This window comes from Hoplias malabaricus, chromosome X2 (assembly GCF_029633855.1).
Source record: "Hoplias malabaricus isolate fHopMal1 chromosome X2, fHopMal1.hap1, whole genome shotgun sequence".
In the NCBI taxonomy this organism is placed as follows: domain Eukaryota; kingdom Metazoa; phylum Chordata; class Actinopteri; order Characiformes; family Erythrinidae; genus Hoplias; species Hoplias malabaricus.
In genome coordinates, this window is record NC_089819.1 from 7128506 (window position 1) to 7272684 (window position 144179).

At 38.7% G+C, this 144179-nt stretch overlaps 4 protein-coding genes across 7 annotated transcripts in view; 1 reads left to right on the forward strand and 3 right to left on the reverse strand.

Annotated features, from left to right (window-relative positions):
- Positions 1-230: 230 nt before the first annotated feature.
- Positions 231-59964, reverse strand: LOC136676640 (small G protein signaling modulator 1-like). Of its 3 annotated transcripts, none has more exons than XM_066653762.1 (25): positions 59913-59964; positions 59769-59812; positions 39537-39612; positions 30893-31055; positions 29237-29386; positions 28662-28729; positions 28121-28266; positions 25011-25148; positions 24037-24161; positions 23308-23375; positions 20278-20441; positions 19000-19129; positions 17579-17699; positions 16165-16229; positions 15688-15833; positions 12845-12973; positions 12551-12733; positions 12120-12191; positions 10565-11710; positions 9749-9873; positions 8444-8526; positions 7222-7331; positions 6888-6984; positions 4274-4441; positions 231-3676 (listed from the first exon to the last, which is right to left on the reverse strand). In XM_066653762.1, exons 1-25 carry the CDS (start codon positions 59923-59925, stop codon positions 3588-3590), a joined length of 3819 nt encoding a protein of 1272 aa, XP_066509859.1. In that variant the 5' UTR covers positions 59926-59964; the 3' UTR covers positions 231-3587. The 3 variants fall into 3 exon arrangements, with proteins under 3 accessions (XP_066509859.1, XP_066509858.1, XP_066509860.1); XM_066653761.1 differs by having other exon boundaries at positions 10565-11773; XM_066653763.1 differs by lacking the exons at positions 30893-31055; positions 59913-59964 and having other exon boundaries at positions 10565-11773; positions 59769-59806.
- Positions 59965-80003: 20039 nt separating this feature from the next.
- Positions 80004-93393, forward strand: LOC136676665 (sodium-dependent serotonin transporter-like). Its single transcript, XM_066653818.1, has 13 exons — positions 80004-80196; positions 82626-82760; positions 83394-83613; positions 84793-84931; positions 85481-85615; positions 87193-87296; positions 88484-88611; positions 89150-89262; positions 89608-89739; positions 90051-90150; positions 90567-90667; positions 92101-92268; positions 93285-93393. Exons 1-13 carry the CDS (start codon positions 80004-80006, stop codon positions 93363-93365), a joined length of 1749 nt encoding a protein of 582 aa, XP_066509915.1. The 3' UTR covers positions 93366-93393.
- An 11712-nt stretch (positions 93394-105105) lies between these two features.
- LOC136676559 (uncharacterized) lies at positions 105106-107540 on the reverse strand. Its single transcript, XM_066653656.1, has 4 exons — positions 107453-107540; positions 107284-107355; positions 105550-105695; positions 105106-105408 (listed from the first exon to the last, which is right to left on the reverse strand). The coding sequence occupies exons 1-4, from the start codon at positions 107538-107540 to the stop codon at positions 105106-105108; spliced, it is 609 nt and encodes a 202-aa protein (XP_066509753.1).
- A 30024-nt stretch (positions 107541-137564) lies between these two features.
- The window catches only part of LOC136677021 (ankyrin repeat domain-containing protein 13A-like), a 16498-nt gene continuing 9883 nt past the window's right edge, over positions 137565-144179 (reverse strand). For both annotated transcript variants that reach the window (XM_066654369.1, XM_066654368.1), the window contains 6 exons: positions 143905-144035; positions 143404-143561; positions 143063-143209; positions 142567-142730; positions 141380-141441; positions 137565-141287 (listed from right to left, as the gene is read on the reverse strand). In XM_066654369.1, coding sequence (XP_066510466.1) covers positions 141098-141287; positions 141380-141441; positions 142567-142730; positions 143063-143209; positions 143404-143561; positions 143905-144035 — 852 coding nt within the window. In that variant the 3' untranslated portion in view covers positions 137565-141097. The remainder of the gene's footprint in view (positions 141288-141379; positions 141442-142566; positions 142731-143062; positions 143210-143403; positions 143562-143904; positions 144036-144179) is intronic.

Genomic DNA, 144179 nt, shown 5'->3' on the forward strand with positions numbered 1-144179 from the left:
ACACTACACAAACTTCCCCAAAAAGCCCCTACTATCTCAGGACAGCTCACATGCTAGCACATTGTTCTTCTACAAGCGAATACAAGCTTGGACCCCGGGAATTGTCGCTTGCGGCTATATTTATTATTGTTGTTGTTTCAGTAAGCCCAGTAACAGATATTTGCATATTGGAAAAATAATAGCAACTCCATTTTATTTATTATTATTATTTTTTTTTTTACAAGCATGTGAACAATTTAATTATTATCAACCACAAGGTAACACATACAAAAGCAGAGACAAATGAATACATTCAGATATAAATAAATAAATTAACATATAAAGCGAGCTTTATAAATAATTCATCGGTAACAGAGCCTGCTTCACACAATAAAATGGCGATATTTAATGCAAGACAATTCGAAACCATTTAAAGCGCAGCATAAATATCAGATTACAGTTGTTACTGAGGTTAACGCTGATTTTAGAATTTGAGATTTGATTTTGGAAAAACTTAAATAATAATAAAAAAAGACATCTCTATTCTAGGGCCTTCTAGCTAGTCCAATAAGCTAGAGTTTCCAGTCAGCCAGAATAGGTAGATTTTCAAACTGCTTTGATAAGATAGAATTTAAGAATTTAAGATAGCATTGTGTTTCTAGCTGATTAGCTAGAATGTAAAACAACATTACTGTTCTAGCTAGCATAATAAACAAATGTTCACAAATCAGTTAGGTTTACAGACTAGTCAGTATCAATTCAATAGCACAAACATTAATAATGCTTTACAAACTTAAAAGTTAATGCACCAAACATTAAATGGTGCAATATTCATGGCTACTTTGTTGGTTAATTTTTTTTGGTCCTAAATATCATACATCAGCTAGCAACTGATTTTGGTGAATCCACGAGTGTTGAGCTAAGTTTTCTTGGCTAAAAAATGGTGGTCTAAGCTTGAAGCCATAAGAACCTTGAGTGAATTCAATCTAGGCTCACAGCCCAAATAACACAATTAATTGTGATTGTGTTCATTAAATTTCTTTCCTTGGACCAAAAGCTGAAAAAGACTCAGACAGCACCGAAGGACAATACAGGCCACGATTAAATTGACCAAGCAATACAGTTAAGGCCACACTGTTGACTGTAGTTACCCAATAATGCAAAAATAAATAAGAGCACTGCTAAATATAATTCCTTTGCTTTAGTATCAGCTTCCATTCAGACAACCATGTGACTGCTAAAGCTAAAATTCATTATAGATGTCTCTCTATATGTAATAAATATAGTATATATAGTACTTTGATGTAAATAAGCTTCTTTCTTGCATTTGTTATAGTCACAGTAAATTCAAAACACACACACAGGCAGTCAAGGTCCTCCAATTGAAGGTAGCTAAACATTGGCAAATAAACTGAATAACTGTCATGGTGATTCAGAAAAGGTAGTGGCTAGTCCACACACACACACTTCATATACACAGGAGTAGGCAAAGTTTTAATGAAATGATAAGGTAATACCGGTAAATCATCACTGAAGTGAACTGAAATGAACTGGTTTTGGTGACTACACAGACCTAACTGGATATTCTAAAGATAACACAAATGTTTCCTAAAACATTCTCAGTTCTGAAAGAGACACTTTAAGGGCTCTGTAAAGACATCTTTTACCTTGTTTCTCCAGAGCTAACTGTAATGCTGCGTCTAAATGTTGTTTGTACAAAGACTTCTGTGCTTTACTCTGATTGTTTCAATGCACACATCAAGCTTGTAGAGGGTCTGAAATGTACACAAGACTTTTTTTTACAATATAGCATGATTCATAGTAGCTTTTTAGTTCTTTTAACATTTATATTTATTAAAATTATACAGCCATCTTAATACCTGATGTACCCAGGTTTCAACAATATATATAGTCTCCCCAAAAAATACAAAACAAATAAAAGATGAATATTTGGCTTGACCTGTTGTCTACCTCCAACATGAAAACACAGCATACACATTACCAAAAGAAAAATAAAACATGAATACATATAAATCCCAAAATACCGGTATTCCAGTCACACCAGATGTTCTGGCGGTGAATTTAAATTAATTTCAGTGAAATTTACAAATGGTGCTTGAAAATTCCATATTTTGTTTTTTTATTTCTACATATGTATGACTCATCCAATAACAAAGAGATCCTGGTTAAAAAACGCTACACTTGGTCATTTTTATTGAGGAAAATAATCCAATATTATACACAGTGTTACATTCATGCATAAATAACTGCAGCTAAATGTTTCTTGCAACTGCTAATCTGTCCATGATTGGCCTGAAGGTATTTTAGCCCCTTCTTTCGTACAGAACAGCTTTAACTATGGGATGTTCAAGCACCACTGTACAACATCAAGAATTAAAAGGTAAATTTAGTGTCTGAATATTAACTTTGAAGTTTCATTACCATTAACCAATTATATCCGCTAATAGCAGTTTAAAAGCACTGATATTCAAAAATGAACGAAGCATTCGTTTCAGCAGTGTCTAATTATAACATTTCCTAGATTCCTTCCCAACTCTGCTATAAATTGAAACACGAAACACAGTTTGATTTGTATGCAATTATTCGGGAGTTCGAGTAACCATAACAGGCTTCATTTTGTGTCTTCCTCGGTCCCAATATACTGCTAGCCATACTTAGCTATCAATGCTAGCAATGCTTAGTTACTAAATGTCTTCACTAATTTGGGTTCTTACTATATTCAGCTAAACACCAAATGTGAATTTCTAGTATGGTTTTCTCTTTAGCCTAAAACTCTATTTAATATTTTAGAGTGAACTGAAACCAGTGCTAAATAGCTAACTGCCATATAGTGGAAATAAATTATTATTAATAATAATATTTTTTGATTGTTTTCCTATAACATCAACAATGTAAATGTCTAAGCTAAGCTGCAGTTTAGTCTGAAAACATATGAACATGTGTTTTGACAAAAGTACAACAGGGGAACAATTAATGCCCCTCATTTTCAGAGCTAAAGCTCAGATTTATAGGCCTTTAGGAAGTTTCACAGTTTGGCTTAATGTAAAACGCACTTTTCCTTAACAGCTATCGCTAACTCTGAGACTGGAGGCATCCTTGGAAATGTAAACAACACCTTAGGAGCACCTCAGGATGAAAAGAAAACCTTAGAAAGAAAATGTAGTATCTCCAGATAAGTAACTTTCTAAAATGAGATTTCAACAGGAGCAAATGTACTGAAATTGTTTTAGGGTCATTTTGGAGTCATTGTTCTATCAAAATTAATGTTTGACAAAGTGTAAATGCCAGCTAGAATTTTTCAAATTATGCCTGAAAAATGGAGATATAAGGTTTTGTTCTGACAGGAACAATATGCCTACTACTGAAACTATTTTTTTCCCTAATGTGTTGAACCTGATGGAACAGGAAAGGAAGAATTGCACGCTGTCTGGTTCCCGTAGGGTCAGTTAGGTTAGCTAGAGGTTGATTTATTGTGCTAATTTCCCAGTGAACCAGACACTGAGCTGTACCCAGTCTGTGCTGCAGCAGTGGAGGCTGATGGTGTGTCTTGGCAGTGTTTTGTTGGAGAAGGAAGAGGGGCTGGTGAGTTACTTGTTCTCGATGATTGTCTGAACTTTACACACCAGGTCTCGGGCCATAGCCAACACCTGTTTTACGTTGTGGTGTTCAGCCATTTCTGGAAAGAGGCAATGATGGCATTCAGTTATATATCATCACTAGACATACATTTCCATTCATGATTAAAATAAGTTTCTAACTGACCATGTCCACGGTGTGTGTAACAATCTGTTGAACACCCTACTATTTGTTTTTACATATGTTTAAAGCTAAATGTTTATTTGACTGGTTGGCTGTACAGCTACTGAGTGCTGATGAGTTGAGAGCAGATAAATGCATGGGACCTGTTACAAAGTCCCATAACTGTTGTTAAACAGCTCTGTAAACTAGCACTGAAACATCACACAAAAATTCACCACATTCTAGAGCTTCTTTAAATTGTAGAATGTAAAGTGATGAACATATCACTTTCTGTTCCATTTTCCTATCACACGCAATGTCTTAGCTGCTTTTGCAAAAGGGCTTCATAAGAACCCCTTCTATAAGTAGGTTGCACCATCTAGTGTCCAACAAAAAGAACTATTTTTGAATATCAATTCTCCAGTAAAGTGCATTTTTAACCACCCTATGGGTCCTACAACCAGCCACAAAAGAGGTGCATCTCTAAATATAGTCTAATAGAATATTAAAGGCATTGACTTGGGTCATTGGTTACCATTGAAAAACTTGATAATGTCAGTGAAGTCCATGTTGTTCTCCAAGATGATGTCTCTATAGATCTCAACCAAGGCCAAAGCGATGAACAAAACAAAGTGATTGGATGAGACATACTTTGCCGCCCAGATGGTTTCCCACACAGAAAATACGTCATCATACACCAGCTCTAAGGGACCAGGACAACACACACACACACACACACACACACACACACACACACACACACACACACACACAGAGTTCATAAACTGAAAACATTGTTTCAATCAATGTGACATTATGAGCTGAAAGTTATAGAATGTAAATAAACTTAAATATGTAACAATGTAATTAACACCTACTTGATTAATAAATTAAGCAATAACTTTAAACTAAAAACTATTTGTAACAAATGTTTTTCACCCATTTTTCTAAATTTACAATTACATAATAATATACATATGTATGCACAAACACTGCTGATATTTTGTCTTGATTTCAACCTGAAATTCTGTACAAATTTTTCCCTTAATATTTATTAATTATGATATGCATTAACAGAGGGCGCTGAGTTCTCTGGTCATTTTGGTTTTTGTGTAATTCTGTAAATTTCATTCATTAACTCATTTCCTGTAACTGCTTTATCCCATCGATCACAGTGGGTCCGGAGTCTACCCAGAACCATTGGACACAAGGAAGGAATGTACTCTGGACAGAGCGCCAGTCCAAAATAGTCCATAATTCCGACACAGACAGAGAACTGTGGGAGTATTTTTAAATATTTTGTTATTTAAGTCCATTAAGCAACACTTATTACTGTGCAATTTTCACTGAAAATTTGATCTCCCCCGTTTTGTCAATATCAATTCCTGCATTAACTAAGATCCCTCCAATCACACATACTGCCGCTGTAATGTGACAAGATTAAGACACAGGTGTGAAAGTGTTTAAAGATTTTACATTGGTAAACACAGTGATTAAAACAAAAACACTAAAGGTACATCATCCATGGTGAGCAATATGTGTTTTCTCTAAGACATGTGAAGTCAAATAACACATCAAACTGTTGCTAACACAACGCCACTGGCTAGCTAAGCATGTTTGAAGGACAATGTTAAATGGTCCTCACCTGACACCCGCAGTCACTAGAATTTTACCAGTCATGGGGCAGTGGGAGGGCCATCCCTGCTACCCACCCAGAGACAGCAGGGGATCTAACAAATGATCTCTCCCAAGGTGGGAACAACACTTAGACCACCATGACACTTGGGGAACAAAATATGTAAAATATTTATCTAAAAAAGCAAAAACATGACTGAAAATTAGATGTGTCGCCAATAAAATCAGCCTTTGTTGAGGGTGGTCTAATTATACCTCAGCCCCTTCTCTGACTGAAACTTGGTGACTCACATTCCTTCTGGGAGTTAAAAGGCTCTTTACTAGAGAGGACAGTCATTTCTGTCAAACCAGCATCTCTTTGACCATGAGACTCATTAGTGTTTGGTTTTGACCTTTGTTTGGACAGGTTTTAAATGAGAATTCTGTTGTTTTGAAAATTAAAATATAGCAAACAAAATAGATTTGAATATTCATTATCTGTAACCGCTTATCCAGTTCAGGGTCGCGGAAGGTCCAGAGCCTACCTGGAATCATTGGGCGCAAGGCGGGAATACACCCTGGAGGAGGCACCAGTCCTTCACAGGGCAACACACACACACGGACACTTTTGAGTCGCCAATCCACCTACAAACATGTGTTTTTGGACCCGGAGGAAACCCACGCAGACACAGGGAGAACACACCAAACTCCTCACAGACAGTCACCCGGAGCGGGACTCGAACCCACAACCTCCAGGTCCCTGGAGCTGTGTGACTGCGACACTACCTGCTGCGCCACCATGCCGCCCTAGATGTGAATATTATTTATTTTATTTTTTTTAAGTAAGATTCGAATCAAGAAATGAGTCAAGATGTTATTTCATCTCAATAACCCATCTTTGGTAGATAGAGACAGAGTGGGTCACCTACATGAAGGCGGCTGTTTCACACCAGGTTTAGTAAAGACATCACAGGCAAATCAAGGCCAGTAGATGTCAGCATAAGGTTAATGTCTGTTTCATGACATGAAGAAAACAATCCAAGGGTTGGTCACTGTATTTTTCATGTTTTCTTCCTCCTGGGAAGCTGGACTGACCCATCCAGGGATTAGTTCAAAACTGTTCTCAGGCCCGGCTCTGTCCCATTTCAATAGTTCTCAGCAGAAGTCAGTCACAGGCTCATTAGCTTTGCTTTTTAAGCCTAATTCAAACATGTAAACAAATTTTAAAGCATAGCCGATTCTACTGGTTTTTAGATCACTGAAAACACACCTTTTGGAAAACTCAGGGTGAAGATATATTTCATCTCTGGTTTCAGTGTTGTCATGTAGACAACAAAAAAAAAAAACATGGACACTGTTTCCTAAAGTCTCTGTTATCTCTGTTTCCTTTGTTTCTTTATTATGGTTGTCCCTGTGACATATATAACAAACATGTGTTTGACCCGTGCCTGTCCTGACTATTGCTATAAGCTCAGCTCAATTAAAACTACTAATCACATGTATACTTTATTCATGTCTCATTTTTCTGCATTTACCTCGCTTAAAATCCAGAAGAAACCAGCGGTAGCAGAAATAGAAGTGTGTGTAGTCTCCGTTCTGATGCATCAACTCAAAGAGTTCAGAGTCCAGGATCTACAGAAAGGGGAACAGATAAAAAGGAGACACCAAAATCAAAGGCATTTAATTTTTATTCAAATTCGAAGTGATGAGAATACATTTAAAATCATAGTGATTTTTGAGGCCAAGCATCTTAATTCCATAAAACTCAGTTCATGCAATGATGTCATAAATATAGTATTCATGTTGCTTTATTGATTTAACACATTTTTATCTCTAATAATATAGTATATGTATCAAATAATCATCTACCTGGATGAGGGATCTCATGTTTGCAAAGTGAGTGTCCATCGCTCCTCCATGTGGAAAGTTCTGGTTCATCCTATTCATCAGCTCAGAGAAACAACTAAACGCCAGAGCCTCTAAACCACACATAATAAGAGAAATGTTGAGTATATAAAAGAAAACCTAGGATCAATATAATTTCTTTACAAACCAGTAACAATTTGGGAAGCTTTGAAAAATGTTTTAAATGTATTTATGACTAAATTTGTGTCACTTTTTTACCTATATGTATTAGAACTACACATGCCTATGTTTCTTACAGTTGAACTGCAGTAGCCTTAAAATGAGCTTTTCCAGTTTAAAGACTAATTTTGGCCTGTTCACACAGATTCAGACATTCATTTTTCTCACACCATTTCGGAAAATATCCCTGTCCAAGCAAATACAAAAACAGTTGCATTATCTTGGCACTCAAGGGACACATCAAAACACCATGAAGCACGAGAGAAGCACAGAGGTTTATTCACAAATCACTCCATACTCTCTGTAGCACAGTATGCAACTCGTAAAATAAATTAATCTAGATTTTAATAGTGCATTATGTATTTCTAATACAACAGTATTGATATTTATTCATATATAGGAATCTAAATTCTTGTGCTAACTGCATGTATACATTGTAGTTTTATGATTTATGTTATTCACTATATACGTAATGGGGAGCTTTTTGAATTTCAGCCAGAGACAGGCACATTGTTTGACATTACAGATCCAAAATGCTCTATTTGTCTCATAAACACAAGACCACCGACAGCGGCATTTTCAAAAATCTTCAAAGTGGATTAGAGATTAGAGAGCGTTTCTTAAAACCTCAGTTTTCTGTGACCTACAATGCTGTTTTCGCATGGACAAGACGCCAAAGCACAGGCAAAAACTTAGTTTTTAAAAAAGTCTGGATCCATGTGAATGGGACCCATGTATCTTCAAAGTGGCAAGAATTGAGAAAAGCTACTTTGATGGAGAGATGTTTTGGAAAATTCCAATTAATGGATTACTCAGACGAGATATGAGCAGGACAGCAAACTTAAAGCTAACATTTGCAATTAAATTTATGAAAAATCAGCAAAGTATTTGACCATATTTTTCATACATCTGTAACAATCACATACGAATAACTATGTCATAAATAAATAAATTGTGTCAATTAAAAGCCTCACACTATAGTCAGGTCCAAAGTGGAGGGACTCACCATCATCTAGAATGACGAGAAGAGGGGCCAGGAGGTCACACATGCCCTGGACGTAACCAATCTCCAGATGCTGCCAGACGTAGCTGTGGACAGACACAGAGCTACTTACAAGACAAAAGTTGATGTTTTGCAATTAAAACTTATGTTGGCCAGCTCCCTTGCAGTGCCATCTTATCTTCCTAGGAAGTATCTAGCCCAGATCACACCTGGGAAGCTATGATGGCACTGCAAGTGAGCTGGCCAATATAATTTTTAATTACATAATTATATTTCAAAATTTTGACCAAATCAAATACAATCTAGAACTTAAAAACACTTCTTGTTTGATAATATTAGCAAAAACTGGACAAAAGCTTGCAGACATACTCTTTCTTTTAAAATGAAAGGTATAAATAATAAATTTATCTCCCTTTGCTGCACTGTGGTTAGGATTTCATTAGATACGCACTAATAACCTGGCTAGGGGGGTCTTTCTACACCAAAACTGGACATGGTGATTTTAGACTTATGCGTGGCTTCTAGTGTCCATTGTATTATTCAGCACTTTTCTACAGAGACTATACTAGCTGTGCCATCAAAAGGTTCACCTTAAACCAGTGTAAACCACTCATTAAAAGAGGTATATATAAACCTCTGGTCATACAGTGTTTTCGTTGCAAGCCGATGCAAATTTGTCTATTTTTGATCATAAGGAAGTCTGGAGGACCAGAATGATTCAGACTTAATGGTGCAAGTTTGATTAAATAAGCAGGCTAACAGTGACACTTTAATCAGGAGTTTAATCAGAGAGCAGCTGCTCACCGAGAAGATTAATGTGGTGTAAAATGATTTGATAGTATCACGTGGAGTCCCATTCTTTTGATAAGAATCTGAATGAACAAAAACAAGAACAAAAAATGCTCTTGGAATATGTATCATCATTGACTCCAGTTTCTGTCCTTAACTTAATTATGCTGATCTGGGAAGGCTTCACCACTGCTGTAAGGAGTTGATTGTATCCACACACAAGAGTGAGGTCAGGTACTGATTAGTAAGGTCAGGTACTTATATTTGATGACTAGTTCTGACTCATTCCTCCTATTCTCAGATTTACCGGCAGGAGACGAATTGCAGAATTGCAGGCCTCAGAGCTTTGCACTGAGCATGCTGATTTAGGCTCATCTGTAGCTGGTCAAATGCATCTCATTTGTTCATCTGTTCTCAACTGATTCCACAATGGAGACAGTTGAGAAGCTGAAATAAATAATTTTCACTAAAAACAAAACAAATAACTCTGCGTTAATTGAACTGAACTTCACAACCCACCTGCACATGATGTTGCGGAGCTTCTCCAGGTTTGCAGGGGTGAAGTACCAGTAGTTCCTGTCACACCTCTGTACATCCTTTTCGATACGGTGCAGGTTCAGAGTGTACATGTCCAAAAGCTCCTGCTGCAAAAGCCAATGGAATATTTTTTTAAAAGAACAAAACACTAATTAAAATACATTTTATGATTTACTATTACTTTTATGTTTTAGTCTCTTCTAACCTACTCATAGAGTAATACTTGAATTATAAGGTGTACAAACATGTTTTTAAAGTGTTATGGTGTAACATAATTTTACTAAAAATTCAAATATTCTCTGACATTTTATGTCATTTTATGGTAACTGTTGAGTAATATTAAAAGTGACAATTGTCATTTAATTAAAAAAATCCCTAAATGTATTAATACACTACGTTCACGTTCCTTAAGACTGAAATCACCATCTTAAAATCATCTAAACCAAAACACACCTACTTTTGGATACAAAATTATCCCCAAGAACAGATTGATTCACATACTTTTAAAGCACTTTTTTTCTTTATGGAACTCATTATTAACGAAATGAATGAATTTCCAAACTACTTCATTTTTATTATTATTTTTTTTGTGGAATTAAATGACAATGGTCAAAAGTGAGAGGATGTATGAATGTATGTGAATGTTATTTAAAAACTTGAAGCCTATATGTAAACTAAATACATCTAGTGGTGAAGCAACACTAAAATACCAAGTCAAATTCCTACTGCTAAGTGCTACCTTAATTAAGCAATAAATCTAGTTGTGACTCTGAGAACAATTTTTGTTTCTATGCATACCGAATAAGTGGTGCCTATGGAGGAGACAGGTGATGTGGCTCCATTTTTGTCACCAGTCACAGTTAGTGCATCAAACTGGGGGTAGAGGCTCTCCATCTGAGGCTCGTCTGACAGACCTGACTCTGTGCCTTCAGGGCTGTCTTTAGAGCTGCCTTCATTCGGTCGGTAATCCAACACAGGTACTGTGGCAGCTTTGCCACTGGGGTGAGACTGTCTGTCCCAGGCTGTAGCAACCCTAGCTGAGGGAATCTCCTCCATTTCGATGGCTGAGGGCGACTCGTCTGATGGCGTTTCACTCATTTTACATGTACTGAAAGCTTCAAACACAACTGGTACCACAATTTCCTCCACCACAGGGGCACTCTTCATCACAGTTTTCTTGTGAATGGCCTCCTCCTTTAGCTCCTCTTTCCCTGCTTGTCGAGTTCCTTCTGTTTTTGGTCTCGCACCCATTTGATCTTGTCTGGTCATCTCTGCTTTTGAGGCTAGCGTTGTTTTTGATGTAATATCTTTTAGGGTCACAGAAATTTGTTCTGGACGCATCTTGATAGTCCCTGATACTTTTGATCCCTCAAGCATCTTAATGTCTGATGCAACTGGTCCACTGACAACTTCGGAACTCTCTCTCTTTTCTGTTTCAATATGTGCTTTTGTTGCTGCCTCTGCTTTTGTTTCTGTGGTGTCAGCTACTGATAATTTGTCTAGAGAACTGACATCTTCCATTCCATTGTCTACTTTTTCAGCTGAACTTGGCATTTTCTCCTCTTTGTCCTTCAAAGAGTCATCAGTTTTCTCTGTCCCCTCCAAGCCCGAATATTGCTGCACAGCCTCATCAACTTCAGACCCTTTGGCTCCAATATTTTGGCTCCCTGGATCACCATCCATTGCTACAGTTGGGCTTGAAGCTGGGGCTGGCTGTGGTTGGCTGGAAGCTTTGGCACTCAATTCCTGTGCCCCGCTGTCTTCCATGCTGAGAGAATCCGAGTGCCCTGAGGTCACAGAGAAGTTCCTGGAAGATGGGTGTCCAGAGTCTGGTGAAGCACTGCCATTATTTGGTGCTCCATTGGAGATTTTGTGGACCTTTTTGGTCTCTTCGCTTTTGGGCTCTGTCTCAATCTGCTCAACCTCTTCAACAGACTCGAACACCTGGAAGAAGAGGCCAAAGGGAAGACGACTACTCCAGGGGAAGGGGCTTAGGGAAGTGAAGAGCTAGTAGGGACAGTGTGGGGGGTAGGGAGTGACTGTTCAGAAGTAGCACTATTACAATTGTACACATTCAGTTCATGCAAAATCTTCTGAATCAGGTACAGCTAATAATATTCAGAAAGGCCAGTTGTGACCACAGGTTTTTCTTTACCCAGGGAATATCTGATTAAAATTGGTCTTAGTATCAAAATTATTGATGAGGCGGGATCTCTCTTTGTTGGAATGAAAACCTACAGCCACAACATTGGCCTAACAGTCTGGACAATATTCAAAATAACATTTTTGCACATATGAGATGTACAATATCAGCCTGTGTGTGTCTAGTATATGGTCATGGTACATATTTTACCTGTGTGCTGCTACTGGAGTCACTCTGTAGCCGAGCATCTCTCTGCCTGTCAGAACTACAGCTCTGAGAAGACTGAGGACAGAAGAATAAACAGACACAGGCCTCATTAGAATAATCATTATCAGAAAAAAGAGGAGATCTGCAACAGAGAATGGAAGGCAATACTTAGTTCAAAGATTTGAGCATAAGCTGAGAAAGAATCATCAGTGTAAAGAATGAACAGTGCGATCTATATAATGATTACATTTAATTGTGCTCAAAGTGCTGGAAATATATCAGCACAGTATGTTTCACAGCACTTTATAGCTGCTGGGAGTTAAATGACTCGCTCAAGTCAAGCATTTCAGCAGCCATCTTCTTTCAACACGGTCCATTAATTCTTGATATCTGCCCGCTGAGTAATTATGACTGCAGTAGATGAGGCTGAGTACCTCATTGCTTATGGTGGAGTCCCGGTGCAGCATTCTCTGGCTGCTGCTATCTATACTGGCCCCCGATGAGCATTTGGCCAGGGCCACAGCGTGCTGTTCTTTCTCTTTTTGTCGGACAATGGCTTCACAGCCCAACCATTCGCTCATTGTCTGTTCGTAGCTCGCCCGAACATGGTCATCCACCTGCAGTGTAAAATGTATCTGTGTTAACTACATTTAAACCTTTAATTTAATATTTCAGTTTCAGCACTTATAATTTTGTATTTGGATAAACAAATTTATTCAAACACTGACCTCTTTTCTCTCACTCTCAGACATCCCAAAATGGTAGTGTCCCAGGAGGAAAGGCCAGACTTCCTTTCTTAGAGAAGACTCTACTCCTCCAAAGTACACCAGCCTCAGCAGCTCTTTCTCATCATAAGCCTGCAGTGGAGCAGAGGGTAGGATAATAGAGACCGACTGGTCAATTAAACCCGATTTCATTTAAAATTGACAGAACTGCCTCAGATTGATACTTTGATACTGATACTTTGGGAGTTTTTGTCTTGTAATACCAAAATATTTCTAGAAAACTGTCACGCCCTCGTCTCGTCATGTCTGTTTTCCCCGGTCATGTGCTCTTTTAGCACATGGCTATGTTTGTTTATGTTCTAGTCTCCGCCTTTGTTCCGCCTCCTCGTCTGTCATTTGTTAACCCGTCCTCCTCGTTATCTGTCCAGGTGTGTTTTGTTTGTGTCTTGTATTTAAGTTCCCTTGTGTCGCTCCTGTTTGTCGAACATTTCTCCTTAGTCAAGTCGGTCATGTTATCTGTCTGTCTCCGTAGTTTTCCCCGTCGTCGTTTCATTTCCTTTCCTTTTGTCGTTGTTTCACCTTTGTTTTGTCTAGTCAGGTCATGTTTGTTTCATAGTTTTGTCTTTCTGTGTTTTTCCTGTCCCCAGTTTAATATCCTCGTCTTGTTGTTTTCTTTATAGCTTGTCTTTGTTTTGTTAGATCTTTTGTTATAATAAAATCATCGTGTTTTAGCAAGTGCGTCCGCTTTCGTCAGTCCGCCCCGTGATCCGTGACAAAAACCAAGAGATAGTTTGGGATTAAATTTTGGAAAATATTACAGAGTTAGTCTTGTATCAGAAGTAGGGGTGAGCGATACTGCACTAAAATAATATCACAATATTTCAATGTATTTTTAGATAACAATATTTTTGGCGATATGAACAAAACACTGAAAATAAACTTTTATTAACTATTGCACCAAAATAAACACTATATTACTATTAATTATTCATTAATTCATCCATCCATTATCTGTAACCGCTTATCCAGTTCAGGGTCGCGGTGGGTCCTACCTGTAATCATTGGGCGCAAGGCGGGAATACACCCTGGAGGGGGCGCCAGTGCTTCACAGGGCAACACAGACACACACACACATTCACACCTACAGACACATTTGAGTCGCCAATCCACCTACCAACGTGTGTTTTTGGACTGTGGGAGGAAACTGGAGCACCCGGAGGAAACCAACGCAGACACGGGAAGAACACAAAGACAGTCGCCTGGAGCGGGACTGCGACACTACCTGCTGTGCCACCGTGCCGCCCAGTATTAATTATATTAAATAAAATATATTTTTACACAATACCACAATTTATTGTACATCAGTTATTTTGTAACCAAACCAGCTCCACAAGACTGAAGTCACTCCCCTTTTATTGGAGCAAATTCCTCCACCTCAGAGCCACTTTCCACCATACTTCACTGTGCCTAAACGACTGATGTAAAGAATGTAGGCTGTACTATAGGTAACTGCATGATGTCATTACGTAAACAAGTCAGAATACAAATGATATGATATAGCACAGCCCTAATTTGAAGTGGATACAAGAAACTGATTAAACTAATGAAACTAATTCTGTTAATTAGGGATTCTACTTTTAAAGAGCAGATGGTGGAGGATTTTGCAGTGGGATTTAGAAGGAGCGAACTCTCGTTAGGAGCTAAGTTGAACAAGCAGGCTGTAGGTTGAACCAAGTGTCACCAAGTGGTCACCAAGTTGTACTTGGTTACTGAGACCATATCTGGCCTAGCAATACTAATTCATCTTTGGTTTGTCTCCAAGTGTACAGATCTGATGTGGCAGAAAGGACAGTTTGTGTTCTCCTTCAAGCATGCTGAGTTGTGCAAAAAAAAGTATTTATTTTATTTTATGTTACACACATAATTAAATCATAATTATCCTCCCTCTAGTTTTGGTGAATTAGAAACCTTGAATCGGAAAAGAAGTGAAATCGGAAAAGAAATTGTGGAAAAGAAGTGTACTTATGTTATTCTGAAACCATTAATATGTACTAAATCACTACTAATAAGTATTTTCAATTATATTAAGTTAAATTTAATATATACTATTTTTCATAAGGGTTAGTATTGGCTTTAGTGTTTGGCTTTAGTATTGGCATTAGCAAGACTTTTTTTTTGCAGGTGTTCTTGGCTCATCACTCAAACACTCGGCTATCAGAATGACACAGCAAATCTCAAGGAAAAGCAGTAATAATGGAATAAAAAGCTTTTTGTGGAGCAAAACAAAAAGATTACAGATGAAGCATGGGGTGGAAGAGGCTCTTCATTTGGCTTTTGTTTGAAACACTTTAGAAATGACGTGTTCTCTGATCAGACGGCACTTTCAGCCCCAGCGGCACAGCATTAGTCATCCACACATATTGTGTGTGTGTGCGTGTGTTTGTGACTAATCTCTGAAATGTGTTTAGAGGAGGATGATTATTCATGAGAGGCACAGTCCCTAGAGGTCTGGAGTGAAGGATCAACGTCTACACTGATAAACAGATCAGTATGAAAGCCTTGTTTGACAATGTGTGTGTATGTGTGAGAGTGTCAGTCAAAATTACTGTCCAAAAGTCTTGGATAAAGTGATCTGTAAAGCTACACTTCACTGTTGCATGTTCATGGACACTTGTTCATCCAGCATTTCTTCTACAAATTAAGGCTATTTATCAGGAATTTGACAGCTTCTACTCTTCTGAAATGGCTTTAGACTCCATGTTAGGAAATTACAGTGAGGATTTAATGGAAATCAGTCAAGAAAATATTAATAATGTCCTGGACTATTATAAGCTTTGTGTACATACCTTACTGTCCTGCAGGAAGCGGTGCCACACATCTGCAGTCAGACCACTGTACGCATCACCAGGTACATCAGGCTCCACGATGGTGTGATTAACCAGAGCGGACAGGTGGATACGGACAGTGGACAGGTGACGGCAGTATGCCAGCCCTAAACAAAAAACACACACCAGCACATACAAACAAATAAGAAGAAACTATTAAGAACGTAGTCATATTAATATTATCATTTGAAAAAGCAGGAATATTTAAGTAGCATATTTTATAAACAAGGCATTTACCAGTAAAACAGAAGAAATTAACCAGTATATAATGCACAGAGTTGGTCTATGACATGTTCCATATAAGCATAATCAATAGAATTTGATATATCCAGACCACACTGGAGAAAATGACTTACTGCTCCTATTAGTGTTTGGAAGTCTGTACTACTTAGTTCACAGAGTTTGTAATTTTAATTTAGCAATGTGCATAATACTCACAGCCATAGAAGGCTCTGGAGATAATCTGATACTTCATGTTGTCACAGAGGAGCTTCAGAGGAGCTCTGAAAAAAAAACAAGCAATGGCAATTTCATTTTTATAATATTTTAACACTGAAAAAAAAAATCATAATCATCACAAGTTATTCAAGCTAGAGTTAAATTACCATATTTTAAATGTTTTTCCCCACATTGCCGGAGTCTCAATTTTTATAGATAGTGACGGGTCTAAATTGCTAAAACATTTACTTAATTATTGAATATGGAATTACATTAATTAAAAGAATAATGATGTTTAATGTTAAAATACTATAATTAATAATGATGGAATCGTGAAGCTGGTTCTCTCTGAGTTTGGCCTGTGTGCTCTGTGAGGCCTGAGAAAGCTTATCCATGACACTGAAGAAGCCCATTGTAGTTCAGCACAATTCTGGCAAACATTACACACACACTCTTTACGTGAACAAAGACTATTACAAAAACTTATTATCAATTTGCCTTATTTGCAGACAGGTCAACTCTTAGAAAGGACCAGCACAAGGCCTGAGACCTGAAGGCTGAGATTATTTGGTAAATGTTGGCTGGAAAATAACAAAACCATTGTTAATGATATTATGAGTATTTGGGAGGACTGGGAGAAGCCAGGTGTTAGTCAAGAGATTGCCAAAGGCTGTGAGGGTGTGAAGAACAGAAATATAATTAATGGGAAGGAAAATGAGTATGGGAAAGAGTAAAATGACATTGAGTATAGTTAAGAAACTTTTCTAAAAAATACACATAATTTCTCTTGAAAATAATAGTGTCTAGTAAACAATGTCTGAAGAGCTGAAGTGGAAGCTCTTAAATGTACACGGGGAATAAGGTGCCTTTTGGTTGTAGTGGGATCCAGCTCAGCCTACTGATTGTGTGAAAAAGGTGGGGTGATATTCTTATCACCCCTGAATACTCTACAAAAATGAGAGCTTCACAAATGCTTTTTTGTATGTTCTATGTATAGACCTTAACCTGCTTTCATGAATGCTTTCGGTATCTCTTTCTAGACTTACCCAGGATAATGTAGCTATGCCTTAACCTGTTTAAATAAAGAATGGAACCTGTTCTCTTTTAACCTGAAACCTGTGTCTGTTAAATTTTTAGTTATTAATTTTTTTTATAGAAGATGTGATTTTTAATGAGGCAAAGACAAAGCTAAGTTTGGCTTTAAAGGAGAAAGCCTTCTTGACCTGACAATAGTTTATTTGTTTATATGTTTATTTTTATATGCCTTATAGATGTATTAACCTATACGGCAAATTAATTATACCATTAAGAAGCTTAGACGCTAGACTGCTGCAATATTCAAACTGGCATAGTCAAACATTTTAATGTCAGTATATCTTTAATCCTTCTATAGTTTACTGTTAAAACTACTGACCTCTCATGGTTGCAGCCATTAGGGGGCACTCCGTCAGAGAAGCTGCTCTGGGAACAGGATGAACAGGATGACTTCCTTGGGTGCCAGATGTTCGATCCCTGCTCCATCAACTCTGGAGTAGCTGTAATTTGTAGAATAAAATATTGTTGGTGGATTATACTTATCATCCACACTCAACATTAAGTCAACATTGGCAAAGCATGAGAAGACAAAACACAAACTTGGTCAAAGCAGATTATTTTGACAGATAAATAAAGTCAAAGAGATGATTGGAGGAAATGATTGGGGTGATCCAGGTAATCTGCGGTTGATTAAATAATAATTAGTGATGTTTGCAAAGTAAACAAACGTCTGCACAAAAATATAACATGCAGTATGCTAGCAACATATGTACTGTGCCAAAAGTTAGGTTAGACAACAGCTACAAGTTTTTGAGACCCAACCTTATCCTTATGTATGACAGTATCATACATATATTGTTCAATAGCCTGTACCACCCTTTCAATATACCAGTTTATGCCCCACATGAATGTTGCCATGATTAAAACAGGTTTAGTACAGTCTTGTTTGATTCATTCAGGACCCTAGGTATCAGTATAAAGTCTGTTAAGTAACATGGATTAGAATATGCCTGATTTTTCCTTAAAGTTATTCAAGTTAGCTCAGTATAACTAACATTAAATCCTTGCAGACGTTTGTCCAGTAGACCGGGATTAACAAGCCTCAAGACAGTATCAGTGAAATTCACGAGGCACCCAATTGCTTGAAGCAAAACTCTAAAGGAAAGAACTGCCAGCAGAAGCAAGAGTTAGTCAACAAAAGAATTTTGGGATGAAGAAATTACAGTGGGGTAAGGATGGTGAGGAGGGTGAGGATGGTGACTCAGCCGGTGACCCACTGGGCGACTGCGGATTGTTGTTGCAGCTGCTACAGCGTTTGGGCATCACTACAGTCTGATGCCTCTGCTGCCTCCCGGTGGCAGGGAAGAGAGAAACTGAACGTGACAGAAAGGTAGGGCCCCCCAAAATAGTGGAGGACTGGGTCACAGTCACTGGAATCGATACATCAATAATGATGACTTAAAATTACATGTCTTTAAAATAAATAGGTGAATTGGTAGGATGTTTAAGTAAATAAGCATAAACAGAAAATGAATAAAAAAACAAGCTAATAGTCAACTTGTATGTTGGGTGTTAGAATGTAATCGATGTACCTTTTAAGATGGAATGAAAAATTCAAATAAGAAGCTTAGGCAAGAATGTATTACAGATTTTTTTATTTTTATTATTTTTTTTTTTGCCAAAGCTTTCCTAAATGTTGTCCATGTTTTGGGATTGAACATTCATTTTTGAGCACCACTAATGAATACTTGTATTCAAAAGAATAGGGACAGCGTGCATTCATTAAATCTTCAGGCTTACCAAACTCAGACTGGCTGTTGGGGAAGACGATGCGGAAGACATAATCTGTGGCCTCGTCCTCTTCTTTGTCTGAGATTGAATCTGTGGAACCGAGAGGGCCCCTCTTCCTCAACTTCGGAAACACTTTTCCCTGTTAGAGAACACACCCACTCAGTATATCAGCTTAGAAAAAAAAACAGCTCAGAACTGAAGACTGGTGTCACCAGAACAGTGTTCCGCAGCGTAATTTAGAGCTCGGAGGACGGCTAATGACCCAAAAACATCTAATGACCCCATTACTCTGACACCTGAGGGCATATTCAAAAGCGATGGAATTCATTACCTTGCTGCAATTTGGTAATCTTCAAATGCAAATGTGGGCGGAAAGGGAAAGCGAATAATTTAATTATACAATACACAGTTGTTGAAGCTTTAATCAAATACCAAGAGCTCAAAGGCAAGTTCTCAGCTTTCTGTAAAAATCAAGGCAGGTGGTAAGCATACAATAAAAATAGAAATTTGAAGACGTTTAATGAATTCCGCTACTTTAAAGTGCACCACACACTTTAGACACAGTGTGTAAAATCTCTGTAGAAAACCATGAAACTAAACAGGATGCTCCAATGGAGCTATTCTTGAGACTAAAATCATCATACTCAAGGACAAGTGTCAGTCAGAGTGGTATAAACCTCACCAGTATCAGGCTTTTGAGCAGTGGAACTGCTTTCTCTGATGATATGCCGCACTATCCAGGTCCTTTGGGGAATAAGTAGAATCCTGAATAGCTTCTAGCTCAGTATCTCATCAATCTCCAACATCTTGGCTGTCGGAAATGACTCTCTATTTATGTTTTAAGGTACTACAGAGTGTCAAATGAGCGTGATTTTGAGGACACTACAATCTCCCACAATGCAATCACTACAACGGACAGTGGAAGTGTCCAAATTTGCTTGTATTCTTAGTACTATTCAGTGAACTAAATAAGGCCTCACTGTACTGTATATCAAAATACTAATGAGGGATAAGGGAGCCATTTCAGTCACAACTCTTACATAAAGTCTTTCCAGAAGAGTAGAACTATGTCCCCGGAAGGAACAAACATTCTTACCCTTACAAAGTTCAGTAAACAGGTGTCACAAGCCTTTGGCAATATAGTTCATGTTGGAAGCAATCCGTGTAATCTGTCAATATTTATTTGTTTTGAATATTACCTCAGTAGAGTCTTGGGTAAAATTCACAGAAAATAATAAATCCTTCTGAGTATGTGTCTATACACTGTAATTAGCCACCACCACTGACCTTTCCTCTCTGTGACCACAGTGGAGGGTCTAGCTGACCATGAGGCAGAAGGCCGTTCTCCAAACAGGAGAGAAACTGGAGGAGGTGACCACCGCGAGGAAAACGCAACGGAGGCCTCTGGATACCATCCTGACTGACCAGCACCACTGTCCCTCCACTGTCCACTGAAACACAAATTAACATGAGGCTCACACACACATAACATAGCACGGCTAAAAGATTTGGGGGAAACGTCTTATTTTGACCTAAAGAAGCAATCTGTCATTTTGACCAGTGATTTCTTCTTTACGTTACAAAACAGTTATACTGACACCTAATGGCTTGGATGCATCAGATATTCTGTACTAAAGCTATATTAAATATGGCCACCTCCAAGAGAAGGACCTAATCTATGGAGCATTAACTAGTTTGTTCAAGGATTATAAGATAATTAGATTTTTCATCTTATGTGAGTCATGTGATTTTACTGAAAAAAAAAATAGATATATAACAAAAATTAAAATAAATAATAATAATAATTTTATCAGCAATGTTTGCTACATTTTGGTGGTACATAAGATCCTCTAAGATTTAAGGTTTTTTTGGACTGTGGTTTTGAGGTCACAGCACATTGTTTAGTTGATTCTGATTGGTCAAACCTATCTACAGACAAAATAAAAGCTGCGTTCTGTTAGCTTAAATTTTGTAATAATAAAACTGGCAGCTGATGTGATATGAGAATTATGCTCTTGCAAATTTGTAAATTGGTACTGTGAAAAAAAAAATATGAATCTTTTTGCTTGAACACATCATCAGTGTCAATGAAGATCTGTTACAACTCAGGAGATGAGCAGAATCAAACTCAATAACAGATTTATAAATGAATCATCCTCAAAAATCAGATTAATCCCTGGAAGTCTAACTGAGTCGAAATGATATTGAGCTAAACTTCATTTTTCACTGCTCTTCTTCATTATCATACTCTGCCTCTGAAACCACAGCCCCCCAATCAATATACAGATATATGTCCTACTAAATTATATCATGGATTGTTTTTGTCATGCTTTATTCTGAAATAACACTTTTACATAATATTATAACACAGTTCTATTTTTAAAATATGCTATTAGTTCCTCAGGGTAAATAATCTAAATGGGATATGGAGTTTTGTGATATGGAGTAACTTTTGTAATGTCACAATCATATATTTTTTTAAAATAGAAGATTAGTTGTAAACACAAAAAAGAACAAACCTGTAAAATATATATAACTGCTCCACAGATGTGCAGCGTATTATCACTAAGCAAATTAAACCTAAAACCTTGCCTTTCACAATGCTATTAATGTTGCTTTAACTGTCCAAATATTTCTCCAATTGCTAGAAAAGTAGCTTTAAATGCTGTAAATGCAGCAGTAAGGCTGCGATAGCTGCTCAGAGGCAGCAGGGGAAGTGATAATTGAGGATTTAAAGCTGTGAATGTGAGAGAGACTCCAGGGCTTTCATTACAGCTGAGCACAGATTAATTCATAAATCTCCTGCTCCTCCAGGTTCCATATGAATCCCTTTAAAACACTTCAGAACAAAATTTCTTCAGGGTTTTATGTATTTTCCACACTAGGATTTCACACATATATGTTAAATGTGTGGGTACCTCTAAAAGAATCAATTAGAAGCATAATTGCTATAGAAATGCATACAATTTAATAATATGCCTTAGGATGCAGAATTAATAATTGAAGAAGAGAATCATGCTTAAACGGCAAATGTCAGCTAGAGGTCTCTAAAGCCTCCAGCACTGGGTTCTGGAACAGTGGAGTTGTGCTGAGTGTTCATGCCAATCTTCCAACATCAGTAAGTGTCTGATATCACTAATGTCTGTGGCTGAGTGGCATCAAACCTTCACAACAATGTTCCAACAACCAGTCTAAAGATATCCAGATGAGTAAAAGCATTAATGCAGGTGGGACAAACTAATAATATACTTCATTTTATAAGAAACACTGAATCAGTATGTGTCTACATACATTGGTAATGTAAAATTCATTCATTCATTGTTAATCACTTATCCCGTTCAGGGTCACAGTGGATCCAGAGCCTTCCTGCAAGGTGGGATTACCCCCTGGAGGGGGCACCAGTTTATCACAGGATAACACACACACATTCACCTATGGACACTTATATTGTGCCTATATTGGACTATGGGAAAAAATGGTGCACCCAAAGGACACCCACGCAGACATGGTGAGAAAAACACCAAACTCCTCCCAGACAGTCACCCAGAGTGGGGCTCAAACACGCAACCCCAAGACCCTGACAGTGACCCTACATGTTACATGCTCTCATGTTAAATTGTAAAATTCAAACATTCTCCAACATTTGAAGAAACGGCCATGTTTTCCTTCAGCAGAGCGTTTTCTTCTATTTTGTGTTCATATAAACAGCATTCTTGCTCCGTGTCTCTCTTTTTGGTCCTTGATTTTGTCCTTCTGGGCACCAGAGTATTTCTTGGGGCTGGTCTCGGCTTGTTTTTCCTCATTTCCGCTTTGCCCTTTTTTTTTTTTTTTTTTTTTTTTTAAAACACAAACGAATTTTAATGAGACCCTATGAAGCATTATGTAAATTACATACATGGCACCCCCTCCAGTGTGTTCCCACCTTGCGCCCAGTGATTCCGGGTAGGCTCCGGGCCCATCACAACCCTGAACTGGATAAGCTGTTTCAGACAATGAATGAATGAATACTTACAATTATTATAATTTTTTTAACAAATTCTACAACAGGAACATGCCTGTAACTGAGATAATATTGTCTGGCGCTGACATAAACATACTGCTAGCTCTGATCGGCTGTTGACAAACTTGACATCAGTTTTTGACATCAAGCTAAAATTATTCCTGCCAAATAATAATCCCAAAAAAAATAAATAAATTACTGTAGCAAACTCTCTACATTACTATTTTCTGTGCCATTTTAGATTCTGCATAAAACATATAGATACCTACTAGAGGAAAATTTTGAAAATGAGCGGACAGGTTTGTGGTGTAGCTTACCCTGCTGATGACAGTGCAAATATACAATCTCCGCCAGGCGGATCGTCATGGCGTAGTCCCAATACACACTGCAGCAAGAAACATCAATGTTAGACAAGATTACATTACAATAACACCAATATTATCTAGCACCAGAAACTAGATCTTATTATCAACAGTGTATGACTTTCTTGCAATTTCCACAAGGAGAGTGTGAGCACTATGTGAAGAATCCGAGTTCTGCACCAAACCAACTTGACTGAATAATTTATCAGAATCTCATAGCATTCCACTATCTGCCTCAGGTTTTTTAGATCAAACAGAAAGATACAAACACGTCATCTTTCATAAACTATTTACTAACACATTGCAGTTCAGGCAGAAAAATCAACAACAAACCAGAACTAAAACATCTATGAATCAGAAATAAAACTCTTTAACCTTTAATTCCAAGGTAAAAAACAGAAATGTATGCTTCTGGGTCAATATATAATTTTGAAAATTCATTATTTAATGGTCTAAGAAAGACAAACTCAAATGTTTCTTAATGTTATGACACACACAGCCGTCTTGAACAAGCAAAAACATGACAGCAATTTGAATCAACTTTAATTCCACATGCTTACTCTTTTTATTTTAATCAATAGAGACAAATCTGGGAGCAGATTTAGTCAATTTAAGGAGTCATGCATAAATTGTTAACATCCATCATGGAAAAATTTTAGAGAAAAAATAGTAAACGTTTACAACCTTTTCTCATAGTCCAGGTCTCCCATAGTACCATTCATCAGCTGATTGGGTGTCCACTTAAGGGTCATGGCCTCAGCCGTTTGGTGCAGAGAGAGATATCCTGGGATTGCCTCCATGTCATCCCTCTGGAAAAAAATAACAAAATGAAACATTGCCAATAGCTTTCTGAAGGTGTTGAAATGAGCATTGAATATAAAACAAAAAAAAATACAGAAAAGTATGCAACCAATACATATAGGCCACACAACACATTGCATAACCCTGACTTTTGGTTTGTTTCTAAGGTTAACACTAGATAAATGATGCAGCTGTTCTCTCTATTCATTATTCATCATCTGTATAGCAGAGATGCACTGAAAGACGCTCATTTACTATCCTGTTCACTCCTCCATTATTAATTCTACAGTGGGAGGGAGAGGAATAGAGCATGGCTGACAGATGTTTTGTGGTTATACTGATTCAATTTGAATGATTTTGTGTGCCTGTGATGGTGGGAAATCTAAAAGAGATATGTTCTGCTTTCCGCAGTAAATTCTAAGCATTCTATATTTCTGTATTCAAAAGGCTGGTGTTACAGGATGTATGAAAGCATTTTATGATTACATTCTGTGGCAATGGGCCTCAGAATGAGGAATCAAAAGATAACTGGACAATTTGCTTCGTAGACAATCTGGACAAAACCCAAAGTTATAAACCACAAACACACAAAATAAATTCTGACATCCAAGATTCTTAATAAAATTTTATGTTCAACCATAAATGGTGTAGTTACCTTCTGGCACCAGTCCACTTTACACGGTGCAACAAAAACATGACTAAATAATATTGTGCGAACATGACAGTGAACCCCAAATTGTTTCAACCAAAACTGAAAGACATTTACTGACTATTTTTAGAACAAATTTCAAAGCATCTCCATACAATTGTGTTTATTTTGTTGATAAAACAGTGTCTTGTTGATGGATGGCTTTTACCGGCTGCACAAGGACATTGTTTTTGCCAAAGAGCAGCGTGGCTCTGGAGTTCTGATGAAGTGATTCCACGTAGTCCCTCGCAGATGGAGACGGAGACGGACGCTCATCCATACTGCTGCTGGAATGTCTTTTTTGGATCTAAACTCACAAGTACAAGAATAAAAAAATATATGACGTTACAGAAATACACTAACACACTCTACAGAAGTCCAAGTTGTTTACATTATGAACATTGCATTAAATCTACTGAAATTAGAGGTCAATTCATTCATTCATTCATTCATTATCTGTAACCGCTTATCCAATTCAGGGTCACGGTGGGTCCAGAGCCTACCTGGAATCATTGGGCGCAAGGCAGGAATACACCCTGGAGGGGGCGCCAGTCCTTCACAGGGCAACACAGACACACACACATTCACTCACACCTACGGACACTTTTAAGTCGCCAATCCACCTACCAACGTGTGTTTTTGGACTGTGGGAGGAAACCGGAGCACCCGGAGGAAACCCACACGGACACGGGGAGAACACACCAACTCCTCACAGACAGTCACCCGGAGCGGGAATCGAACCCACAACCTCCAGGCCCCTGGAGCTGTGTGACTGCGACACTACCTGCTGCGCCACCGTGCCGCCCGAGGTCAATTCAACTTCCCTAAAACTGCAATGGAGTATCACAAATAAAATGAACAGAATAACAGATTGTTGGTAGATTGTTATATGATGCAAAAAGTCTGAATTTATCAAACCTTCAGTCAAAAGAGACATTAAGTACATCCTGTTCATTTGTCACAGTCAGAAAATAAGAAAACCTAATGCTAATCCTTGTAGCAAAACCATGTATCTCCATTTTTTTTTTACACCAGCTAAGTAACAATTTTTTTATACATTCACTTACACTGAAATTGTGGAGATACGAATGACAAAGACAAATTATACTGAAACTAAATATATTTCATTCTGCATTCAAAGTATCAAATATATAGGCCCCTATTCTTTTTATAACATTGGATTTTAGATTTCAACAGACATCTGCAGATATTTTTTTTTTCCAAATTTCAGTTGATTGCATGTTCTGGTTCTCACAAACTTGCACACATCAATCCCCAAATGAAAAACTTGTACTTAACTCTTTTTACAGGATAATAAATCATGCCTGATCTCAGAATCCTGTGCAGTAAATTCAGATCACACCAAACTACACATAGACACACACACACACACAGAGTGCAAGAGAGAAAAATGATCCTCATATTTACACTCTGACATACCCTCTTCATCTAGCACTCTGTTCCAAAATGACTCAGCGTTGGAGATGTGTGTGTAATTGTGCATCAGAGAACAAGCTGCATGCGGTCTCATAAAATATCGGGCCCATCTCTGGCCCAGAGCCCAGTTCTACATGTGAGTCCGCCCCGTTGCCATGGCACCCAGGCTTTAAGAAGTGATGTGCACTGAGAGAGATGCTGTTATGGAGCAAGAGAAGAGCAGCGGGAGGAGAATTTTTTAAGAGGAGTAAAACGAGGGGAGATACTCATGACAAAAGTACACAGTGAAAAAAGAAATCACTTAAGCCGGAGACAGAAAAAAATCTGATGGAAGTAGGAAGCAGCTCTATGAAATTAATAACATTACTTATCAGTGTGAGGTCTGCTTCAAATTTCCTACACTTTTAAAACCAAGATATACGGTTTGTGTGGAGTTAGTGAGCAGGGCTGTGTGCTGTTAGTGGATGGGCTGTGTGCTCTGTGTGCTGTTAATGGGCAGAGTTCTGAGCAGATGCGACAGGACTGTTTGCAGGAAGTGGGCATAGCTACGTGTGCAAGTAGAGTGAGTGGAGCTCTGTGAAGATTTCAGAATCAAGACCAAAAAGCAGGCTTCAAGAGAAACACCTGACTGTGGCTAGGGGCAAAATCCTGTGCTGGACAGAGAGTAAACTGAATTACTTTGGATTGTCTGAGAACCTGACCTTATCAGCTGTTAGTAGTTGTCCACCAGCGCTAAATTGTATAGTTTATTCATCATCAAACTTGTTTAAAAGGCCCACCAGCACATGCCTTTGTAGCTTTAAATCTATTTAGCTGTGACTGAAGTGGAAGTATTGGTTTAGGCAGGAGCTATTCGATCTAAATTGTTTTTCATGTTATCCAGACTGAAATGATCCATTTTGACAAGCGTGCTTGTGGCAATTCACTGCCAGCCACTGAGCTCCAAATCACTGGTCATTCATTCATTATCTGTAACCGCTTATCCAGTTCAAGGTCGCAGTGCAAATCACTGGTCATTCACTGGTTAAACTATATTTGTTGCATGAATGTTGTTAAGTGATATGCTTGACCAGACAAAAAAAAGAGATTAATGTAAAAAAAAAAATATATATATATATATATATATATTTTTTTTTTTTTTTGAAAAACTTTTAAAAAATTTCTCATGTACATGCTATTCACATCTGGCCGTATATTGTGTGTAATGTCTAGTATCATGCACTACATGTAGTAAGTCAGGAGAAGGATTTTGGGTATAAAGTTTTTTACTGGGTATACTGTGTGGTGTCTCATTCATTCATTCATTTATTTATTGTCTGTAGCCGCTTATCCAGTTCAGGGTCATTGTGGGCCCAGAGCCTACCCTGAATAACTGGACACAAGGCAGGAACACACTATTGAGGAGGTGCCAGTCCTTCACAGGGCGACGCACACATACACACATTCACTCACACCTATGGACACTTTTTGAGTCGCCAATCCACTTACCAACGTGTGTTTTTGGACTGTGGAAGGAAACCAAAGCACCCGGAGGAAACCTACACGGACACGGGGAGAACACACCAAACTCCTCACAGACAGTCACCCAGAGCGGGATTTGAACCCACAACTTCAAGGTTCCTAGAGCTGCGTGACTGCGACACAACATGCTGTGCCACCATGCCGCCCACCCTGCAGTACATTAGATGTAATATTTTGGGTACTGTAAGACGTATATTTGGATATAGCCTTGTTGGTGCACAGTGTTGGTAATGTATGTCAAGTGTCGGGTACAGTGAGTGTTTATGAAGTTCACTCACACAGTGAGCATAGTGTGTAGCATGGGGTAACAGGGTGACTCACACACAGTGCTGGTCTTTTTGTGGGTGAATCCTGTCTGTAGTGTGCACTGTGGATTCTGTGTCTCTGAACCAATTCATCGGCTGAAGGGTCTGTCCAGAAATGATCGGCTGTTTTCATCTTAGTGTACTCCAGGGCACAGGGGCCAACTGAGGAAGCAAAGGGAAGAAACCCACATCATCAAGAGCTCAGTAACACAGACTTACTAAGAATGTTATGCATATGAAATAAAGTTATTAACAATATTTAGTTGGGGATTGACTATGGATTCACCATAAAACTGCATCTTACAAAGAAAATATATCCACACTGATGGAGAGAGACATAGAAGCTAATATAATGAGGTATAAGGTAAAGAGAGAGAGAGAGAGAGAGAGAGAGAGAGAGACAGAGAGAGAGAGAGTGAGTAAGTGAGTGAGAGAGAGAATGTATCCCAGTAAACTGCAGTAATGCTATCAGCACAGATCATGAAATGGCAGGAAACCAAATAATGCAGAATGAGATTTATAATCATAATTAAAATATGAAAAGACTGAACAGATACCTAACAATGAGGCCAGAATAGGGCCGTCCACAGGGTCCATCAGGACAGCTTCTTTTTCATAAAACTTACTGAAATCACAATATCAAATATGACATAAAAAAAACATAAAGGACATATGTCTGAAAATGTTATGGATTATGTGTGAAATCAAATTTCTATACGAATCAATACATTTTAAACAATTATCTGTCAATAGCTACATGTTTCTGATATTGTGGTGCATTTTGAAACCAAAGTTCCTGACCCACCAAAAAATGAGACTCTTATGAAGGATGAAGGAAAGATGAAGGACCTAGTGTCACATTAAAACAGTCCCCAATCAGATAAAAAGCACTCAGTCATCTTTCATTTTGACCTCAAACCTCAACATCACTGAATGTGTTCTGGATGTATTACTTGGTAAATATTTTGGATATTGATGAATTTGAAGTTGAATAGATGAATGGTGGTCTCTGACTTATGCACAGTAGTACAGGTTTCACTGTAAGTGCTTGATAGCTAGCTAATGTAAGTTAATGTTCAAGGTAAACTACATTAGGTGAAAGGTAGGTAGATATAAAAGCCTTATCTGTTACCTGCTGTTCTCCACCAGATGTAGGACGATTTTGTCAAGTATTTTCTCAAAGAGGGCTGTGCGGATCCACAGGTGTCGGACTGTCTGACTGGTCAGGCTCGGAAGTTTGGGAAGTTTACGAGTGCTGTCGCATGAAAGTGTCTGACTCCGTCTTAAGAGAGAAAAAGAGAGTTGTAGGGTAAAAAAAGTTAGCGTCTCTGTCTTTAGCCCGATTAGCTTTACACAACGTAATTATTACTAGTGTACCTCAGTCATGTATTTAGTCCCATCTGAACAGACCATGGCACTCTTTTTTATAGATTGCACACTCCTATATTAACAAATATAAAAACATTTGAATAAGCTTTTGCACCAGACTATAACTGCTGCATCATTTAGGGTGGCCTGGTACCAGTATGTACAGTAACTGTGGCAAATAAGAAGCATAGGTGCCTGAATATATCTGCTGCACAACTTAAGGTGAAGCAATAAACTATACTGCACTGCTATTAAGCAGTATATATAGCTGTCACAGTGTATTTTATGTGTTTATTTATCATTTATTTTTAATTTTTTTTATTGTATCATTTCAGATTTGTTTTGACCAAGAATTTCCATTTTGATGCTTCACTAATTTATACAAAGATTTTATAGAAATATTGTAACTGACACCCTGTAGTGACATGATATAACTGTACATTCTCAGGTAAAACTAATAAGGTGCCATGCAAACTGAGGGATTACACATTTGCCTGAAAGGCTGCTTTTGTCTTGCTGCAATTAAAGTCAAATTGGCTGAAAGCTTTAGGGCTTGTACTCCACTCAAGCATTACAGGAAGAAGAAACTGACAGAAACGTGCCACGCACACAAACACAGTGTGTTATTACTGTGATTTCCTGGTTAAATTGGCCAAATTGCAAGTGTCTTGTAAATGTGGTTCAGAGTGATTTAGAGCTGGTGTAAAACTTTTAACAAAGCTCAAATCTGTAGTAAATCCTGCAGTTAATCCTGGAGATGGTCTGTCTGCCTGGAGCTGGGGAGATAAAAAGAACAAGTCGGTGTACAGCCTTAAAAGAAATGTGGGTTCTTTAAGTGTTCTTCAGTGACGGCATTGTCATTCAGAGGTTTAATCCATGTTACAGATGTAGCTACATATTGGGTTTGGAGTTTTGCTGAAGGACCTTTATATTTTTTTCTGCCACATAAAGACCAGGGATCATACAGTTCACTATTCAACCTCATAGATCTGTGGAGCAGAGCTAAAGTAGAGCTCCTGTATTGAGTACAGCTATGTAGAATGCCGAACAATAGCTGTGTAGCATTGAGTGTATTTATACTGTAGCCAAGTACAACAGTAGACACTGTAAGCTGTAAGCTGCAATCCCACAGAAAAATATTGGCAACTGAATGACATGCTGTGGAGCAGATGCTCATTTGCCTATGTCACCATGAACAATACCAAGAATGGGACGGAAGTTTGTTGTCAAATCCAAAACCTATTGTAGAGTTACTGCTGTAAATATCTGAAGAAATAGTTGAGGAATGATTGTGTACAAATTTGGCCACATACTACGCCTTATGCTGTTGATGTGTGGAGTTGTAGTGTTGTAATCCTGCACTGATTACTGTAGTTTATAGTGTTGTGTAGTGTTGTATCGAACAAAGTTGCTCTCTCACTTTGTCTCAAGGACTTGCTCCAGTTCCTGAGCTTTGCCGCAGAGCTCCTCGGCCGGAGGGAACGTTTTGGCGACTTTGGTGAAGAGAGCCGCCACTTTGTTGCTTCTCAGAAATCCAGCTGCCCTTCGCTTGAGTCCGTGCAACACACATGCCTCCACAGCGGCTACACACAGACACAGAACAACACACGCAGACACGTAAAGAAGAGCAGAAATTGTTTATTTTGTAGAACAAACGTCAAGTGGCATTTCAAAGGAGACGCTCCACTGTAGTGGCTCGTAGATCTAACAGGTCAGTGATCACAGATGAACATACGGTCAGTGTAATGGTCAGCAATAAACCACTGAGTCATGAAGTGATTGCAGGTGGAGCATACAGAAGCACACACTATGCAATATGACTAAATCTGAAGAGGCTGGATTATATGGATAAGCCAAACTATTAAGACCACCCCCAGATGAAGCAAATAACTTTGCTTAATTCTGCACAATGACCCATGTCAAGGTAAAAAAAATAGTATAGGAAGGGATAAACTAATTTGTATATCCAGTGAGACCTGTATTTAATCAGATACAATACAATATTAATGGATGCCTGCAAGTTCTAACATCCTGCTGTACAGTACATATCATCATCAAAAGATTCTGAAACCAGGGTATTTGGAGTAACCTGTGTTATAGTGGAACATCTAGAATGTTCCTATCACAATGTACAAGAGGATGTGAGTGAGTTAAAATCCAGCTCCACGAAAAGCATATAAAAACAAATTTTTGGCAAACTATATTTAAAATTGTATTTATTTATTTAAAATTTCACATACAGTCCCAACATTGGAACTGCTTTTGTATTAAACTATAGAGCATTACTTCCTAACTGAGGAGGTAATTAGATACAGTCATTTCCATGGCTTTTAGTATTCTACTTAACATATTATTTACATAATTACGACCTTGAACAGAAATGTCATTAGGATTAGCCTCAGCTCTGAATGAGTTATACATATGACCTATTAATCTAAATATGAACACACTATGTTTTATTCATAAATTATGTATTGAGCTATATGGGCACAGACTCTGTGCTACGTGGCAATGCTCTCGGAGGCTCGGCTCACACAGGGTCCAGGAGGTGGGGAGGAAGCCTATTTAACCACGGCAACCAACGCTGATGGAACTCCTGCTCTGGAACATCTTCATCATCATCATCATCATCATCATCCTTTCTCTCTAGTTCCTTCTCATCCAGATTCTCTTTTCCATTTGCTTTCTCTTTTTTCCCTTGAGCGCTATTCTTACTTCCCCTATCTCTATACTTCTGCTCTTTCTCCTTGTTTTCTCTCTTATTTAATAGTTAGCCTGTTTCCCTATCAGGATTTTTAGAATGTGCTCTTCCTCTCTCTTTGTTTAATTTCCTCCTTTTGTTTAAATTCCTGCTCTCTCTGTACTTTGACTGTAAATCTCCATTTCCCTTTCTCCTTCTCACTCCAGCATTCAGATTCTCTCTACCTTTGTTCTCGAATTTTACATTTAAATTTTTTCCTTTGATCTTTCTCTTTCTCTCTGTAATTTACCGCTTTCTCTCTGTATTTTGTCTCTTTCTCACTCCCTTTTTCAGCATTCAGCCTCTCTTTCTCATCTCAATTTTTATGTTTACTTTGATGTTTTCATTTTCTCTCTTATCAATTGTCTTGTTATATTTACCCTCTCCCTTCTCTCTCTCTCTCGGTCTCAGCACTCAGTATGGCGTTCATTGCTGTATATTTTGTTGTGTGTGTGTTTGTGTGTAATTTGGGATGATAGATAATAACATGCAGAAAAAAAATTCATTGACAGGAAGGAGTGGGATGATACCACACCATAGTATCACAATAGTGTTTAATAGATGTAATAATGTAATTATTAGTTCCTAATTCATTGATTTTCTGCTTGTAATAACCAAGAAAAGTGCACTGTTATATTAAGGCAGTGTCTGTTCATTTTCATACTTTTAACCCTTACAGAAATAATGATCAGTCTTGTTTTTTAAACAATTCTTAAACTAAACTTTCACTGCAGCTTTATTCTCTTGCCTGGAAACAAGCTTGGCCTACAGGAGCTGTGTAAAACACAGATTCTCAGTGCTACAGAAAGTGTGTGTTTTGCCTATCATGGCTAGTCCCAGGGTTTTTAATCCCTACCGTCCTTGCTAGTACTAGCAAATCGTTATTGGCGCTGCAAAATTTACATTACAGTGGTGATGCTACTGTCAATAATTTTGTAATCTGACCCACCCTAGCAGTGGAAAGTAGGCAAGGGTTTTCTGAGCTTATAAACACTAGCAAAGGGTATTACTTTATAAATACATACTGACAATAATAGGGTACTTATAGTGTGGCATATGTTTGTAAAAATTATATACACTTTATAATCTTAAAAAATATTTAACAAATGTATTCAATAAGTGACCACACATGTTTACACAGATTTTGTGCTCCATAAAGACTTTTTCAAATTTGCCAGTGTAACAAAGTTGATAGACGAAAACATGAAACTGGCTTCAGGGCTGTTAGAAGAGGTGGATTTTAGGCCGACACGAGTGCATCTCAAGCTGCTGAGAAACCTTAAATATAGTGAACATTTATATGTATACCCAAGCTTAAGATGAAGAGAGAGGGATAAGAAGGAGGAACATGGAGAGATGGGGTGAGTGAGAGGGGAAAAAAAGAGACAGAGAGAATGTGTAAATGAAGCTGCCTATTATCATTTCATTTCTGCCACCACAACAAACACCAACAGACAAAAGATCCAAAGCAACTTTTCTGAATATACCACAGACTCCAAGAACATCACACATTTACATAGACATAATTGCACATTTTCACACTACCCAAGACATAAAACAGGGCTATTTTCTCTTTTAATAAAATCACCTGAATCACTAGTACATTTGAAGTAGGCACTACCTGTGTCTTCCACACACAAGTACATAGACACATGTAAACATCTGTATTTGTGCATTTGTGAGGACATTCATTGGCACGCATAATAATACAACGTAATACATAATACAAAATAATACATACTGACTAATATCACACATCAGTAAAACTGATCAGTAAAAAGAGTGTGGTGCAAAAATAAGTGGCATTTGTGGTAACAAATTAATGTTTTCTTATGGACAGCAGGAAAATGTCATCACTTTCCATGCTTTCCTTTCATTATGAGATAGGTGGTGTCATTACTTGGGCTGTTAAACTTCATCCTTAGTAGCAGAGGTTACTCATATGAAACAACTTTTCAGACTGCTGTAAATACAACGGCACTGGAGCACAACAAGCTTGGTGGAGAACACCACCTTCCCAGATCAATTTTGTTAGTTAATGCACCAGCATTGGCTAGCAGTCCAAACTAATTCACTCAGAACTGATTCACTCTCACATGATTCACTTTGAACTAAAATACTGAAACACTAGAAACACCATAAATCAATACACACTCCATAAAACGCTGCATTAAACAGACAGAGAGTGGACAAAAGAGTTTGAGAGAGAGAGAGAGAGAGAGAGAGAGAGAGAGAGAGAGAGAGAGAGAGAGAGGGGGGATGGTGAAAAATAGTGATTGGGAAAGAGAAAAAGATAGGGACTGAAAGAGAAAGAAAGATGGAGAGAAAGAGTGAGGGCTTGTGTAGTTATAAAGGAAGTAAAATTTCATCAGCCCTTGATGTTTCCAAAGCAATATCCACATCAAACCCACCCCAGAACACAATCAGTCAGAGGAAATCGCATAGTGTGTGTGTGTGTGTGTGTGTGTGTATTAAATGGCCCTTCAATGTAGAGAGTGAAAAATACAGAGGTTCCAGGAGAGCCACTGTTATGGCTACAAACAGATCGGAAATTACTGCAGGCAGCGAGACTTGGCATAAAACATACTCACTGATCAAAATACAAACACCAGAGGATGTTATTTACTCTTTCTTTCTTTCTGTTCTTCAACTTGAAATTGATGTCTCTTAGATTTATAAAGGAGTGCATGGGGTCAAAACAGCATATGATGAAAAGTAGATTCCAAGTGGCTCACCACTAAATGAAACACAATAAATCTTACAGTAAACATGGACTAGTAAGATTTATTTCAAATGACCCAAAAACTACTGAACAGAAAAAAAGACAAAAGAAACAAACAGACTTTCAGCAGTAACATCAGTAACAATCAATACAGACATATCCATGCTCACGATGTATAATTCCAAGTGTTGGGTGGGTCAGTGTAAAGCAAATTTAGGGGTAGTAGAAATCTCTGATCGATAATTCACAGTTCAGATATTTATTGGATTTTAAAAGCTATTTATCTAAGACGAACATTAATTTGCTAAGAAAATAAATAAATAAATGAGAGAAACATACAAATCCACATGTCACAGCAGCTACTAGTAGAAAAGAGACCCAAGTTGCAGGGCTAATAACTAGCCCTCTGATGCTATGTGCAGTGCTGATATTTTCAGGCAAGGTGAGTAAATGTGTTTGGGTTAATTAATCCTCCACAGGAGTCACAAGAGCCGGCCTGCTCCCTGTTGTGTCCTCCATTATCTCTGTCCTCCATGCAGCTGAGCAACTCCAGGCCTTTTAGGAGCTGGGGTTTATGGGCTGCAGGCATTATTTCCCACTGTTGCATCACAGAAATCATCCAAAGGGTGTCTAAGGGCCAGGTCAGGTGCAAGAATTGTGACAAGACCCAAACATCCTCAACATGAAACTTGGTGCAATACATAGATTCAAAAACCAAGGCATTCACTTTGTAGACATCCGCCACAAACATCTCGCTGTTCTGTAGGTACTTGTCACAGATGCTGGCAAATACAGCACTAGCAGTGCTGTAGTTGCATTAACTAATTCATTTGCCCAAGGACTTTTAATTTGCCCGAAGACTCCAACAGATGCAGTGCACTTTGAACTTCAGTCTACCACCTGTTTTACAGGATTGAATGGCAAAGCCAGAGTCTTATACAGTGTTTACCTGAGCTGTGAATCAAACTCCAGTCTACTTTACAGGAGGGCAACAATGTTACACTTTACTCTCAAATATAATGGGGAGTAAAATTACAGGCTAGGGATTATGGTGTGTGGGGGTTGTTTGCCACTTTTATTGTCCAGCAAACATCCGACATGTTATATTCTTTATTCTATGTATCAACTATGTTTGAAAATTCGATTTTTGTTCATGTTCTTTTGTCCATGTTTATAGTTCCAATGCCAATTCAACAGCAGTTTTTACACCAGCATTCTCTGACTCAATATCTGCAAATCATGAAGAGAGAGGAGGGTGGAGGGGTTAATGCAAAGTAAACAACAGGCTGCAAGAAGACAGAATAAACACACACACACAGTACATTTTCACTAGTTCAAGCACCCTGCTCCCACTTCACACTAGCGTGACATTTAACCAAATGTTTAACAAAAGAAAAAAAAAAAAAAATTCTTTCCATAGTTGAAGCCGTAAAGGCCTTGCTGGTAATTGGACAGGTTAAATAAAGGCCACATGAATAGTAACATGTGCTGGTAAATTAACTTCCTATTTCAAACTACGCAAGCTAACTCCTCCACTGACATCACAAAAATCTCTTATAAATGTACACGTTTTGCAACTTTAAGGTGCGCAAATTGTGGACACACATGTTCAGCTTGCATAATCTACACAGAAAAGCAATTTTGGACACTTTGGAGCAGCTAAAAATAAGCCTAAGGCCAACAAACTCAATGGCAAGGGGTGTCCAGAGGGGTTAAAAAAATATATATATATATGGGCGATGGAGTGTGTTTTCTGGAGTGATCAACCTTGATCAAAACTGTGTCAAAACTAATCATCCAACATCTGTACTTGACCTCACGAATGCCCATGTGGCTAAGCTATCAAATTCACACAGCAAAATTCCATATAATCCCTTAATGTACCAACTTGTCTTTTGACTTCCAAATTTTGGTAGCAATACAATGCCAAAAAAAAAAAAATAAAAAATAAAAAAAAAAAAAAGACAGCACAGCACACAAAAGTAAGCTGATCACCAACAAAACTTGCATATGCATTGTTTTGGTTGCGTTGGATAAGCAGCTGAAAGCAGCATTTTCAACAGGCTCTTTGGATGAACAATACAGTAGCCGGTCTGTGGACACAGAAGGTGGGTGTCTAGTAAAGTGGATGAAAGTGTGAAGTATGTGTTTTTAACTAAGTGGATGATTGTTTTTTTTGATGAGTTTGGGGATTTTTTGGTGTAAAACACCCACAGGCAACTTCTCAAAGCTGAAGTGGTCCTGGTGGGCTTATATTTTGATGTGTTATTAACTTGGCATAACTCTCACTCTGAAATGGCATGCCATGACACACTTAAGAGCTCTGCCACCATTCACCCTTTGACAGCGTTGAGGCAGAGACTGTAATTGTGTTCATATCTTACAACCTGAGTTCAGATCTTAAAAGATTCATATATGGAAACTACGCTGCAAGAAACAACCTGTTTAGTCTTCCTCATAGTTGTGATGTCACAACAATGAATATATTAATATATGACCGCCCATTAAGCCTATCCATGGCTTGCAGCTGCTGTCACACTGTAGGGTAGTCGCTGTACTGGGGACAAACTCCTTACTCAAACAAGCAACTCAAATAAAACTTGTGATTATTTATATTGATTTATTGTTTCTGTCAACACATGTAGTCTTCATTTAGATGTTAAAATTAAAGAAATATAAGTATGGATCTGTAACCCATTTATCCACATCACGTTTGTAAACAGAGCTCTGTGGTAGGTGTCAGTCAGTAGAGGAGCCTGGGCCACCTCTCAAAGTAGCGCCATGCTCCCTACATACTGCATATCACAGATAATAAAAATAATTTAAAAAAAATTTTGGCATACAATGCACTATAGCATTGCACAAACCATTATTTATGACTGACATTGTGCCCTACGGAGGGTGTAGGGAGACATTTGGGATTCTGCCTTGGCTTTGCTGGGACGTGGAAACATCTCTCAGTGATTGCTCACATTATCTGGCAATGAGAACTGCTTAATTAAGCTTTATTTAAAGCCAAACCAGAGGAATAATTTAGGCAGACAGTCACGATTAAACATTATGAAACAATAGAATATGTGGCTCGTGTATATATATTTTTAAACACCAAAACAAAAGCTTGTACATGATCTGTGTATGTATAACTCACTCGGAATAAGGCAGAAGAGCAGAGAAAAACATTACAGACTGGTGTGCTAACAACTTTCCTTTAGATAATCCTTTAATCTTTCCCATTTGTTTGTATTAGGGCTGTGCTCTGAAACCAGAAAAATTGGTTCCGAAGATAGTCATGCCAAAAAGAAAAAACCACCATAGATAGAATTTCAGCTCCACCTATTCAGAAATCTGAAGTTTAGCCACGCCCACTTTCACTGCAGTCAATGGTCATAAAAATAAATTATGATTGTTTTTGGCATTAAAGCCACACAAAATTGTAAACAGGCTTCAAAGGGATAAGAATAATCTAGGCTATGGTTTGTTTAATTACTTTAACCATGTGTAGTCCAAAAACTAAGACAATGTGTAAGTGTGAAGACTAAAGCAAAATTTCTCTATCCATCTTCCTTTTTTTTTTCTAACAGATGGGACATATGCTAATTCTGACTTTCTTCCTAGAGCCTTTCCATCACAATCAGATAAAATATCTTCCTGTGATTCCCAGAGTCCCATAAAAAAAACACATAAATACATTCCAACTGAGAGAGATACTCTATCTAAGAGACAAAATAATGTGGTTAAGTATGAAAGAGAATGTGAGAGAGATGGGGATGTATCAGTTCAGCTTTAACTTTACTAAAATGAGAAGAGGACGCTGCATGTTTACTCTATGGCACTTTCTGCTCATGTGATATTTGCCCTCAAATAAATAGAATACAATTTGTTCCTATATACACACACAAACATGTGAAGGCACTAAAATCAACACGGCAATGTTACTGCTTTGTCACCTTCAGCAGGTGACCACGTGAACGTGAGAACATAAACAAGACAATAATGTGTTTCATTCAAATGCTTGTGTGTATGTATTAAATTATAGAAATATATATATTTTTCTCCACTCGCGAATACTGGATTGGATCTGGCGCCATAAATCAGGCTGCATCTCTTAAATAAACACGGCCAATAAACCCTCCCAAGTGCAGAACTGTTCCCATATTGCGTGGTGATTCTGGGCAGCCTCCCACACCCACAGCGCCCCTGAACTGGACAAACAGTTAAAGACAAAAAATGAATGGAAGTGTGAAACTGAAAACCACTGTTAAAAGTCTTCCACTGTTCTAAGCCTCCTAATAGATTAAGTGCAAAATGTTTACAGTTCAGCACTTGAAATATTTATTAGTTATTAATTTAATTTAAAGTTGAGCTGAGTATGCATTTTCTTTAATGTGCTTTCAAATATAAGTTGAATTAATAACAAAATGATAATATAATAATAAATAATTATATAATGAAAAACAACCTGTACTATTTCTTCTGTGGCAGCATTTTCCTTTTAATTCAGGCAGACAAAAGTGTCTTGATTTTTGTCAGCATTTCATACTGCCCCTCTTCGATACAATGGGTTTCTGACATGCTGAAATTTGCTTGAGATTGTTTACTCACCACAGAAGGACACAATGTGGCTGCTGTCTTCATGAACAAACTTCCGAGTGACAGCTTCCTCCATAATTTGCTTCACCTGCGTTGGACACACATACAAACAACCAAAAAATGATTAATATTCCACTGCTTAATGGGGTATAAAATTGGGATTTAGGTTTGGAACAGAAAAAAATCTGGAAGATGGAGTCAGTGTTTACCATGCCCAATGAACAGAGTTGGCTAAAGGGGTATAAATCCACCCATCAATGTGCTGTGGAGGAATAAAACCATTCTGTGGAGTGATGAAGCTCCATCCAATAACTTTGGGATGAGCTTCAAAACGTAGTCCACTTACATTTCTCTGGTGGGTTGTCTGTGTTTGTCGTATGACATTAAATTCACCTTTAAAGGCAACGTCTACAGTTCGGGGGAACTGCTGCTCCCTCTCGTTTGCTTATGTTCAGAAGCTTCTTGAAATTTAATATGGAATGGTGTGTTTGAGGATATAAATAACTATTTGAATATTATTTATTGTTTGAATTACCACAGAGAACCCATTTGCAACTTGAGGTGTCTCCCAAAGTTAGAGTCAGTTTCACATTAATTCATCTGAAACAGTAAAAATAAGTCAATATTATGGAGCAGGAATAGAGCAATAACCTCATCTTGGCTCATGACTTTTTAAGTTTGAAAGCCTATTCACTGCCTAAAAAACACTAGATACAATATCTCTGCTGTGAGCAAAGAGAGAAAGTCTAGCATATAATTTACTGACACTGGTGCTTTGTACACATATTAGCCAGGTTTTGAGCACCCAAAAAGAGTGGCGAGATAACAATTGTTGATGAAACATCTTCAGAACTTAATTTAAAAAAAATTTTAAACAAAAATCACTTAAAAAAAAAATAAGTATCACTTTAAATCAGTGGCGGATGCTGGTCTTTCAAGGAGGGGAAGCTCAATTTCGGCCTACATCATAAAATGTGTCGGTTTATTTATACGTAAATTCTACCCTCCGTTTCTTTTTAAGAAATTGATCTGTGACCCTGTCGTACCAACAAGGCGTCTTTTCCAGGGACTTGACTAGTGTCCTCTCAATGGCAGCCTTGGCCCATGTGAAGTGTGTCCGCCTGTGCTCCCACGGATCTTTACACCAAAGGATCGCTGATTCGTTCATTTCGATGTCAATCAAAAAGGGATTCAGCCTCAGACAGATCATCCAATCATCAGGCACAAAGTCCAGCATTTATCCAGCGTCCTCACTGTGCTGTGAAGCACTGTGAAGCTGCGGGAATGATTGAGAGGAAAGTCGCGTCTTTACCAGTGATAAGAAGCTGATTCTTATTTATTCAATGACATGTACACACAACAGTATATATTTGATCACTTATTTTTTTACATTTTAGGGGAAGCTGAGCTACCCTTGCAGTCTTAGAGCATTCGCCACTGCTTTAAATGCATTAATCCACTATCAAATAAATTTCTTCTAAATGGCTTTACAATTATGTGACAGTTTGTAAAAAGAAGGGAGAAATGGAGGTGTTATCAACAACATTCTGTAAAAGAGTACAGAAAGAGAATGAGAGAGTGAGAGAAAGATATCAAAAATGGAAAGAGAAGAGGTAGGTGTTATAATAACTCATATCAACTGCACAGATCTAGAAGAGTGAGGTGCTATTAGGTTTGGATGAAACCCACAAGCCACCATCTGTACCAACGTCTGTGATCTCACATGCATACACATGCACACAAGGAAAAAAATGGGAAAAAACACAGCAAGGCATCTTGCTGTGAGGGTGATTAGCACTTTGATTGGACGATGGGAGGGGGCTGCTGCTGATTGGCTGATTGTGGGGGCCGCTGGCAATTTCCTGGGGATGTGTGTTTTTCCTCACTGGTATATTACGCAAGCAGAGAGAGAGAGAGAGAGAGAGAGAGAGAGAGAGAGAGAGAGAGAGAGAGAGAGAGAGAGAGAGAGACAGAGGAGAGAGAGAGAGAGAGAGAGAGAGAGAGACAGAGGAGAGAGAGAGAGAGAGAGAGAGAGAGAGAGACAGAGAGAGAGAGAGAGAGAGACAGAGAGAGAGAGAGAGAGAGACAGAGAGAGAGACAGAGAGACAGAGAGAGAGACAGAGAGAGAGACAGAGAGAGAGAGAGAGAGAGAGACAGAGAGAGAGAGAGAGAGAGAGAGAGAGACAGAGACAGAGACAGAGAGACAGAGAGACAGAGAGAGAGACAGAGAGAGAGACAGAGAGAGAGACAGAGAGAGAGAGAGAGAGACAGAATCCAAAATAATGCAGAGAACACACAGGGAGTTTCCATGTATCTGACAGGTGACTAGTCCTTTAATTTTTGGCTAAATTTAAACACTATTTAACAGTTTTCTGACTGCTACAGCTACAAGACAGCCACGCATATAAAATGGCCCTCCCCCTCCTCCAAAAAACTGCATGATGCAAGCCAAGAAGGGCATTTGATAACTCAAAGAATGAACAGTCTGTTCTCTTCAAAGTGTTGAAATTTAAATGACATTGCACTAGATGGATTTTTTTTATATGTATATTTTTTGCTGTTCTGTTTGCACATCTTTATACGTGGTGAAGTTTACATGTTTGGAAGGAAATATATGCCAGCATTCAGGGCTTGCTTGTCAGTGTAGCCTCATCTGACACCTGGAGACCTAACAAGCAGTGATGTCTGTGAGTGTGCAAATTCTAAGCAATGCACTGAAAAAGACTGAACTAGAGGTGGGCGATATCCACATTTTCATACAGTCAAACCACCTCAAAATATTAACACGGTATATAATATTACTGTATGGGTGGTGGGTGTACTGTCAGTCTGCGTGAGCTTCATATCTGTGAGCACAAATTTAGGTGTGTTGTGTAGCACACTGACACACGTGTTGATCATAAAAACCTATTTCCGTGAGAGAAAGCTTAGCGACTGGTCCTGGAGGAACAGAACATTTTGAAAATAAGTGAAATAAGACGTTGTTAAGGAGCATAGCCGGCCAGCAAACAGGCACTTGTGGTTTAGCACATCACAGCAGATGGTTTTTCCACTGAACTCTAGCTCAAAGCACACATACGCAAGCGAAGGGTCTTCTGGCTCACAACTGCAGTGGGTTATTGGGCTTGTGTTTTTCCCCACCTGTTATCAGACAGACATCAGCAGTCAGTGAGCTCCCACAGCACCCCCTCTCTGTGGCTTTCTTAAATGCACATGAAATGAACTCTGACCTTGTACTTAAAGGGTCAGACACAACAGAAATTTGACGCACCACACATCATGATTTTGAAAAACCACCCTCTTTTTGAGATACCATCCACATTTTTAGATATCATGGTATAAATTTTATACCGCCCAACCCCACTATGAACATTCAGCCACTCCAACTAAGATATTTACCCCCTGTTTGATGTCGCAAAAAACCTTGTATCTAACAGGAACTGTATGTTTTGGAATCCAGAAAATTAAAACAGGAGTAAGATTAAGTGCCATTTACTCATTTCAAATTCCTATGTTGTTGCTGTTTTTGGGACTGAACATCCCCGGGCAAGAAGTACCAACTTTGCTCCCCTCTTCCTGATAACCCCACAACCTCTGCTCTCTAATAATTTTTAAATATAGATTATGATGACCTGTTCTCTGAAAAGGTAGATCCCAAGCCCCGAAAGTGTGGGCACCCCTGGTCTATACTAAGTGTACTGTTGAACAAAACCTCAGGTCTGGAGCTTTGAGAAGAAAATTATTTGAGTAAATATCAGATTAGTGTTATGACTAATCCTCAGCTCCAATGCCAAATCCTTTATTCAAAGTTACAGAAAGTGTGGGAATGATTCACTGATACTTCTACTCTGAAAATAGCAAACAATAGGAACTGAACTCCCTTGCTACAAGTACGCAGACAGCTTTATATAGTCTCAGCTTGTGAAGTGACTAGCTGAGTAGGTGGAGAAGGCAGAGGAGGTGAGACCGACTGAGTGAACTCAGACATGGAGAACATAAGATGGTGGAACTAAATGTAGATCTAAAAAACAGCAGTGGGAAATATTGTAGTGTTTTACTTCCTGATCCAGTAAAATCACATGATCTATAGTTGAATCAAAACGATGTAAAAAGCCAAGCTTGGACAAACTGACATACGTTTAGCAGCTATCAGTGTGATAATAACCAATGAATTCTCTGGTGTAACTGAGCTAGTATGTCTTGTTTAATTTCTTTAATGGAGTACAGAAAGAGAATGAGAGAGTGAGAGATAGAGAGCAATAAGCCCTGAAAAGCTCAGTCATTTTGTGCTTGTTTTGTAAATAATATTTCGTTGTTCTGTAAGAGGTACTGTACGCCATTTAACTGAATTAGCTTGTTTGTGTGTCATGGTATTTATGCAATTATATATCAATAAAACCTGAGAACCCACAAGATCCCCTGTGGTTTGAAGTGGAGTTTCAAACATAATAGCATAGTAGCATAATGCTGAACAACTCAATGTTATATTCCAGACCATTCTAAAAACTGTTATGTAAACAATTTACTTGTAACTCCTGCCTATGTGGGTGAACTCATGGCTGTTTCTTGTATGTTAACTGTCACATTACATTTGAAGAAATTATAGACAAGCTGAAACAGACACCACAGTACTGAAAAGCTGGTAAAACTGAAGTGTACGACTATTTACCTGAACCAATTATTTTGCATCGTTCAATTAAATGAATCAACAATGCTGACTCAACTAATTAGTTAACTCAAATAACTTTTTCTTAAAAACGTATAACGTATAAGCCATTGGTTTAGACATAATACTTCCTACGATTCTTAGGTCCAGATGAGGCTACAGCAATGTAAACTGATAGGACTTCCGTATCTGTCAGACACATCGTTTGAGTGAATCCCGTTTCATTATAGTGCTTGCTATAATAGAGGATTTATCTATAGACTTATGTGTATCTATCTATCCATCACAATTCCCTCTATAACTGTCCATGCATATATCTATATATATATATAGTCAACTATATTAAATATTTAATTATTAACTTTTTCTGGCATTTCCTTCAGGAAAGCACTTTTCTAATTATTAATTTCTGGCTCTGGCCTGAAATGTCTCAAACATAACATTGCATAATCTGTAACCACAACCTCCTAAACAGGTAAAAATCAAACCAGCTGGTTCTTAGCCATGGTATTTTACCAGAAATGTTGTATGTTAAATTAAATGGAACAATGAACTAGGACATGAATCAACAACATGATAAATGCCAATTTTCATTACAGCTTAACGCTACGTGTTATAGCACTTACTCAATTTTTCTGACACTGGGTCAGGGAAAATATTGAGAATTTTCCTCTGAGCCATGTTGTAAACAACGCTTTATATGGTTTGGGGTCCTTTACATCAAACAGATGAACTTCAAACCAAATCGTCAACTGTGTGTTTGATGAAATCCTACATTTTCAGATCAGAGACTAAATAGACAAATATTCCGATTTTATTAGCTTGTGGTGCATCTAAAAATGGATTCCTTTTTTTTCCTTCTACTTGTACTGAGGAAGGTCAAAAAAGCTATCAAATCCGAGGGATCGAGCTTGAAAATAAGGGTCATTGCCATGAGCACCGTGTCAGTTTGAATGAATCACCCTCTGATATCTTCTGACACTGTAACTAATACATCAAGTATGGGTCTGGGGGATGAAGGGGGTAAAATGGGGGTCAGCTGGTGCGAAATTGACCAGAACACTTAGCCAGCCTTGGCAGGATGACAGCAATCAATAACAATAAGCTTAAAGGAATTTTCTGGAATTTTATAACTTGATCTCTATTTACTACATCTGTATTATATCATCTGTTACAGAGGAAAATAACTTTGACACTTTGTTTACTTAGAACAGAGCAGAAAACCCAATGATGCAAAACAAGATATAAAAGCCAATGAGCATTTTGCAAATAAACACTTGAAATATGTAACTATATCAAGATAGGTTTTATGATGGATTTTATTTAACAACACTAGGGTAACTCAGTGAAAGTAAACTATTCAGACAAAATCTTTAAGAAACTTGATTGTCCACAATTTCTTCTAAAAATAAAGGGTATTAATAGGTACTATATCTGAGTTTGCTGCAGTATAAGACTCATTCTCCACAGCTCAGTGCTGAGGCGCTTTATAGATACTTAGCGAATACATTCATACATAGAATTATAATGGCTTAACTGGCTCAAGTAAATATTTAATAGAATGAAGCAACTGCACACTGGAAGCAACTGGAGGGTTTGAGCAGAAAAAAACGACTGTTGATTGTACATGGCTGACATTTAAGCTCTCTGTATGATTTTATTCAGAATTGTATACCACAGAAACTCATTTGTAAATCTAGTTGTTACTTGAGAAACATTCTATTATCAGGAGATGGTGGGTTTGATCCCCGGTTAAAGCTCAATCACTGACATAGTGGAATTGGAGATAGCTAATAATTTTGGAGAAAATATTTCAAAACTTGGCAATAAACAAAAATTTAAACAGAAATTTGTGTGGTAACTGACCTCACAAAACTGATGCAAAAGATGAAAGCTTGGGTTAAATATCTGCTGTCTTCTTTTAAGTCTTCTTTTCGTCATCAGCCATTTTTATTTCCTGGTTATACGGCTGTAAAAATGTATGTTACAGAAATAAAAAAGAAAGAAAGAGTGTGCTGGTGGCAATCATTCTGGACTGATTCTATAGAGGAAAGCCTGAGTGAACTCTAATGAGGCCTCTATGATGTGGTTTAATGCAATCTTTGCTGACCTACTGAGCACAGTCTTATCAATAACATCAGCATGGAGACAAGGCCTTGAAAAATCGTGACTGGAATTCATTTCTGCTTCAGACATATGGAGAACTCTGCTCTTGAATGTTTTTCTCATATGAATAGCCACTTTAACAAAATTAGCCCAGAAAGAATGATTCTGAATGCATTGATTATTTGGAATAAATGTACTTCATATTAGTTTTATATTTTATTTTGTTTGTTTGATTAATTAACTTAATCAAATAAGTTTTCAACATATGGAAACTAAGTGGCCAAACAGCTTGTTTGAATTGGCTGTTGTTGCAATGTCATAGAAAAATCCACACATTTGTATACATCTGTCTACTCCAACTACAGTGATTTCACTTAAGCTATAAGGAGTGTTTCAGCCCTGACCTTATGAGTAAAGCACAGTAAAAGGCAGCCAGTAAGAAAAGAGCACATTTACATATGGTATTTCTAAAGTACAAAGTGAAGCTGTATAACAGGCACTTATATTAGTGCAATTATGTACTTATGGGCCATTTAAAAAAGCCTTTTTATTATTGTGCCTTTACAACAAATAAGTAAATGAGTTATGTTGAGACTGTCCACCATGTACTGCGCTTCTGTGCTAAGACAAGTGGTGATAAATGGCTGTAGACCAAACATGTGGATATATGTAATTGTTAGTTTTTGTGACATCATAAAAACAATCAAATAAAATGGGCCGGTTTACAACTCAGTTTCCATATATGGACTGTACAAATGGTATGATTTGCATAAGTATTTTTTTCCTTAAAAAAGCAAAGATAATTCAGTTTTTCCAGGATACCGGCTGTTTAACATAGTGTAACAAAGTAGCATCAATAAAACAAGTCAACCCACAAAACAACAGATACTATAATCAAACCACATGTAAATCAAATGTGAGCCAGTCAATATGATCAGGTTTGGTTAATGCTTATTGATTGATTGATTGAGAGAACGAGAGAGAGAGAGAGAGAGAACGAGAATGAGAGAGAGATTGAGAGAGAGAGAGCGGTCTTCCTGTGACTCTGCAGTCCCTGACGTCTCGGGACCATGGCAAAGGTTTCCATGGTAACAGCATGCGTCGCAACATATCTCATGTTGTGGCGTGTCTTTGCTGGGTCGTTTGCTGATTGTGTGTGTGTGTGTGTGTGTGTGTGTGTGCTCATGTGCGTGTTTATGTCTGTGGCTGCTGTGTAAGAACACAAGGTACATCCCAGTCCGGAACAGCTGGTGCTTTCATGATTCAACAATTTTCCAAATTATGGGGAAAAAAGGAGTTTATTAAAATATGTAAAGTTTATAGTGAAACCTAGTGGCATTCAAGTGTCAGAGATTTGGTGATAAATCTATTTTACATCCATACAAAACATGGAAAAACATAGAAGTTTAATAAAATCTGTAAAGTTTGCAAAACATACTGTCCATGGAAGCTCATCTTCAAAAAGCCCTTTTCAACCTTCTCTGTGTCACAGCAACCAACACATTTTCTACCTCAGTCCACCAGATCAGCCTACAGCAGCTTAGTTCATAAGTCCCAACCATACAGGCCAAAGTTGTTTCTTGATTGCAATGAAATACACACCAGTCTATCAGAACACTGCTATTTTTTTTTTCAAGTCAAACCAGATTTTAAGCATATATATATAATTATATATAAAAGCTAGGTGTTGTCAATCAATTAAAAAAAATTATCCAGTAACCACAACAACATTTTGTGATTAATCATGATTAATCTTAAAATACAACAATAATATTTCCTTGTTTTTTGGAAGGGTGATAACACAAATAATGTGTAGAGTGGTATGCATAAAAAACAGGTTAGAGGAAACCATCTATTCTACTTTATTATATTATTTCAGAGTATTTTTTTTTTATATTTGAAGTTGAATTTCTCAATTTTTTTAGTAAAAGTTCCAGGGAGAAAGTTAACTTCAAACACAATGAAGCTAGGGCACAATTTTTAACTGAGAAACTTAGTGCACAGCACACAACTCACAGCTCAGACAACACAATATCTCCATATTCCAGCTCCAACATCTTTATAAGAGATAAATATATGGATTAAATCAGGCATGAGAAATAGTATTGCCAAACGTCTCGCAGCTGTGTGTGTGTGTGTGTGAATGAGGAAGTGAGTGAGTAAGCAAGGGGGAGAGAGTGAGAGAAAGAGAGATAGAGAGGGAGACCATAAGAGTGAGAGTTATGAGACTTATTTTATCCATATTTTATCATAAAAATAAAGCACCGAATCACCAAAGTTAGCAGTAGTTATGCTGTGTTTACATAGTCTAATAACACCGCTAATATGTCACGGCGCTCTGTAAAATGTGTGAATTATAGAAAGAATTTGAGGCCAAATTTGTTATATTTGAATTGCGTTATAAAAAATTTAATGCGTTAAAGGTTCCCGATTAATCACATGTTAACACGATAACACTGACAGCTCTAATGAAAACATTCACTTGTGCTGTCAAATTATTTTACAAAATTAACACACTCTACATGGATGTTATGCCCAGATGGGTCAGAGATTCTGTGCTAAATCTATTGTAAACATGGTCAGCCAAATACAGAGAACTCCCTCATTGACTATGTTTACGTGTAAAAACCATCTCAAATCCAAATAATTCATTTTAATTATAGATTAAGACTGAGGTGTTTGTGTGTGCACTCTACTCATCTGATTAAATTATCTGTTTACATGCACACTACAGGTAATCCCATCCAAAAAAATGATGCACTTGCATTTAGCCTCATTTAGAATACACCTCACCATGACAACATGCATGTACCTGGTCCAGTCAGCGTGAGAGGAGCATCAGTGTGTTAGTTTTCAGCTGATGTGACTTTTCATTTACACTTTTAAAATAATGTCAGACTCAGCAAAATGTGCTGTGCATGCACTTACTTTAATAAGGGCAAGATGATTACGTCCTGTCCCACCAACAATGACACAAAATTCCTGGATAAAAGTGGGCCGTTGTAGAGGATACTTCAGATATTACAACATAATTCATAAAGGGATATCTACTTCAGGAAGAAAGCAGTTTAGTTTTTTCTTTGGAATGTTCAACTTTTATAAAATACATTTCTCTCCTGTGGAATTCACCTTAGTGAGTTCCTCAAAGCCCCTTCACAGATAAGACTGGTGAAATAGAGTTGAACAGATTTTGAATGGAAGCTAATTTCCATATGACATGGCAGTCAGTCATGATTTTATGAGTTGATGAAAGATTATCTCAACCCCCGCAGAACACATCATTAGAGCCTGTTTACATGGTTATAATTCTTCTAATTAAAGGATTACCCACCTTGTTCAGTAGGATAGAAATTGTAATCGGGATGGCCTCAGTCGATTACTACTCTATTCCAACTATGGAATATTCTAATCTGACTGAGTAATTAGTTGGATTACTGGATTATTACGCAGCATGTAAACATGGCTAAACTGGTTAATTCAGGGTCCACAATGGATTCTGATTATTGCTTGAGCAAATTTAAAACTAACACATTATCACTTACATAATCATTGTTGGCAGTTTTGGAGGTAAAATTATTTATCACTTCTTTGTTTACATTTTACATTTATTGTTTTTAGCAGACCCCCTTATACAGAACAACTTACAAAGTGCATTGTGCTTTAATACATAACTAACTGGTAAGCATGAATGATATCCAATCAGACATTGGAGGTCTATGGATATGTTGAGTTCTATGCAAGAGACAGCTTTATTTTTAACTGCACACTGAACTGAACAGAAAGGTTTTGTTTTCCATGACTGAATGAAAAAGTCTTTTCAGAGAGGTCAGAGCAGAGGGAGTAGGAGCTTCCGAAACTAAACTCCAGCTGTGACTCATCCTCCACCGTCACCAACCTAGAGGAACAACACTTCCTCCACTCACACACTTCACCTGCTACTCTCAGCTGAGTGTGCGTGTGTTTGTGTGTATGAATAACTTAGTGAGTTTGTATGGATGTCAGAGTGAGCACACATTTGTAACTAATGTGCTAAAGTGCTAGTAGAGCTACATTTTCAGTGACATTGCTCTTGTTGTGGTCTTTGTTAGGGCCCTTAAGACCAGCACAGTGTGTAACACTGACCTAGGCCTGAAATTGTCAATAGAAGGCTTCATCATCAATAGATTTGTCTTTACAAGTATACAAGTATTCATTATCTGTAAGTGCTTATCCAGTTCAGGGTCGCGGTGGGTCCAGAGCCTACCTGGAATCATTGGGCGCAAGGCAGGAATACACCCTGGAGGGGGCGCCCGTCCTTCACAGGGCAACATACACACTCACACCTACGGACACTTTTGAGTCGCCAATCCACCTACCAACGTGTGTTTTTGGACTGTGGGAGGAAACCGGAGCACCCGGAGGAAACCCACGCGGACACAGGGAGAACACACCACACTCCTCACAGACAGTCACCCGAAGCGGGAATCGAACCCACAACCTCCAGGTCCCTGGAGCTGTGTGACCGCGACACTACCTGCTGCACCACCGTGCCGCCCAGTATACAAGTATATATTTGAGAAATTTAACCCAGCGATACACTGGGCTTACTAAATAATTTGAACACAGCTAACCTTCGCAATGTGTGAAAATTTCATAATAGATGGACCTTCAACTGAAAGTTACGTTTTTTTCCTTCACATTAAAACAATCCTGTACAACAACCCCTGTACAAAAAAAATAAATAAATAAAAAATTAAAAAAAAAAAACAGCATTTAAGCTCAGCAAAATGTCTAATAATACATGATCATGCATGAAGATAAACCACGTTTGTCTGTAGGAATTGAATTCATACTAATTTTTATAATACAGTCCATCCTCCGCCTTAAGTGTGCATTAATTTTGTTTTGCTTTAAATTAGACAGAAAAGCCAGAACACAGAAGCCATCCACTCAAAAACTAGCAAAGATATACAAGGGGATACAGTAGAATGATTCTGCTTCTCAGACCAAACCCAATAATGGACTACATTATACTCTCAATGAGCATCTGGAACTGACACAACTTTCAAGGCCAGGCTTAACCTGCATTTGGAAATTGCTCCTCAATTATCCAGCAGACTTGAAAACAGCTGGATTTAAGGGAACTGCTACAAAATATGTCCAGAATCACAAAGAAAAAAGACAGTGAAGCTCATTTTACCTCTATTATGACCACCATACTACCACTCTGAAAAAGTGCAGTAAAAGAATCATTGCATTAGATTCAATAAATCAGACACACCCTGGACATAAAAAAATCCCTTCGTCTCTCAAATCACAAAAAAAGTTACAATGTTAGAATCAAGAGAGGAAGAAACGTGACAATAGATGAGGCATCTTGCAAATGGGAGATGTCATTAGTAATCTGACAGAAAGTGTAGGCGCTAAATCAACATGTTACAACAGCATCTTGCAAAAGGGAAGATGTTTCTAACAGAGCCAGACAGCCACCTGCCAGACCACAGTCTCGTACAAGTATATTTCAGTGGTTAGCAGATGGAGAGAGGAAAAATGGAGGATTTGTCGGTGGCTATTACTAGGGTCTTTTTATGGATATTTTCACAGAGGCCTTACAAGATGACTAACAAATGTTATGAGATATTGGAGAGGCCTATTACATCACCTAAATTTACATGTGTACCATGAGGGGACAGGTTAAACTTGAAGCAGGTTTTAAGACAACAGTAAATACTGCTTACATGTCATCTTTATTTATTTTAACTGAAAATCCATCCTGAGTATTTAAAAGCCATTAGAGTGAGTTATACATTGGCTTTATTGTGGGCTTCCACAAATTGTGACATACCACTTAAGGAAACTTCATAGCTTAAGAAATCTGACAGTTCAAATTAGTTTTACAATTATAATATACTACTTAAAGGTTTCCCACAGGCAATGTAGCTATAACATTTATATATGTTCTTTATATACATATGAATAATCTCAAAAGTTAATGTGGTACTTGTAATACATTGTTAATGGAACTAACTGTATAAACAACATTTAGCCATTTTTCTGGTTTGTGTCTTGAAACAGCTAAAACAAAAGGTGCATAGCTACTGTGTTATATAGCTACAGAATCAATGCTGTAACACAAGAAAGAAGTTTTATTTACAACTTTTTTTTTTTAAGTATATCAGCCATGGTGCTACAGACTGGTTATTATTCAAGTATGATGAGAATGCCGGAAGTCATGAGACCTATCGTTATTTGGTCAATGTAGCTAACACAGAAGCTAGCTGGAGTTCTGTCAACGAGTGCCTGGATCACTATGTGCCATCTACACATAGACTACTGCAAATTATGCAGAGCAAGAGTTCTCTTGGTTCATGGTCGCTGTTTTCTTGGTACATGTTTGAAAAGACACAAACACACCTTCTCAACAGTTACTCTAAAGGAAAAGAAAGAGAACTGTGATCCTAAATTGCCAGTCTGTGTTGCTCTATATCGGACAACGGAACAAACATGAGAAGTGTTATGGTCCTAATTTACTGAAAGTAATCAATCAATACTGATGAAAATCACTTTCCACACTTATGTATATAACTACATCTAGCTATATTTAAGGGTTAGGTAAAACGAAAGTGGGATTATTTACAACTGCCTATGTAATCATGGGATTAATCGCAAATATTATTCTTGTTTTTTTATTGTTTGACATCTTGACTATATTAATAAATATAATAACACACAAGAATAAGAAAATAACATGCTGCATGCATTTAGATACTGGCCAGACTTAGCTTTTTAAAATCAAAGCCTAAAGAATGAGGTGTGGTTAGTTTCAGATCGATGTGTCTAAAGCCAGTGTAAATGTGTTATCTTGTTTGACTGCTGGCAAGGTAGGAAATGAAGTTGAGAAAATCTTATCAGTGGCGTGATTGTTGGCTTGTAGCACTGTAATTATGCCTGTATAAAGAAAAAAAATATTTGCTGAACATAATTAAAAGTAAGGCAAGAACCAGGCTGTAATTTCACGAGCCCTACAACACAAGCGAAAGCAAAGATCAATATGGCATCATTTACTGGGCAAACAAAGCAAGTTCATATAAAAGCCAAGGCTTCTTAGACTGTTTCATTATTCCCGACTGCAAATGACAGGAGTTTGTAAAGCAAAAGACATTAACTTTAACTCCTTATATACAGGCATTTCAATATATTATGACCACCTCCTTGTTTTAACACTCACTGTCCATACAGTAGGACTCTGAACTTCTACAATTACACAGTGTAATCCGCCTGTTGCTCAGCACACTTTGTTAGCCCACTTTCACTCCATTTTTCAATGGTCAGGATCATTGTGGTGCGGGACCAAATTACAGTGTCCTGCAGTGAGTGGGTCGTTAACTAATCCAGAGATCACTGGAGCAAGACAAGACAAACATGTAGAAAATTCCCACAAATGAATAAAAACTCTAATTCTAAAAAGATAATGATCATGAAATAATTACATTGTCTAATCAACAAAATGAGCTAAATAATTAATAATATAATAAACTTATTCTAAATATTTGGGAAGCAACCAATAACATTAACACCACATGAATTTTGTATTACTGTGCTGCAGAAATGGTGGCGCCTGTAGCCGGTTAGTCTGCCTCTCGCACGAGCATGTGTGTGTGTGTGTGTGTGTGTGTGTGTGGCCATGCTCATATACCAACATCTTTGTGAGGGAATGCAAAGTGCATGATCTTATTATCCCCAGGCCCTGTAGGGGAGCTGTATCATATTATTTCAGAAGAAGATTTTTTTGTGAAGCATGCAGGTCCACAAGCATGAACAGGCTGGAACGTCTGTGTTGCGGGTGGAAGAGGGACAAATGCTGCTCATTTTTGCCAGGAAATGATGGGAATGGTATGAAGTCTAGCGGGAGAGAGATTAAAACAAATCAATCCAGCACAGACCGCTACCTCAGAGGCATAATTTGGGTGGTGGGATATTCAGTGCTGCAGTGACACTGACATGATTGTGGTGTGTTAGTTTGTGTTGTACTGGTCTATGTAGATCAGACACAGCAGCGCTGCTGAAGTTTTAAAACCCATCAATGTCACTGCTAGACTGACAACAGTCCACTATTCCAAAATATCCAGCCACCAGCATCCTGTGGGCAGCGTCCTGTATCCACTGATGAAGGACAAAAGGATGTGTAATACATCGTATGCAGAGTTTCAGATGGAACACAGTGTTTAATTGTAAAACTATAAAGTGGTCCTCTGTGGTCAGCGGAGGTGAGACATGGACAGTGGTTGTAGAAATAAGTAAGTGGTCATGTTGATTCTTGTAGTCATAGACTATTAAATATTCACTGGTCATGCTGTCACTATAAGACAATTCTTATGTGAGTGCACACAGCTATTATTCACATACTCCTATGAGCCATGAAGCATTTTTCCTTTTCAGTGACAATAAGAAAAACAAAAACTCAGCATGAAACAATGCAAATAAGCTACGAAACCGGAACCTTCAGTTGCAGGTAAGATCAAGATCCCAATCAATGCCTTTTTTTTGTATTTGTTGAGAAGGTTCTTGATTATATGGACATCTTATGTCAAAATCTTGGGTGGCTGAGCAGTTGAGAGTTTGGAGGTGAGTACACTTGGCCCAAATTGGACACAGCAATTACTATGTTTTATCAAACCTTAATTAAACACTGGAGGCCTTTCTTCCAGACAGACGAAGCCAAGTCCCACACTACAAAGGATTTTTAATAGAGTAAGTCCCCAATGGCGGTGTAATTAAACTGTTAGAAAAGAGGCTTATTAATATTTCCCTTGAACAAGCAGAACTCTTTCACTCTCTCTGTGGGCAGTTGAGTACACATTGAATTGGAATGTCTACAGGAAGTGCTCGATCCTTTTAGGAATCTGTGTGCACAGTGAAGGCCTTTGGAAAGAGGGAAGGGCACTGGATTTCCTCTACAAATGTGGCATGTTTCAACTAAGGCACAATGTTTTTTTATATGTAGGTTGCAAATGATAAAAATATTTCTACCACAGTTGCAGTTACCTTTTAATTTTTCATAGATGTTTGCACTGCAGAGGCTACATCCGGACAATGACAAGGAATCAAGAAGGGCCATTAAGACGGACAAGGTTATCCACAGATTATAAGGAACTGTGAATAGATAGATATATTTTAAGGATCTTCTGTATTCGTATGAAATGAAACAACACAAAACTGAGGTTTTGTGAACAAAATTTAAAAATGCCACTGGGAATAAGATTAGTTAACTTAGTTACAAGGCTGCCCTAAAGTTTTCAGTTTCCTGAACTAGACATAAATTTGAAAACAGTCAGACTTTAAGGCTGTGTGCTAAATTTGTTTTTCAGCCAAAAGAGCATGATTTTTTTTTCTTTTTTAAGTTGTGCAGCAGCTGAAATGCTGACAAGCTCTGCAGGGCAACTCCGATAAGACCCTGCCACAGTCTCAACCAGCTGGGGCTAAATGACAAAAATAAACAACTCGTGGCAAGCTGGTGTTCGACGGGCCTGGTGCGCATGCCTCTGACCCTGAGTCAATACAGGTGTGTGCATGAGTGAGTAAGAGAGAACCAGACGAAGGGTGGGAGGGAGGGATAGAGGCAGGTTTGTAGTCTGTGTAAATAGCCGCAGGTAATACAGCCTCACCGTTCAAGCCACAGACGGAGTAATCAAACCCTGCAGGAGGCAGATCAGTCAATCAAACTCAAACTCTTCGAAGCAGAAAGAAAAAAGAAAACCTGAAGACTCAGAGGAAACAAAATATAAAAAATATGAATGAGCTTTTAATATCTCTAAAGTTTCTCCTGAATATAGCTATACTTCATATTTTTCCTATTTTAATATTTATTTGGTTTCTCCTTTCTCTCTCTCTGTAGTGGTTCTTTTACATCTCTGAAGTTCCTCCTTAATATCTCAATAGCTCCACCTAATATCACTATGGTTCATTCTTAATATATCTACAGAATCTCCCTAATATCTCTGCAATTTCCCCTTAATATCTCTGAAAACGGTTGGAGAGATGCTGCCGACTTCACTGAAGTCTCCTTTAAATCTGATGCTGCTTTTCTTGAGAAATATTAGGATAACTGACATTAAGCCTCCTGAACCATCCCTAAGCATCTTTTGAGCAACAACATTTTCCTCAGTGGGGGACCCTGATATTTTTTCTTTGTGTTTCAGCAAAATCTGCAGGGGTTTTAAGTGTGATTTTTCTCAGCTTCTACAAGGTAGGGGAATCAAGCCAACAGACAAGTAGGCACAGTATCAGCTAAATCTGTCTAGCCGCCAGACAGTGGGTAGTTATAGTGTAAACATGATGTGAATCCGGAATGAGATTTACTAAGAGCTTCTTAAGAGGCAGAGTGGTAAGTATTGTCTTCAGGCAGTTGACTCCTGGGAGGATGAACTGATTACTTATACTCATTACTACATCTCCTCCACTTCATTATTCTGTAGCTGAAACTCTATTGCCTCATAGACTTCATTTCCAGGCGTCTACATCCTCTGGACTCATGGTAACACTAACAAAGACTTTCACGCAGGATGCATACATACTCATTACATTCACACTTACCATTCAACAGGTGGCCAATGTAACTTTTTCAGTTTCGCTCAAGCTATTTTGTTGGTACTATGTGAGAACTGAACCTCAGGTTGCTCAGGTAGGTACATTCCTATACATACATACATACACAGTAGGTATACTATGTATGTATGCATTGGAATGTACCTACTACTGAGAGCAGCAATTAGAATTCTCCTCCAGATGTGTTGAGCTGTCCAATAATGTTGCATATATAAGGCAGAGCTTAACGTGTCTCACAGAAAAGGTTACATCAGGGGTCACTAATAGGCAGATGGCAACATACAGTACATGTCCTGAGAAGGTGTCGTTTAGCATTTAGAGTATTATTTTACTTAAAAACATGGATTCAACAACCAGACCTATGCTGGACCAAGCCTGAAAACTGCAGCAGGTTTCCTCAGGGCAAGTGATTGCGGGAAACGTGGTCTCAATGAATGTAGTACGCCATTATCTCATCCATAGATTAGTGCCAATTCACAGTGGAGAAGGGTGTAAGACTGGTTGCACAAAGATGGGAAATCCAATCACATCCTGTGAATATTTCATTTACCACAAGACAAATGACTGCCTTGAAACCTGAAACCCAAGGCTAAATTCTATAGTAGCACTGTAAGTCAGGAAAATGTAGGCACCTGAATATTGAGGTTAGAAGGACATGTCTATTCTCTCTCAGTCTTTTGGTCCATGGGGACCAGTCAGTGATTGATGAGAAAAGCTAGTCTTAGAGCAGCAAGGAAACATCATGTGATATGGGACTTCCATTCTTGTGACTGAAGAGCTGAGATAAGACCCGAAGAGTGCTTATAATGATCTGATGATCAAGAACCTAGTGACATCTCTATGGGTTCTGCGTGTGAAAGTGAAACATAGGCGGGAAGGGGAGAGTGAGAGCCAGAGCGAGAGAAAGAGTGAAAGATGGAGAGATTCTCTCTTCATCAGCCAGTGACATTTCCAAGCTCTAATCAATACACTTACTGATGCCATGCTTCGGAAACATGAATGACTTGCTAAAGGTGTCTTGCCACACAGAACTAACAACAACATAAAAATTACAGAATCCAACCAAAATAACGAAAATAAGAAAACATTTCTTAGTTTCCAAGAGGCAGTGTACATATGCTTAATGAATTTATTCATCTCGCATTAGCTTCAGAAATAAGCGTTTTAATAGGACAGTGTCAAAGTTAAATTTGTACTAATGATGTATCTGTTTACAGTGTCACTCCACAGATCTTTGAGGCTTGCATATGCGTTTTCAAATGCCACATACACAAATTAGATGACTCATTGGAAGCAGAGACCATTAGGTAAACTCAGTCTCATATGCACACAGTTAGATATATAGGTTGTTTTAACTGTCGTATTCAACAGAAATGGTTACTTCTACTTTTCTGGGAAGGCTTTAAACTAGGCGTTGGAACACTGCTGTAAGATTTGTAGGCATTAAGCGGCTGATATTGAATGCTAAGCACCCTGTGAAGGACGTATGGTATGGTATGTTCCTGCCTTGATTCCGGGTAGGCTCCAGCCCCACCGCGACCCTGAACTGGCTAAGCGGTTACAGATGAATGAACGAATGAATGAATATTGAATGCTAAGCCTAAGCACTCCAACTCAAAGCTACTGTACGGAGCTCCAACAGTTCGGAGAACAACACTCCATAGTCTGGTGCTGGTCTCTCATTAAAACAGTAATACCAGAGCATGCTTACACCCACAGCAGACTACTCAACAGTAGAGTTTAAGCAGACAATATATTTGTTTGTGGACATCCCTTATACTTACTGAAAGCACCCACTGTGGCACAGATTTACAACTGATCCCATATAGCTTTTAAAATCTCAATAGACAAACATAAAATAAAATAGATGGCTCAGAAGGAATTGTACATGAGTCTAAAGACACCGTGTGCAATGACAAGGAAGGGATTTAAAGCCCCCACTATTGGGTTGAGTTGAGAACTGTGTTTTCTGGATTGATTAGCCTTCCATTCAAAATATCTGGGATGAGCTGAGATCCAGAAACAATTATAAAACATCAACCTTCAATTTTTCCATTTGAATGGAGATTATCACAGTAATGTTACAAATCATAGAGTAAAGCATTGCCTGGTGCTGTAAATGTAGTAAAGTGTCTATGAACACCATCCATTTCAGAAGAAATTTTGGGAAAACAAGTGTGTACAACTGAGGCTGTATAGTGTCAGTACAGTTTCAGCTGTTGAATGTTTTAATCCACTTTGAGCTTGGAAACAAAACTGGGTGAAGTGTAATAACAGCAATAAAACTGGGGAAGCCCTTTGTCATTCAACAAATCATATCTTTCTCGTGCAAACGAGGAACCACAAAAAGCTGGACAGAGTCTGATTTGACCCAAAGAGGCCTTACAGAGTGTGGGGTCAAACTCTTAATGATATATTGAGTCAGGAAGGCCAAGAATCTCAAAATTATCTGATTATTTGTGAAAACTTATTCAAATTAATATGATTCCTCTTACCTCCACTCTTAGAACAAGACCATAAAATATGTAACTCCTGTCTTTTACACTTTACGCTTCTTAACCATGTTAAAAATGTACAATATTTTTATGCTTTCATTACAGTTGATAAAATTAACACATCGAATTTAATTTGTATTCGAATATTCTGGAATATATTACTGAAACTCGACTGTTTTTAAATTAAAATAAGTTACTTAAAATTGTCCTCCCACAGAAACGTCCCCTTCTGGTTATTTTTAACGCTCGTTTAATTTCTTTTCGAATTATTAACTCGAAACGTGAACTGAATTTTCCGTTCATTAACGGTTTCACTCAATTCCTGTATCGTTTATAACCAATGATTTAACGTCACATTTATTTCCCTTTATTGCCCACAGAGAAATCACATACCTCCTTTTTAACGTTCCTCACCAGCCTCTGGCGTGTTTCTGCTTCTGTGGAGAAAATGGCAGCGTTATAGAGCGATGAAGCGAAATACAAAGATCAGACCATAAACAATCTCTTTATGAATAAGAGCCCTCTCCGTTTTTTTACCTGCCGTCGCCATGGTTGTGCCTCCGTTCTCTCTGCACGACTGAACACTGAACTGAGGGAGAACCGGACTCTCGCAGCCCATCCCCCTTCATATACCACGCCCCCTCCCTGACAGGCCACGCCTTTTAAAAAGACAGTTCTCAGAACGTCTTTAATTGAATGATTGAGTTGTAAAGATAATGTGAACCGTTTAGTGTAAAAAGCTCAGTTATAGGGAATTTTAGATAGTTGTTACATAGGTGTTTAAAAACACACTGCCTGATGTCTAAGGCATTGGTGTACAATAGTTTTTACATATTATTTAAAGAATGACTTTCTTAAAAATGTATAACTTGGAGTCAGAATAAAAAAATTAATAATTCACAGTCACAGAACTGGATCCATGTTCATGTTATTCTCTTTCATGTTGTTAGGAGCTTATGTCTTTACGTCCCCAGATGTAGTTCATGCTAACGACTGTGCTATGTCCAATTTCTATTCACCTCTTGATAAGGTTCGGACGCACCACTTGGGTACATCTTAGATCTGAGGTAAACGGAATCCTGAACTGATTTGTTTTCCTTACTATTTATTTCTAATGGTGACTGTGGATTGCTGGCCCGTGTACCTACTGAACAGAACTGAGAAAAACATACAGCCTTGTCATACAACTGTGTTTAGCAAACATACAAACTCAAACATACAACTGCCCAAAATGCTGTCAGACTGCCCCCCCCCCCCCCCCCCCCCCCACCAAAGACCGGTGCCACCACAGTGTTTATAAGCTTTGTATTTTATTCATTTTTCTACCTAAAACTGCTTACCCAGTTCAGGGTGACTGTGGCCCTGGCGCTTGCCTGTTATCACACAATTATTTACAACATTGTTCCCAGAACATTTGGGATATTTTGTAGCATGCAACAAAATTATGAATCTGTAATTTGTTCATTTTCTTAAACCTTAAAGTTTCTTAAATCAAAACATTTCATTGCCTAAGGTGTATGTATCTCATAAATATAAACAAAGATCGAAATTGGTGCCTGCCACACTCCTCAAAAAAGATGGGACATGTTTACCACTATGTTACATCACCTTTCTTTTTTTATTACACTTTATTTCAACCATTTGTTGATTGAGGCATCACAGTTTAATGTTCACTGTCTGATTCTGCTCTTCATCATGCACCAAGGAAAACATATCTGAATGTCAGATTGTCTGGTCCAAGAGAATTAACATGTCAAAGACTCTTTTAAACTGCATTTTGACAAAATACTCAAGCATTTGTGGAAATTATTTGTATATCAGACAGTCACACTGAAATAACCATAGTGTAATTTCTAGACAAAAATTGTATGATTATGACTACATTTATAGAATTTTAGAATTTTTAGACTACATTTCCATCACAACAGCAACATTTATTACCACTCATGCTGAATCATTGGGCAAAGAGAAGTAAAGACTAGAGGATCTATGCAGGAACTGGACATTGAAATTTTTGGCAGCAGATCCAGAAGGAGGCTGTTGTAATCAGACTAGTTGCCAGGCAACCATACAAGAATGTGTGTGTGTGTGTGTGTGTGTGTGTGTGTGTGTGTGTGTGTGTGTGTGTGTGTGTGTGTGTGTGTGTGTGTGTTTGTGTGTGTTGCCCTGGTCATGGTAGAAAAGGCCACAGATGAAATGAAATTCACGTAAATCAAATTTCACTAAGATAGCAACTTCACATCATGGAATAAAAGAGCCACATAATGACAACATTAGCCCCATTAGCTTGGCTAACAGGACTATATGAAAAATCAACAATAATAACAACAATGCAGTAATGAAAGTGTCCCATCTAAATAATGGAGTTATTTCTCTGCCTTTAATATTACTCAACTAGATGAAACAAAACAACATGTTGTATAGAATTATATTACTGCAGTGATTTCAGTTGTGACTGGCATGTTAGTTTCTGGCCGTGTTTTATGGGGCCACACAGTGTTTTATGAGGCCAATGGAAAATAAATATTACTTATACATTATCAGCCATTTGTTGCCACTGGTAGTGCCACAATCAAATTGTTCTAGTGGCCTGTGTTTGTGGGTTGAAACCCCACCTCAGGTTACTGACAGTGAGGAGTTTGGTGTGTTCTCCTTGTGTCTGTGTTGGTTTCATCTCACAGTCTAAAAACACATGGTGGCAGGTGGACTACTTGTAAATGTGTCCATAGTTGTGAGTGTGTGAGTGCCTGGGTGAGTGTGATGGTGCCTTGTCCAGGGTGTGTTCCTGCCTTGTGGTGCCCAATGATTCTGTGAAGTGTTGCAGTGGGGACTGTGTTTTTGTTTTGTTGTGGGAAACCTAATCACCCAGGGGAAATCCTCACAGTCTTCTGGGAGTTCTGGCTTCCTCCCACAGTCCAAAAAAAACAACAACAACAACAACAAAAAAACAGTCTCCACTGTGACCCTTGGCTGAGTGTTTACAGAGAATGAATGAGTGAATGAAAATGGCACAACAGACTCCTCATAGAGAGTCCTCTGACCCACGGCTTGAACCTACAACCGCATGATCTTGGAGCAGTGTGACAGTGATGTTTCACTATGCCGCCCTTGATCGGCCAATGTTTAAATATTAGATTATATATTGAAACCATTTTTGCATTACATTAAACCAATTAGCCTAAGTGAATGATGTGAATTAAAAAAAAAATGTCTTTTACGTTTCTTTGACCGGTGCTCCCCGTTGTGGCAAGAAGGAGAATTACAGTTTTAAACTCAAGCCTACTTCTATTTAAAGGTGATGCTTGACATTGCAATCAAAAAACACTTTTTTACATATTTCAGAAGGTATTTCCTCAACCTTTCCTAACTCTCCAGTCTGTCTGTGTGCTGGCAACAGGTCTAACCCAGCTAATAAAATTACATTCTCAAAACGTTCCATTTTGGATGTGGGATGTTCCCTCAAACCTCATAGCAAGGAGATGGCAGACCACTGTTGGTCCACTGAGGGCAAAGTTGGAGGTCCACTAGTGTTTTGCACAGCGTTTTTTGGGCGGATCGCTGGTGATTAAACAGAATTTTAGACAAAATGCCACATTTTAGCACTTTTCCACTCACAGTGCAATTTGTATATGTATTTTTTTCCCTTTATTAGTCTCTTTTGTTATCCTTTATAAATGAGATCAGTAAATAATTTTAATCCAGCACAGTGTCAATAATTTTAGCATAATCATTATATCTCAGTCATACTCATTATTATATCTCCCATAGTTGTTAGTAAAATTTGTATTAGTTTGTTTTCCAGAGAAAAAGTCTCTGTGAATTTAAAATCTGTTTGTGTAGATTAAAAATGGGTTACATCCTGTACACAGGGCAGTAATCTGAGAGGTCAAATGGCGGACCAGCAGTGGTCTACAGTCAGTGGTGTTCCAGCCTTTTTGTGCAAGTGGAGCCATATATGCTTGCTGTCTGGGAATTAAGCAGAAATAAATCAAATACTGTTACCACGCTACAGTGACATCGTCAGAGTTCCATCGGCCTGCTGACTGGCCCACAGGCCAGTAATTGCTCTGGGTTATTGTGACATGGTCAGTGTTCCATTGGCCTGCTGCCTGGCCCAATGTCCAGCTATTGCCCTTGGTTATTGTGACATTGTCACAGTTCCATCAGCCTGCTGCCTGGTCCACAGACCAGCTGTTGCTCTGGGTCATTGTGACATCGTCAGTGTTCCTTCGGCCTACTGCCTGGCCCACAGGCTAGCTATTGCTCTGGTTCATTGTGACATCATCAGAGTTCTATCGGCATGCTGCCTGGCCCACAGGCCAGCTATTGCTCTGGGTCATTGTGATATCGCCAGAGTTCTGTTTGCCTGTTACCTGGCTCACAGGCCAGCTATTGCTCTTGGTCATTGTGACATCATTCAGTATTCCGTCGGCCTGCTGCCTGGCCCACAGGCCTGTTATTGCTCTGCCCCAAGGCTCAGTGCTGGGACCCCTCCTCTTTGCCTTGTACACCACCTCTCTAGGCCCAATCTGCTATGCAGATGACACACAGCTCTATTTATCCTTTCCTCCAGGTGACACTTCAGTGGCAACTCGAATCTCTGACTGTGTCTCTGACATATCTACATGGATGAAGGAACATCACCTCCCATTGAATTTATCCAAAACTGAACTACTGGTCCTCCCAGCCAAGCAAGCTATTCTCCACAACATCAGCATCAAGCTAGAGTCCCTATCAGTGGCTCCCACCAAGGTTGTAAGAAACCTGGGTGTCATGGTTGATGACCAGCTGACTTTCGCAGATCACTTTACCACTGTAGCTCGATCGTGCCGCTTCTCCCTATTCAACATAAGGAAGATTAGTCCATACCTAACTCAACATGCAACACAGCTCCTTATTCAGACGTTAGTAATCTCCCGTCTTGACTATTGCAATGCCCTCATGACAGGTCTTCTGGCTTGTGCTCTGAGACTGCTACAGATGATCCAGAATGCTTCAGCATGCCTGGTTTTCAACCAGCCTAAAAGAGCACATGTCACACCCCTATTAGTTGAGCTGCATTGGCTACCTTTAGCTGCTCGCATCAAATTTAAGTAATTAATGATGGCCTTCAGAGTATTCACTGGTTCTGCTCCCATCTACCTCAATAGACTCTTAAAACCTTATGTTAGAGCCCGCCCTCTCCGTTCCTCAAAGGAGCGCCAACTAACACAACCAACCCCCCGTACAGGTCAGTCGAGGCTATTCTTATCGTCAGCATGCTGCCTGGCCCGCAGACCAGTTATTCCTCTGGGTCATTTTGGCATTGTCAGTGTTCCGTCGGCCTGCTGCCTCGCCCACAGGCCAGCTACTGTTCTGGGTCTTTGTGAAATTGTCAGTGTTCTGTCAGCCTGCTGCCTGGCCCACATGCCGGCTATTGCTCTGGGTGTTTGTGACATCGTCACAGTTCTGTCAGCCTGTTGCCTGGCCCACTGGCCAGCTATTTCTCTGGGCCATTGTGACATTGTCAGTATTCCGTCGGCCTGCTGCCTCACCCACAGGCCAGCTACTGTTCTGGGTCTTTGTGAAATTGTCAGTGTTCTGTCAGCCTGCTGCCTGGCCCACATGCCGGCTATTGCTCTGGGTGTTTGTGACATCGTCACAGTTCCGTCTGCCTGCTGCCTGGCCTACATGCAGGCTAGTGCTCTGGTTATTCAGATATCTGGGTCATTGTGACATTGACAGGGTTTCGTCGGCCTGCTGCCTTGTCCACATGCCAGCTATTGCTTTGGGTGTTTGTGACATGGTCACAGTTCCGTCGTCCTGCTGCTTGGCCTACATCCAGGCTATTGCTCTGGGTTATTGTGATATCTGAGACATTGTGACATTGACAATGTTATGTCGGCCTGCTGCCTGGCACACAGGCCAGGTATTGCACTGGGTCTGTGTGACAGCGTCAGAGTTCCGTTGGCATGCTGCCTGGCCTGCAGGCCAGGCATTCCTCGGGTCATTTTGACATTGTCACTGTTCCGTCAGCCTATTGCCTGCCCTACTGGCCAGCTAATGCTCTGGGCCATTGTGACATCGTCAGTATTCTGTCGGCCTGCTGCCTCGCCCACAGGCCAGCTACTGCTCTAGGTCTTTGTGACATCATCAGGTTTCCATCAGCCTGCTGCCTGGCCAACAGGCCAGCTATTGCTCTGGGCCATTGTGACATCGTCACAGTTCCGTCGGCCTGCTGCCTGGCCTACATGCAGGCTATTGCTCTAGGTTATTGAGATATCTGAGTCATTGTGACATTGACAATGTTATGTCGGCCTGCTGCCTGGCACACAGGCCAGGTATTGCACTGGGTCTGTGTGACAGCGTCAGAGTTCTGTTGGCATGCTGCCTGGCCTGCAGGCCAGTTATTCCTCGGGTCATTTTGACATTGTCAGTGTTCCGTCAGCCTATTGCCTGCCCTACTGGCCAGCTATTGCTCTGGGCCATTGTGACATTGTCAGTATTCTGTCGGCCTGCTGCCTCGCCCACAGGCCAGCTACTGCTCTAGGTCTTTGTGACATCGTCAGGTTTCCATCAGCCTGCTGCCTGGCCAGAGTTCCGTCCACATGCTGCCTGGCTCGCAGGCTATTTATTCCTCTGGGTCATTTTGACATTTTCAGTGTTCCGTCAGCCTGTTGCCTGCCCCATGTAATGATGACCCAGAGCAATAGCTGACCTGTGGGCCAGGCAACAGGCCGACGGAACACTGACGATGTCACAATGACCCAGAGCATTAGCTGGCCTTTGTGTCAGGCAGCAGGCCCAAGACACTCTGACGATCTCACAATGACCCAGAGCAATAGTTCACCTGTGAGTCAGGGAGCAGGCCGACTGTTGGCTCACTGAGGGCAAAGTTGGAGGTCCACTTGTGTTTTGCACAGTGTTTTCAGGGCAGACCGCTGGTGATTAAACAGAATTTTGGACAAAATGCCATATTTGAGCACTTTTCCATTCACATTCTAATTTATGTTTTTTTCCCCCTCATTAGGTTTTTTTGTTATAAATAAGAGTAGCAAATAATTTTAATCCAGCACAGTATCAATACTTTTAGCATAATCATTTCGTATCAGTCATACTCATTATTATATCTCCCATAGTTGTTGATAATATTTGTATTAGTTTGTTTTCCAGAATAAAAGTCTCTGTGAATTTAAAATCTGCTGGTGTAGATTAAAACTTGGTTATATCCTGTACACAGGGCAGTAATCCGAGAGGTGCGATGGTGGACCAGCAGTGGTCTACAGTCAGTAGTCTTCTAGCCTTTTTATGTAAGTGGTCCAACATTTGCTTGCTGTCTGGGAGAGCAGAAAGTGAAAGGCTTGTGTGACACAGAATCGCTTCCAAATACGAAGAAGAGACTGAACAATTAACAACTTTCTTAACAACTTTCAACACATTTCTGTTCAAGGCTCCAGTAAAACACTGCGATGTGGAGCAGAGCTCGGGTGAAAGTGATGACCCCTGGAGGTTGTGGGTTCGATTCCCTCTCTGGATGACTGTCTGTGAGTTTAGTGTGTTCTCCCCGTGTCTGCATGGGTTTCCTCTGTGTGCTCCGGTTTCCTCCCACAGTCCAAAAACACACGTTGGTAGGTGGATTGGCGACTCAAAAGTGTGTGTCTGTGTGTTGCCCTGTGAAGGACAGGTGCCCCCTCCAGTGTATTCCTGCCTTGCGCCCTATGATTCCAGGTGGATAAGCAGTTCCAGATAATGAATGAATGAAAGATGTTTAATCTCACAGATTGGATGGCATCGTTAGAAATGTATTTATTTATTACACATTCATATAAATGTTCCTCATTAAAAGTGCAGTGCAGCTTGCCATTGTTCTTATTATGACTAATTAAACTTATAGGGAAAATACATTCATATTCTACACAGCAAAGTATGGATTCATTCATCATTCATTCATCTTTAACCTACTCCTCACCCCTGACCATCCTGATCATGGTCTGTCAATTTGTTGCTGTCCAGTAGGTGGCGACGTTCCTACATTATATTTCGGTCCAGTATATATATATATATATATATATATATATATATATATATATATATATATATAAGGGTACAAGTATTAGAAATATATAAACATATAACAGTGGGAGATGTTAAAATGTGAATAAAATATGCTAAAAGTAGAGTAAAATTAGAAATAGTTTAGAAATAGTAAAATACTACTTTATTAAATGTATAAGTGCTGTATTTCTGTATTTACTTCAGTTTAAATACACATATGTACTTGCTTTTCAGTGCCAATAGTAAGAATTAGTAAATTAATTATAATGATCCATAAAAAAACCCACACTGAGAAGTGAGTGAAAATACACTCTTTGGAATTCTTCGAGTATTAAAAATCCCAGATTTCTTTTTCATTCAGAAAGCATAGACTCAGAATAGTCTTGTGACTAAAAGGATACTGCTAGGTTGCAATGCTTAATGTACAGCAGAAAGACAAAAGAGGGGGTTAAGAAAGAAAGACAGAAATAAAGCTGAAATGACAATGTATATTCGCTAGTGTGAACAGTACCATTAAGGAAAGGCTTGAACTATAGGCTGACTGACAGACTGACTGGAAAGCTGATTGACATCATAGTTATAATAAGCGCATGTCCACTGATTGGTCAATTGTGCATGTGTATTATCTCGGTCAGACTCAGTCGGTTTGGGCTGGCCTGAGGGTGGAGCTGTCAGGTGGATTAAAGAGAGAAAGAGTAAATCAAATGCATTTGGACATGCACAAAAACATTGTCTTAACTCTCTTCACTGAACATAATGCTCTGTATAATTTTTCACTTTGAGGTCCTTGTAATTATAAGATTATTTATATTATTTGCAGATATTTAAACTTGTTTCAAGTAAACCTATCAGGTCAAGTTTTCTCATTATAAAGTATCTGCTAGTAATTTACATAGATTATTTTACCTACATACTCAAAAATGTAATATCTTCCACTGACTATTTCAGCTGTACCACATTATAGAATTCTGGTGTTTTTAGTTGACTACAGTTCTTATCAGTTCTATACAAAAGTGACAACTGTTGCTTCAAAACAAGCTGCGGAAACTAGCATGCTAGTGGTAGCACAACATTATGGTTGCCATATGCCACTCACTCAAAAGGTGATAAAGGAATATCCTTGAGGGCTTTCAGAGGTGATAACCGAGCTTTTGCCTTTAGCTGAGTCTCACAGAATCAACAGCTAGTTTTCCACTGTTTTTTGGTCACGAGGTTACAGTATACAAATGCACAGTTAGGCCAAAGGTTTTTCAACACTCCTACTCAGAGATTTCTGCAACCTATTTCTGATACAGAAAAGCATTTCTATTTGCTTAAGGACATGCCCAATGGCAAACATTGATTAGCCACATAGAAATTATTTAAAATATTTTCTCACCATTCATTAGCAACATATCTAGAGATACTACTCATGTAAATGTAAAGCTGTTTACTGTCAACATGACCCTGAAAGCAATATATCAGATGCTAAGCGTCAGCTTGAAGGGTGGGGACAAGTATAACTACATTCTGTGGAGAGACGGAGCACAGTCCTTTTGAAGCAAAGTATTTTCGGACTTAGCATCTTTTGTATTTTGGAGTTCAAAACTACAGCGACAGTATCACAGTTTCTCTACTCCATGGAGAGTTTGTGACTCTCCTCAAAATTACCATCAGATGCTACTAAACCCTGATACAGTCGGATTTCCTTTCACTAATGCAATTGAGAGCAGGGGTCTTTTGTCAAGTGGCTGCCACAGCAGGTGAAATAGAAGCACATGGAAGCCCCATACACAGCAAATATCTTGAGATGTGAAATAGTCTTAAATACTATCAATATTAACTCACGGGAGGCATGGTGGCGCAGCAGGTAGTGTTGCAGTCACACAGCTCCAGGGACCTGGAGGTTGTGGGTTCGAGACCCGCTCCGGGTGAATGTCTGTGAGGAGTTTAGTGTGTTCTCCCTCTGTCCGCGTGGGTTTCCTCCCACAGTACAAAAACACATGTGGGTTGGTGATTCAAAAGTCTCTGTGTGTGTGTGTTACCTTGGGAAGGACTGGCGCCCCCTCCAGGATGAATTCCTTCCTTATACCCAATGATTCCAGGTAGGCTCTGGACCCACTGTGACCCTGAACTGGAAAAGCGGTTACAGAGAATGAATGAATGAATATTAACATAGCACAAGAAGTAAGGAAATTTGTGTTTGGTAGATTGTTTCTTTGTTGTAACAATGCTTCTTGGCAATAAATTTTATACTGTTGGAAAGCCTTTTAATTTCCCCTTTAAATAGTGCCACATTTGTAAGGAACATACATTTGTGGGATGAGCAGTAGAGCTGAGTATGTGGACTGCGCCCATGAAAAATTTGCCAAATTCTCTCTGACAATGCCAAACAGCTTATTTTGCTGTTGCTACTGACACTTGTTTTGAGCTTCTGGTACGCCCAGGTACTCTGCTTGGCAGCACCTTTAAGAACAGGGCTCGTGCAACAGGGCAACTTCAAGCTGGTGTTCCGCAAATCCAAGCTGCAACATTATTTGGAGTGAGCCCAAAATTTGATCTCCAAATTGAAGGTCAAGTTCCATATAATGGGGATGTCAGAGACTCGCAACAAAGTGGGCATCCCAAAAAGATGACAACCCAAGAAAATAATTTCCTCACCCTGATGAAATTCTGCAACAAGTGGCAATCCCATATCTCCACGGTCTGGAACCAAACTCTGTCCTCCAAGACAATGTGGGGTTTATCAGAGACTACCTCCAGAGTTTGGGAGTGGAGAAGATGGAATGGCGTCCTGACCTCAACCCCATTGAACACTTGTGGGATCAGCTTGGGCATGCTGTTCGTGCCAAAGTGACCAACATAACATTGGCTGACATGCGACAAATGCTGGTTGAAGTATGGGTAGGCTCCGGACCCACCGTGACCCTGAACTGGATAAGCGGTTACAGACAATGAATGAATGAATGAATGAATCTTAAACTAAGTTGCATAATTTTACAATGTTTTTAATGAGATGTTTCAAAATGCGAACGAGGTCACTTTTTTGCAGTGTAGTACAAGTCAACTGTTCTATGAGCTATAGAACTGTTAGAGTCTCCAATGAAGCCCAGATGGCAGAAGTCCAGAGACAAAGTGAATGATGCCAGTCATTTCTCAATGATGTTAATATGCTCTGATGTGATATAGTCCTTTACATTGGCAATGATTGCCTTCTACGGTTACTTATCTTCTTGAATGTTATACATAAAGTAAAGTGCTAAAGTAAGAGACTGTTTAATTTATTTAATTTCTGTTCATATTCATGAACTGAATCTGATATATTTTAATGATTTTTCAAATATTATAGATAATATTGTCAGAAACCTGCATCCACACCTCATAAATTCAGTCTCAGGTGTAGGTTGCATTTTCTGTATGTAACACCAAACACATTCAGTGATGCTGAGGTTCAGGATCTGGGGTGGCCTCTCCATTTTCACTGTGGATTTCTCTCCACCTCCATGTCGTTTCAGAACCATGGCATTAAGTTCTCTGACTAGAAGGATGGACACACACAGCTGCAGATATTTCCAGGTTGATTTTCTCCTCTCACTCATAGATAATAGTTATAATAGTTGGGAGGAAACCCACACGGACAACACACCAACTCCTCACAGACAGTCACCTGGAGCATGAATTGAACCCACAACCTCCAGGTCCCTGGAGCTGTGTGACTGCGACACTACCTGCTGTACCACCGTGCCACCCATCTGCCTAAATATAAAAAATTATAATTAGAAAAACATATACAATTTTTTTTAAACTCCAGTTTGACCACATAGCAGTGTCGGGTTTATTTGCACAGTGAGCGTTTATGCTTGAACCGAGCTAGCTGACTTTCTAGACTTGATCACATTTGTGGTTCTGGACAAGCTACTTTGGCAAGGTTTCCACAAATGTCTGTCAATATGTGAATGTGGGCCAAAACAGAATTGAGCTGATCTAGTTTCAGACGCCTTATCTGCTGTTTGGAAAACAACTGATAAATACTCTGTGGGGAAAAGCATTCAGAGCCTCTCTCTCTGTTTTTTCTATCTTGAAGTACAGAACTGCAAGTTATACCATAACCACAGGGAGAGATTTTGTGACAAGCAACGTCAGTGAAAACTATATGGACAAATTGCATATAATTCAGGCAATGGGAGGTCTACTCTAGGATGCTAGGTCTCATACTACTAGCTACATCACCTTTAAAGCTAGGCCTTAACAACCAAAGCTAACCTATTTAAAGGACCAATTAGTCATTTTCAATATGAGAAAATAATAAACAGTTTTATTAATGTGATTTCATATTTTTCATTTTCTGTAATTGCTTCATTATAATCAGGATCCAGAATCCACCTGGAGTCAATTGGTGCAAGATGGGAACACACCCTGGACAAGGCCTCAGTCCCTCACAGGGCACCACATGCTCATACAGTCACACCTGTGGATAATTTCACACAGCTAATCAACCTACTGACATGTGGTTTTGGACTGTGGAAGGAAACCACCAGAGGTGTGGAGAGAAAACACCATAGACAAAGGCCTGAGGTGAGAATTGAACTCAGGAGCCCACAGCTGTGCAACAGTGACACTGCATGCTGCACCATCGTCCTGCTCTGATTTTCTTTCTTTTTTTTTTATCTACAACTGCTTTCCACAATAGAGTGGATCCCTCACAGTCTTAAAACAGTTTTAGTATAGAATCTCACAAGGTGTCAGTATAAAATGTGTCAGAAAATGACTGGTGGGTAACTAGGAGCTACAAAATGGTGTCCACTTGATTCTAACTGCAGTGTTTTAGCATATATACATGTCCAAGTGAAATATCTTAAAGGCACTGCAATTTGTATTTTTTTAAGGTGAGAATATGACCAATTCTGCCCTAAGGTTCAGCTACAGACTACACCAGCACAGACTGGGTTCAGATTTTAACCCCTTTTTCTACATGTTCTTCCTGAGAATGAGAAGGATCTAATGTGAGAATGGAGATGCAGACTTAAAGAACCCACAGACACAAACACACACAAAAATGCCATTTCAGACCTACTCCTACCAGCCTACATTTTCTCTTATGGCAAGGTGTAAAGCAAGATATTAGAACATCCATCCATCCATTATCTGTAACCGCTTATCCAATTTAGGGTCGCGGGGGTCCAGAGCCTACCTGGAATCATTGGGCGCAAGGCGGGAATACACCCTGGAGGGGGCGCCAGTCCTTCACAGGGCAACACAGACACACCCCCATTCACTCACACCTACGGACACTTTTGAGTCGCCAATCCACCTACCAACATGTGTTTTTGGACTGTGGGAGGAAACCGGAGCACCTGGAGGAAACCCACGCGGACACAGGGAGAACACACCAACTCCTCACAGACAGTCACCCGGAGCGGGAATCGAACCCACAACCTCCAGGCCCCTGGAGCTGTGTGACTGCGACACTACCTGCTGCGCCACCGTGCCGCCCATATTAGAACATTGCTTTGATAATTTAAAGCCAGTCAGCACCAAAATCATAAATGAGTTCAATTAACGAGGTACAGACGTTGGCTGACTAGTTCTGGATTCTAACTAATCCCCTTGATCTCAGGAATTTGCTGTTCTACTCATCCTTAGCCAAGTCCTGGAATGGCAAAATTTTTGATTACTCAGCATGTCAGCGTAGATGTAAGACATTAAAATGTAAAGGTCATGTTCCTTTGAAATCTGTGACCTGGGCAAAAAACAATGCTTTGAGAAGTGCATCTGGAGAGTTAAATTAGCTCTTGGCTCCTTCTCTAAGGTTTGAGGGATGAGAGGGGATTTCCTCGAGCTGTAGGATTGCAATTGTGAAATGCAGGGACATGGCTAACTGCCCTATTAAAGATTTTGGCCTCACTGAGGAGGTAATAAACCCCTTTGAGAACAGCAAGGCTTTCAGAGTGGGAGCACACCCTTGTTTATTTATCTAGATCAAATGAATGCAGGACACAAAAGCAGTGCATTACTGGCAGAAACCACTTTATGAAAGGAAATCCAAACACTTGCAAGCTCTTTTAGTCTTTATTCACAGAATGGACACACACACACACACACACATACACATACACACCATTACTAATAGCCACTATTTTTGTTAGGAGTAGATATTCCATATTTATGACCAGCGCCTGTACATAATTTAGGTCACACCAGGGCAGTACACATGTGAACACATTCACTGCATGTTTAATCTTCTTTCAGGTCAGAGACAGAAGCAGAAGAGCAGGGAAATGAGTTGCAGGACATAATCCACACTTCTCTTTAAAATGAATGAGCTCCTCAGAACAGAAATACATTACAGAGAGAGAGAGAGAGCGAGCGAGAGAGAGAGAGAGAGAGAGAGATTAGCTGCACTAGCAGCCACACATATTTGCATACAATGGAAAGATAAACATATTATAAATTATATGTAAACCTTTGTGTGCAAGGAGTTCTTTCTACAGCTTGTATAATCTTTTTACCGACGCATGAAACAATTAGAATGCTCTGGAAGAGCTGCAGATGAACCTGAGGTCACAACAACCAATGCCAAGCGTGGGTTAATTGAGTATAAATGACGTAAGCACTGGGTTGTGGAGAAATGGAACTGCGCTCCGGTGTGACAGAGATCCATCAAGTCAATACACTGGGGATCAAGCGCTAATCATCTAACCTCAGCACCTGACCTCACTTATTTGTTTTTGTTTGAAGGCTATCAAATAATCACAGCAATGTTTCTACATCTAGTGAAAAGCCTTCCCAAGCAAGCAGAAGGTGTCACTGCAATACTCTCATTATTATTACCCTCAATTCAAAAGAAGTGCTGTATGAGCAGTTGAGTAAAAGGTTTGGTTGTATAGAGTATTGTCCCAGTTCCAGGTGGAGAAATCATGTGTGCTCCTTCAGTTGTAGGAGAACGTTTGCAGAGATCAACTAAGGTCAACTGAGGGAAGCAAAACAGGCAGCATTTACGTTTTATTAATACAGTAAATTCTGAACAAATAAGAAATCAACATCTTGTTAATGATCTGCTTACCTGGATCAGATGTGCTGGAGCAAGACGTAGAACTGGCCTGGAGCTTTAACCTTACAGGTGGAGATAAATCCTTCTACACCACTGGATGGTGGCAGCTGCCGGTTTACTGTTGTGCAGAATTTGGTACTCGTTGTTTTGATGGGAGCAGACAGTCAGTAACCGTGTTCAGGGCATTTTGTAGGACTTTCTGTCAGACTGATGTAGTTTTATATGTATAAGTTGATTCATTTTGACAGAACCATCCATCCATCTTTCAGATATGAACCCTGTGCCTGATGCTCACCTTCAGGACTCTCCTGGAGTCTTCTCTTCTGTTTTTCCCCCTACAGATCCAGGATCAGTTCTTCTTTATCCTTTCCTTTTTTCTTCACAGTTACCATCCAAGATAGCCATGAAAATCTGTATCTGGATTTGTTTTCTAGGACAACTTCATACCTTGACCATTTAAGGGTCTTTTTACTGTCTCATTTGGTTTTGACTCTTCTCCTTTACTTGCTGTTGCCTCAATGGATATGGGGATTGAAAATGTTTTGAAATGAAGTGCCATGGAGGAGCGTGACCATCAGAATGCTTTACATTATATGGACTAAGCTGCCTAAAGTAAATGCCTGACATTGCTCAGTTTTGACCCAGTTGTCATAATACTTAAGATTTTCTAATGAATGTGAAAATGCATAGGTGGCAAGGTGGCACAACAGGTAATGCTGCTGTCACACAGCTCCATATTTGTGGGGTTGTGGCTTCCAGTTCTGCTCTGGGTGAACATCTGTGAGGCTTTTGGTGTGTACTCCCTGTGTCCGTGTGGGTTTCCTCTGTGTGCTTGGGTTTCCTTGGCTACTCAAAAGTGTCCGTAGGCATATGCGTGTGTGTGTGTGTGTGTGTGTGTGTGTGTGTGTGTGTGTTGCCCTGTGAAGGACTGGTGCCCCCCTCCAGAATGTGTTCCCACTTTACGCCCAGTGATTCTGGGTAGGCTCCACACTCACCATGACCCTGAATTGGAAAAGCGGTTACTGACAATGGCAAGGCAAGGCAAGGCAAGGCAAGTTTATTTATAGAGCACCTTTCATACAGAAGCAATTCAAAGTGCTTTACAGAAAAAGAAATTACATTAAAAGCCAGAGTAAAATCATAAATTCCAATAAGACAATTACATAAAAAGAGTAAAATGATTAAAATGATTAAAACAATTTAAAATGACAAATAAATGAAAAGAAATAAAAGAAATAAAATGCCGTTACAGAAAAGTGCAGAATATTTTAAACTGAGCTGTAAGCCTGCTCAAACAAGAGAGTTTTAAGTCTTGATTTAAATGTGTCTAACGTTGGGGCACTTCTAATATTCTCAGACAGCTGGTTCCATTTAAAAGTGGCATAGTAGCTAAATGCTGCCTCTCCATGTTTAGTTTTGACCCGAGGCAGGACTAACTGACTAGTTCCTAAAGATCTGAGATCTCTGCTCGGCTCATATCTCTGTAGCAGATCTGATAAATACGCTGGTCCTACCCCATTGAGACATTTATAAACCAGTAATAACACCTTAAAGTCTATTCTATAACAGACTGGTATCCAGTGTAAGGATTTGAGGATGGGGGTGATATGATCTCTTCTTTTGCTCCGAGTGAGAACTCTGGCAGCTGCATTTTGAATCAGCTGAAGCTGTTTAATGGTCTTTTTTGGAAGTCCAGCTAAGAGACCATTACAGTAATCAATCCTGCTAGAAATAAAAGCATGGATAAGTTTCTCTAGGTCTGGTTTAGTCAGAAAATCTCTAATCTTACTGATGTTCTTAAGATGGTAAAATGCTGATCTAGTAACCGCTTTAATATGACTACTAAAACTGAGATCTGAGTCCATTGATACACCAAGGTTGCGAGCCAGTTCTTTAGATTTGAGGGCTCTCGAGTCCAGATACGTAGCCAATCTTTGTCTCTCAGTGCTATTCCCAAATAGTATAATCTCAGTTTTATCTTTATTCAGCTGCAGAAAATTGTGTCCCATCCAGTTTGTGATGTGTTCAAGGCACTTGCTTAATAAGTCAACTGGGCCAGAGTCGTTTGGGGACAGGGCCATGTAAATCTGAGTATCATCTGCATAGCTGTGATAGGACAGCCCATAGTTCTGTAGAATCTGGCCAAGAGGAAGCATATATAAATTAAATAAAAGTGGACCAAGAATAGAGCCCTGGGGGACACCACAGGTTACTGGCATGTTCTCTGAAATATTATTTTCTATTTCTACAAAGTAGTTCCTGCCTTCCAGGTAAGAAATGAACCACTTCAGGACTGTTCCTGAGAGTCCAACCCAGTTTGCGAGTCTATCTATAAGAATCTTATGGTCAATGGTATCAAAGGCAGCACTAAGGTCAAGAAGTAATAGAAGAGATACCTTTCCAGCCTCTGTATTTAAGCGGATGTCATTAATTACCTTGATTAGAGCAGTCTCAGTGCTGTGATTAGACCGGAACCCGGACTGGAATTTGTCTAGGCTACTGTTTATGGACAAGAAACCAGTGATTTGCCTGAAAACTATTTTCTCAATGATTTTGCCCATGAACGGTAGATTAGAAATTGGCCTGTAGTTACTTATCAGAGAAGATTCTAAATTTTTCTTTTTTAGAAGAGGCTTTACAACTGCAGTTTTTAGTGAGCTCGGAAAAACCCCCGACATGAGTGAGGTGTTTACAATGTGGAGTATGTCTGGTGCTATAGTGTGAAACACACTCTTTAAAAAATTGGTTGGTAGTGTGTCAAGACTGCAAGTGGATGATTTGAGATGATTAACTGTGTCAGTTAAAATATTACTATCAACAGTACTGAACTCTGACATTTTAACTAAGGAGTTTTTATGAGGTGATGGAGAGGGTACAGACTCATTGTTGGATATAGATGTACTAATCGCTTGTCTGATATTCTGGATTTTAGTGTTAAAAAAGAATGCAAACTCATTACATCTCTCAGTTGATACTAATTCAGGGGCCATTGGTGTGGGTGAGTTAGTAAGTCTGTCGACCACGGTGAAGAGGATTTTGCTGTTGTTAGTGTTATTGTTGATGATACTAGAGAAATAGGATTGTCGTGTTTTGCATATTGTCGCGTTGTATTGACGTAGCCTATCTTTGTAGATTTCTTTGTGAATATGAAGACTTGTTTTACGCCATCTGCGTTCTGCCTTGCGACACTCCCTCTTTTGGATTTGAACAACAGAAGCATTTCTCCATGGTGCTTTCTGTTTGCAAGACAAGGCCTTCATTTTAACTTCATTTTAAAATGAATGAAAGAGCTCCTGTGCCACTTATATTGTGAAGGAAAGTATACAGAAGACAATTGTGGGGTAGAGAATAATGGAAAAGTCTAAGGCAATAGGGCATATGGGTACTTGTTTTCCAGGCAGACATGAAGCAGTATAGGTCTGTTGGGATGGTTCAGAAGACCATGACTTGAATGAGGAAAGGGCTGTACTTTGCAAAACAATTGTGATCCAGAGCAAAGCACTTAACCCCAGTTTCCTCCAGAGAGATGGTCCCTTCAGCTGGCAATTGTGAGCCACTTTGGGAGGATGGATGAGCCCTGTGACGTAATTCTAATCTCACTGGAAAATCCAGTTGCAGACAGACAGTCTGTGGCATGAGACTTCCGGCTGTGCCAGGATCACGTCGCTGATTGTAAATCCATACACCGCAGCATCCATCTTGTGGGCCTTAACCTTGTTTCCTGCACTCTCCAGCCGCTGACCCATGTGATTACCACAGTCTCTGAAGCCACTTAGGACTCCTTCAGCCTGGACGCGCTAAAAGCGGCGGATTCAATTTCAAACTCATTTTATTAAGTTTGCTTAACGAGGCCGGTTAGACCGCATAGCATCTATTCTCGGCCGAACAGATGCTGTTACACCGGAGAGGCTTGGGAGCCAGAGGTTACGCTCATCTAAGCTTCTCTGAGTTTTGTTCTCAGAACGTTTTCTGAAATTCAGGTCCTGATGATTAATAGGATTTTAAGAGAATGACTGTAGATCAGAAGATATCTGCATGAGAAAAAAATGGGTAAATCTAATACAAAGATATGTGATACAAGATTAGTTTAACTATATCTTACAAGGCAACAAAATAAAAGTCTTCAGAACATAACCTTGTGTCCTTTTCAGCCCCCTTGCTTGAATACCTCTACGTCCAGAACCCAATGACCTGCCCATAGACCATGTGCCCATGTTCTGTAACTGCTTGTCAAATTCAGCGTCATGGAGGGTCCAGAGCATACCCAGATTCACAGGGCACAAGGCAGGAACACACCATGGGTGGCGTGCCATCACAGCAGAAAACGCCTACATATATAGTTGGACTTTTTGCCTGAGACATTGTTTTACAGATGTTTTGAGATATATTTTGACCTAAAAAGATACCACAATTTATCTTCAATATAATTCCATATACATTATCAGAAATAAACTTACTGTACAGGTACATTATTGTTAACCAAAAGCAAACAGTTTAAATGTACCTTTAAAGGTTGGTTACATTTTGTTCTCCAGAAGAAGTGTATATTTGTAGCTTTCATTTTAGAGCTGTGTAAAATAAATAGAGCTGTGTACTGGAGATGAAATATGCCATTTGAAATCAGCTCAACCTGAAAATTCTGTTCCCAATAAGAGAAAGTACTACATATGTACCTGTGCATACCAGTTAGTGACATCAAAACATACCACCACAATGAGAGTTTTTCTGACATTGTAGATGAGAGATTTCTTTAGATGGGTGCAGTCCACTGCTGATGGTGGAGAGGAATACAGTATATTTCCATTCACTTCCACTATAAAGTAGGCTGTAATGAGTGTAATTTCTCTACAATTAATCATTTCACACCAAAGCCGCCTTGATTCTTCATATCAACTAAATGTAAGTGGAATTCCTTTCGGCATTAAGAGAGGTTCATTGCAAGAACTTATGTTTTGTATGTTGTAATTGTGTTCAAAATCTGTGCACTGATTGATCAGGGGGAAAATGTCAAAAAAATGTACCCTGTTCAAAATCATAGCACACAATTTTTTTCCTTATGAAAATTTTCACATGCCAGGGATGCAAATTTGGCTCATGGCTGTATAGAACAAAAAATACAAACAAACATTTGGATGGTCTCTGGTGTTAAAATGTGTAATAACCAAGGCATGGCCTTAGGGGGGAAATTGCATTATGAATCTTTATTTGTATAACACTTTTCATTAAGTGTATTAAGTTAACATATATCAATAATTATGAGGCCAACTCAAGATATTAGATATGTCCTTGGTTTTAGGTGGTCTCTCTTCGGTCCAGGTGGGTGGGATTGGGGGGCGTGCTGGTGGGATTGTAGGGGGAGTTAATGGGATTGAAGGGCATTTGGTGGGCTGGACGTGGGTTCTAGTGTCCAATCCTGAGGGGGATTTTTGCCTCAGCTCGCACGCTTCCACACCGCGGCATGCCGCCCTCCAACGCACAGTAACCCCGCAATCTCTCACTGAAAAACATATATTTAGATTAAGACATTTGCTGGTGGTGGTTTGTGACTAAAGTTACAAGCAGTGATGCCTCATGAGGAGGCGGCGGCTGTGTCGCGCGGGCCGGTTCCTGTCCCAGTCCCGGTGCCGCTTATCGTCCAAACCGAGTCTCGAGACAAATGGAGCAAGAAGATGGACTTTCTGCTCTCAGTGATCGGCTTCGCCGTGGATCTGGGAAACGTCTGGAGATTCCCGTACATCTGCTACCAGAACGGAGGAGGTGAGAACGCGTTTCAAATGTCGGAGAACCAGGTCCGCGCGGGTTTTAAGTCTTTGTGATTTTTTTTTTGGCAGCTTTGCTTTTTCAACCAGTTCTAAAACACCAGTTGATATTGCAACTGAGACAAATTTTCACTTCAAGCAGTGGACGGGAAACTGCGAATTGACTTTCACTCCATTTCAAATTTACTGACAGTCGTTTTCCACCTCCTGTAAAGTTACAGGGTGACGTTATCGTAAATACGACGTTTGCTGAATATTTTAGTCTGGAGTGTGGCTCCACTTCGATTTATATTTAAACTGTAAACTTTTTTATATTGGTAACTGTTCTCAATCCACTCCGAAATGGTGTCCTTTACAGAGAAGGGAAATGCCGTTAGTTTGAATGGGATTTAATCCAAACACTTTTATTTCTAAATAATTTTGGAGCGTTTCAGTTTTTGCGTTCTTCACGCTGCAAAATTAAGCTGCGAAAGAGCGGTAAAGAACACGATTTTGCTTCCCACTGTGACTATAAATGCGTAAGCATCAAATACATTTAACGTGTATTTTAAGGTATATTTTAAATGAAAAGGAAAGTAAATGTATATCATAACGAAAAAAATGAAATTTATCACATCTAATTAATTCCTGCCAAACGGAAGTAAAATGTATATTCTTAAGTGAATTCAAAGCAATTTCAAGTAAACTAGAACCGAGGCAGTGTCTTAAATATGTGTGCTGTAATAATGAGGGTAGAAGTTTATTGGGTTTTTAAATAAATAAATAAAAATTAATTAAAAAAATAAATAAATAAAAAAGGGGAGCGTTTGAAAACGCAAGCCATGTTCTTTCATCCAATCGTGTACTTAGACATGAACAACGAATGTATCAAACGTGTAAGTACTGGTGATGTAGTCACAGCCACAGGTGGATTACAGCTTGTGTAATTTCACGTGTCAACTTGACATTTGCCTCATGTGATTACACGATGCTTTCTTGGTAGCTCTATGTCATTTGATTACACATGTGTAAAAACAGGGGTGTAACTGCGATTATAAGTTGACTGGTATAGCAGTGTGTGTGTGTGTGTGTGTGTGTGTGTGTGTGTGTGTGTGTGTGTGTGTCTAATTATAGATGGAGTTACGGTTGTTTCTACCATATGTATTTACGTAGTATATCGTGTAACACAAGCTGTACTAAATGCGTTTCACCTGCAGTGACACTAACAGTACACTGTTGTTAGTTAGGTTGTTATACAATTATTACAGATGCTTAAAAATTGTGATCGCAAACTTACCACAGTAGCTGTCCATGGTGCTGAAGACCTCTTCTGAATTGTGTAATTTATTTGTAGTAGTTTATTATTTATTCATATATTTAAGTGCAAATTTAAGCTGATCATTTTCATGATAGTGAAATATTTCACAGAATGTACACCTATTAATAAAAAGAAATGTTTTAGCAACCAAAATTTATAAAGAAATACGTTTCAGTGAAATATGGAGAACAATAAATACAGTACTGAAAATATATTACTCTGGCCAGGGACCTTACATATTGTTTTAATCTTTTGTATCACATTTCTCTATTTAATTTAACTGTGCACTAAATGACAATAAAGTTCACTTTGACTTGACTAATTATCTTCATGTTTTAATTGTGCCTGAAACCAGTTAATAAAGTTTATGAAATACAGTTGGATCATTTAAAGCGTATATATTGTATTGTTAGATTTTCTATTTTGATCTGGATTTGCAGAAGCTCAAATGTTCAGAAGTCTGTATGATATGAAATGTATTTCATATTTATTATATTACAGTGGTTTTTATTGTTTTTGCCATATTATATAATTATATAATAAAATTTCTAATGTTGTTTGATAGTCATTGCTATCACTCACAATGACTAGTTATTATTGCAGCTTTGGTGTTGTTATTATGATATTACACATTCATACCAAATATATTAACTGTCTGATAAATTTAGATAAGTAGACCCATAAAACCAGCAGTAAGGAACTCTTCATAATGCAAGACTTTCTCAGTCAGATGGACAACTTAAGCCCAAACCAATATTGTCCATGTCTTTGAATGGGGAGAGTCTCATAAACTTCCATACATTTTGTTTTGGGTTTGTATGTGTCTTACCATTCAAAGAGAAAGGTGTTTTGAAATTTTTGAAATAGTTCAAACTGATTTTTTATTTGAAATTACATGTATAATCTGAGAAGTGAAATAGTTGGATGCAATTTTGTTCAGAGAGTTCAAACCTCCCCCTCCCCCTCTCCACATTTATTTATTTATGTATAACCAGTGTTCTGTTTCCCCCTCATTTCTAAAGTCTCTGGCTTAGATCACTACTCACTTTCCTTCAGGTCTTCAGGTTTTTTAATGGTATTTAATGCTATTTTATTAGACTTTAATGGTTTTTCTAATGGTGTGTCTACAGGTGCATTTCTTATCCCCTATGTCCTAATGGCTGTATTTGGGGGTGTCCCACTCTTCTACATGGAACTTGCTCTTGGTCAGTTCCACAGAACTGGTGCCATCTCCATTTGGAAACACATTTGCCCCATATTCAAAGGTAATTATACAAACTGTGTGTGTGTGTGTTTGTGTCCAGCTGCACTGGTCTAAGGCTTAACACCAAAATGCTCAATGCAAAGCATCACTTAGACTGGTACAGATCCTCACAGCATAAAGTTGTGGATATGGAACTGTATTCTCTGGAGTGCTGGAATCCATCATCCTCAGGATGGTTCATCATAGTTTAATTTGGGTATAGGATGATATGCAAGGGGTAATGATGGTGTAATTTGGCTATTGGTTATTTCATTCATTCATTCATTCATTCATTCATTCATTATCTGTAACCGCTTATCCAATTCAGGGTCGCGGTGGGTCCAGAGCCTACGTGGATTCATTGGGCGCAAGGCAGGAATACACCCTGGAGGGGGCGCCAGTCCTTCACAGTGCAACACACACACTCACACATTCACTCACACACTCACACCTACGGACACTTTTGAGTCGCCAATCCACCTACCAACGTGTGTTTTTGTGGGAGGAAATAGGAGCACCCGGAGGAAACCCACGTGGACACGGGGAGAACACCATATGGTTATTTATGATGGTTATATGTTTAGTCATGATTGGAATTTGGTTATTTTATGATGCCCTAGCATATTCCAAGCTAAATTATGCTTTATTTCTCCAGGAATAGGTTTTGCCATTTGCATCATCGCACTGTACGTGTCATTTTACTACAACACCATCATTGCCTGGGCACTCTTCTATTTCTACTCATCCTTCAGCAGCACCCTGCCCTGGACCAGCTGTGACAACACCTGGAACACAGAGAACTGCACTAACTACTTTGGCAAAGACAATGTCACCTGGACTAACTACTCCCGCTCACCTGCCGAGGAGTTTTACACGTAAGTGCATGTAAGTGGACACAACAGAGAGAGAGAGAGAGAGAGAGAGAGAGAGAGAGAGACTTTATGAGGACCTTTTATAATGGAAAATATATGCAAGGCCATATTATCCTGTCATTTCACTACAAAGCACACACCCTTTGTTCTGTGGGAGGAAACCAAGGCTGGAACAGAAGCTATAAACCCAGGAGCTGTGTGACAGTGACACTACCTGCTGCACCACAGTGCTCCCAGATTTGATTTCCATTTTTTTAAATGAAAAAAGCAGACTACATAGTTGTTTTTTTAATAATGGAACATAACTGTAAGGGTGGCATGGTGGCACAGCAGGTAGTGTCGCAGTCACACAGCTCCAGGGACCTGGAGGTTGTGTGTTCGATTCCCGCTCCGGGTGACTGTCTGTGAGGAGTTGATGTGTTCTCCCTGTGTCCGGTTTCCTCCCGCAGTCCAAAAGCACACACGTTGGTAGGTGGATTGGCGACTCAAAAGTGACCGTAGGTGTGAGTGGGAATGAATGTGTGTGTGTCTGTGTTGCCCTGTGAAGGACTGGCGCCCCCTCCAGGGTGTATTCCCGCCTTGTGCCCAATGATTCCAGGTAGGCTCTGGACCCACCGCGACCCTGAATTGGATAAGGGTTACAGATAATGGATGGATGGACATAACTGTACCATGTTCTATATTAATAGTAGATAAAATGAAAAATGAAAGCTTACAAATATTCACTTTTCCTTCTGGAGAATAGAATGTAATGTACATTTAAGGAACACAACTGGACTTTAAAACAACTCTTGTTCATTTAAAGGTACATTCACACTGTTTGTACATTTAGTGCCTTTTTTCTGACAGTGTAATAGAGTGAATAGAGGGGACAGAGGAATGCAGGAACGCTGTACCTGTAGCAGTGTTGGTGAAGGAAAGAGTGGTTAGATGAAAGGGAAAGAGCAACAGAGGAAAGATGGACCTGTAGCAGTTGCACTTTCCATTCTTACTTGGAACAGGCATAATTTGTTGCAGACGGGAAACTTCAAGCTATGTTTATATTTACAAAATACAATAAAGACTGGAAATCATTGAAATAAAGATGCAGGATAATTAACAAAAATCAGACTCATGTTTTTATTGCATTTCACACAATATCCCAACTGAAAATTATGTTGCAATTTCATCCCCTCTGAGCAGGAGGAACGTTCTGGAGCTGCATGAATCATCTGGTTTGGAAAACGTTGGCGTCATTCGCTGGCAGCTGATGCTTTGCCTGTTCCTCATCTTCACCATAGTCTACTTCAGCCTCTGGAAAGGGGTCAAAACGTCAGGGAAGGTATGAGAAAAAGCCAAATAACTACGGTATATACTTACTGGCCACTATTAGAAACATCCCTTTATATATGTCCATTATATATATATATATATATATATATATATATATAACTGTCTGTGAGGAGTTTGGCGTGTTCTCCCTGTGTCCGTGTGGGTTTCCTCCAGGTGCTCTGGTTTCCTCCCACGGTCCAAAAACATACGTTGGTAGGTCGATTGGCGACTCAAAAGTGTCCAGAATTGTGACTGTGTGAGTGAATGTGTGAATGTGTGTGTCGCCCTGTGAAAGACTGGTGCCCCCTCCAGGGTGTGTTCCTGCCTTGCGTCCAGTTATTCCGGGTAGGCTCCGGACCCACCGCAACCCTGAATTTGATAAACGGTTTCAGACAATGAACGAATGAATGAATAAATTAATTTTCTTGCCAATTTATTAGAAACAACTCCCTTCTACTTTCACTGACTGGCCACTTAATAGAACTGCCTTATAACTTCAGTATATTGGACTAAAGTGAATACATACATAGCTACATCTCTTGGTCTCTCCTCCTCTCAGGTGGTCTGGGTGACTGCCACCCTTCCATACGTGGTGTTGTTCATCTTGCTGATCCGAGGGGCCACTCTCCCTGGGGCCTGGAGGGGAGTGGTCTTCTATCTTCAGCCCAAATGGGAGAAGCTTCAGGAAACAAGTGTGAGTATTGCTTTAACTTGATTATATTCACCTCTTTTAATCAGTGAACTGAGTTATTTTAATGTTCAATAATTCTGGACACAGTTTGTGTACTTTCTATAGAAATGAATGAAGTGAAATGGGACTGAAGTGTTGAACGTTATGAAGTCCTCAGAGCAATGTTCCAGCTTCTAGTGTCACACCTTTCCAGAGGTGAAGAGACTGTTACTGCAAAAAAAAAAAAGAAAAAAAGACACAAACTCCTGATTGCTGCATTCAATTTGACAGGAAATGATGAAAGAACATGTGGCAAACATGTTTTGGTGTACAATGAAAGGAATAAGTAAAAGAATAAGAATATAATTATTTGTTTAGCAGCTTTTATACATAAAAGGCAGCTAAGAGTGTTGTTCATTATATTTATGAACCCCAAAAGCCTATCAGTGAGCAGCAGGTTTCCAAGCATAATGTGACAACATTAGAACAGGGGTTTCCCACGAGTTTTAATCTACTTTATATCACCAGAAAAAAATATCTCTAGGAACAGTTTGATTAGCTTTTAACATGTGGTTTGTACAAAAGTTAAAATGTGCAGACAGAGGCTATATCTGAATGTGTTCTCTACTTAGAAAATGAGCATAACATGAAAATAAGTGCTCTCAGGTCGGAAAGGGCCATGTGTCTTGTTGTTCTGTGTCCTGTCTGTTCTGTGTCATGTTGCTGAGGGGGAAACATGGATGAGGCGCATAAATAAAGGCTGTAGCGCTAATCAGATGCTTAATTGGTTTTGCATTTGTTTTCCATTATGAAAGGTCCTCATATAGCCTCTGCCTCTCTCTCTCTCTCTCTCTCTCTCTCTCTCTCTCTCTCTCTCTCTGTTGCTCACATGCTCCCTCTCTTGTAGTGCTTTAGATCTTTTCCAGCACCAACCTCACTGTCATCATTTCCAATTCAGTGCTGCCTTTTTTACTGTAAAAAAAAGGACAGAAAATGTATAAATCAAACAGACCTTCATGCTGCATGTAGATTACTCTAGAATCTCCACTATGTGTCCCAACCGTTTTAGACACCCTTGTTCACACACCATTTACATAATGTAGAAAAACACACAAGTCTATCACCATGCACAATGCCAAGCCTGGGACAGAGGAGTAAAAATCATCCTGGCAATGGGCTGTGGAGCAGTGGTGCTCACTGTTTTAGCTTTTAGCTCATTGTCCCTTTGCCCTTATGGGTCTCATCTAAGCATGCTCACTGGTGTAACAGAATTGTCAGTTAGTGTTCTCCTCCAAGCATGTTGAGCTGCAGTAGATTTACATTAGCTTCAGTCTTCGAGGAGGACTGTGTCAGCCTCACTCCCAGCTTAATATAGCACTGATAGTCTGGATAGTAGCTAGGTGACATCAGGAAAAACTAAAGAATACAATTGTAGAGTCAGAGTCAGAATCAGTTTTGGACACCAACGTATACATGGATATTTCCTGAGAATTAAGATAAACTTTTCTCTTGGAAAACTGATGTTTTAATTAAATAATTAAATATTAAAAGAAATACATCAACACTGTAATGAATCAGCTGCATTCTGTGATTCTGTGCAGGTGTGGGTGGATGCTGCTGCTCAGATATTCTTCTCCCTGGGTCCTGGGTTTGGGGTCCTTCTCGCTCTGTCTAGTTACAACCCATTCACTAACAACTGCTACAGGTACAGCATTCCTCCTTTCTTCTGTCCCCTCCATTCACTCCATCCTTTCTTTCACCAACAACAGCTACACGTAGTGTTTTAGGATTTGGTAAATCCTTATCAAGCTGAAAAACTGATGATCATCACTGATAATCTAAATTAATACATAATTAATAAAATAATCAATTTTGAACAATGTCTTACAAGTAATGAATTAAGGGGGAAAAGAGAAACAAATTCATTATCAGGCTAATACTATTTTTTGAGAAGAAATGTTGGATAAGCAGGTGTCCAAAAATCTTTGGCTTATAGGGTAGCTCTAAAGCAACCTTGTTTTCTTTTGTTTGTTTGCATTTGAACAAACAGGAGATAATTTTATTCACATTAACAAAGTAAAGGGCTAATCTGAAACTATATCATTTAGCAGGAGTTAGCAATGTTTTCCTGCTCAAAAGCTTCTGAGGCAAAAATTTAATGAGAGGTTGAGGGCTGCTCAGAGTCTAGGGAAACTGAATTGTGTTCATATGTGAAACAGCTGGTGCTTGATGAAGCTGGGTCTGGGTTGGAGACTTTCGGCGCCTTGACTGAATTAGATGAGAGGTGAATGAATGATGAAACTAATGCTAGGGAGCGGCTGTGTAAGTTCCGGTGTTCTCCACTAGATTTACACAGTGTGTTTACCATAGCACAACCTAGCGCTATAATGTTTGCTAACCATTAGCACGACACTCACCTTTTCAGTATTAATGAGGGTTTGACAAGAGCTTGCAACTTGGAATTTCAGCTTAGCACATGGTGTCAAATCAGCATGGCTGATTACCTGGAAATCTAAGCTATTTTACCTTTTTCTCTCCACAGTTTAACTGTCTCCAGTTCCCTTTTTATCTAGGACTTCCCCAGTCATACACAGTGCCTCCAGCCAGGGCGAATGAGGACACATTTGAATTTTTTTTTCAAACTGCTGCTAACAGCCATTAGATTTAGACACTTGGAGGAGACACTGGTTCAGATCTGCTATGCCAGCTAACAAACTCCCACTCTGGCTAGCTTGTGTTTGTTGCAGGGAGAAGGAGGGCAAAAAATGGGAAACCATTTGTAAAATGATTACAATATGTTTTGCCAATATCAGTAAATGTGATTTTGTTTCTATGTAGTATTAGTGTGTTGCTGCATACTAAACAATACATATCAATATATCTTTGTTCCAGAGATGCCATTGTGACCAGTCTGGTTAACTGTCTGACCAGCTTTGTGTCAGGTTTCGTAATTTTCACTGTGCTGGGATACATGGCTGAACAGAGACATGTGAATGTAGAAGATGTAGCCAAGAACAAAGGTAATAACCCAAGTTCTATTACTATATATATATATATATATATATATATATATATATATATATATATATATATATATATATATATATATATGTATGTATGTATTTATACCACCAAAAATGATCAACCATATTTATGAAAGTGAAATTGTATTATTTTTATATTTTTTTATGATGATGATGAATCATTTTACTTTGTAGTCTCTGAACCAGCTTATGCTCCCCCACATTGGGACAATTGAAATGTTGGAATTTAGTTTAGACTTGGGTTTCTTCTACATCCAGGTTTCATGACATGATGAAGAATCATTGGAGAAAATGACTGATTTCTCCTTTAAGACAGGCTTGTAATGCATGTAGGGAATGAGGCCCAAAAAGAAGGTTTAGAATCAACCTTATGGTTCATTATCAACTTAAATGGATGCATGTTCTGTTAATAAACAATGTAAATAAAACCTTACCCAAGACAACTGGTCATGTGATAAATAATAAAGTTATAAAATGTCATTTTCTGCTACACTGGATATTTTTCTGTCTACAGGGCCAAGTCTCTTGTTCATCACTTACCCAGAAGCCATTGCTAACATGATGGGCTCAACATTTTTTGCCATAATCTTCTTTGTGATGATGATAACCCTAGGACTGGACAGCACGGTGCATCCACACTTACACAAAATACACACAAATATATTGTTTCAAAAAAGCTTAGAAAAATTGATTAGCAATTTTTTGATTTGAAGGGAGTATTATACATATATATTTTTTTTAATGCAAAAATTCAAATATAAACTCAGTTTATATGTTATTTCATTTTCAAAACAGGCATAATGTATTCATTTAGATAGATATTTAAAAATTCACTGAATCATTTAATAAAAAAATCTTAATTGTTTTGATTGTTTTGTATTATAAGCTGTAAAGCATCTCTGTTTCCAGTTTGTCAGTGGAGGGGAGTTTATCTCCCATGTTGTAAAATGGTGTTGTATGTTCTTTTGACAGTTTGGTGGCCTTGAAGCGGTAATCACAGCTGTGATGGACGAGTACCCAGACTTCCTGTCCCACAGAAGGGAGTTGTTTGTGCTGGGATTGGTGGTGGTCTGCTTTTTGGGCTCCCTCAGCACCCTTACTAAGGTGAGTTTCTATCACATGGTCCTGGTTATCTTAAAGTACATTGGTTATTCTAAAATAAATTGCTTGTTTATTGGAAAACAATGCAGCTCCATCTCTACTGAGAACAGAATTCCACATACATTATACGCCTAATATACCTGATGCTTGGCATTGAGCATGGTGTCCTTAAGCTCATATACTGCTGCTCCAGACAATTTACAATTGAAGTGTATTTACAATTGAAATTTTGTGTTCATGGAGAGTGAATAAGTAATCTTCCTTTGCTGACTGGCTCTTTAACTTGCACTTTATGTTTTGTTTTGTTTCCTCAGGGAGGTGCGTATGTGGTAAAACTCCTGGAGGAATTTGGAGTTGGTTCCTCTATAATTGCTGTGGTCTTCCTTGAGGCCACTGCTGTCTCTTGGTTCTATGGTAAGGAAAGAGAAACCTTGATCCAGAAAACAACAATATAGTTAATTCATTTGCATCCCAAAATCCTAATATTTCAAGGAAGCACTGGCATCAAGTTACTTGCGATTGTAAGCATACAGAAATAAAACATAATTAACAAAAACACTGCATGAGAATATGAAAATGAGTACATTTGCATAAACATGGCTAAAATGACGACAAGTGAGGCAGCTGTGAAGCATACGAGGGGTAGTGTGTTATCATGAGTTATGTGAATTTAGCTTGTGCTAGTGTGTATACCCCAGTACACAATTAAATTTGCTAAAAAGGTTATAGTGAACTGAAATTTAGATCTGAGCCAAATTTAAGGGTGCACATGCCATCTCAGATTAACAAATTCTGAATTCATTTTACATTCTCCTATCATTTCCTTTAAGGTATCAACAGATTCAGCAACGACATTAAGGCTATGCTAGGTTACACTCCTGGGCTATTCTGGAAGGTGTGCTGGGTGGCCATCAGCCCAGCATTTTTAGCTGTGAGTATTTGAATATTTGCTGCCTTGTGTTTATAATGTGGGGTGACCAAGAGCTTGTGGACATCTGCTCATTTGGTTTCATCTCAAATGAATAAAATTAACAGGGTATTCATTCTTGTTTCCTGCAGTTCCATCTACTAATTTCCTGGGAAGGCTTTAAATGAGACTGAAAAAATTGCTACGAGTATTTTATGGTAGTCATAAGAGCAGTAGTGAGGTTGGGTCCTGAGAATAGATGATTAGGTCTACATCACAACTTATCCCAAAAGCATTGGATGGGGATGCATTACTCCAGAGTATGAAGTTCCATTGCTCCACAGCCTAAGCCACTGAGTTTACATGACTTGGTGTGGTGATAGCCTCATGTCTAGCTACTACATTCTTGATCATTTCTTTTCTATGCAGACTGGACAAGCTTTTGTTTGCATTGTAATGGATTAGAAGAGGTGTCTAGATATTTTTGGACATCACACAAGGCAGTATAATTTCCAGTCCATCATTTTCTCATTTTGAAGAGCTGAAGTTCCCACAGTGACACAGTAATCCCATTTTAACCCTATCTCAGTCTGAAAACAGTGCGCACCAAATGTCAATCTCACCTCTATAACCTAATATCCTCCCACAACTCTGTATGTGCAAATCACTAATCCCTGGACAGGTGGAACGTGACATTTTCTCCTTGCATTCCTCCAAGTCTATTCTCCATATTGCTCTTTTTTCCTCCCTAACTGTGATAAATGGACGCCTTTTTCATCTCCCCAGTGTTCGGGGGTTATTTGAAAGCTGAGTTGGAGAGCTGAGGACATTCATCATTCTTCTAACACTGGGTTTGTTTAGAGACCAAAAAATAAAAATAAATAAAATAAAAAAGAAAGAAAGAAATGGCACCCGTCCATAATTCCCAGGTTAAAAATATGTATCGGTGCCTTTTGAAGATCTTTTGAAAGTATAACATATGTGCAGAAGTTTGTAAACACAAATTCAACTACTTTAAGGCGTGGACACAAATGATCAACTGTGTGTACATTATGTAATCTCTTCAGAAAAGCCTGGAATGTAACGGTAAACTTTGAAGCTGCACATACCAAGTGTTGGATGGAGGGATAAAAAGCTTCCCCAGGGCTGGTCAGTCGAGTTTTGAGTGGCCTTCTCTGGTGTAATCTTTCTTTTGAGCTGATTTAGGATCCAAAATAATCAGCAAATAACAGCTCCCCACCTCATAATGCTCTTGTGCCTGCAATCAAATTCTCACAGTATCTTCCTACATATAGTATGAAGCCTTCCCAGGAAAGCAGAGGCTGTTACTGCCACAAAGAAGGAACAAATTCCCAATCAGTACCCTTCAATTTAGAAGAGATGTTAGAAAACTAGATGTATACATTCTTTTGGGCAAATAGTGTATGACCATGTCCTGTTTCATGTTTCATGTCCAGTACATCATCATCAGCTCCCTGCTGAACCCTGCTCCTCTCACACTGTTCGATTATGAGTTTCCTGACTGGAGCATCACAGTGGGCTACATCATCGGCATCTCCTCCTTCATGTGGATCCCTATATATATGGTTTATAAACTGGTGTGGACCCCCGGCTCTCTCAAGCAGGTGGGCTACGTCACATTAGACACTCACACAAAGAAAAGCAGGACTCAACTTAACACATAATAACTTGATAACTTAAGAAAAAAACATGACCAACAGTATGGCCTAGTAATTGTAATGTGATAATGAGTTGCAATATAGCATAGACATTTTTACTGCTGTTTAGCAACTCGCCAATAAACTCAACATACCACTTTAGGTGATGATAAGTTCAAATGTATTATTAACATAGAATACCTTTTATGAAATCCAATACAAAAGTCTCAGTAAAAGAGGTCCTTCAGCACACATACACACTTAAAAATTATGGGTTTTTTCAAGATTTCTTTGGTAAAGAAAATGGATTTATATAGAACCCTGAACAATTGAAGAACCCATTGCATTATTAAGGGGAAAGGGTTTTATATTGATAGAAAATGTGCTATAGCTGGTTCTATTTAGCACCATTTAGAAAAGCATTCTGTGGCACCAAAAATGATTCTTCTGTTGTAACAAGCTTGACGTTGTAACTATAGAAAAATGCTTTTTGTGCAACACAGATCCATTTAGCACCTATTCTGTGAACATGAAGAAGGCTTGCACATTGTAAAGTATTCCTTTAATTATGAAAAGGGATTTGTAAGTGTTCATGGTTCTACATAGAGCCATTTTCTTTACTACAGAACCAAAGAATCAAAGAACAAGTTTTAAAAGTGTACCCATACTTTGAGTTTCTCCATGTCTGCACAAGTGTAGAAACAGAACTCGATTAAGACAATGTTCCTAGGAAACAGTGAACACTAAACAATATTTCAACAGTCTATCAGTCAGTCGATCAGTCAATGTGCTCTATGTTAATAATTCTTGAGTTCTGTTGAAGCTACCAATCCAAATTTTGCAAATAATCATTGGCTGATATGGGAAATGTATTTGGATTTCTGCACATTGGTTTAGATACATTATAAATGTTAGGATAATTGATTGCTCTTATTACAGTACAATTACCAGAACAATTACTTTCCTCTTTTTTCTGATTTCAGCGCCTGGCTGTTTGTCTCCGGCCTGAGAGGACCCTCCCGGACATTCACACAGACACACTGGGTTTAACTCCTGTACCTTAAGCTGACCCCAAAACACACTGGAACCAAATAAAATTTACTCACAAAAGGTGATGCACAGACTCTTGATTAAAGAAGCAATAAGTAGCATCTTTTGTCCAACTCGCAATATTTGCCACTGTCTGGTCAGAAAGCAGGAGGCAGGGGTCACTTTCAAATTTAGCCTAGAAACACTTTGTCTAAGAAATTACATTATCATTCAGCAGATCTTATTTATTTATTTATTTATTTTTTACAAAGATTAAATTCCAAAAAACAAGAATTAACTGCCAAATTTAATTGTCAGAAGTAATAAAAAATCTTGAACTTTTTAGCACGGTACCACCTTTGTTTATTTCAGTTTTCAGTGCTACTTATTGCTCCTTTGGCTTCAGTATCATTTGATGATCTGAGAAGACGAATGCAAACAATCATTTCAACCAAATCAGTGTAAAGTAATTTTAATAAACTTCTAAATATCTGTTACATATGATCCACAGGGAAAACGGGCCTAATTTTTTCTAACTGAGTTAAAAATTTGATGTATTTTATAAGTCTTTGCTTCTTATTTTATTTTAAGTTCAGAAATGGGAAGCTATGGTAAATCATTCAAATGAGAATACCTCATCATGAGAATCTCAGCTAAGGAAGAGAGAAGCCACGCACTTTTCTCAATTAATTTTTTAAAACTGTGTTCTGCCTTAAATCTGCCTATATATAAGTATTCTATGTAAACAAAAATGTAAAAAGTTAACTATTCTATGTTGAAATTTTAAATACACCTAGTACTCATTCATATGTGCAGTGTTCCTCTTAGGAACACGTTAATAGACTGTTTTAAAAATAAATGTATTCCGAGCTCCCTGACAAAACTTGAGCATCCTATAACCGAGTGTACATTTTCCTTTCTGCCTGGTTTTCAGAAAAAAGAAAAGAACAGCTGAGGATGTTACCACATTTTTAATTCTTGTTGGCATGAATGTTTCTATTATGATGAGAAGTGTGTCCTTTGTAAAACTAGTAGGGTACCGTAACGTTTGTGAAAGAGAGTCCTGCCTGTATAAATGTCTCAAGTAATAATAAAGATCAACAATGAATCTAATTCAATGAATAATGTCTAATTAATTCATGATGTGAGCCAACAAGGTGTTACAATTTCTTCAGGAAGATGCTTAGTTTAACACACTATAAAATGGAACCATATTCTATTTGTGTACATTTAACCTTATACGGTGGCGCAGCAGGTAGTGTCGCAGTCACACAGCTCCAGGGACCTGGAGGTTGTGGGTTCGATTCCCGCTCCAGGTGACTGTCTGTGAGGAGTTGGTGTGTTCTCCCCGTGTCCGTGTGGGTTTCCTCCGGGTGCTCCGGTTTCCTCCCACAGTCCAAAAACACACGTTGATAGGTGGATTGACGACTCAAAAGTATCCGTATCCATAGGTGTGAATGTGTGAGTGTGTGTGTTGCCCTGTGAAGGACTGGCACCCCCTCCAGGGTGTATTCCCGCCTTGCGCCCAATGATTCCAGGTAGGCTCTGGACCCACTGCGACCCTGAATTGGATAAGCGGTTACAGTTAATGAATGAATGAGCATTCACACTGCATTTTAAATAAATGTAATGTAAATCGTTTTACTGTGAATGTGTTTGACATCACCTCAGTTCTATTTCTGAAATCATGCACATAGTTTCCTGCATAGCAATTGTAATTTTACAAAAATATACATATATATTTAAAAACTATAAGAAGTAATACACTAAATGCACAATCACTAACATCAAAATCAGCATCTTTAAATAATCTAAACCAAAACTCACATGTATGTTTGGATACGATATTATCCCCAAAAACATGTGGAACAAATGCAGTGACAAATGAATTTTTCTTGCTCACCATATTTTAACTAGTTAATTTTCAGGTTCTATTTTGATGAATAAAATGACAATAGCCATCTTTTAATACTGTGCAACAGATACAATAAAATGACAAACAAGCAGAATGTTTCAGTTTTAAATTAAAATGATGTTACACACACACACATGCTTGTTTTTGTGATTTTTCAGGACATGGGAAACAAACCTACAAAATTGGTACATGCCTTTCTGAGAGGGCTAGAGACAAGGAGAAAACAGTTTTGTATTACAAAAATTGCATATGTTAAGTTCATCAGTTGATATTTTGCCTAAATACTTTTTTAAAGCGGTCTGAATTTTTACTGCAAATCAGGACATTTTCAGTTTTAAGTGATAAACAAGGACACGGAAACACACACACAACTCTTTCTTGTTCATACCACATTGCAAGGACATGGTGGAATTTGGGTACATGACTACACATCTTTCTTATGGTTAAAATCAAGGACAACAGACCCACTGCCTCAAACCATCCCATACTAATTGAAAAAGCTGGTTAAACTTTAACAGCTCTTAACAACCAGTCTGACTGCCCTACAGATGAGGCCATCACTCATCTGCTTCGCCCTGACTCACCTGGGCACCAGGAGGGGGTAATTATGTTGAAATGATCCTTGTAGACTTGAGTTTAACACTATTTTTATTATTCAAACAGACATTATCAACATGGACCAAAACAGATAAACTATTGAGACACAGCGCCTAAAGAGAGAACGTGCATTTCATTGGTCTTCACCTTTATTTCGCCAATCAGCAGCCAGAATTATGTCTGGACACAAATTAAGTATGATAATGTAACGAGGACAAGACTGTCTTTTAGACTCTTAGACCAATAATCTTTCACTTCAGATCTTACTGTAATCAATGAGCAATTTAAAGAATAGTTTTTAAAACTGGTAACAGTATTGGCAAAATACACGGTCCGCTGAGGAGCACTGACCATCCTGATGGCACTTGGCTTAATAAATGTTTGACATCAAAAATGTTACATCTGATTGACTACACTCAAAAAAGATATACAAGTGCATACAGGCCAGGCCTGTGTTCCTTGTTTTGATTTTAGAAAGTTGGCAAATCTAGAGCTAAATAAAAGCAGCAACGTGAAGCGCACCTAAAAAACAAAAAAAATCTTTTGAGATGATGGAACTAGGCTACTTCAGTATACAGGACATGGCACTGACTCTTAACACAAGTTATGACATCCAGAACTTGGCCTGAGGAAATTTCCTCTAACTGGACCTTAATGAACTCTAATTAAATACCCTTGATCTAGAGTATGCAGTGCTGGACCAAGATCCAGAAGATCATCAAGAATCTCAACCACCCAAAAAACAGACTCGTTTCTCTGATGCGGTCAGGTAATCGCTTTTGCTCTCTGAAAGCAAATACAGAGGATGAGCTCTTCTCCAGGCCATTTGTGCCCTCAACCAGGACAGTGACTATGAATATACAAGGTACATAACTAGCACACACAACATTTGACTCAACATACACTTTAAATTACAATTTTTCATTCCCAATTGTACATCATTATGTTGTACTCCACTCTTACATTTTGTGTTTAGTTATATTACCACTATCTCAGTTCTTTTCAAACAAAGACCACATTCCATGTAAACGTTAGTCAAAGGTTTCATGGGGTGTTCTTATTTATTCGTAACTTAATTTCTATCACTGTATTTTTTCTTCCCTCATTACCAATATATATATTTTTTGGATCCTTATATACATCTCTATTTCATGATCTTTTTTCAGTTTAACCATATATGTGAGAATGAAATTGATTTGAACTTTGAATCTTGGAATCATAATCCCTTATTAATAAAAAAATAAAAAGCAGGTAGTGTCGCAGTCACACAGCTCCAGGGTCCTGGAGGTTGTGGGTTCGATTCCCGCTCCGGGTGACTGTCTGTTAGGAGTTTAGTGTGTTCTCCCTGTGTCTGCGTGGGTTTTCTCCGGGTGCTCCGGTTTTCTCCCACAGTCCAAAAACACACGTTGGTAGGTGGATTGGCAACTCAAAAAGTGTCCGTAGGTGTGAGTGAATGTGTGTGTGTGTGTGTGTGTGTGTCTGTGTTGCCCTGTGAAGGACTGGCGCCCCCTCCAGGGTGTATTCCCGCCTTGCGCCCAATGATTCCAGGTAGGCTCTGGACCCACTGCGACCCTGAACTGGATAAGCGGTTACAGATAATGAATGAATGAATGAATGTGCAAAATGTGGTATTTGTTGTACATTCCAATTCAGTAGATTTCTCCACAGGCTGTTACTGTGAGTAGAAATAAAAAAAAAAAGAGATATTCAGTACAATATATGACATACTTCAAAAAATAGTTTTTGTAAATGTAAAGCCAGGAAAAAAATTAAATGTAACAAAGCAGCAATTCAACTGGCCATGTTTTGTTTTTAATATATAAGAAAATTCCTTGAACAAAACAGTCAACAAGTTAAAAAACTCTAAAAGCAATACATTTCATGGATGAACATAAAATACAACTGTACAAGAACATAGACCCCAACTGATCTCAGGCACAGCCTTTATGTTTTGTTTTTTTTTTAGATTCCATGAACTTTACAAGACTGCATTGCAGTATAACCAGTCAATATGATAAAGTATAGTGATAAGAAAACATAGTTTAATGTTTTTTAAAGAGCTTTAAAAGACCTTAAAAACATATCCTATATTTTTAAGCTCTATATTTTCCGCAGTTCCCCAACACTATACATCCTCAACATCAATAACACGTACCCTAGTCACCATGCATCCTCAATCCCCCTACATCTCTCCATTCTCAAACAATACCCCAAAACATTTACATCCTCAAACCCCTACATCACTACACCATGAGCCCCCCCTATATAATTCTACTCAACCCCTACATCATTATATTCACAATCATTCTCAATAAATAAATAAATAAATAATACATAAATAAATAAATACACCCTCAGTCCCTCCACATCACCAATCCCTCAACACCATCCCCACATCCTCAGTCCCTTCACCTCACCAATCCCTCAACGCCATCCCTACATACACATCCCAACAACTCCTCCATATCTTCCCTACTTTCTCAATCCCTCTACATCAGTTCCGCTGGTTAATTTCTACATCCTTACCCCTTGCATCACTACATCCTCAATCCTGCTACACCATCCCTACATCCTCAACCCCTAAAATATTTATTAAAACAAAAACATTTTATCTAAACCTATGTAGTGTGATATGATGAATGTGTATTAATTTCTAATAAGAAATTTGACTTTCTGAGATGTGATTTTAAATACCCAAGCTTTCGCTGGTTTTCAGAGACATCCCCAAGCCACACCAAGCCAAGATTGGAATTTGAGATAAGCTTTTCAGCAAGAACTGGCTCCAAATTGGTGCCTGAAGGGCTGTGTCAGAGAGTCATAAAACTGACACTACAGGCCCTTTTAAGGACAGTTTACAACACAGGGTCTTGGAGGGTCATGCAACTATTCTCAAATGCAGAATGCAGAGAGACACACAGACTCAACCTTGATTAAAACTGTCGTATCACACATTTTGAAAGATTGTTAAACAAAATAATCACATTCCTTAATTCCTTGGTTTACATGATGAACAAGTTGCCTATGGGCACAATTGTTTGAAATTAATTCCATTTGGAAAATCAAAATATGTGGGATTAATTTACATGTGTTTAAAGTCATTTCTTTTTTATATGAACTTATGTAGAACCAAGGTAGCCACATACTATGTGTGGTATGTGTTTAAGAATTATGTTAAACATTCATTCATTATCTGTAACCGCTTATCCAGTTCAGGGTCGCGGTGGGTCCAGAGCCTACCTGGAATCATTGGGCGCAAGGCGGAAATACACCCTGGAGGGGGCGCCAGTCCTTCACAGGGCAACACAGACACACACACACATTCACACCTACGGACACTTTTGAGTCGCCAATCCACCTACCAACGTGTGTTTTTGGACTGTGGGAGGAAACCGGAGCACCTGGAGGAAACCCACGCGGACACGGGGAGAACACACCAACTCCTCACAGACAGTCACCCAGAGCGGGAATCAAACCCACAACCTCCAGGCCCCTGGACATGTTAAACATGGTTTGTCTTAATGATATTACTTTGTGTGTTAACATATAATCTTTTATATTGCAAAAGTATGATTCAAAATCTTGGGGTATTCATTCAAAAAGGGATGGTCTTCAAGCCTTTGTCTTGTCAAGGGTCATACATTTTATGTGATGTCACTACCAAGGTACAGGAAACAGCCAATCAGGAGCAAGAGGGGCTCCAATCCTCAATCTTTGCGACCCAATCAGGGCTTCAAGGGCATAATTAGCATAATTCATTAATAATAATTAATTCTAGCTAATTCTGCTGTATAATATGTGAAGATGGCCTACTCCTCCAAGTTAAATTTGGACAGGTAAAGACACTACATTATTTAATTACTCCCAAACATTGAGCTTATCAAATGAATTAAATAATTAATTATTAATCAAATAATAATTAATTATCATTGACTCTGCTATGTAGTGCTTATGCCACCGCAGCGTGTGCATACTATTTCCACTACACCTACATTTCACAAAAACGGCTGGCCCAGATGGTTCTTTACATACTGTGTTTCCTTTTTAATGCAGTGATTCTGTTTTTAAAATAAAATGTAACTGCAGTCCAGTCTCTTTTCTTAAGTGCCACAGGTTCTGATATGAGGCAAGAGACACACTCCTTCTTTCCAGGAACCTGACATGTCCTAATGAATTTCATCAGGTGTTTCTCAACAGCCTGTACCTCTGTAGCTGACCACTTTATTTTCTTACTTAGCATCGCGGAGTCTGAAAGAAAATACACAAAAATAAGGAAATAACCATGTATTTGAAGTGTTTATGACAAAATTACAAATGTGTTTTAAAAAAAAATTCTGAACTGGCAGGTTTTTATTTAAAACAGATTAAAATCATGCTTAATAAAACTGATATTTTACTCATATCATACGTCTTACTACCCCAACATCATCATGTTGGCTGACATCAGTCCAATGAGACTTTCAGACATAAACAGGAGGCAAACTGTATGTTGGAGAGAAAAAGCTAGCACACAAGCTGATGTGTATGGAGAAAGGTAGAAATGAGTGAAGCAGTGTTTGGTTGAACTGCTGCAAATAGATCTGTTGCCAGAGTATTTTTGATTTTCATTGGCCATGGATATTGCATTTTTGGGTGTTGGATATCTTGACTGATTGGAGGCCAAAGTGGATGAATGGGTGCATGGCTGTACTTCAGGAGTTTCCATTTCTTAGCATTAAGGCAGTTTGTTAGGATACAAGTCCTGGCAAGGATAGCAACCTCCGATTAACTGCCCAAACGAGCTTTGATGGATAAGTCGGGCGATTGGATGGATTTCTGACATGTCCGAAATTTTGGTCGCTTGTCTCACAGTGTGAGCCAGCCAATTTCTCAATGTCTCAATCTGTTTTTCCAAAAGTCTTTGCAGATCTACTCCATGTCAGCAGGTGTCAACAAACAATGGCACAAAAGCAACAAGTTGTGTGGACTGAGTACTTGGAGGCTAGGCTAGTGGAGCATGTGAAAAATTATGGCAGGAAATACCAGTAAATGCAGTAATGAAACATGATGCATATATGAACTACAACTTACAAAAAGCTTCAACTAGTTATATTTTGTTATATTTATAGTGGGGTTTTTTGTATTAGGCATTTCTGTGAAAACAACAACACATTTAATCATCAAAGTATTCTCCTTTACTATCCATCACCTTGTACCATCTTTAAGGCATCTTGCGCATTCTAGCACTGAAGAAAGTTTTGTTTTTTCACACAAGGTCATCAACCCATTTTTGTGCTTCTTCAAATGTTTTGAAGTGTACATGAGACAAAGCACCTTGCATCAATCTTAACAAATGATAGTCGGAAATGGTTATGTCTGGACTATATGCTGGGTGCTCCAGAACTTCCCAACCATCAATAACATTTAGCAACAAGGCTTAGCAAAGTCATGAAGGAATTTCACAGGATGCAATCCTTTGCCAGTAAATGGATGTTTCAATGGATTTCTTGGTTCAACAATTACATTTTCATCACCAGTCACAATTTTCCACAGGAAAGCCTTTCTCCGTTTGTTGTGTAGATTCAAACATTTCATAGGTTTCCCTTATTCTTCTGACTCAATTCATGTGGCACCCAATTTTCTTCTTTCTGATTTGCATGTGAACTCACTGTAAAAAATCAGATATTCAAAATGTTGTGGCAACATAAAATTACAAGTGATATCAACTTAACAGCAGCATTTAAGTCTTTCCAACATTTTACATCAATTCATCTGAACTTATAATGGATCTAGCTGAGCAAACATAAAATAATGTGTTGAACTGAATTGAAGCATTAGTTTGCCAGCTTGAATCTGCAGATGAGCATGTGCAAAATTATTGGTCACAGAATTTTGAATTCACTAAAGCGGCAAGCCACGGTGACCTTGAAAGATCTACGTTACACTGAAGGTATGTAGTAATACACTTTTAAGCTCATAAAAATATTGATTTATAAAAAAAGTTAATCAAATATTCGATATACATTGACATGTTACTTATTTTGATGCAAGCTTTCTAAATATGTCCTGCATGTCCCATGTTTAAGAGATCCTAGTTTACTGATAACTTATCAGGTTAAATGCAATGCCTCCATACAAGCCTTCAAAAGGAGTACGTATTTAACACTTTTTGAAACAAAGCTTTATGGAAGCTGCATGGCCAATGTGTTCTTTGGTTGGGTACTTTGGTGCATTTTGCATATGTAAGAAGAGTAGTAGTACAGATTAATATACTGAGTATTGTCTGAGTATTACTATTATAGTCGTTATTAAAATAATAAAGTTATATATAATATAGACATTTCACAAAGTGTACATTCAGTCCTAAAATATATATATTAGGACTGAATGTACATTTTGTGAAATGTCCACTAAAATATCAAGAAAAATCATGAACGTGTGAATGCATAGTTTCACTAGCAGTGGGTGTTTAAAAAATATTATTTTGTAAAAAGTTTAAAACTCATTAACCTAACAGTTTATTCACAAATTTAAAAAATGGAAGCGAAATAATTACAGTGAAAAATATATACTGTGCTTAATACATAATCTGTGTTTTTAGGTTTGGAGACTTCTCTTTTGGAAATGATTTTGCGCACAGCACGCGGAGGAACATCTTTAATGCTGGTCGTGCTTCGGAGTGGATTAATCTACCGTTTGTGAGCGTGTTGTTGAAAAATAACGTCTTCAAAAAGTTGTGAAGGACGTCTTGTGAATATGTGAGTGCGTTATCGACTACTATCATAATCTTTCTATCAGTATAATGCTGATTTTTCATTTGAAACCAATACATCAAGCTCGACCTGTATTCTGAGCGAGCGAGTGAGTCAGGGTGTGGAAAAACTCCGGCGCCATTTTAGTTTCGAAAACCCCATTTCCTAAAATGTTGGGACACGATTTGTTACTATTCTTGAACCTTTATTTAAATGGCATAATCACAAACAAAAATTTCTAGCGTTGTCCCTGACCAAACTGAGTTGTGTTTTGTAAATATAAAGACATTTAGAATTTGATGTTGTCTAAACACTAAAAACAGTTGCGACAGAGACATGTACCTCTCTTGTTTCAGCTCCATTTTAATGACACTAGCACTTGGGAACTGAAGATACTAATGGTGGCATTTTTATGGGTGGACGTTTCTCACATTTTTGCTTGATAGTTGCCCAACATCCCATAGTTACCGTCATCTGATTCTCATATTCATGATGCGTTACGCAGGTCGAATAAGGGACAGGTCTGCACAATAGGCAAACCAGTCAATCATACACACTATTCCACGGCGTAAATATACAAATTTTTCCATGGCATGGGACGGGCTCTACGCTACTCGTCTAGGCTCGCTTAAAGCTTGTCGCTTTTCCACTGGCACAGCTCCCCCGTGAAATGAACCCGGTGATGTCACAAAATCCCCATCTCTCACAGGAATTGCTCGAGCTTAAAGTTGTACTAACTTAAAAATAGTGATGAAATCAGTTACTTAATAATTTTAAGTTGGAGTTACTGATTTTTTTTTTTTTTTACAGTGAAGTTGTTCAGCAAGTCCTTTTTGGAGTTCTTCAACCGCTACATTCATCACCAACATCAAAATCATTAACATTAAATCATCTAAACCAAAACTCACAGGCTTTCATTGCATGTGTTTTTGCAGTGTGTATCCCTTGATGGAACTAAGAAATGCATCTTTTCATTTGCAATAATCAATAATCACTTGAATACAACACAACAGTTACTATAACATGACAAATGAGTAGAATGTTTGAATTTTACATTAGAAGTACACATTACACAACAAACAATTTAAAATGTATTTGTAAACTTAATATTAACAGCTGCATCACTGTGCTTAATTTACCTTAAAGAAATTATTTTTCTTTCATTTTTATAGCCAGTAAACATCACCCGGTGTATAGTAACTGCATGAAATGTACACTAACAAGTCATTGATCTAAAGCAGGGGTCACCACTCTGGTCCTGGTGGGCCGGTATCCAGCAAAATTTTGGAGATCCCCCTGCTAAAACACATCCCCTAAAAGCTGACAATTAACAGAGTTGAATCAGGTGTGTGTGAGGTGAGGAATCACCAAAGTTTGCTGGATTTTGCCGGTGCCCTCCAGGACTGGAGTTCTGATCTGATAAAGCCTATTATGCCATTTTCTTTTTTGATCAACTATACATTTTGATTTCTTTGCATTTGTCCTTTTCTGTAATCAATCAATATATGATATATTTACTGTACTCAGTCATAAAATGTCCACGGTGTGTCATTATAGATTAAAGAAAAGTCTAAGCTTTGGCACTGGTGTCTCTGAGAGCGGTGCTGCAGCACTGTATTCTCTTTGAGAATTACCCAGTCAAGAGCAGATCCCTATTGGAGTTCCAGCCTGAGATCCCACCCTCTGTCCAATCACAGTGACCAGAAATAACTTTTAATAATAATAATATTTTTATCGGACCCAAAAGCCTCAGTGCCCTTCCAAAAATCTCTTTAACCAGAGTCAAGAGTAAAAGGAGAGGAAACACTGGCCGTTTCTTTGAATGATGGCAGCAGCTTAGAGACAGCAACACTACAAAAGAGATCCAGAGTTGGTTAAATTTCTCTAGAACATATAAGCATGTTATTTCTGGGGGAAAAAAAATACCGAAGTACAGATGCTTATGTATAGATTAAAGGTGTAAACGCCGTAGTTTGTGAGTTTTATATAAAGAAAGTGAGGTATTGTTGAGACTGAAATGTATAAAGATAGTGTTTTTTGTGCATTTTATATGAAAAAGTTGAATAACAACATAACTGAAAAGTGTACATACCATAGTATGTTTTAAATAAATTGTGGCAGATTCATGTGTTTCTCTCCATGGTGTACGTGTGTGTTTTAAACAAATTAATAAGTATTTTGTTTGAAAAGCCTCTGAGAATTAAACTAGTGTAGGCAGATATTTTAGTGACACTTTTTAAACTGGTGAATTTGGAAATAAGAATTGTTTCAAAATTAGTTTTGTTTAAACTTATTTTTAGCTTTGCATAGCCATCTATTTAAAATGGAATGAAACATTCAAGTAAGAATCAGGAGAATAACACCTATAAGACCCTTAAACCGACCCATTTAAGGTGAAACTAAATGCTTAAATATGAAAATTGTGAACAAGAAGCAAGGATCTGCCTCCTAATATGACATTTATAATTGAAGGGTAAAAAAAAAAACCCGCCTTGTCTAGTCTAAACAGCGGCTCTTTTAAATATTGCCTTTCACTTATGTAGGAGCGGCTGAGGTCGGCGCCATCACTGGAACTGAAGTGGCGGAGGTTGCCGCCATCTCTGGAACAGGAGCAGCCGGGTTGGCTGCCTTCTCGGGGACAGGAACAGAAGTAGCGGAGGTCGCCGCCAGCACAGGAACAGAAGCAGCAGGGGACACCGCCGGCACAGGAACAGAAGCAGCGGAGGTCGCCGCCGGCACAGGATCCTCTGGAGCAGCCAGGGGCTCTGGGTCCTCTGGAGCAGCCCCTGTGAGCTTTGGACACGCTGATCCTTTGGACTCTGAGGTCCGGTCAACATGCTCCCCCCAAACAAATTCATAAATGCAGTCAATTTAAAAATTATGTCCATAAGGTCCCGATCTTCACAAGACTTTAACACTGGCAAGGAAAGCCGGACCGAAGCTACAAGTTCAGTCACCTTGGCTTGCAGATGAGCGCACCAGTGTTACGTCCATGGGGCCTGAACTTAAAGCCTGTGAAGACTCGGGAACCTGAGAACTCAAAGCAGGAGCAGGACTCGAAGCAGGAGCAGGACTCTTTTTGCTCCTTTTTTGAGCACTGCACTGACCCCCTGCAGTAGTGTGTTCTGTAAGTCCCACAGAGAGTCCCAAATCTCCCACTACCTCCTTGAGTAGGTGGGTCATTCTGTAACAATGGGGTTGTGTAGGAGTGGTCAAGGATATTAACAGGAATGTAGGTAAGTACAGGAGACTTTTAATAACAACAACAGAACTAAACAGAGAGTCTAGGGAATGAGACAGAGGGGCAAATCACAATGGCTAGGACACTAAACACAAGGGCTAAACACAGACTAAACACTAAACAAGTCTTTACTGAATAAAGGGGTTGAACACAGAGTTAGGCTAAGCACAGAACAAGGCTAAACACAGAGCAAGGTTAAACAAGGCTTTAAACATATAACTAGATATAACGTGCCAAGAGAGAGACATGAAGAAGTGACAACATGCATACAAACAACATTGATACATTCAATGACCCACAAAAAGAAACACTGAACAGGACTATATAAAGACCACACCAACAAGAGACACCTGGACACTAAGACAAGTGACACTAGATGCACAAGGGAAGGGTATCACATGACTTGCAAACAATACGGGGAAAGTCACATGACAAGGGGAGCACAAACAAGGAACAAAAACAGACCAGAACACAAAACTAAGTACATTACATTAATAATAAGCAAAAGATCTGCTAAAATTACATTTATGGTGAAAGGGAAAATCGAGAATTCAGATAACACCAGCCTTGTCAAGACTAAAAATTTAAGTTGGATTTACACAGTAAAGGCTTGTAAATGCAGCGAAAATGGTAGCCGCTCCTTCACGTTTTTGCCTTTCTCTAGCTTATGTAGATGTTGTAATCTGAAATGATGAACATGTGTCTGTGTAAATTGGTTTATTATGTCACATTCTTTTTAACGATTACGGTGGGGCAGCTGTGGCCTAATGGTTAGAGGACCAGGCCTGGAACAAAGCACCTAACTCCCAAACTGCTCCCCGGGCTGTCCGTGCTCCAGGTGTGTGTGTTCACCGACACGGATGGGTTAAATGCTGAGGTCAAATTTCATTGTATGGTTGTACAGTGATCATAGAGTGTCACTAATTCAAACTAAGTTTCAGGTTTCCTCAAACTTCAAAATGGCCGCAATGGTCACCACCCATCTTGAAAAGTATTCTCCAACCCATATATACTAATGTGCCACAAACAGGAAGTTAATATCACCAACCATTCCCATTTTATTAAGGTGTATCCATATAAATGGCCCACCCTGTAGTTTTAAACACTTGGTGTCAGTCTTAAAGACTGCTCCTTTAAACACTTTCTCAAACACTGAGGGAGGGGAAAAAAAACTTTCTACATAATGGTACTAGGTAATAGAGGAGCAAGGCATAGGTTCTAGATTTTTAATGTTTTCCAGTGCAATATGCAATAATGCAATAGGCATATTAGCCTGTTTAAATGTTTATTGATCTATGTGATCATTTATAAATATAATTTATCACAAAAACAATTTGTAGTTACTTCTTTTTGATCGAACAGGAAATTTATGGTTAATTGTTGAAAAATTACATTTGTCCTGTATATCTATGATCCAATTTAATCACTTCAAAATGCAGTGACCATTAACCAATCTTGCTTATATTTCTTACCTGAAAGATCTTTACTTCTACAAGTTGTCTGCTCTTTTTGCTCGTCTTCATCACTGGACACATCGAGTTCATCTAACAGGATATGAACCATGCAATTAATCAGTACTGTTCTGAGAACCGTCAATGGCCAAAACCATGAACAGCAGTAATGATTCATAAAATCACTTACCTAGTGGGTCTATCACTATAGCATCCAAATTCATCCCATGGATTTCCTTCAATTTCCCTTTCTCCATGGCAATGAGTAGCTTATTCATTTTTGCTAACTGCAATGTACTTTCAGGAAGTCGATAACATTCCCGATGAACTCAAATATCATAGCCCATGACACTTGCCAACTGATCCATCTCATGTTCCTTTAAGTTCAAAACAGTTGACAATGTGGCAACTTGCTTTCGTAACTCCATGAGACAAAGCAATATCGTGATGCAACTGTGTCCTCACACGGGAGACATAATTATGAAGCAGCATCATCGAAACCTCCCCTTCTCTCCTTCTATTAAAAAGTATGACCTGACTAAGTGTTGATTTGCAGAGGGCTGCAAAGTTTTTGCTGTTAGGTTGTGAAAGAAGGGCAGTCTTGCCATTCAGTTGCTCAGTAGTTAAAAATGTATGCAAATTCTTTACATCTTCAGTAAATGGTACAATTTTGGGTTTGGTCCATTTCCCTTCTGTCAGAGTGTTCAGTGCAGAAGATGAAACAACCTCCTTCCACTTGGGTTTCATAAAGTCTTCGAAAGTTCCCTGCTCCCTCAGCTGCTTCATGATGTCCAGACATTAGTGCATTACATTTCACGCAACCTGCAATTTTCATCAAACTGTTGCCAAGTTTCAGTGCCAAGGAGGGTATTCTGTAGGTGTTGTCATCTTCATTGTAACCTGCCACAGCTCTCACTGCAGTTACTACATGAGGGAAATTGTAAGGTTTAATGAAGTCCTCCATACACGAGAGAGGAGTCCGTTGTTTTGCTTTTAAGAGCAGCCTTGCAATCTCCCTCATTTTTTTCCACTATTTAACTTTAGTCTGTTGTACATCTGTTCACCCAAAAGCAAGATGTACTTGTCTTGTTTTACTGTAGATGAAATTTCATCCTGTGTCATATCACAAACTATCTTCCAAAGACGCTCACTTACTTCATGGGGACATGGAAGGCAGTTATGGGACAGAACCCTTTTTTTCTCGTTTTTTCACCGGGCATATCTTGCCTGGGTTTCTGTGGACAGATTTTCACATGTCTCCACAGTGATTTTCTAGAGTACAGACCATGGCAATGCGAACAATGTGTGAAGTCCTGTGGACGTTTTGCTGTCTTGGGCTGGTTACACGCAACCATCTCTCTCTTCCCCTGTTGGATTACCATAGCGTTGTGACAAAAATTTCCTTTGTTCTTTAGAATTCTCAATCTCACTCTTCTTGATTTAGATTTTTTTGGAAAGCCTCTAGTTCATCTTTATGTACAAATTCCAGATGTCTGGAAATTTTTGAATATGACTTTTCACAATAATAACAAAACTGCTTCTTGTTGTATCGCCACCTGTTTGCAGAAGTAGGCATTGATGCCTCGTGTGTAGAGTCCTGGGGGATTGAGGTAGACTGGCTCACATCTTCACATAATGCTTTCGAACTATTTCCCTTTATAGGACTGAATTCCTGAAAGGTGTTATATTCATTGCTGTTGGAGCTGCCATCTGAGGAGCTATCACATGAATCGAGTACATGGTCTTTGTCATTGTAGTCTGTATGGTCAGAAGAGTAATTTGAAGACAGAAATCATTTGAGAGTGTCATTTGAATCCTACAAACAATCAGAAATGAAAGTATTGTATTAAATTAATTGAAACTAACATTTTTCACAGCACAACATTGTGGATTACCTTAAATTTGCATGCATTTTTAAGCAGAGTGTTGGTGTTTATTTACTACAGAACACTTTGTTTGTAATTGCTTGTTGACTTAACATAATGAAATATTTATTAACCTCTAAAATTTGGGATTGGATGATAACATCAAATAATACAGGAATGCCACATGGAGAGATGTGGAAAAGGGGGAAAGTATTCAGATTTTAATTCTGAGACTCAGATATTTATTTATTTATTTATTTGTCAATATATGCTATCCATAAAGGAAATGGTACTCTCCATCTGTATTCAAGCTCATCAACAAAAAAGGCCTTACTACTGAAAAATGCCAACAACAGCCTACAAAACATGGCAACATCACAGTTTATTAACATCAAGATCTAACAAAACAAAATACAATGCATACCTCTTCAGTGCCTTGCTCCACCGGTAGGTTTGAGTTGAATGCGATGACACTCACTTTGTCAATTAACTGTGGAGAGGTTTTTGAAAAGAAAATGTATTCACATTTCTGTAAACTTTAACCAGAATATTTATCTAGTCTAATTATAACTTTACAAGTACTAAATGTAAAGACACAGTAGGAATGTCCACAGGTATTTGAGTGCTCAGTTAACTGTTTGTGGTATTCCAATAATAAAAATGAGGAATAAGGTTTTCATAATGGCAAGTTCTTCCGTTTTTATGCAGTGATTTTCTGCTGCTGAGCATCTCCACATTCTGCCGTCTTCTTTTCTTATGTTTATTTTGTTTGAATGGCCACCAGAAATGAAACACCAGATTTGTCCAATTTATTAAGCATGTGTAGAGTGAGACAGCGCAACTGAAAAGTGCTTCCAATTCGTTCTCATTAGTGAACAAAAAACTTAATTTTATATTGTTAGAAATAAAGAAATCCTTGGAAATTATTTGTGTGTGTAATATTTGGTGATTTCTATAATAATATAATTAATGTGGTTTTATAGGGCAAAAAAAATCAGTAAATGTTGAGCAGATTGTACTTCAATATATATATATATTGTGTATTGTGACATAGCAACAAGCTACTTGTTGAAAAACTATAATTTGGCATAAATATTTGCTGAGTTTATAAACTACAGCACTCATTCAGTTTGTGCTTGCAGCACACGGTACAGAAGAGAAATTTAACGTATCACTTACCTCTTCAGCAGCTTTCTGAGAGGGGTGTTTACTTGGATCACCTGGCGTAGCTGGCTCGGTTGGGCCAATTTCATTTATTTGCTGTGAACACATTTACAAGAAATATTTAATCACTGAACAAATTATATCACATAATAAAACATTTCTGTTTCAACTTTTCAAACCTCACAATGAGTATTGTGTACAGGGTTCAATAATAACAATCGCCTGATAACACAAGGCAAGTCAAACGTCATGTTGGGACAGGAACATGAAAAATCATCCGCTTGAACAAGCAAGTTCTCGTTGGAGTGAGAGGTATTGTGTTATTAGTATCAGTCTTTCCCCTAACTCCGGCCGTCCCCTAATTCCGGCCACTGCTGTATATGGTGCAATTCTGCTCTCTCTTTTCGCCAATCGCATTGGGTAAAACAATAAAACATAAGATCAAGCCCTAGTAGGGCATTTAAACATCAGTCTTGCAAGAAATCACACATCTAAACAATATTTAAGTGTCTCTAACAGTGTCGTAATTCTTTGTTTGCAAAACTGCATGTGGAACACAACACATTTCCATTTCACGACAGATATTTTCCTCAGTGTAAAAGTTAGCTTACCGCTTAGCTTCCTTTTCTCTGAGGGGAAAATCTACCACCATTGTAATCCTTACATGTAGAGTACGGATACCAACACAGGACAAACGTAATCTCATTGTAAACCTCTCAAAACCGTTGAATGTGGTAGCAACGGTCTCATTTGACTGTCACAAGCAGGGGAGGTGGCCAAAGTTAGGGGGCACCAATAATCTCAGCAGTATTGGCACCTACTTAAACAAAAGCGTTTATATCTAAAAACATATTTTCTTTCAAAGTCAAGCAAGTCTTGGACATCTACACATATTTGACTCCTGAAAAATGTTAATTTGAGTGAGTAAAGTACTTCTATTTATTTACAGTTAGCTAAGATTTCCAATATTGTAATTAAAGTGACCGGAAGTTGGGGTAATTAGGCTACATAAGAGACCAAACTCTATTTATGTGAATATAGTGGAACCTCTACTAATGAACGCCCATACTAACAAACTTTCCAAGATACAAACCGGGCATTTGAATATTTTTTGCCTCCACCAACGAACCATGACTCAAGAAACAAACCTGAGCCGGCGGCTGGAAATTGCCACTGACCCCAAAAGGCGAGTCTCCCAGCGCCCAGACTTGAGTGAGCGTTTAAGATTAGCAAATTGTAGCTTTAGCAATTTAGCATTAGTGTAAATAGCAGACATCGAAATTTGTGTTAAGTTAAGCCGTATCTATGCTTCGTCTCCCCACATTCACCCTCCTACTCTCCGTTATTCCACCTCCACAGCCAGTGCCTGTGTTATTCCTCCAGCTAGTCGTCACGTCTTCAATATGTAACCACTTAAAACTTAATTTTTTTTTATTACTGTTACCACTGTATTTCTTTTTTATTTTTAGTAATGCCATATGTATTTTTGTACTACTCTGAGAGTGTTGTAAACATATATCAGTGCAAAAAGGGTGACTTTCCGGGTGGGGGCTAGAACGCAATAATTGCTTTTCCATTATTTTAAATGGGACAAATTGACTCGAGAAACGAACTTTTCCACTTACGAACCGGGTCACGGAAAGTTTGTAGGTAGAGGTTCCACTGTATTTAACTTTTTATCATGCATAAGTGGTCTTACTTATTCGTGAGTCCAGCCAAACAAACTAATGATATCTGTTGACAGACATGCAGAAATGTGTCTGCGAAGCGGGAATAAAAGACAGTTCCCAGCTATATATCTATATATTTATAAAATGTTACAGTCTCCTGTTCACTCTGTGTTTTGGGGTGCATTTTCTCTAGAATGGTGACCCCCCTGTCAGAACACAAGCGCAGAAACTTTCCCTTGTGCCCAGGTGAACATGGTGGGTTTCTCTTCACTCTTCAAATTTTATTTTTGTCCTGTGAAATATTTTCCCGTATCTTGATTTATTGGCACCTATCTAGTAATTAAAATAGACAGAGTTGGTATCGGTATTCCGCATCGGCAGATACTTGAACATGAAATATCGGAATCGGTAGGGAAAAAGTGGTATCGGTGCATCTCTAACTGAAATCTTAAACCTACACTCGATGAAAGTACAAGCATGAAGCTAAACATTTTTAAAGTGACAGTACACCTTGAAAATGCCAATATAAATAAAATTGTAAAGACAGGCCTATCAACTCTATGGTTTGTACGTTAAAATATGGCATTGCTGGTGTCATCTATGCAAATATTATACATTAATTAATCACATGTGCAGTATTAATTGGGCAGCATGTTGGTTAACACTTTCGCCTCCCAGCACTGGAGTCTTGGGTTTGAGTCTGTCTTATCAGTGCACACAAAACAAATGCATATATTTAGTTAGGATTATTCATCTTTAAAATGAATGTACCTTATCGCTAGGGTTGGGTAACACATTTTAACCCATAAAAATGTGAAGTGTATAAGCCAAATACAACCTAACATACAAAATCAGTCTGTCGTCACACAGATTGACCATTCTGAATTAGGGAAAATTTAGGACACGTCCAATTTCTAAACCTAAAAGTGTAAAGCCAAATACAACCTAACGTACAAAATCAGGCCGTCGTCACACACACACCGACCAGTCTGAATTGGGGCAAATTTAGGACACGTCCCACATATCTAGTTCTAAACCTTTTTTTATGGCTATAAATATAAATATAAAACTATCCCTGACTTTACCCTTTCTTTTTTAAATTATTTCTGAATTTCTGAAGCTGTAAATATTGATTTTATTGATGTAATTGATTAAATTATGTAATCTGTAAATATTGATTTCATTGATGTTAATTATCATATTTTTGTTATTGATTATTGTGTTATTAATAAATGCTGTAATCCACTAAAAACTCATGGTTTTCATGTTTTATTTGTAATGAAGCAGTGCACAGAACTTTCACTGCTTTTCTTCTTCCATTGATCTGCCTCTTCTGTTCAAGTCATTCTTCATGACTCTTGATTTCTGCCATAATTTTTTAAAGTAGATGTTGTAAATGACATGCTAAAACATTTAGATCTCTAAAAATGTATGCTGTGTTTTATTTAACCTCAAACTCAGAGCCACTTTATCCACAATGACCACTTCTAAATGAATATAAAATGGCGATGGTCAGGATAGAAAAACCTTCATTCATTTATTGTCTGAAACCACTAATACAATTCAGGGTCACGGTGGGGCCGGAGCCTACCCGGGATCCCTGGGTGCAAGGCGGGAACATGCCCTGGAGGGGGCAACAGCCCTTCACAGGGTGACACACACTCACACATTCACACCAATAGACACTTTTGAGTCTCCAAACCACCTACCAGCATGTGTTTTTGGTCTGTGGGAGAAAACCCACACAGACTCTGGGAGAACACACCAAACTCCTCACAGACAGTCACCCGGAGCGGGACTCAAACCCACATCCTCCAGGTCCCTGGAGCTGTGTGACTACGTAAATCATTATTATTATAAATATCATTATAATAATAAATATCATTATTTAAAATATTTTAAAAATTCATGACTTCCCCTCTATTACAAAGAATTGTGTTGAAATGGTTGCTGTGGTCAAATGACCGGTACTCGGTGTATAGTGTTGACGGGGCTAAAATTAGTTTAAAATAGTTTTATGAAATAAGAAATATATTAAATAATAATAATAGTATATTGAGAATAAAATTGAAAATTAATTTAACACCATATATATTTTTATTATTTTAATACAACAGGTATGTAAAAAAAAATAAGTAAAAAAGACAATAAATCACATAATAATAATAGCTAGAGCTGCTAGCGGCTATTTGCGGGTTCAAGCACTAACTGGCTTAATATGGCAGTCAAGTCGAATCTGACAACTCCTGTACTATGAATTGATCGGGAGAGGATGTATTAACATTTATGACAAAATTGTTAGACATTGAGCGAAGTAGGTATGTGCAGTGTCAGATTATTTGTAATAGGTGCTTGTGTTTGTGACGTGTGTTCTACAGTCTCTGAGGTGTGTTTGTTTCTGTGTGATGTGTGTAATGTCAGAGGGCCTTTGTGTGATGTATGTAATGTGTGAGCAGTGCTTTTAAAATTGGACAAACTCCTTCAGAATAGTAATATTGTATATTACTATATACAATATATACTATAAACTTGTATATTACAGGTGCTGATCATAAAATTAGAATATCATGAAAAAGTTGATTTATTTCAGTAATTCCATTCAAAGAGTTAAACTTATATTATACTCATTTATTACACACAGACTGATATATCTCGTGTTTATTTCTTTTAATTTGATGATTATAACTAATCAGGAAATACCATTTGTTATGGTTTGTTTTATTCTGATGTACTGAGTGAGGGTAAATGGCAACATGAAGAGGTATAGGTGACTTTATCATTTTTAATCATGATAAATATTCATATTCATATTGTATGACCATTGACGTGTGCAGGTGAAAAGGATCTTAACCTCCATATAGAGGTGGTCTTAATGTTATGGTTGATTTGTTTAGATCAGCATTAAATTGTCTGTGTCCTCTGGCCTTCTCTGACTGGCAGGGGGAGGGGAGGTGAGGGGGGGAGGTAACAGTCTGTGTGTGAGGAGGAGGGGGAGGGGTTGAGGGGGGATTCTGCAGGTATATATGAGATATCACGGACATATATGTGGTATCATGTGAATTGTAAGAACCTTAAGTTTAGTAATTATCAAAAGAATTGGGAAGTTTCATTACTGTGTGATTGCAGCCTCTGCTTAAATAGGGATCGCATCTTGCTGGTACTGCATCTCTAGGTGGCGGTGTAATCAAATAATAACCTATGCAACCAGTTGCTGTCTAACTGTAGCGCCCCCTTTCTGTGCAATGTGGTCACATTTGGCACACTACTTCAGAATAATGACATACATATTTGTACCAAGTTTTGTTTGATTTGGGCAAAGTTTGTTTGAGTTATAGCTCAAAGAATGCATGGAGCCCCGCCCATGCATATTTGTTGAATAACTGCCACAACAGTGTGTCAAAAGTTTTTAAATAATTATTTACCTACAGTATTTACAGATTTCAAAAATACCAGTTGTTTATTATTATATATACATAATTTTGTCTCTACGCCACACAAGGTAGGAGATACAGGCAGCGGCGCGTTCCGCATCACTATAGCGCCACCATCAGGCTGATTGGGCTGATTCTTTGCGCCTGAGTAGCGTGAGGGTTTACTACCAGTTGACCAAACCACAAGTCTGTAGGACCTACGGTTTGGGCTGCCCATTGCGTTTCATCGGAGAAAAAGAAGAAGAAGAAGAAGAAGAAGAGGAAACAGACCAAAAACAATAGGGCTCCAGCACTTGCATTGCTTGGACCCCTAAAAAACCGTAACAAAAACAAGAGGGTTCTACGCACTGAGTGCTTGAACCCTAACTAGAGGGTGAAAGTTCATGAACTTACGTGAATTTGGCTTGTCGTGTATTGCTAGCATCGTTGCCAAATTAGATTATATGCTGCTTAATGGCTATGACGTTAAATTTATAGGACCTGGATAAGCTGTGGATAATGGATGGATGGATGAATGGATGGATTTAGCAGTTTGAGCAAGAATTGATCACATTATGATGAGCTGAGCTGCTTTGAAAATACACTGAACTCTATGGGAGGTTTTTAAGTCAAAAACCATATTTTTAAAGGATCTCAAATATACAGGACTTTTCTCTACCACATCACACACTGTAGCCATCCCCCATTCAAGTGAATGGGGGGATATTGACAGAGGGATTAAACGTGATGGATGAGTGCAAGAGGTCCGATTTTCTACATGATGGGTCTCAGTGTGCCCAGGTCTGACCATCTTAGACCAGGTTGAAATTTTGGCCAATGCATTCCTATGGGAACAATTCCCACTTTGGAACCTCAAATCGCTCCAAAAAGCACAAGCAACCCGAGTTGGTTCTATATATAGGTTCTATGACCATGTTAAGTTTCATGGCTGTATCTTGAAACCCCTAGGAGGAGTAGCATCAGAAGAACATTTCATAAAAACTAATAGTTTGTATCAAATATATCTTACACTGAAATTTAAGCCAGTTCTCTCTGTCTCTCTCTCTCTCTCTCTCTCTCTCTCCCTGTAGGACTGAGTTATCAGTTTGAGTGGACAAATTTCCAGAAAACATGTGCTTCTCACATATATATGTGATGTGCACATGGCTGCAAGTGGGCCTGTGTGTCACGTGTTTGCACGTTTTACACGAGAACATGTCTGTGTATGTTTGTTGTCCTGAAGAGAGTATTAATTTTAGAAAACAGAAACTGAAATAGAGATGTCCAGACAGATGAGTCTACATCCATAACTGTAATACCACAAATCATGAGAAGCAGGTGAAGTAACGCAACAGGTGGTTTTGCTGTCACACAGCCTCAGGGTCTCAGGATCCTGAGGTCAATCCCCTTCTGTATTTTTTGAGGAACGTTGGACACAATATAAAAATAATAAGTGTTGCCTTTTACCACTGAGGTTGTGTAATTGTCTGATAAATACGGCAGGTTTCAAAAGTAAGAAAACATCGGTATATAATATAAACAGTTTTCTGATGATGGTACTAATTTAGACACAAATGTGTTGGAACAGGGAAAGATCAACACTTCACTAAAAACACCACATCAACAACATTACAGGGCAACTTTTTTATGCTTTACCTGCATGTTAAGTCTCTTTCACACACACAAACACAAACAAACAAAAACACCACTTAAAACATATTTGTACTACTGATGTCCCGATCAAGTTTTTTTTTTTTTGCCCCGATCTCCATTTGAGTCTTTTAATATTGAGTATCTGCCAATACCTAGTCCCAATTCGATTCGTAGATTTTCCTAGATAGTACTGTTACACTGCTTGACACTGATTATATTGCATTAAGAAAGAAATTGCCTGTATCCATTCATTCATTAATTATCTGTAACCGCTTATCCAATTCAGGGTCACGGTGGGCCCAGAGCCTACCTGGAATCATTGGGCGCAAGGCGGGAATACACCCTGGAGGGGGCGCCAGTCCTTCACAGGGCAACATACACATTCACTCACACCTACAGACACTTTTGAGTCGCCAATCCACCTGCAACGTGTGTTCTAGGAAACCGGAGCACCCGGAGGAAACCCACGCGGACACGGGGAGAACACACCAACTCCTCACAGACAGTCACCCGGAGCGGGAATCAAACCCACAACCTCCAGGTCTCTGGAGCTGTGTGACTGCGACACTACCTGCTGCACCACCGTGCCGCCCCTGCCTGTATCCATCTGCTGCTTAATTTTTTATATAACAATATTTTAAAATGGTGTCTTCACAGACAACCCATATAAATAATTTCATATTATTTTTAATATTACATGAAATTATCTAATGTGATTTTTATGTATAAATAATTATTTTGATTCTGAAAATCAGCCAGACTTCACTGTTGAACCATCTGAAGGTGTCGTGGGTTTAATTCAGCAAAACACTGACAAGAGGAGGTGCCTACCTGATGACCCCTGTGAAGAGCTAATGATGCAGAAGGTGGTTTTGGTACTCATGAGCTGGGCTCGGTGAGGAACATTAGTTGTTAAGTGTAGCTGGTTGCTGATCGGATCAAAAAGGCCACAGCAACCATAGAGGGTAGGTGTAGGATACTATTATACTTAAATGTAACTAGATGTAGCTGGTTGCTGATTGGATCATAAACGGACACATCGACCTTAGTTGTTAGGTGTAGGAACAATGGGTGATAACAGGATTTTTTGAGGCTGCAGGTAGAAAGAGAGTGTGGTCGGCCCTAGGTGCAGCGCTAATGGATTGGCTTAGGATATTTTACATCTTATTCAGTGTATGATTATAATTAATTGTCATTACAGATGTGTTGAGGGATAAAATAAATGTAGTTTCTTCAAGACACGATGCTAAAATAAGATATATATATTTAAGAATACTGACCTGTTTCTCAGTGCCGCCGCAAAACAAGGCGGGACTGTGACTCCATTGGCAGCAGAACTAAATGATGGACAGCTAATTCTGACTTCTGATTGGCGGAATAAAAGTGACGACCAATGAGAGGTGCATTCTCGGTTTAGGAGACGTGGAGTATCTGTCCCGCCCTCTGACTGAGGGAGAACAGCGTGTCTCAAATTAATCTATGGAATCAGATTTGTGCCAAAAAGAATCGCACAAAAAAAATCATCACAAACATAAAACGTATAACTTGCAAATAAAATATCCAGCTCTGACATTTGTGCTCCATGACTTTTGCGAGTGAGCTCTGAGTTCTGCGCGTGTTCTCTCAGTTTTGTGTGCGAGCTGCACGAGTTATGTGCGAGAGCTCTCTGTGTTTTGTCTGATCCCTGAGTTTTGCAAACATTTTTTGCACAAACCTCTCGCGTGGGCGGGTTTTCTCAGGGGTGCCTTCCCATTGGCTAATGAGTTTTTGAGTGACAACCCAGTGAACTGGACGTTGTTCACAACTCAACTGCAGCAAGCGTGTGTTATTTGGCTTTGGGACTCCGCATGTGCCGAGTATCACGCGTATGAACGATGCTGAATAGCTCTCATATAATTTCCCCTTTCCTAATATTTAAACATTTAGCCCTTTTTTGCTTAAACTGCATACAATTAGAAGATTTTACATTTTTTGTCACTTCACCTGTTTTTGTTTATTAATATTAATAATATTTATTATTATAATTATTGCTGATTGCTAATAATGATTTCCTCACAAAATGTGAAAATTACAATGGATTTTGCAGAAGTTAAATACAACTTTATTAAATATGCATTCATTAAAGGAACAGGAACATCTCTCACACTCCTTATCGTCATGTTTCTCTTTTCTCCGACCTCATGTAACACAAAATGCACATATGAAATTTGTTAAAAACAGAGTAACTCTGATCATCAAAATAAAATCTGAGCATTTAAATCATAACAGCCGTTGTGGAATAGGTTCAATACGTTAGTGCATTGGTTTCTGTACAGGAACTCAAGCACTCATATAAAAATATTTTACAAATAAATGCTCATTTATTCTGTTTTATCCTGAGTAAACACAGACATCACTGTGCATTTACCTCAGATCAGTATTTACGAGAGACAAACAGGTTTGTTTTCACAGGAATTTTCTTTTTGACGAAACTACCTCAATATTTACATTGATATCGTCGGACTTTGCAGGTATTTCAGCATTTTAAACCAGTAAATCACAGAGAGTATTCATGTTTATGTAAAATCCCCACTGTGTGTCTCCACTGCTGGAGTACGCATGCGCAATCCAAAATACCTTTGACACTGAGTTGTCACTTAAAAATTCATTAGCCAATGGGAAGGCACCCATGAGAAAACCCGCCCACGTGAGAGGTTTGTGCCAAAACTGCTCGCAAATCTCACCCAGTAAACATTGTGTCGTTGATGCAACGTTGAAATAACGTAATGACTACCGTCTAATCAACGTTCTCTTAAGGTTGAAAATGAAAGTTGAAAAGACGTCCAAACACAGACATTGAAAAGACGACTATTAGACGTATTTTGGACGTCCATTGACGTTATTAATTGGTCCCGAAATAAATGACTTGTTTGAAACGCATTTTGGACGTCCACTGACGTTATCAATTGGTTAAGATGGATTTTGGACGTCCGTTGACGTTTAAAATATGTCCTTGATGTACAGACTACTTTTAGACCTATTTTGAACGCCCAGGGACGTTCCTTGTTTACCTGGGCAGGGATCAGGTGCACAATCCTGAGAGAGCTCACGCACAAAGCTAAGAGAGCACAGGTAGAACTCAGAGCTCACGCGCAAAAGTCATGGAGCACAAACATCAGAGCTGGATATTTTGTTTTATGTTATGTTTGTGATGATTTTTTTGTACGATTCTCTTTGGCAAAAATCTGATTCCATATTAATCATGATCTTAACAGTCTCTTCTCAAACATATGGGAAAAAACACGTCCCGTATCCGTCCAAAATATAACACGGCATTTAGTGTCCAAATATGGGAGGGTTGGCGACTCTAATCACGTCCACAGCTGTGAATCTGACTTGCGGAAATGTGCATTTGTGCCGCTGCAAAACTTCCACCCCCTGTAGGAGGGATTTTGGCTTCATTGGCTGAAGCACTGAATGATAGACAGATAACTCTGGCTGCTGATTGGATAAGTAAAGGTCACGTCCAATGAAAAGCATCGTGTTTCAGAACTGTTCAAAAGTGGAGGTGTTGAAACACCCGCATCCCCTCCCGTTTACCATCCATCCATCCATTATCTGTAACCGCTTATCCAATTTAGGGTCGCGGGGGGTCCAGAGCCTACCTGGAATCCCTCCCGTTTACCATGCCCCTGCATTACACAGTAAAATGGCACAGGGGGGTAGACTTGGCATTATACATTATCAAACCAAAACCTCCAAGTACCACCTATGGTTTTTATCACAGAAACATGTGCGCCCCTAGTTCTTCCTCTGTTCCGGGGGCATAAGGCAAAATCTTGCCAGAATATTTGCATGTTTTTTTTTTGCTTTTTATTTACTTCAAATTTGCATGCTTAAAATTATCTAAAATAATTACTAAAACTGATAGAGAGAATACTAATAACTAACCCTAAACTGAATGTTTTAAACACAGTAATACATTAGAGAACATTTAAAATTTATGGGCAAAAAGCGTTCTGAAACAAAATAAAAACGAGAAGAGGTCAATTTAATATCAGTTATATGCTTTAACAGGCTACAGGTGAAAACAGCGCAGCGCTTGGGGCAAGTGCTCACTGCGGCTCTCTGCGCTTGTAGCAGTAGGTGAAGGAGTGGCGACACTGTGTTAAACCTTGCTGGCTGATATCTCTGCTGATACTCTATCAAGCATGCTGACCATGTGTTGCTGCTAACTCTGCTGTACTCAGACTTAATCCATTCATGCTTGTTATTTTGTGTTCTGTTTGCTCTGTTTATGTCTTTCACTCCCTCCCCATAGCTTGGTGAATAGCTGGATGGCTAGCTTGCTCACTAATAGCTCCAAAGCTTTAGCTCAGCAGTCTTTGACTCAGAGAAGAGGCGTGGCTATGGTAGCTTGGTGATTGGTCAGGGTAATTGTGACATAAGCATTACCCACTTTTAGGTCTGCTCATTTTACATCGAGAGGAGAGCAGTACTGGTCATTTTTAAGGAGAGATTTTTCATATTTATGTTTTGTGCTTTTTATTAAAATTTTGCTGAATATTTCACATAACACCCAAGTTTAGAATTCTGCAAAACAAAATAAAAAAATAAAAAACAACACAAAATTTCAAATTAAAATCCCAGCCAATACACATCATTAAAATAATGCTGTGATTGTGTATATGTGTGTGTGTGTGTGTGTGAGTGTGTGTGTGACTAAGTGTACATTTTAGGTCTGCTTTCGTTGTTTATATCTGCAGGTTGTATAACTAACTCACTCATGTTTCACAGAATGTTTCACAGCATCAGTGACAGTGCCGTTTCATAGTATTTGTTTTTTTCCACCAATGTTTTAGCAATGTGCTCATGCGAGTTTGGCAAGATTTTTATTCATAAACCTTGATAGAGACCCATTTATTGATAGTATAGCTAAATTTAAAACAGAAATCAGGAACGGATCAAGAAGCAGGAATATATATTCCTGCTTTTGGTTCTACTTGCGAATCCCGTTTTTCAGCAGAGACCTGGGCTGGCTGCTTCAATGTCATCCTTTAATCACAATGTTAATTTGCATTGGGCTGAGAAGCACATTGTGTCAAGTATTTAAATGAGATGTTTTATTAAAAACTGGGAGCATCTACAGGCCCCCGATCGCACCAGCCTCAGGTATGAGGTCAGAGAATATAAAAGAGACCATGCTAGTCCATATTCAGCCACTTCTACAGGACAACAGAATGGATCAAAGGCTTCAGAGGTAGGGTGGGGGGTTGGTGGGGGGATGTTTTGGTTGCGTTGGTGGATTTCAGGTTCATAGAAGGGGGCACACAAAAGAGTGGCAAGCTCAATACACTTTCTTTTAATTACCACCACAATGAATAGAGCTGTACATGGTGTAGGGTGCAACGGTGATTGAATGGAGTAGGATGAGCGCTAGCTGCCATTACAGAGACAAATGGAGACGACAGAAAGAAGATAGAAAGAGATACAGAGGGGAAAGTTAAAGAGAGAACAAGTAAAGAGAAGACATGTACAGAGTGGAAAGATACTGAGAGGATAGATAAAGAAGGGAAAGAAACAAAGACGTTCGGTATGGAGAGGATGGATACAGATGTGAAAGATATCCTGGGAAGGCATAACAAAAACTGTTAATGATGTCAAGAACAGTTGTCAAGAAGCTGAAACTCTTTAATAGTGTTTGAATGATGGATGTGAAAAGGTGCCCACTTTTCTGACACAGTCAAAGCAGCAAAGCAGGTTTGTTGTCTCTGTGGCATTTGAGATGCATTCTCCACTCCTGTATTACATCAGTACTATTCTCTGAAGAAGCAGAAAATCCCACCATACACAGTTTAAAAAGTCTATATCACTGAAAAATGGAGAAATAAAATAATCCATTTAAAACTGAAACAAATGCAGGGCAGCAAATAAAAAGCGATCATACACATACAGCATTTACACAGTACTACAATATGAATGGTTTAGAGTTACTTTATTGATAGTTAACTTTCAATTAGTAAACAATTACCCCAAGAATGCCGAAACATGGGGTGGTATGACATCTTGAACATTTCTTTGTATGACCATATTTATATGAGATGTATGTTCATTCAAGGTTTGACATAACACAAATTTAAAATATGCTTAATTATACTATATTTTGATTAATTAAGAATAATATTTTGCCTGCATTATTAGTTATGGAATATGGAAGCTTCAATTCAGGGTTTCCTTATTGACTGTCAACAATGTAAATTCCTGCATTTAATATATCAGCTAACACATAAAGTAAGTGAGATAAATTTTAAATATCTTCATAAGTTATTGTTATACTTTCAGATAACTGAAAGAAAAATATCACTGGTGCAAACTGTAAGCCTATTAGAGAGACACAGAATTAGATTTGTAAGTCTAAATATAGATTTCTTGAACATATTGTTACCTCGCCAGGGACTTTGTAAAAGTTCAAAGTGGATCTAATAAAAACGACAAGGGGGCAATTTTCATGTTTTGGCTGATCTGTGTTAACATGCTTAATGATTAGCTGCGCTAAGGCTCCGTAGAACGGATTTGATGCAGTGCGCATGCGCAGACTGTTCTTCACCCGTTAAGGTTATGATGGCGGATCAGCCCGGTTTTTCTGCTTTTTCTGGATTTATTTCGTTTTATGGAGACATTAAATCCAACGAAAGACCTTATGAGGTGCTTCGGAGTCAGAACTTAGGTAAGAAATTGTTCAATATGTACTTAAGTGTTTTAATATAGCAGGCTAAATTTGGCTTCTTGTTGGACTTTTCCATTCCATCTTAAATGGGCAGGAGTTACATTGGAAGGCTCTAGGAGCTCGAATGGAACTCATGCACCATTTAAGGTGGAACGCGGAAGTATAGGACAAAGCGTCGTAATTATGATTGTTGATTTGTAAGATTGATAAAAACGTGTTTTTCGAAAAACAAAAGAAGAATGTAAGTCTGTTTTCCAGTGGACATGTTTTAAACTGTTAAATTTAATAACTGGGCATCTAATTTTAAGAGGATGAAAATTAATGAATGAACGAATTCTGGGTTACATGGCAGCGTTTGAAAATAAAAATATTGTGGCGTGGTGGACGAAGAAGGAGGCTTAGAAGGATAACGCAGAACGGTCGTTTATTCCTCTTTCAGTGAATAAGGTAACACGTATTCTACCTGAATAAAAACTCCCCTTACACACACACACACACACACACAGAGTGGCTGACAACACTAAACATTAACACAACACGAAAATGGTAAGTCACATAATAAATCAAATTAACCACATACAACAACGCAGAATGAAAGCTAAAACGATGATGCACGAGACCCACAAGCCCACTACATAAACTGAAACACTTAAACAATTATTTAATTAACGATAAAACACGACTGTTTACAACCTGGGTGTTTATGGGTAGTGACGTCGTATGTAGCCCAACTAATCCACATAGTGGCCGACGCCACAATACGGTTTTAATAACAGTAAAGACCTACCTTCTAAGAATAATAATTTTCAGTTTAAGAGACTGTCATAATTTTGAGTTGGAACGTTTCATGAAAGCAATTATTTTGCAGTTATAATTTATTATTATTACATAAGGTTATTACTAGGTAAACTATGTTGAGATTTTATCAAGAAAAGACGTCAGTATTTTGATTATTTATATCTACTATCCACTTTTTGTAAAAGCTTGCCTTTACCCTTATTGTAGTCAATTCATATATTACTGCAGTTTTAGAGTGTTCAAAAACGTCCTGTGAGCTGCGAGGGTGTGACCCATTTGAGAATGACTGGCAGTGGCACTGCCAAGACAATGTAAACAAAGGGGAGCTAGCACGGTTAGCCTGAGTTTGGATGCCCCTGCAGTGAACAAGAGCTGAGAAGCGGCTGGCAAATAAAATATAATTTATGACATGGAAAATTCTCACAGGGTGTTGGGAGAGCTGTAGCTTGTTTCAACATGTCTTTTAGAAATTATAATGCAGTGCATGCCTTTTATGGGCTCTATGACATCACAGGTGCTGATAGTTGCACTTTTTTGTTCTGTCTAAATAGTAATTTTTGGCACGTGCAATCCGGGTTTTTCCAAAAACAATTTGAAATGTGAAGAAGACATTCCCACAGTTTTTCTGTTCATTTCAGATGACTTTGTGCTCAGAGACCTCGCCAGTGTTTCTGTGCAAAATTAATATATGGCTTCCTCTTTGATAAAGTTTCAGGCTGCATTTCTTGGTGCAGCAGTGGACTGTGTTAGATGACAGTGATTTTCCATTCACTCAGGCCCATGTGACTATGTCCCAGGGCTGGGCAATTAATTGAAAAATTAATTTAAATTGACATTCAGAACTTCTAATCAACATAATAATGTCTTTATCAATCATTTCAGTTATTTTTAAATTTTTATTTATTTTATTTTTTTTGTCCCCATTGTGTGTTCATGTACTGTCCCTTTAAAACCATGCTACCAAGCTGTAGTCACGCGATCTTGCCCCTATCTGCCACATGGAAGCAACCTAAACGCTGAGGCCGACCATGCTACTCGAGCAGCTCATACCAAAGAAAAACACAGCATCTGTGGTTTGGATGTGTTTTGCTTTGACTTTAATTAAGACATCACTGAACAAAAGGAAGGCAAATACAAATGCTGAGAAAAAACAATTTCAGAGACCAAAGCACAATCACACACCAAATATAAACAGTGCTCAAAAAACAAGAGAGGAACAAGCTCCCTGCAACATTAGAAAAAATATCCCAGCTTTAATACTGGAGCATATTTGTAGTACAAGCCTCATTACTGAAGTATAAGGGTCAAAAATACAAAAACATAATAATCGTTCATTATTCGTAACCGAAATGATCTGTTTGTCGTTTTTGACAGTTCTCTCATGAATTGGATGTAAAGTGATGGACAAACACTTGCTTCAATGCTTCAAAGCTCGGTGTTACATGAATTATTTTTCTATAAAGGTTTCACTGTTTACAAAATCTAATATGCTCAGTGTTTCCTCCCACAGTCCAAAAACACACGTTGGTAGGTGGATTGGTGACTCCAAAGTGTCCGTAGGTGTGAATGAATGTGTGTGTGTGTCTGTGTTGCCCTGTGAAGGACTGGCGCCCCCTCCAGGGTGTATTCCCCGCCTTGCGCCCAATGTTTCCTGGTAGGCTCTGGACCCACCGCGACCCTGAATTGGATAAGCGGTTACAGATAATGAATGAATGAATATGCTCAGTGTCCAGTTTGGAAATCTTTTTTGTATGTGTGAGTTATATAGAAGGTTCATGACGATTAACAAATCACAGATTCATGTTTTAATTCACTTTTACACAATATCCCTACTTTTCTGGAAATGGGGCTTATAAAATCCAACAGAGGAATGAGACAATAATTTAAAAATCACTCAAAAGATGAGTCATATCCTTGGCACCAATTCAAAGCACATTCATCAGAAAACACAGACAATGGTTAGAGGGAAGATATGAAAAATAGGTGAACTTTGGCTTTAAAGGAACATCTACAATTGTGGGGAACTGCACTTGTTTTACTGCAGTGCCAAATTAAAGCATCAGGCCACATACAGTTTCTTTCCCTCAAACAAACCATTTCACCTTAAAAGAGCTTCTGGATGTGTACAAACCTGAGAGAACAGTGTCTCTCCAGAAACGTAGACATCACATTTAAGTAATCATTTTGACATCTGTTTCTATGTGTAAGCTAAGCTGCAGCTAGACAGTTCATTTCGAATGAATTGGCTTTTTGATGTCATGAAAATGAACAAAATTTTCTCCATCCAAGCTTCATATATTTATTATTGTGATATTTGTTGTATTTTTCTCTTTTAGTTCTGTTGGTCAGTGTCCTGTCTGTTCTGCTGGTGCTCATGCTGATAATGGCGGTGTGTGTCTACAAACCCCTGCGGAGAAGATGACGAGGAACAGGGCCCGAAAAGGGACAAGAAATGGGATGTTTTTGGACTGATCAGCTGGCCTGAGCTCCATCCAGAATCACAGAGATGTCCCAGTACATCTATTCGCCACCAATCAATGCCTACTGAATAGTCAGATGCTTTTGACAAGAAATACACAGGATTCATCTATATATATTTTTTCAAATACGTTGCTCCCATGAATTATTTGTTATAAGAAAAATATGTCCTGGGGTTGCATTTTAGGGGACAGTGTTAAAAACTTTTACATTTCAAGGATATTTTCAGAATAAAGTCAAAATATTTAAAGGACATAGTGGTAGCACATTAACAATAAAGTCAGTATTTTGAGAACAAATGTTTTATGGAAAATAATGGCAATATTTTGTTACTTTTACCCTTTCTTTTTTAGTACAAATGCTGTGTTAAATAATTATCTGCTGCTGATGGACTGAGTATTTCTTTATTTATGAACTCTATTAAGAGTATAACTTCAATAAATCATTGACTTTATTCTACAAATATCACACATCTGTTCAAAAGTTTTTTAACAGTGTCCCCAGTGTTTGAAGCATTGGGAAAAACTCTTGTTTAGAATCTTGAACATTTTGTTGTTAGAATAATTACTGTATACATTAATTTGTCTCTAGTTCCTCAGATCAACTTTAAGTGCTTAAAACTGGATCAGTTAATTTATTAAGTTATTATTAAAGCTGCTATGTTATTTTTACCCAGGGCATTACCTGCAGTTTGATTTTTATCTCTTTGTTTGTATGTACTACAATATTTATTGTCAGATGTTTATTTGATGATTTATTTTATTACTTTTTGTGTCGTAAAAAATTGATGTGTAATAAATTTCATGCTGAAATTTCAATGTCTGTCTTTTGTTGTTACTAGTTCGTAGTTCTGTCTGTGTTGTAACATAAGTCATGCAGGTGGTCCACAGCTTCATATAACAGGGTTAATGTAGGTTTGATATTATCGTTAGTCGTTTTTTTATGTATGTTTATGAAAACAAACTAATTTAATGTGTCTTGTTCTGCAGGGGGACATTTTGTGTTTTTCAAAACCACTATTCTCATCTGTATTACAAATTGAGTCTTTTTACCATAATAGTTTTAATTAATTAAGATTCTCCCCTTCCATCTCTATACATCTCAGTATCATTATTGAACACATTTGTTTTTAGCTTGCTCTTCCATCCATCCATTATCTGTAACCACTTATCCAATTTTTTGGGTCGCGGGGGGTCCAGAGCCTACCGGGAATCATTGGGGCGCAAGGCGGGATTACACCCTGGAGGGGACGCCAGTCCTTCACAGGGCAACACACACACACACACACATTCACTCACACACTCACACCTACGGACACTTTTGAGTCGCCAATCCACCTGCAACATGTGTTTTTTGGACTGTGGGAGGAAACCGGAGCACCCGGAGGAAACCCACGCGGACAGGGGGAGAACACACCAACTCCTCACAGACAGTCACCCGGAGCGGGAATCGAACCCACTAGCTTGCTCTTGACCTATGATACTAATGCAGCTAACAAGTAATATAATCAGTCACTACATGAAACACTTATCCAGTGTCCAAACTGGCAAATGTCTTGAGGCCCATGATAGATAGTCTGACAATCCAAAAGATGCCTAAAGCTTACAAATGCAAATATCATTAAGTGTACAATGCTCAAATTCTACACTTTGAATGAATATCAAATCAAGTAAGATATGAGTGCAATCGTAAGTCTTTAATTAGTGCAAGATAAGTGCTGATTAATGTACTCCTGAAGGTGGTCTTCGTTTGGCATTTGAAGACTCTGCTGATCAGACCCCAAAGGGGAGTTTGTTCCACCACAGGGGCCAATACAGAAAAAAGTGGATGTTCTTTTTTCATCTTGAAGGATGGTGGGTCAAGTCGATCCTGTACATGAAGATAGAAGGTCTCTGCGTATGGATAAGATTTTGACCATTGCCATCAAATCAAGTATAGAGGGCTGGTCCTGTTGGTCTTGTTGGCCAGTGTCAGGGTTTTGGATCTGGTACAGCAGCTACAGGAAACCAGTGAAGAGAATACAGAAAAGGAGTTCCATGGCTGAATTTAGGAGCACTGGATACAAGTAATGTCACTGCATTCTAGATCAGTTGCAAGGGCCTGTTGGTATACATAGGATGCCCAGCCAGAAGAGAGTTGTTGTATTCAAGTTTTAAAATGACGAAAGACTGAACAAGCACCTGGGTGACCTCTCTAGAGAGCAAAGGTCAAATTCTCTGAATATTGTGTAGGAGAAATCTGCATGACATGAGATGAGAATATTAACTGGTCATACACAGCTACACCAAGTCTTGGGCATCTGCAGATGAAGTGACCAGCCAGTTCTTGAATGAGTCTTGTGTCTACATGGCACAGATGTTGCCCACTGCCAAGCTACTGGGTAAGTGCACTCCTCCAGCTATGAAGCAAATCACTGCAATGCAGAGCTGATGCTCCTAGTTTCTCTTCATAGAAGGATGATTTTTTTTGCAGTTACTTCCACTGAAAACCTATAAAAGGAAAGACTGGTAAGATCAGAGTTCTGAGTCAGGTTGCAATGTCCTCCACTTTTATTCATGTTGTGCAGAACATCCATCAGCCATGAGGTAGGTGGAAAGGATCTTGCTGACCTTAAAGAGAGGAGCAAGAGGCAAGCTGGTTCATGCTATGCTAAGTGCTAACCTGTGTTAACTGACCTGATGATCTCCCTTTCTCCCAAATATCTGGAGCTGCACGGTCAGATCGGTACAGGTGGAGTGATCCATTTTGCTGGAGCCACTGTGAGCTGTATGGAGCGACCAGAATTGTAGAACCTTTATCCTGATGAACTGTCTGATGGTTGTTTTCTTCAACCACTATGTCATGTCTCTTACTGCTGACCAAGAGTCTTAAGCGTACACTGTTTAGTAACTGCTATTTACAATCACATTCTCAGTTTTTACAACTTTGAATCTTTTAAAGCTTAACCTAAAATCTAATCTTTGTTTCCATGTGAACAAACTAGTGGGAGGAAGTGCAGGATACAAGGTTTGGAAAAATGGTTTTACTAGATGAAGCAAGAGATGAAAGAGAGACAGAGCAAAGATTATGGTGAGTAGAATATCATGTGGAGGTGGTGTGTGCAGGAAAATGGAGGGAAATTGTAATGGATGATCAAGTTGAGGCGTCCCTGTCTGGGACAGATCTGCTGGAGATCAGGTCTAGAGTGGTTCTTCTGTGTCCTGGAGTAGAGTTGTTGAAGTTGAGATAGAAAGATAATGGCAATCAGAGAAGAGAGAGTGCTGCAGTTTCTCTGATGGTAGTTTGAAATCACAAAGGAGAATAAGTGAGATCCCAACATGGAGACCTCTCAAGGGAATAACCAGTTTGTGAATCAAAATGCCCAATGTACCAGAAGAGCAATGGAAAATGGTCTAGAGCTTAGAGGGGAAATACAGTAACAGCATGTTATTCAAAAGAAGAAATTTCAAGGAGCAAAAAAGAGAGGGGAGTGAAGCGCCATTGAAAAGAAAGAAGGAAGCTTGTGCCACAACTCCTGCCAATGAGTAGATTAAGAGTCTAGTAACAAAAGGCAAACAAAACCCATTTCTGTTAAAGCTGGGAAATTTTGTAAAATGCAACAAAAAATATGTTTATGTAACAAAAAAAAAAAACACAAAGGCAAAAATCACCACTGTGCCACAAAAAACAACAACAATGCATATGTGTGAAGGTACCGCTGACCCAGAGCTGTATATTGGGTTTTAAGATACATTTACTGCAATATATCATAGGAAGTCCATGGTTATTTCAGAATAAAATACCAGTTCTCATTCTACATCTAGTACAACATCATGGCTTTTCTGAGTACGTATTCTTGAGCTGACTTCATGCAGCCCAGATATGTCTCCTATTAAACATATATGGTTCTTCAAAAAGAGAAGAATTAGACATCAGTAACCACAAAGTACTGAACAGCTAATGTCTTCTATCAAACAAGCAAGGACCAAAAAAATCATAGTTTTCACAGACTATAGTCCATCTGTTGTTCTGCAGCTTGTTCTCTGATTTGTGCTAGATCATTCTTTGTGCACTGACATGTTGTGGTGAAGTGTTCATGTGTTGCACTGATATGAGTGGATCAGGCACAGTGGTACTGCTGGAGTTTTTAAACACTGTGTCCACTCTGCTAAACATAACTACCTTGTTGGACAAGTGCGGAGATATAAAGTCAGAGAGGTCAGTGTTTGAAAAACGAACAGGAAAAGCTACTAATTCTCAGCATGGCTTTTTTTTTAGTTAGTACTGAATCTCAAAATAAAAATACTTTTACTAGTGGATTTAGATTAAACACAAAATGAACACATCCAAGTTATTTTTGCTCATTCCCTTGGCTGCATGTTTATATCTGCACTCTCTCCTCAGCACCTCCTCAGATGCATTAGCATAGCCTGAAGAGCTCTTTTGCTAATCTATCTTCCAGCCTCTCATTAACACAGAGCAGAAAGCAGGGCCTTCTTAAAGTCTCTTTAATCCACAGCCATGACAACAGAGTGTGTGGATGGAGCCGTTCCCACAGACAAAAAGAAGCTAATTCGGTCCTCAAGGTAACGTAAAAAATGATCACAGTGGGTGAAACAATAGAAATGGTCCAAATTAACTTAATCCTGTTGCAGTTTTTCTTGTCTTGTACAGTTACAAGTTGATGAGAAGATATTTTTATCCAGAAAGCACTGATATATAATGTGCGATGTATGAATATCCAGACTACATTAAAAATTTTACATGAAAATTAGCAGCCAAAATAAAATTTTTAATAAAAACTGATGTTTAATATAAAAAAATTAAATTCCCATTTCCAAAATGATAAAAACATGTTAAGGTATTAGTAATAGATGTCATTGACTTGCTTGTAAACAAAACATAATAAATACATAGCTTATAATAAGGTCATAATTGAATATATCTAGAACAGACTTCATGAACTTTTGATTGGTTGTGTACATTTGCTAGAATATGGACTTGGAATGTCACAGTGTATGCTTACACCATTTTGTTTCTCATGAATCAGTCAGCTGTTCCGCATCAGTGTGCGCAATACACTGAACACATGGGTTTAAATCTAGACCTAACTAAGTCAGGGTTTCTATTTCCAGGCCTGTGCCCTCCTACACCCAGTTTACCTGGGTGAATCATATACAGTTAATTCTTGACATCTGATTGGATTAGAAAGCCTGCTTCCTGGCTCTTGGTAGGCCAAAAAAAAAAAAAAAAACCACCAGAAAAAAAGCACCAGCACCAAAACCAGATCCGGTCTTTTGATGGAGATTGGTGTGATAAACAGATTCCTGTTGGAGTTGAGAGTTGTGCGAGACCATTGTGTTTAAATAGCGACATCTTTTGGACAACATGAGAAGTCCGAAGGAAAAAAAAAACCTACAAAACTATAGTCTTAAAGCCAGGGACAGTTTAAGCCTGCTATATGAGGGTGGGCTGGTAGAAATAACTAGCTGGAAATTTGGGCAGTAGCCCAGAGGTTAGAGAAACAAACTGGTAGCCCAAACATATTGCCCAAAATATTCACTCACCCATCCAAATGATTGAAATCTCATTTTCCAATCACATACATGGCCACAGATGTGTAACGCCAAGCACCCAAGCATGCAGACTGTTCTTCCAACATCTGTGACAGAATGGGTCGCTCTCAGGAGCTCAGTGAAGTCCTCCAAATGTCATGTTGCCTTCAGATTAGTTTTAAGAACTGTGCATAGAGAGCTGCACGGAATGGATTTGCATGGCTGAGCAGCTGCTTCCAAGCTTTACCTCACCAAGAGCAATGTGAAGTGTTGGATGCAGTAGCGTAAAACACACCGCCACTGTACTCTAGAGCAGTGGGGACATGTTCTCTAGAGTGATGAATCACACTTCTCCATCTGGCAATATGATAGACGAGTATGGGTTTGATGGTTGCCAGGAGAACGGTACTTGTTTGACGGCATTGTGCCAAGTAAATCTTAACGCTTCAGCATACCAAGAGATTTTGGACAATTTCATGCTCCCAATTTGTGGGAACATTTTGGGGATGGCTCCTTCCTGTTCAAACATTACTGTGCTCCAGTGCATAAAGCAAGGTCCATAAAGTGAGTTTTGTGTGGAAGAACTTGATTGGCCTGCGCAGAGGCCAGACCTCAATCCAACAGAACACCTTTGGGATGAATCGGAGCGGTGACAGCGAGCCAGGCCTTCTCCCCCAATATCAATGTCTGACCTCACAAAAGCACTTATGGAAGAATGGTCAAAAATTCCCATAAACACACTCCTCAACCTTGTGGTAAGCCTTCCCAGCTGTTGAAGCTGTTATAGCGGCAAAGGAGGGACCGGCATCATGTTAAAGCCTATAGATTGAGAGTGGGATGTCACTCAAATTCATATATAAAATTTTTGCAATGTAGTATACATCTAATTCTGTTTTTATTCATCTCCCTACCAGTATATAACATCGTTCTAACAAATCCGCATCTAAGGTTATTGAATTCTCATGGGGAAAAGTCACCAAAATGATCTTTTATGTAAAATAGTACTACAATTGTAGAACTCACTCCCATGATGATTACCATTAATTACACATAGTGGACACGCCAGTTTAATTTGGACATTTCCTGAGCTACATTGGTTTTACCTGCTCTGGTACCAACAAGCACATGCAGAGGCCACAAAAAAGTGGAATATAGAAATGCACTAGATTTGGGTACAAGATTGATTATGGCTGTCATCAGGTCTACATTGGTCTTACAAAATCCAGGCCCTGTCAAAGATGTTAAACATGGATCCTTTCAGAAACTGACAGAGGGTGATTGTGGGATCATCAGAATCTATATCACCCACCGTTCAGAGCACAACACTTTAACCAAAGTGTTTAGTCAATGTTCTCCTTCTCTTTGGAGGATGTGAATTATTCCCAGCAGATGCATGAGAAACCACTGTCCATCAATCATTCTTATGGATGCACTTTAAGGATACACCAACGGTGATATACCAACAACCTCACAAGCAGTGCACGTATCCACAGACGAGACTGCAGAGTCCACACTAGGTCTTATCTGCTTATCTCAAAGAAATGATGCCTCAGTGCACAAATGAACTGTGACATCATCATCCTCTGAGCTCTCTGACAGGACAGTGAGAAGCCTTCATTCAGAGCAGTGCACCTTGTCACAATATGACATTAATTTCAAGCAGCGATTTGAGACAAGCAACTTCATCATACTTTTCTGACACATTGTAGCAATTGAAGAGGAATACAATGAACCCGAGGGGTTAAAATGAAATCCATTTGACAATCACTAAATAACTGATGGTTATTACTATGGCTATATGGAATATATCTCGCAAGCTTCACTGTACTCTACAACTGGCTAAATATGGTATCAGCACTAGCCAGCAACAGAAAGAGGCCTCAATATTTCTGAATAATGTTTGCTAGATTCTGTTAGTTGTATTAAATATCATTTTAAAGTGTACTAGGCAATTTAGGAATTCCATTAACTATATCAGCTTCTCATCCTACTCTAAGGAATATTCAAACAACCTCGAATAAAGATCAGCAACAAAAATGTTATCAGCATCAGAGACTTGGATTCAGGATCACCATGGCTCTTCTCTACTACTTATTTTTTGTCCTGCCCCTATGCACAGCTTCACTGGGAAAGAATAGTGTGTGGGTGAGAACATCTTGAAGTTTATTGGACAGTGCGTTCTTGGAAACATGGCTTCTCCTTATTATTAAAATGTGGTAATAAGTAGGTGGGATGGTCCATAACTATTAATAATATAATCTGGTTAAAATTAAGAAATGTTTATCATCAAATCTGCACTCCTCTCAGAAAGTAAACACATATCTCATACAGTATATATACAAGCATTCAGCAAATGTAGAAAATAAATCATATTTTTTTCCAATCAGTGACTGTATTATGTAAAAACATAAAAAAATTATATATAATTGGAATGTTCCCTAATGACAAATTTTATTTAGTCATAGTGACTGTGGCAGATTTATCCACTTAGGTTTGTGAGAAGGTCACAAACCTGACCCAGTCCAGCTTTTTTAAAGTTTTGTACTAGTTTAACTCTTTCTGTCCTGGATCTTGATCAAAGATTCCTAAATTCTCGTTTCGGTGAAAATTCAACTCATCCAAACATTTCTAAGGGGTTCCTGTTCTTGGCCTCTGTAACCATAGTCCAGACTCAAAGACCTGTGCGGAAGTGAGAAGTGAGAAGGAAGGCTTAATATCCAGAATCGTTGTGACCCACTCTAACTTTCAAGAGCTTCTTGCTCTCTTTGGACACTAGGTTGACTGTCTGACACATCCACACTTTAAGCAGCCGTACAAAATTAAGGAAGATGTAGGTGATCTTGTGGTGCTGTGACCCCTGCAGGACATTGTCCATGTCACCAGTGTTGATGGTAATCAGAATCTCATAATGCCATAGACACCACTGGCCTTGCTTAAAACCTCCCGCAGAATGCACAAATTAATTAATATTTAACTAAATGAAATATATATATATATATATCCCCACCCTAAATCATTGGGTACATTACAATATTTTTTCACATTTTTAATCATAGTGTCCTCAGTAACAGACAAGATCTGAATATCCTTCTATGTATTTGTAGTTTTGTTATACACCTTTGTTTCCTTTGTGTGTACTACAACAACACAAAAACAGAGGAAAAAACAAAGTCAAAATTAACATAATTTTACACAAAACTCCAAAAATGGGCCAAAAAACAATTATGTTAAATTATGCTCATTTAAACTCATCTGTGGCAAGTAACAGGTGTGGGCAATATAAAAATCACACCTGAAACCACATGAAAAGGAGAGAAGATTTCATTGTGTGTTCCTAAACATGGAGCACAGAAAGAGGAGACGAGAACTGTCTGAGAACCAAAATTGTGGAAAAATATCAACAATCTCAAGGTTAGTCCACAGATCCATTTCCAGAGATCTTTATCCTTTGTCCATGGTGCGCAATATAATCAATAAATTTACAACCCATGACACTGTAGCTAATCTCCCTGGACGTGGGCGGAAGAGAACAATTGATGAAAGGGTGCAAGGCATGATAGTCTGGATGGTGGATAAGCAGCTCCAATCAAGTTCCAAAGAAATTCAAGCTGTCCTGCAGGCTCAGGTTGCATCAGTGTCAGCGCGAACTATCCGTCGACATTTGAATATAATGAAACACTATGGCAGGAGACCCAGGAGGATCCCACTGCTAGCACAGAGACATAAAAAAGCTAGACGGCAGTTTGCCAAAAGGTATGCAAGTAAGCCAAAATTCTTCTGGGAAAATGTCTGGTCGATAGACCAGATCAAGTTAGAGCTTTTTGGTAAAGCACAACATTCTACTGTATACCAAAAAAGTGAGTGAGGCCTACAAAGAAAAGAACGCAGTACCTACTGTCAAATACGGTGGAGGTTCAATGATGTTTTGGGGTCATTTTGCTGCCCCTGGCACTGGGTGCCTTGACTGTGTGCAAGGCATCATGAAATTTGAAGATTTTGGGTCACAACGTAGGGCCCAGTGTCAGAAAGCTAGGTTTGCATTCTAGGTCCCGGGTCTTCCAGCAGGACAATGACCCAAATCTACTTCAAAAAGCACCCAGAAATGGATGGAAACAAAGTGCTTGAGAGCTCTTAGGAAGCCAGCAATGAGTCCGGATCTACAACTCCAATTCCAATGAAGTTGGGATGTTGTGTAAAACATTAATAAAAACAGAATACGATGATTTGCAACTCCTTTTCAATCTATATTCAATTGAATACACTATAAAGACAATATATTTAATGTTCAAACGGATAAACTTTATATTTATTTTTGCAATTCACTCATTTTAAATTTGAGGCCTGCAAAATATTCCAAAAGACAGGGGCATGTTTACCACTGTGTTACATCATCTTTCCTTTTAACACTCAATAAGCATTTGGGAACTGAGGACACTAATTGTTGAAGCTTTGTAGGTTGAATTTTTTCCCCATTCTTGCTTGATGTACATCTTCAGTTGTTCAATAGTCATGGGGGGGGTCTCCGTTGTCGTATTCTGTGCTTTCTTAATGCGCCACACATTTTCAATGGGAGACATGTCAGGACTGAGGCAGGCCAGTCTACTATCTGCACTCTTTTACTACAAAGCCACAGCTGCTGTAACACATGCAGAATGTGGCTTGGCATTGTCTTGCTGAAATAAGCAGGGACGTCCTTTAAAAAGATATTGCTTGAATGGCAACATATATCGCTCCAAATCCTGTATGTACCTTTCAGCATTAATGGTGCCTTCACAGATGTGTAAGTTTCCCATGCCATGGGCACTTACACACCTCTGTACCATCAGAGATTGCAATCATTTTTTGGAAATTTTCAGGGGTGCCAACACTTTCAGCCATGATTGTATTCAATAAACACATCTTGAATAGCTTGAAATTAAACTATTTCAGAATTGGAAATACAGTATTAAATTGGAGACAGTATTAATTTAATCCATGAATGAAGTCTTATAAAGTGCTTTTATTGTACTGAAAACTACCCCCCCCCCCAAACAGACATCACATTTTACAAATGCCTTGTGGATTTCCTCCACATGATTAGATTTCATCATATACTTGCTCAGTTACTGTAAAATAATTAGCCTTTACTATATAACCCTGATATGGTAAAGCTTGTTAGGTCATTTGGCAATTAGATCCTTAAAGTTAAACAGAGGAAACCCATGGAAAAAAACAAACAAAAAAAAAACAGAAATATTGTTGTACAGAGAAATGGGCACTGTCCGTGGCATGTCAGAGATCACAGCCATATTTGTCATTCATTGAGTGAGTATGTAGCCTATGAAAATTGTTTATTTAAAAAAAAAGAAAGAAAGACAATTATTAGATTATCTTATAAAATTAGTTATAAACTGGAAACTTCCACTTGGACTGCAGTATGTTTGGTCAGTTGACTCAGTAAAAAAGGTGCAGCGAAGTTTAAAATCAATCGTCCAAGCAACACTGCTTTTTACAGTATAAAACAGAAAAAGGTTAAGCCCCATCTCCAGTGCCAGACACCTTCAGAGTCTAGTTTAAAAAAAAAAAAAAGGCCAGCCTACATAAACTAGATAAAACTTTTTTTTTTTTTTGCATTGGCTGAAGGAAAGCACCTCTAAAGTGACAAAGCAAACGTTTACACCACAGAAACAGGCTCTTCCGCATTCAAAAACCACTGAAACAACAAAAATTCACACAACTTAAAAGTGACAGTTCTGCAAAGTAAATCAGTTCTTTTTTTTGGCTTAGCTCAAACTCAGATGTTTGCTTCTTTAGTTTTGCACTGAAGTCACAAGGCTAATCTACCCAACAAGCAATGTAGGTTTGTCACATTTACTAAACAAGTGACTGCAGTTATTTTGCAGAGTTGTTGTTTTCATTATCATACGCATATGTCAAAAACACAAATCAAACTGGGTGTTGTTTTTTATTTAACACAAATAATTAACTGTATATATAATTAATGTTAACAAGAACGTAAGAACAGGTGAGTGGTGTTCGAGATGAGTAATGACTGTTAAATTTAGGGGCCAGCACTGAGCAATGTTTGTTTATTTGAGCTGCATGTTTGCTGCAGATATTGTCAGCTAAGAACTTAATAGCTTGACAGGTTTTGTCGCTTTAAATTTGTATTTGAATATGTCCATTCAAAAAAAAGGGGATAGAGCATACATTTCTCCAGAAAAGTAAAAGCAACTCCTGATGCAAATTTTACAGAAAATAACGTAAAGTTTTAAGTTTTCCCTCAAATGATCCAGCGTAAAACTAAAGAAGCAGATTTTAGGCACCAAATCCATGGGACAGAGAATATTTGGAATAGAATGGAATTTTTGCCAGTACTATCAAATTAATGGCCCCACCAATGCCATGTGGGTTACCTGTGGTGAAGGTTTCTAGACAGAAATTGAAAAAGCTTGAAGGCTGAATTGAATCACTGCGTGAATCTACAGTAAAAGAATCAGGAACAGGACGAAGGTTGTGGTCATGTTCACAGTGAGGAGGCACGATGGTTTCTTTATTGCTTTCGGTGTTGAGGCACTCTTATGGGTCCAATGTTTGGAAACTTTTGGCTTTGGGCCATCCAACACTCATCCTCGAGACTGACCACTCTGCAAAGTTCAGCTACAAATCTAACAGTGCATCTGTTTAAGATTCATGGTAAGTGTATGCTGTATATATGATATGTTGTGTCTATATTGTTATTTAAATTAGTCTAGGAAAGGCTAAACCTGGCCCTTGTCCATAAACGTCATCGATTCTTGAGACACCACGCAAAATCTCCACAGTGAAGCAAGAAACTCTAGAGCAGCAGCAGCAGAAGCACAAGGTCACCATGTTTAATTCCAGGTGCAGGCAAGTGGTGTAAAACGTTCCCCCAGCCTTTCTGTGGAACAATGAAACTACATTCTCTACAGTACAGGAGCTTTATCCAATGCCGTTATCATTAAAGCCTTCCTAGAAATGTAGAAGCTGTTGCTACAGCAAATTAGGGGAGGGGGGGGACTCAACTAACATAATCAGTTTCAGAAGTCATTATGGATGTGCAGGTGTCCAAAACCTAATAAAACAGGCTTACTACTCTAGCTGATGGTAGCTAGGTTCAGAAACAGTGACAATATATTTCTGTGAAACACAACATTGTTGGCCCACTGTTCACAGAGGACAAAAGATCTGGAGCTTAACTCTGCAGACAGTGGATCTGGGAAACAAGACCCAGGGATGCTTTCTTCTGTCCTCTGTCCATCTACATCCACCCACCCAGGCTGTGCCCACATGTGTTTTTTCCATAGCGAGTGTTGCTATGTAAGACAAGCTTTAAAGAACACTGGCAAAAATCGCATTCAGTCTTATGAGAAACTGTAAAACGCCACCACCATACCTGTATTTCCAGGCACTTATTCATGTTCAATTTAAATTTTCTCATGTTGCATGGATGTGATTGCTCAAAAACATTGTACATTCACTACCTGAATTGAATGTGAACCAAAACGCACTCCATTTTTCTTTGTTACTACAGTCCAAATTCATTTACGATTCTAGCACTGCTCACTGAACTAAATAGTGCTTCACGATACTAATTAGGGAGTAGGGAGCCATTTCAGTCACAGTCATAGTGATACAGACTGTGTTGTGGTCTAGGTTTTCATTGCCAGTGTCCTATAAAGCTGTAACCAAGCAGTTGTTTGAAAATAATCGATTTTTGGGAGGCGCCAGGAGAAGCTTCTTCCAATGACTTCTACAGGAACCTGTAAGAACCCTGAGATACTGTAACGACAGGAAAAACCCACAATAAACTCCAAAGACCTTATCTTTACAGTTCTGCTAATTACACTGACACACACACACACAAACAAAATGGCCTCTCATGGACATTTTTACAACCACACACACCATGCCATTAACATAATCTCAATGAAGCAGCTCAGAACTCCTGTGAAAATCTCAGGAGAGGTGAATAAACAGTTATCCTTAGAATACACAATACATTTCTTATAGAATAAGCTTTTATGATCATGAGTTAAAGGAAACGTTCTGAAACATGTTCTTTCCTTATGTCATTTACAGTCGTGTGTGAAGTCTTGTACACCCCTGGACAAATTAAATGGCTTGTTCTCTTTTTAGGTGAAAATAAGTTTAAATAACATGTCCTCTTTGTCAAATTATTTTACAATGTTTAAACTACTGCTTTGTGCAAGATTTAAAGCCACATCCTCCCGTCCTATTTCAGGTTGTAATTGTTTTCCTTGTCATCCTACTTCTTTTAATTTAAACCCTAAATAACGTGATTATAGTAGATAGAAATTCTATTAACAAACAAATTTAATCAAGAAAATCAAAAAAAATCATTTGATCAGGGGTGTTCAAAAATGCACACAGGAATAAACTACTACACACAGGTATATGCTTAGTGAGTGGCAGAGCAAGAAGTGGCTAGTTGTGTGTGAACTCAAGTGCTGACGAATTGGAGGTTTATGGCAACGCCAGGACAGACTCTCCCTTTTGTCCATCCTTGACTCACTCCGTCGTTCCTCAGTCTCTCTCATTTCTCTGTAAGAGAAAGCTGTAGGATCCTCTGGAGCTCCTCTTCCTCTTCTTTCCGCCTCCTCTCCTCCTCCTCCTGGGTTTGAGCTGATAGCTCCATGGCCAAACGAAGGTCAGAGTCTGGGCTGGAGGCAGAGCCTGAGCTTGTGGGTGTGATGTCCAGGTCCGGGACACCTTCTGAGACGGTCCTGACGGTATAGAGATGAATACAGGGTTAAAATTAGAGGGTACAACATGCAAAATATAAAGGGGATAAATTTCCCAAACACTGCACACTCACGCGTCACTGAGGCTGTTCACCATTCCTTGTGTCAGAATTCCATTGGAGTCACCCCAAGAGTCCTAGAAAGAAAAGTCACCAGAACGTGGTTTTTATCCAACTGCATTAATGTAATTTTGCTCAAATAATTATTCTGTTCTTAATTCTCTTATAGTACACATTTAGTTATAGTTAGAAGGTTCACTGGAAGAAGTCTAGCTATTCACTTTAATCTATAGCTCCTCATCAAAACTGAAATTGTGATATAGGAAGGTAATTATGCTGTGTTTAAGTGACCTGGACTAACACATGATTTTCCACTTCATGGTACCTGTTCATCTCAGCTCAGCCCTACTCTGATTTTTTGCTGTTCCATTAGGCAAATTCGTTACCTGATACCTATAACAGAGTACTGTCTTAATCCTTGCTCTGTCATGGTTCCAAGTGAGCTGAGTAAGGACTAAGGGTTACATGTCAACTTGCAGAGCATTTATTGGCCTTGAAAAACACAGGCCTACAGGACATTCTAGTTGTTTGTAAAATTTCCAAGTCACAATAGTGACTGATGTTACCTTCCTTATAATTTTTTTTCAGTTCCACCTTAAAGGTCATTTTAGGAGGCAGACATTTTCATCAAGTTTCATATTCAACTGGTTAATTCCACCTTAAATATGTAATTTTATGAGAATAATACTATTACACTATTACTATCACTATTAGAGAATACACTATTTGCCAGATTCTTATTTCATTATTCTGTTCCACCTTAATTAGACGACTGTGAGGCTAAAGATATCTTCTGAAACAATTCTTATTCCTCATTTTCTTCATTTACTTGCTTGCCTGTTCAGGAGACAGTTAGCCAACAGCGATTGTACAGTGGGTGGATCACAGGGTAAAACACCAATAAATGAACACTCCTCATAGAAACATATAGTGGCTGTAGCACTGCTGCCATAACTGCCAGTGCTTCAAACTTAGCATGTTTCCCTAATCTCTGATCCTTAAACCTCTGGTCATTTTATGATTTAGTACAGGAACTATATTACAGATTGCTCTTTTAAGATTCAAACTTCTACTCATATTTAATACAATTAAAAGTATACTGAAAAAGGATGATGATAATAATAATGATACAATCAAAGTAACACACACACACACACACACACACACACACACACACACACACACACAGGTTTGTATCTGACCTGTGGGCTACAGCTGCTGGACTCTAAGAGACTCTGCTGTATGGCATACTGCAGCAGTTCTTCATCATGGTTGGAGATATTGTGCCGTGGTGCACTGTGTCTGTTCCCCCCTCGGAGGCGATAGTGAGAAGGCACAGTGAACACTGATGGACACACCTGGAAAGCTGAGAGCGAGAGAGAAATGAGAATTGTAAATAGGAGTCTCTGCCTACATTATATATTTTCAAGGCATAATTACAAGCATGATATCCATGTTTTCCCATGGTTAATGGTAGCTAATTATTTTGTTTTATTTTTTTTTTCAACTACAAAAGCAACATGCGCATTGTTGCAGTGTTCAATGTTAACTGAAATTCCTATTCTATAAAAACAGTAAATAACACTAGCTTACTACCAAAAAATAACAACATTTTTTATCAAATATGCCTTGCTAACAAATTTTTCATGTTAATATTTCCAAGACTGTGCACCCCTAGCATTGGCCAATGTGGCGTACTTGAGGCGTTGCTGCTCTGTCCAGCCTCCTCTGTGATTGGTGATGGTGTAGCAGACATTTTACTGGCATCCAGAGGCTCGTCCGTACTGCACTGATTAACATTTCCAAACGTGATGCGGGCGTTCAAGACATGGAACAGAGGAATTTCTGCCAGAAAATAAAAGCCAGATGAGACAGTTATACATACATAAATATTTCTTTTATATATGTATAAAAATATTCAATACAGCTTATTTATTCATTCATTCATTTATTTATGAATAATAAAATATCTGAATTAAGTCAATATCAACTGAAGAATGCTTTTTGAGACATCCTTTTCCTCATATGTCAATACTTACCGATCTTGACAGGAAACCCTGGCGGGAAGCGGAGGGTGATGAAATCTCGGAGACGTGCAAAGTGTGTGCTAGTTCGGGCCATCAGGTCTATGATGGGGGTCACCTGCTCCACCAAAGAGAGGGGGTGCTCTTCACTCATCCATAGTGTGCCCTTAAACCTAAAATAAACAAATAAATAAATAGCATTTTAAAAAATTAGTTAAAAGTCAGACATTCATGTTATGATATGAAACTTACACCATACTAGTACCAACAGATAGTGTAAAAGCCACTTGTAAATTTCTGTGGAACAACGGAACTGTTGATGAACTTGTGGATCATGCAATGTACACACTTATAATCCACCAGAAGGTAGGTAAGAACAACACATTTTGGTTAAAGTTTCAGATCTGTTTAGTTCAAAGAAGGTAGCAGAGAGGGACTGCACACCTTATGAGAATCAGAACACCTTGCCACACAAAAGAAAGCCCCCAAAAAAATACAAATCTAAAGCACATTTACCTCTGGGTTCTGATAGTTAGCTCAATAGGTCTGCCAATGTCTCTGTCTTTCAGGTCAAATTCTGGATTAAAATATTCCTCTGGAGTGATGGCTGTGGGGTTTGTGGCTGTGGCATACTCCAGAGTCAAATCCTGCCAAAAGATATTGGTTCATGTAACGTTAATTAGTTAAAATTTCAGCTCCTTTTTCATTTCTGCTCCTCACAACATGAATAATAGGGTTATGTTTGAGATTTTTCTTATTTTGCATCTTGTAATGAAAATATTAGGACCATA

Bases quoted from the DNA above. Each gene is read 5' to 3' on its own strand.
- LOC136676640 (XM_066653761.1), bottom strand. The intron at 39,613-59,768 runs GTATGTGATTTC...TGTCCAACGCAG, and splicing joins TGAGGAACGTTAAAAAGGAG to GTGAAGCAAATTATGGAGGA. The intron at 4,442-6,887 runs GTAAATGCAGAA...CTGGTCCCTTAG, and splicing joins TCTTCTGGATTTTAAGCGAG to AGCTGGTGTATGATGACGTA.
- LOC136676665 (XM_066653818.1), top strand. From the start codon at position 80,004: ATGCCTCATGAGGAGGCGGCGGCTGTGTCGCGCGGGCCGGTTCCTGTC. The intron at 88,612-89,149 runs GTAATAACCCAA...TTCTGTCTACAG, and splicing joins AGATGTAGCCAAGAACAAAG to GGCCAAGTCTCTTGTTCATC. The intron at 90,668-92,100 runs GTGAGTATTTGA...TTTCATGTCCAG, and splicing joins TCAGCCCAGCATTTTTAGCT to TACATCATCATCAGCTCCCT.
- LOC136676559 (XM_066653656.1), bottom strand. From the start codon at position 107,540: ATGAATAAGCTACTCATTGCCATGGAGAAAGGGAAATTGAAGGAAATC. The intron at 107,356-107,452 runs GTAAGTGATTTT...ATATCCTGTTAG, and splicing joins TATAGTGATAGACCCACTAG to ATGAACTCGATGTGTCCAGT. The intron at 105,409-105,549 runs GTGCGCTCATCT...GTTTGGGGGGAG, and splicing joins GCCCCATGGACGTAACACTG to CATGTTGACCGGACCTCAGA.